This window comes from Corylus avellana, chromosome 5 (genome assembly GCF_965113065.1).
Source record: "Corylus avellana chromosome 5, dhCorAvel1.hap1.2, whole genome shotgun sequence".
Classification (NCBI taxonomy): domain Eukaryota; kingdom Viridiplantae; phylum Streptophyta; class Magnoliopsida; order Fagales; family Betulaceae; genus Corylus; species Corylus avellana.
The window spans coordinates 4,646,255-4,790,433 of record NC_142494.1 but is presented as its reverse complement, the minus strand read 5'-3'; the positions used below and the strand labels follow the sequence as shown (position 1 = coordinate 4,790,433).

Here is a 144,179-nt window from a genome sequence, read left to right as displayed (position 1 = left end):
TTCAATTTTCCTTTTTTTTTTTTTTTATTTATTGGGAATCTTCACGTGTAAGGGTAACATGACATTTGGTTAAAAAACTTAACGAAATCTTGACATAGATACCAAGTGGGTTTATTGGCGTACCATAAATATCATTTATGATATTTTTAAAAATTCAAGTTGTTATTTAATTTTGCTGCAAGCCAGAAGTACTGAAATAGTAGTTAATCTTAAAAAAGAATAGACATATATCCCTTATGATGAGCTAGTGGCAAAATGCCATGGATTTGACAAGACATTTTTTATTGAAAAAAAAAAAAATATATATATATATATATATAAGATATAAAATAAAATAAAAGGAGGTAGGGTGGGGTTGCCGCCCCCATAGCCTTCGGGTGGTCGGCTATCCAATATTATTTATGGCGAATATGGGGTGGCCGACTACACCCGACTCTTGTTTTTTCTTTTTTCTTTCTTTTGTTTCTAGCTTCTTGTTTGAATATTTTTTTATATATTTTTTCGTGGTAAAAAGAGCACATTAGCCGTATCCATCATAATTACAAACGAAAGTTTAATATAGGAAGTTATTTGTCGTCAAGGATTACCTTAGGGAGTTAATATTTGTCAAAGATCAAAAATCACAATGGCTAATTTAGCATTTTTATTTTTTACTTTTTCCTTTTAACTTAATTTGCGTAAGTTCCACAGCAGCCAACAGTTCTCTTTTTCCCTCCCATGAAACAAACTCATAAACCTCAAGAAGGAGAATTCTTCCATCTTTTTTCTGTAATTTGTACTCCCTCTCTCTCTAAGGAGAATTCTTCAATCTTTTTTCTGTAATTTGCACTCTCTCTCTCTTTCAAAGATCATAATACTTCCTACTGCACATTGATGGCTTCTTGTTGTAAACATTGGTGGCATGCATCAGTCTACTCCATCATCTCTCTATTGTTGGCCTTCATAGCAATATCCACAGCATTGCGTTCAAATCACAAGAATGCAATCCCAGCAACCAAACCCGTCGCCCGTGGCCTACAACTCAACGTGTCCAGAGCTCTCAGGCGTGCCGGGTTCCACACCATGGCCACCCTCCTTCAACTCTCCCCTGAACTTTTCCTTTCTTCTCCAAACTCAACCATCTTTGTCATCAACGACTCAGCCATCTCCTATCTCTCTATTCCTCCATTGCTCTTGGAGGATCTCCTCCAATACCACACCACTCCTTCCAAGCTTTCCATGAATGATCTCCTAAAGAAACCTCAAGGAAGTTGCTTCCCAACCCTTCATCGGAAGAAGAAGATTGCAATCACTAAGATTGATGCAAGACAAAGCCAGATTGAGATTAACAATGTCTTGGTCTCACGCCCAGATGTCTTTCTTGAAGGACCAATCGCAGTTCATGGAGTTCTTGGGCCATTTTCTCCCTTGAATTTCATCAAGTCACCAATCTGTGACAACAATTCTACTTTGGTTTCAGATTTTCTTGAACCCAATAACATTGTAGAATGGAGCCGAATCATCCAGTTGCTTAGCTCATACGGGTTTGTTTCTTTCGCAATCAGTTTGCGTTCTGTTCTTGATGGGATTCTTGAAGATCAAGCGAGCTTGAATACAGCCACCATCTTTGCTCCTCCAAATTTGGCTGTCGTAGCTTCTTCTTCAGTATTGCTTGATAAGATTGTTAGATTTCACATACTGCCTCGCAGGCTTACGTACAAGGAACTCACTTCATTGCCTGTTAGAACATTGCTAAGGACACTGGCTCCTGGTCAGGATCTTGAAGTTAATTTTAAGAAAGGATTGATCTTTAATGGAGTGGAGATTGCGGCGCCGGATCTTTTCTCTTCTGAGAAGTTTGTAGTTCATGGGGTTTCTCGAGCGTTTGAGCTGACTGAGTTTTCCTGATACAGCAACGAAGTATACTTTCTGTTTTGTTGGTGCTGGAAAGAATGCTTTGGGAGCATCAGCTACTTGCATTTTGTTCCCCTTGTTATTCTATGATATTAGTAGATGCAGCAGATAACAGTAGCGTTATGTTTTGTGCGTCTCCCTCTCTCAATAGGTTTTTGTCTTTTGGGAGTCTGCTGATTCTGCACTACTGAGTTTGAAAAGGGAAATGCAGCCATGCATCCAGGCACTTTTATACACAAGAAAAGAACCATTTGAGAGTCTGAAATTAATCTGGTTCTCTAGACAATTGAGCTGCTAAACAACTTTTGAAGTCAACAAATTCTAGTTTTTCTTTAGCTAAAATTTGACTAAAAAAATTCACATCTTCCATTTTATATCCAGTACTTTTCAAAAACATCATCCCATCAAATTTTCTAAGAGCTCGTTTGGGATTGAGTTTGAGAAATAAAACTTTTAAATCAAAAAGAACTTTTTGGCAAAGCTCCATTTTTAAGCTTTTTGGACCCTTAAAAGCGTTTATAATTTTTTTACCAAACGAATACTTTTTTCTTTAAACGGACTTTTTTAGTGTTAAAAGCACTTTTAGGCCACCCAAACGCAATCCCAAACAGACCATAAATCTCTCTCTCTACTCTATTTAAATTAATTTTCTTCTTACTTAATTTACTCTTTATTCCAACTCGTAATAGTCATTGTACTTGAATTTTATCTTGTTTTATTTTGTTTTCTCCATTTTGTTTTTGGGACAGTAAAATAAGCTGACAATCAAGGCTTATGCCAACTTGTAATAGTCATCGAGTATAACACTTCTTCAAAAGTTTAAAAACAATAAATCTTCAAAAGCATGTAATCAAAATTTTCAGACTCACAATCAAAGTTCCCCAAGTAGCAATGTCACAACCATACAATTCAATGAGTGAAAGTGGGCTTAAAATTAAAGATAATGTAATTTAATTAATGAATTGAGTTGAGACATGATAAAATTAAACATATTGCAGCTCAAAATACACTATTTACTTCTACTTCGATTTTTCAAGGATTTCCATTTTTCGTTGATCAAAATATTCTTTTTGCATTTCAGACATGCCACTTGTATCTAACATCATAATTCTTTCTTCTTCTCTTGCTTGTTCCAACCGAAGCATTTCTCGCTTAATGCGCACCTCCTCTCGCTTAATATGCACTTTCTCTTGTTTAATGCGCACATCCTCTTGCATAAGACGAAGCATCTCTTTCTCTTGATCACGTGCTTCCTCAAAAAGTTTTGTTTTCTTCTTCTTGTCTTCCGTTATCTCATGTAGGATCACAATAACATCCGAATCTATTATTTCTTTTCTCTTTCGTTTGTCCTTTTTGGTTTTCCGGCCTATTGGTTGCTCCAAGTCTACAAAAGTTTCATGTGAGACCTCTTCTTCCCCTTGATTTATCGGATCCGGATCTGGAGTCCAATTACAAAATTCTTCTTCTCTCGCTTGTTCCAATCGAAGCGTTTCTGGCTTATTGTGCATGTCCTCTTGCGTAAGATGAAGCATCTCTTTTTCTTGATCAGGTGCTTCCACAAAACGTTTTGTTTTCTTTTTCTTGTCTTCGGTTATCTCATTTAGTATTACAGTAACATCCGAATTCGTTCTTTCCTTCTTTTTTTGTTTTTCATTTTCGGCTTTCCAGCCTATTGGTTGCTCCAAGTCTACAAACGTTTCATGCGGGACCTCGTCTTCCCCTTGATTTATCGGATCCGGAGTACAGGGAGAAGAAGTCAAAACTGATCTTTTCCTCAGTTTGGCACTTTGCATATGCGCCATCCATTTTGGATGAAACCTCAACACATTCCAACAATGTTCAAAGTGGAATGTTGTTGATTGGAATTCATGATACATAAGCTTTGCCTTGCAAATCTGAAAAATTAACAAATAGAAAGTAATTAAAATCCTTTGGAATAAATAGCACATAACCCAAACAAAAAAATGAAGTCTCATAATTAGAACATACCTTGTCTTGCTCGGTCACACCACTTGGTTGCTCTGATTCAACTTGGGCTAAATAACCACAAAATTTAATTACCGCAAGTTGAATCGTTGACCATCGATTCATTAATGAGTTCGGAGAACGTTCAGATGTAAAGGTCTTGTGCTCGTGAAAGTATTCCCAAATTCTATTCCAGTATTTCTTGTGTTTTTGCTCATTTCCTTGCACCACATTCAAGGTAATATTAATATTAATCCACGCCGTCACAAGCAAATTGTCTTCGTACACATTGAAGTTGCCACCCCGTTGTGATTTCTTAACAATGGGTTCAACCTCAACTTGGGGTAGAGGCTCTTGTTGACACATTTCATTTGCAGGTTCCATGAAAAGGTCCCTGTCATTTAAAAGAATGGTGAAGTAGGTGGCTTGGTGAGTTCTAGAATCAATTCCTAAAATCAACATTAGCTTACTCACTGAATAAAGATTCTGTTGAAGGAATTTTAATAATATTGATCTTGCATTTAGAGCAGAGACATGAAGCAACATAAAAATCAACACCAACATCACAATGTACTTAAAAGATATAAAGATGGAGCTAAGATGGAATACAAAATACATTTGGGTGTGGCTTAACATAAAGATATAAAGATGGAGCTAAGATGAGATCGGGGATACAATGTTGCAGTGAAGATATGATAATTCCAGAGGAGCTTTAGCAATGCTGAACTTTCAGCACTTTGACAATGCCTTTTAATTGAACAAGTAACTTACAAATGTATTTCTACTTCCACTGTGCTAAGAGTGTGGCTTAACATACAACATAGGAAAGCAGTATCGCTTAGCTTCATTTGGGTTTTCTTATTTTCAGTCGGTTCTCTTTTTCTCCAATGGTTGCAATTGGAGGAAAAACAAACAAACAAACAAAAAAAGTGATTCTAGCACTAACAAGTTATAAACAGAGGTCCAAAATAAGCATAAGCAACGTTCCATAAACCAATACTCAACAGAAAAAAAAAAAAAAAAAAAAAAAAAAAAAAAAAAAGCATACACCTCTCCACGGAGACACAAACACACATACATACCATAGTAGCACTTTAGCATATCGCTATCATTATCATTTATCACTTAGTACTTTCCACATTAGAAAGCGAGCTGTGACACCAATATCCATTCCATACAGAATATCTAATTTGAAACAAAGATTTTGGATATCACACTTCCGCATTAAAATTTGCTTTTCTTGAATCCTAACATCCCAAAACATTGAAATGGCTTGTATAAACATTAACTTTGGAGCATTATGCAGCAAACATCTACCCAAACTAGCAGTATATGGTTTTTCAGTTCATTCCTACCTTTGCCCAATGCTCTTGTATTGCTTGTGCTTGGTGCCTTCCTTCTACATTGTACCCTTTTCTCTGTACAATCCCCTCTGACTTTATTCTAACTTACTGTTTTACACAATATTGGAACAAACTTACTGGTGATTTGTACATCTAGGTAAGCTTTGAAATGCTAGTGTGATCAATCAACACTAACAGAGCATCCCAGAAATTAGTTCCTCCAAAATTGGTAATCATTTCCTATTCCCCAATAATTTAACTAAAATCATTAAGCACCAACAATAATTTTCTGAGAAATCTCTGCACCATTAGAAATCGTTAAGAAATTGTATCATCACCAATAATCTCTACAAGGGCTGAAGTGCCCTTTCTTTTCAGAGTAACAAATACACTGCCTCCTTCAGCAGCCCTAACCAAGGTGCAGAGCTCTGTTCTGGCGAGGTAAAATCCAGGCCATAAAAATGAGATTTTTTTTTTTTTTTTTTTGGTAATTTCATTCACAAAACAAGGTAAACCACAGAAAATTTGCACGATTAAGAAAGGTAAGAGGTTCCCGAAGCCTTGTTCTGGCGATATTTTGGCCTCTGAAGTATTATGGATAGATTGTTGGTGACAAAACAAAACAAACAAACAAAAAAGAAGGCTTACGAGATTTGTGGTGCAGAGCTCTGCCTGGATTCTTCACAGCTCCTTCGTTATCTTGTCTCCTAAAACCTTCACATACAAAAACAACCCAAACATCAATTACACAAAACAGACTTTCAAATTAGTCCAACTACATAAAACACAAAATGGGTAATTCCGAACCTTTTCTATGAAGAAATCAGACGGAGAACCATCGGAATGCAACTTCCTTTCGATCTTTTCCCACACCTGCTCAAAAAGTCCCAAACTTTTTTCTCCTATTTTGCCACATCTTCTTAAAAAGCCCCAATCCCACGAGCCAGAAAATTGCCCTTCTTCTTGCACTCGAGGAGGGCAGAGAAATCTCACCGATTGTGCTTCAACAACGGAGAGAGATTGAGAGGTGGGTCGTTGGTTGAGACGAAGACCCGCAATGGGTAGAAGCAAGTTTTGATATTTCTTGCAGTGAAAGAAGTAGGCGAGAAGGAGAGAGGAGCGACAGAGCGCGCGACGCGAAGGAGATGGTGGGAACATAAAATGGGCGACAAAAGAAGTGGCGTGGCTACAATAACTCGCCAAAGGTAGCGAACAAAGTGCAAAAATCGTGGGGGCATTAATGGTGAGGTTATTTTAAGGGAACTAACTAAAATTTGACTACATATAAATAAAATAAAATAAAAACTAATATTTGACTAAGAAGTAGTTTTAATTACTCATTTTTAGATGCGTAATTTTAGTGAATTAGCTATTCTTTAGCTAAAATTTAACTAATGAATTTTTTATTTTATTTTAATTATACACTTTCTAAAAGCATCATACATCAAATTATATAAATCTTTCTTTATTCCATTTAAATATTTTTCTTTTTTATGAGACACTTATTTAATGGTCATATTCTTTCAATATAAATAAGACTATTTCCTTTCTAATTTTCAATCAACTCGATACAAGTTCGATTTAATCCTTGTTTCTCTCTATGTGACTCGCTTTCTTTTTCACAAAATACTTATTATCGATTATCGAGTCCGACTCTGATAATTATAAAACTTATGGAAGAAGGATTAACATCACATGATCGTTCTAAACAATGACGCACGCATGTTGATTAGGTGTGATCACTTGCAAGGCCAGGAAAGTCTTTTTCACAACTAATTTACTAAACCACCAATCTATCCTTATAATTATTTTCAAATGAGGTTTTGGATGATTCATTCCCTTTTTCTCAGTATTCAATCTACAGTGGAAGCTCACAAACCTTATTTTGTCCAAGGAATAGATGGTTCTAGAATGCTCAGTTTTTCTTCCTTCCAAAATATTACAATTGCACTTAAGATGTTTACGTATGGTGTTACTGCTAATTTTATGGAGGAATACTTGAAGATTTTATGAAGCCAACACAATAAAGAGTCTAAAAGGTGGTATTTGGCAAAGGTGTTGGCCCAGCCTAGACACTGTAGATTCTCAGTATAGGTGCATTTAATAAAATAACCCTCATGAACCTGATGTAAAATTACCCTATTAGCCTTCACTTTCATTCTTTTTGTTTTCCAACGCTCTCAATTAAGCTCCAACTCCCTCACTTTCTTTCCTCCCTGTCTTCTCCTTCACGACTTGAGCAAATTGACTCTTGCGAGTCTTGTGAGCCCGTTTCACCCCCCACCCCCAAAACGATATTGATAAAAACCAGCGAACGGATAAACCTCTGAAACCAAACCCAAAAACTGAAAGTTTTTTTTTTTTATATGTCTTTCAATATTTGGTTGTTGATTGTGAATTCTAAGAACCCATTTCTGATGAGACTAAGTGACGAAACCCACTGCCCAAAATTCCTTCTTTTTTGAGTCTGCCTGAGGGGAAGGAACCCATTTGGTCCTCCTTCAAGCCAGAGTACTTGAAGAAGCAACCATGGCTTGTATGTTCACCAATACCCACTCACCCCCTTTCGGTTTCTTCAAATTTTCGCTTCGCCAAGTTTCTCTATCGGCGTCGCGTTCTCGAGTCTACACTCGCTTCGCTTCTTGCAAAAGGTTTAGTTTTCATCCTCACAGTTCCTGCAGGTGAACCTAAGCCTATATTTGGTTTCTGCTCTCTTTGGTTGCAGAGAAAAATGTGTGTGAAACGAGAAGAAACAGGGGGGAAAAGTTGATGGACATGAAGCTAGCGCAGGGGGGACACCTAGTCTGATAGTAGGGGGGATGCCTAGGCTGATATTTGGGATTTTCTGTGGAAAAAAATTCAATAACTAAAGGGGGACAATATGGTCAAAAGGGTGACAAATTTTGAGATTGAAAAATCTGATGCAGTCAGTCAACGAGTCAATGGTGAACAATGTCTGGGCCATTGCCTTTGCCAAACAGAGCCAAAATGTTTGTTAAAGCAGTAGTTTCAATTTTTTCTGAAGAGTACTTAAGGCCACCCAGCTGGACATTACTAGATTGATAGCGGTTGGCGAAAACTGTAGATTTTCAGGCATGTTGGAGAGCATTAATTGCATGCACTGGAAATGAAAAAATTGCCCAACTTCATGGCAAGGTATGCATTGTGGACCATGGTCATATTCATGAACTAACTTTTATTTTGGAAGCAGTAACTTCTTGTGATATTTGGATATGTTATGCTTTTTTTGGGTTACATGCGTCTCATAATGAAATATACGCGCTCGAAAAGTTTTTTATATTTTCGGACCTCGCTCAAAGGCGTGCTCTTTCTGTCAATTACACAATCAATACCCATAAATATACAATGGGATACTATCTCGATGATGACATATCCACAGTGGGCAACACTTACGAAACGATTTCATATACATAAAGAAATAAGAGAAAACATTTTCCTATAGCACAAGAGTCAGCGAGGACGGATGTTGAACGTGTCTTTTTTTTTTTTTTGAAGGAAAATTATTCTTATCTCATTAATAGAGGAATCAAGAGTATTAAAACTCTTACAATCACAGAATATAACGTTATGAAAGATCATGGCCGAAGCTAAAAGATCAAAGTCGTAACTTAAAGATTACACATCAAAGACGCTAAACATCCGCTAACCTATAACTTATCTTCAGTTGGAATAACAGATCTGCGCTAGGCAGACACAAACTAATGCATAGGTAGCTCTTATTCCTCGACCCTAGGATCAAAAGGACCCTATGCCGATACACATCCTCTTAAACCCGAAAGCCAAGATATCATTCACATCCACAACCCCAGGGGTCTGGACCAAAATAACAAGCGAGGAGATCAAGAAAGAGGACATGGCCTTATTACAAGCAGCAAGAAAAACAAGAAAAATACAGGGAAAATCAAAGCAATACAACTAAAAATTTAAAAATAGGAGCACACTAGGCAGATGACAGTAGCCGGAAGAAAAGCCGATCGCGTGCTTGCCGGAAACCAATGCGTAGATGGCGTTGGAAGCACATCGCGGTGGGGACGCGTGAAAAGACCCAGCAGAAGACAGTAAATGGCAAAGTTGGCACAGAGGAAATCGGCGGCGTACTCAAAGAAATTTGGGGAAGTTTGAGTGAATTTCCCATGAGCGGCACCCACAAAGTGTGCCCAAACAAAAACCTCGCAAGAAAAAATAAACAAGCAAATAAATAACAACAACAGGGAAAAGAAAGCGAAATCCAAAAACAAACACAAAATAAAAATAAATAAATAAAAATTAAAAAAAAAAAAAAACACACAGATCGGGGAAGAGAGGGGGGGAAGGAAAATGGGGAATGGAGGGGGGAACAGATCAAGGAAAGAGAGGGGGAAAGAGAGGAGGGGGGGAGGGGGAGAAACCCCTCCCCTTCAGCTGTGCGGCACTTCCTTAAGGTCTGCTAGGGTTTTGGGATTTTTCTAGAAATATGCAGTTCTATGTTGAACGTGTCTTTGGAGTGCTTTAAGCACGATTTGCAATATTGTATGGACTTGCACAATTTTTGTTGGGAACTAGTAGCTCATATTAGAACGCCAGTAAAAGGCCAAGTAGCCGGAAGCAGAGTGAACGTCCCGCGGTACAATACGGAGTATTTTTGAGATTTTCAAAATAAGTCCGTACAATTAGGGTTTATATATATATTATGATGTAACCGTGAATTATTAATAGAAAAGTACAGCCACACTCTCTGTGGACGTAGGCACATTGCCGAACCACATTAAATCTGTATCTCAACTCTCTCTTAATCTCTCTCTTTTCGATTATATATTGGTCACCATTGTTGTGCACAATAACAACAATTTTTCACCTTGAAACTCTCAAAGACATTATACATAATTCTGCATAGCATAATTGTTCAATTGAACCTCGTCGAGCACTAATGACAACTACATAGCAAGGCATACTTATGATAGGGAAATGCCATGATCATTGTTGTTTATAGAAGGTTTATGCCAACTTGTAACAATCATTGAGCTTTAATTTCATCTTGATTTATTTTGTTTTCTCTTTCTTTTTTTTTTCTTTTTTTTTTGGAACATAAGATAAGCTTGGCTTTAGACATATAATGGAGCACCTAATTGAACGGGGATATTGCAAATGGGGTGTTAATTGGAGTGATAAATAATAATTTACCCTAACAAAAACTGATATCAGATGCCTGCAAAGTTAACAGGCCAGAACTTCAAAATACAAATCCTTGAACGAATTAATTATTAAAGCCATATTATAAAAAGTTCATCATCTTCCCATTCCCATAGCTGTTGCTTTTCCTGTTGTTGTAGCAGCAGTTGATGCTCTACTTTTCCACTGCATCTTCAATCAATTATTTATCTTCCAATAAGTTGCATTATGTCTTGGATATCAACTACCTCGCTGGCCTCTCAGACAAGAAATCACAATGAAAGGCAGAAATAAAGGGACTGCCATTATACTCTGCATCTTCTCCTATTACACGTTAACTCAATGGGCCAATCACCCAGTTATTGGCATAATGGCACCGCCCTTCTTGTGAGAAGCAGGGTGTGTCTATATCTGGGTTCACCTCCAGGGTTGGGAGTATCAAGAACATGACAGCTTGAAATAAAGAGAGAGACATGTTAACATTCATCTAATAATGCTAGCGTGATATTTCCAACCAATCATTAATTTTATTTAAGAAAAACAATCTAAAATCCTGTCCGGAATATAAAAATGTCAACAAGAAAAATGGCTAGTCAACTCTGTTCGCTACCTCTAGCAAGCCTCGGTACTTCCGAGCAAAATTACTGTAGCACAGGCGAGATTGCTGCAGGGGGTATTTTGAGGGAGCTAGGCAAAATTTGGCTCTTATGGGGGATGGTCGGATTACTCCAACCATACCCTTGTGTGGTAGACCACCCTCTTGAGGTTGAAGAGGTATTCCCAACTACTTAAAAGATAGTCCAGCCATCCCATTAACTTTTTTTTCATTATAGTTTTGTTTGATGCGGCTTAATTCCAGCTATTCATTTTAAATGAACAAGTTGGATACCCGAATTGCAGGCATATTAAGGTATTTAATCCCATAGCAAGAGATTCCATATCCTTAGCAATGGAAGAGTCAAAGAGTAGGTTGGAATCAAAATACAACATGATTTGACTTCCATATTGTTTAGGAGATAAATATTTAGAGAGTTTTTTTAATAAAATTATAATATAGTACGTTGAAATATCACCTAATTCAAAAACTTCCATTTTCATTTTGTAATCCATTATATTCTAGTAACCGCTTACACTTTAAAAATTAAAAAGAAAAAAGAAAAAAAAATTCGACTTACACTCATAAGCGTATATCATTCAATAATCTCTCAACAATTATCGCCTCATATATGAGTCATATGTCATGTACGTTCTCTATCCATGTTCCGATTACGAAAAGGACTATCATCAGTTACCATATCGTACATCACTATTAACACTAATACCACTTGTTGAAAGGATAAATGCATGAAGAATTTTTTTTTTTTTTTTTGTGATACTATAATATAATATATAGAGGCATCATTTAACATAAAAGTTTAAGTTATAGATTTGGAATCAATTATATTATATGGATTATCTACACTAATGACATTATTTTTTGACATGTTTGCACAAGGGGAGGGAAAGGGGGAAGGGGTCCCCAACTGATTAAATTACCTTTTTTGAGGACTACACTAATGACATTATTCAATGTTTGACTAAATTTTATTTTATTTTTTTATATTTATGTGCATTTGTTATTAGTTCTGATGCCGAAGTTTAAAATACGAATTAAAACGCTATCTCTTGTTAAAGAGATACTTGATATTTATCAAAGTAATATTTTTTACTAAGCTCTTGTTCATCTGTCATGCAATTGGATGATGTAACAGTAAAATTCAATCATTGAATCAAAATTTATATAAAAATAAAAGACTAATTTTTATTGTCAGGTCATCCAATTGTATGATAGTTTTACATGAATTTATTAAATGGAATTACTCTATCCATTATTATGAGTTGGTTTTGCAAGCAGAGTATGGTAGCCAATCACCATCATCTTTCATAATTAGTTAGCGGTCCCTTTTAATTTCGCACAGCATTGATGTATTGTGCACCAAATTATGGTAGATGTAAATGACATTCTAGTCATGACACTCCACAATTACACCATATAGCCCACTAGAGGGCACGTGAGATGTTCTAGAGCAGGGTAAAATAACACTTAGTTGCAAATTGCAATGTAGGCTTTAGGCTTTTGGGCTTGGTTGGCTGTTGGAGGCTTTAGCAGAAACTTTTTGTGCAATCAAAAATAATTTGGGTTTATTTGGCTCATATAGGTCAAGTACAAAGATTGGGATTCCCTGAAATTTTCTGTCCAAATTTCAAGACATTTGGGCAGGATATAAAAGAACGGATTAGGCTTAAGCGCTGTAAAAAGAAAGGTATATATGTTGTAGATTTTCAACCGTCCAAATTTAAGCCAAATCTTAAAAGATTACCCCAAGCTTGGAGTTACTTGAATAGGTAAGCCTTGAACTCAGGCTGTCCACTTCAAGACCTACATTCTCTTTTCTCATGCCCTACCCAAATGATGCCAACTGGCAACTACAACCCATTTATGGCCTCTAGGCTCCAGTGTCATCTGTTTACCGCACCTAAGCCAGATCCTAAGAAAACGCTTCGAGTTTTGAGATGCTTGGATAGGTAGGCTTGTGACCTACCTCAAAATCTAGGGTCCTATTTCTCATTCCCTACCCAAATGATGCCAACTACAACCATTTATGACATGTAGGCTCTAGGGCCATATGTGGTGCTTGAAGGGCCAAATTGTATTTGTATCTGCAAACAACTCAATAAGGGTTGCTGCTTTTATTTTATGCCAGGAAAATTTATAAACCACAATAATAAATTGTATGTCAATTGCGTAGAAACTAATTTATAAACCACATGTGAGCCGATGGAAGATTTGGGCCTTTTGTTGACTACTGTAACTTTCCAACAGACCAAGTGACAGTCACGTTTAATATAGCAAAATTTAAGGCGTCCCGCGTGGTGGAAAAATGAACTAGTCGACCCTAGTCTTTTAGTTTCTTTCGATGCAAATTAATGAAATTGTTTTTTTTTTTAAAAAAAAATTTAATAATATTCTTTTGAAAATATTCTTTTGATATTTGGGTTGCGATGACGAAAAATAGCTGACAATTTTCAACGACTTTGAACAGTGATTTGATAATTTGAGAAGAAAAAATTTAAACTCGTAAAATAGTTTACAGTTTTAAAAGAGAAAAACTATTTTACGAAAATTAAAAATGATATTCCTGATTGTTGATGCTCAGGTCAACATTGACCTCACATCCACCTACTAGAGAGGAGCCTGCAAAAAAGAAGACAGGAGGTTAGAGACACCGGCCGATCTCGCCAACATATTCATTTGTGACATGGGAGCTCTTCTCACTCTAGGCTGTTAGAGAGGCTGGTATGGCGTGGGATTGCAGTCATATGAGCTGGCATGGGAGAATATGGTCTGCTTGTGAGTCTTTCCCGGGTGAATCCTGTACTCGGGTGGATCATTTACCGAATGTCAGCTTCGTAGCCCATGCTTCAAACTTGCAACCCATTTGGCCCGGCCAGGAGCTCATTAGCACTCCTTTCGAATATGTACTAAAGTATTGATTAAATGATTAAATTTAATTTTTCCTATCAACTAAAACTTGTGAGAAAAGTTATGATTTAACACGATATTAAAGTTAAAAATTTCAAGTTAACCCGCCACTTAAATTAAGTATTCCATGAGTTCCTTTGGGTAATTTCTAGAATTCTAGGCCATCCACATGTCTATTTGGACTTCTTCGTGTTTAAAAAGTGACAAAGAACCGGTGAAATTCTTAAACTTGGGCGGTTGCAACAATTAATGCAGAGGCACCGCCACCTGCCCCTGAGACAGAAAGCTTGCCTGACACTAATTCCGATCTCTTTGGAAAGTATCAGAACAGAACAAAAAGGATAAACTAATAATCTTGCAAAGTATAATCCTTTGAAAGATTTACCAGCAAAAATTTTTTTAAAAAAAATGTTAGCATTGCCTGCACTTGGGCAAACTTTTTCACCTTACTTCAGAGAATTGGCCAGAGAGGAATCTAACACCCTGCAGTATTCACCTCAAAAAGGTGCTGTAAATCAAAGGATATTCCACAATACATAGCTTTTTCTTGCCGCATGAAGACAATAAAGCATTTTCTGCTGCTTACAAACATACTTTTTCTTTGGCAGTTTCTTCTTGGAGTTTACATCAACACGTTATGCGCACACACGCTAAAGAAGCGAGCAAAGAACAAAAACAAAGACAAGTATACTTCCACTCAATCTATATTCACAATATCTTGAAAGAATTACACTAGTTCCGCAAACCATATTATATGTTTGTATCAGAATGAACCAAATCACTCCTTTACTTCTACACTAAAAATTGGGGAGAAATGAATCTTTTTGGTCGAAAATCAAATCACCCCTTGACATCATCCCTTCTTCTTGTAACCCGAATGTAACAAAAAACAGCTGCAAAAACAACAGTGACAAGCCCACCGATGATGACACCCCCACCAGCCACAGACTTGTCAGAGTGATGCTTTCCCAGCCGTCTGATCATAGCCGGAGCTTCAGCCACTTTGGAGTCTCCCTCACCCTCTGATGACGACTCTGCAGCACTAGAAACAGGCTGATCCGCAATTCTAGACACAACCCCAAGACTCCCAACCTTAATCCCAGATGGGTTCTGCTCGGATGCCTCAGATTGTGCAACCATGGCTTGGACGACCAGGATCTCAGCTAGTATAAAGCAAACCAGACCAAGCCTGCCCATGTTGTAAACTGGCTGAGAAACACAAAAATGAAGGGCTGAGACCTCCTAGTTTGGGATGTCAGGTTGGGTTAGGCCAAGTATTTTTTGGCTCACATGTGAAGAAAATATGAAGGAAAGTGTAAGGGACTGGGGCACATATATATAGGCGAATGGATGGCTCGGATTGTTGGGTGTGGACGTGTGGTTTTGATTCTTTTGAAGGTGAGGGGAAGGTGCATCTGGGAACTATTTGGGATTCGAGTCACATGTGAATGAAGGGGGTTTATGAGAAGCAGGTGGAATTCAGTAAACTCTTTTTTTTTTTTTTTTATATATATATAAATTTTCAGAAATTTTACTGTTTGAATAGTTAATAATTTGAGTAATAAATATGAGAAAATTCTTAAATTATTTACCTATTTAAACAAGTTTTGAACAACCCTCCCATCTGTTTAAATTGTTAATAATAATAAATACGAGACAACACTTAATATATTTACCTCTTTAAACAAGTTTCGAAAAAAGGCAAATGAATCTTGTAAGATTTCTCTCTCTCTGTCTATTTTTAAATAATTTCGAAAGAAAATTGGAATCCAACTTTTGTGGGAGTGAGAGGGGTGTGAGAAAGGGAGAAGGGGTGCATCTTTTCTCGTCAATCTGAGCAGGTGAAAGCGTATGTGGGAGACACCTGTGTGATACAAAATGACAGGGAACTACAACTGGATCCTCTCGTCTGCTGTGGGCTTCGAGATCTTTTCCGACTTCTTTATGGAAAATGACAGAGGGGAGGGAAGATGCCGCCCCGCTGCGTCTTCTCGTGCGGCCGCAGTATCTAAGATTTTGGTTTATCATTTTTTATATATATATAAAATAAAAAATTTTTAAAAAAAAAAAGGAAAAAAAAAAAAAGATAAAAAGGTTGCTATAAAAATGAAAAAACATATTACATGTTCAGTCTTGTCATTTTTGTTATTAAAAGTATTTTTTGATTTTGTTAATAAATATTAATAACAGCTGAAAATGTATAAAAACATGTAGTTACCAAATAAATAAATAATTTTTTAATAATAAAATAAAAGCTCTATTTTTACCGAATTACGTTTGAAGTCACTTTTGTGTCCATCTTGTGTCACTCTAAAAATGATATACTTTTTAAAATTATCATTGAATTTGTGATTGATCATTATTGAATTTTAATCAACTTATAATTTTAAAAGTCACATCATTTATGACATTAACATTCTGTTAGGGTTTCTTCTCCTAGCAGAGAGAGCCACCTCTCCCCCCTCCTCCCCTCTTTCTCCCTAGTTTTTCTTCCCCTTCCCTCCACGCCTCTTCCCTCCCCCTCTTTTTCCCCTTTTGCTTGTCTTCGTTTTATGCTTGTTTGTTTGTTTTTGGCACCCATGACTATCTGAAAATTAGTCATGAGTTAACGGATCTTATTTGAGATTGGGATGATTGTATCTTTGACGTCATTTTTTACGTTTGTAATCTCATAGCTTCGGCTATAGTTGCTTCAAAGTTTTTTGCTCTGTATTGTAAGAACTTTATGCTCGTATTATCTTTGAATGAATATGACTAGAATGTTTTCCCCTTCAAATAAAAAAATAAATTAAAAATTAAAAATTAAAAAAAAAAAAGCTACCTCATCTATGGAGTGACTTATAGAATTATTCATTTTTATGCAAAAGCCATGATAGATTCTATAAACTCGGTGGAGAAGGATAGCAGCTGGATGGGGCATATCATTGAGGATATAAAATTGGAACTCCGGGTGTTTAAACGGTGGCAACTTACTTTTACTAGGAAGGAAGGAAATCATGTGGCCCATTTATTAGCTAAATATGCGGTGAAACATGCCCATGAATCTTGTTGGAAAGATATACCCCCTAATTATATTCGTGATGCTGTATTACTAGAGCAAACTTCTCTAGTTTCTTGAATTATAATGAGAAGTCTGTTTTTTATCAAAAAAAAAAAAAAAAAAAAAGAATTACTCATTTTTACGGTAATTTTAAACAAATGAAATGGTATTAAAGATAAACTAAAATTAATTAAAAACATTAAAAAATACATTAAAAATTGAAAATTTTAAATTATTAATTAAAATATATAAATATAACTTGTAATAAATAAACAATTAAAAAATAAAATTATTAATTGCATAATTAACTTTAATAATATTTACGGCTGGAAAGGAACTTTAATAATACTAGCTAGAATGATAGGATGTACGATCGTGTGTTTAAATTGTGTATATATACATTATTGTTGAGGCACAGCTGCAAAATAGAGGAAAAAAGGGCATCTTTTTATTACGAGCCGCGTGAAAAAAAAAACTTATTTGTAGTAGTTTGAATTAAATACATAAATAGTAAAAAGAGTGATTATTGTTTATTGGGGCAGGCTTTTAAAAAGCTCCGTTATTTCGTCGTTTACTCGCTTTTACTTTCTCTATCTCTCTCCTTTCAAACTTGACGGCGACACAGCGAGCCTATGACTTCTTTCTTTTTTGGGAGGGGGCCCGCCCTATGATGTGCTATTGCTGGAATCTTCTACAACCTATTGATAATTGGTTCGTTTAAAACTTTTTATAAGTTGCTTCTTTTTTTTTTTTTTGTTAGTGTGACATAAACGTAAAAATAATTTTAAATATTTTTGGATTTTCTTTTATTTTGAATTGTTTGTTAACTTTTTCTTTTTATGTTAAAAAGTAAAAAATTGTCTAATAAAATGTGAGAGGAAAAAAAAAAGAAAAAAAAAAGCATAAAATGAGAGAGAAAGAGAAGATGTGTGCATTGCATTGTCCAAAATTCTCTAAATCATATATATATATATATATATATATATATATATATATATATATAAGCCGAATCACTCTCAGAAGTGCCTTAATATTGCGACATGTAGCGTTAACTCTTTTTTTTTAAAAAAAGGATAAACTAGTTTTTTAAGATTGAACCGGTTTTTCAATAGTGAACCGGTCATTAAATTAGCTTAATTAAAGGCATTTAATTATATTTTAATAATTTTCTTTATATGTGATTTCATTAAATTCAAACATTTAATGCACAATATTAAGTATTATTAATATCCAAATCAAATAAGGAAATAAATAATACAAATCAAATTAGGGTTAAATACTTCAAACCCCCTTAGGGTTTTTTAACTTTATTTTTTCTCTCCTGAGGTTTTATTTTTATCACAGAAGGTTCCTGTGATTTTGATAAGTGACCAAATTAGTCCATCCGTTAGTTGACCGTTAGGACTGACACGTGACCCAATCAGACGTCGACACGTGGCACATATATTAATTTTTTAAAAAAACATTAAAAAAAATGTGTATTTTTTTTAAATTAAAAAAAAATGTATTAAAAAAAAAAAAAAAACTAAAAACTAAAAACATTCGGCCACCCCCTTGGCCATTTGGGGGTGGCTCAACCACCCCCTTTGGCCATGGGGGTGGCTTGGGCACCCCCATCTGGCCGGATGGGGGTGGCCGAACCACCCCCAACCACCGTTGGGGGTTTCGGCCACCCCCTTGGGCCCCAACGTTGGTTGGGGGTGGTTTCGGCCACCCCCTAGGGCTCCATGGGGGTGGCCGAGCCACCCCCAAATGTCTAAGGGGGTGGCTCGGCCACCCCCAATGTTTTCTGTTTTTTTTTTTTTTTTAATTGAAAAAAAAAATATACATTTTTTTTATTTTTTTTTTAAAAAAATTAATATGTGCCACGTGTCAACGTCTGATTGGTCCACGTGTCAGTCCTAACGGTCAACTAACGGATGAACTAATTTGGTCACTTATCAAAACCACAAGGACCTCCTGTGATAAAAATGAAACCACAAGGGAAAAAAAATAAAGTTGAAAAACCCTAGGGGGGTTTGGAGTATTTAACCCATCAAATTATTTATTAATACTTTTACTCACTTTAATATTTTTAATTCAAATTTAGAAAATGTTAGACAAGATGATTTTTTTTTTTCTACATATACTTTATGCATGTAATAACAAATAATTTATAAAATAAGAATTGTTTTTTTTTTCTAAATAATAAGCCATTGAAAAATAATTTGATTAATAATAGATTATCTACAAAATAATAAAGCCTACAAAATAAAGATCTTCAAATTATTTTGGATTTTTTTTCTCACCGATTTAATTTTCTTTTTTCTTTCTCTCTTCCCACGTCTCTCTCTCAACTCTTCAAATATAACAACCTAAAAAATAACCTGAAGTAATTCTTCTTCTTAATTTTCCATGTGTATGTTTTTTATTTGACAAAAACTACAACTTTAAGAATTAAATTTGTTTTTTTTTTCCTCTCCACTCTTCATCAATAATAATAACCTAAAAATTCAATCCTGAAGTAATTCTTATTTTTAACCTTTCAAAAATGCAATTTTAAAAAAAAAATCAATTTTCAAAATCGTACTTATTAAAACTGCAATCTTAAACGAACCCTTAAGAATAACACAACCCTCTCTAAATAATTATAATTGAGTATCAATTGTATTTGTAGGTTGTTTATTTTATTTTATTTTTTTTCAGTTTGTTTTTTGATGAAAACTGCAACTTCTAAATTAAGATAATAAATTGTTTGGGTTTTTAGTGGGCTAATGGAAGATTATAGTGTGTTTATTTGATTTTTGTGCAAAAAAAAAAAAAGAAAAAGAAAAAGAAAAAAAAAAAGAATAGAAACTCTTTCAAAACACTAAAGAGATAATTAAACATTGAACCTTAGAAGATTAATTATCTAATCGTGTTAGATGTTGAGTGCAATATTTTGTTTTATTAGGTACTTATAAAATAAAAATATTTTGTTTACTTTTGCACTTTATTTGATTCCGTCTAGGATTTCTATTTAATTGAAAATTTTGCTGCTTGGATTTATCTTCGTGTATCTATGTATAAATTTTTCATGACAGTAAATTGATTATTTTTATGTTTGTTTCTCTAGAAAGTTTTTTTGTATTGAAATATAATAGGTATCACACCAATAAGATTTTATGTTGTAATTCATTTGAATATTTTATTGGATTTTTTTTTTCGTCTTTGTGATTTACTCGATTTTCTAGCATTTTTTTGAAAGTGTTGAAGAGATTTATTTGATTACATTAAATATTGAGTAAAATATGTGTTTTATTTTTTTGGTGAAATATGTGTTTTATTCTGTATTGAATAAAAGAGACAATTCCCTATCTGCTAGGGTTTCATCTCTAGCAACCATTGGAGGGGGAGAACAAAGGTTCTCCCCCTCTCCCTCTTTTGCCTCCCCCCTCCCCTCCCATCACCATCTTTCGCTTAGCAAGCTAGCCTATTAACCTGATGCCACTAGCTCTTTTGGGCCTTTTTTTTTTTCTTTTCCCTTCCTTTCCCTTCTCCCTCCTCCTTTAGTCCATAGTTCTTTTTGTTTCTTTCTGTATTTGCTTTTGTTGTTTTTTCTGCTTGTTTAAGTACACTTTGTGGGTGATGCTCTTGAGATTTCACTCAAACTTCCCCATCCATTTGAGTGTGCCGCCGATCTCCTCCATGTGCTCTGCCGCCCGCCGTCCTCTATTGGGCCTTTTCTCGCGCCCCCACCACAATGAGTTTCCAATGCCCCTTCCGTTTTCGGTTTCCGGCAAGCGTGCGATCAGCTCTTCTTTCCGGCTACTGTCATCCTCTTTGTGTGCTTTTTATGTTGTTTATTTCCCTCTAATTTTGTTTGGTTTTCCTTTTTTTGTTCTTTCTATCTTGTTTTGTTTCCTTGTAATCGTTTTTGTTTTTGCTTGTAATAATGCTCGGTCCTCTCTCTCGATCTGCCCACCTGATGCCCTTCGAGTTTGTTGCTTTGGTCCAGACCTTTGGGCTGTAAATGTGACCATCATCCTGGCTTTTGGGTTGTGGAGGATGAGCTTTGGCCTGGGGTTCTTTGCCATCAGTGTTGAGGAATAAGAGCTACCTATGCATTGGTTTGAGTCTGTTTGGCGCAAATCTGCTGTTTAATTTGAAAATTAGTCATAGGTTAGCAGATTTTGTTTAAGTCTGGAATGTAATGCATCATCTCTAATGCTTATAACCTCGTAGCTTCGTCTATGGTTGCTTCAGAGCTTTTGCTCAATGTTATTTGAGCTTTATGCTTGTTTATCAATGAATGAGACCGAACTGATTCCTTTCAAAAAAAAAAAAAAAAAAATAGAAGAGAGAATATTTTGTTTATTGAGTGAAGATTTTATTTTGATTCAGAGTCTTATTAAGTACATGTTTGGTACACTTCAAAATAGAAAAAGTACATGTTTAGTAATAACTGGTGTATAACATTTAGTATGCATTTTCATTAAAAGAGGCGTAATAGATTTTTGCACACGCCTATTTTAACTTATAATGAAAAGTAAGATGGGATGCATTTAGGATCAACAAAGTTCTCTCTCTCTCTAGCCCCCTCCCCTCTCTGCTAGGGTTTCATCTCTAGCAGCTGTCGGAGGGGGCTCCCCCTTCGGCCTTCTTCCCCTCTCCCTCTTCTGCCTCCCCCCTCCTCTCCCATCGCCCTTTTTGCTTAGCGAGCTAGCCTATTTATTTGATGCCCCTAGTTCTTTGGACGATTTTTTTCCTTTCCCTTCCTCTCCGCCTCTTCCCCCTCCTTTGGTCCCTAGTTGTTTTTGTTTCTTTCTGTATTTGCTTTTATTGTTTTTTTGCTTGTTTAGGTACACTTTGTGAGTGATGCTCTTGGGGTTTCACTCAAACTTCCCCCTCCATTTGAGTGCGCTGCCAATCTCCTCTGCGTGCTCTGCCACCCACGTCCTCTATTGGGCCTTTTCTCGTGCCCCCACCGCGATGAGCTTCCAACGCCCCTTCCATTTTCGGTTTTCAGCAAGCGCGCAATTGGCTTTTCTTTCCAGCTACAGTTATCCTCTTTGTGCGCTTTTTATGTTGTTTATTTTCCTGTAATTTTGTCTGCCTTTTCTTTTTTTGTTCTTTCTGTCTTGTTTTGTTTCCCTGTAATCGTTTTTGTTTTTGCTTGTAATAATGCTCGGTCCTCTCTCTCGATCTGTCCGCATGATGCCCTTCGGGTTTGTTGCTTTGGTCCAGACCTTTGGGTTGTGGATGTAAACGTTATCTTGACTTTCAGGTTGAGGAGGATGAGCTTTGGCTTGGGGTTATCTGCTCTCAATGCAGAGAAATAAGAGTTACCTATGCACTGGTTTGAGTCTATTTGGCACAGATCTGCTGTTTAATTTGAAAATTAGTCATAGGTTAGCGGATTTTGTTTGAGTCTGGAATGTAATACATCATCTTTAACGCTTGTAATCTCGTAGCTTCAGTTATGGTTAGTTCAAAGCTTTTGCTCTGTGTTATTTGCGTTCTATGCTCGTTTATCAATAAATGAGATTGAACTGATTCCTTTCCAAAAAAAAAAATGGAATGCATTTAAGTTTTTGAAATTAAATTATAATAAAAAATCCCGTGCATAGTGTGTGTTATGTGCTAGTTTTATTTAAAATAACTAACAAAATTTTTTCCTTTTATTTTAGTTTAAAAACTTTTTAAAAATAGTTTTCATTGGATTATCTATTTTTTTCTACGTATCATTTAAGCTTTTTCACATTTGAAAAATTACTTAACTCAAATACGTTTTTTTTTTTTTTTTAGGCTTTTGATTAGCTATTGTACATACAATTATAAAATACATATATCACTATAAATACTCTTAAAACGGAGTATTAAAAGGGGATCAACGACGGACCAAACTACGTTAAAGAGATAATAAAAAAAAAAACATCTTGGAGGCTCGGGAGAAGCCAATTTTTTTTTTTTTTTTTGTCCCCTCTCGGCCTCTCTGCTTAAAATATATGATGATGACGATGATCCAAATCCGCTGCCGTAAAATCTGGTTTATCCATTGTAATCATATTTGCTTTCTGGTGGGTCTAATTATTATGCTCTCAAAGTTTTTATTGCTATTTTGTTGCTGCTCTATTGTTTGGAGATTAAATCAAACCATAAATAATGAAAGTGAGTAGATTGGTGACGAGTGCATTGTTGGCCGCGTGGGTCCGGCCAGCATCACCCTCTTTGCCTTAATTGCCTTTGCTTCATTGGCAATGTAGAAAGTCTAGGCCAGTTATCATAAAATGCCCCTTCTGCCTTGAAAATCAAAGCACACAGTTGGCATTACAGCTAGAGCTTAATAAGTACAGAATTGACTATTCATTCCCTTTAACCTCTTGAATTCAATATTTCAATTGACTGGGGGTCAACTATATAAAATTTATATATAAACTAACTAGGTTCAAATTAGGAGTACCAATGCGTGTTCATGTGTCGAGTTCAGGTTGTGTCATAGCATTAATATAAGGCTATATAGTTGAACTTTAATCCGACCCATTTAATTAAGGGGGTTAGACCTTTCAATCCTAATCCTCTAATTTTGTGTTAGGTTCGTGTCAAATTTGCGAATTGTGTCAAAAATTGTCAGTTCAAAATGTCACGTCTCGGGTTTTAGTCATTCGAAGTATAGGAATAAGACTGTATATGTCAATTCCAACCTGATACCCAAAATTTAAAAGTTCCTCTTAAATTTAGGCTTTTTTTTTTTTTATGTACTACCGCCTCCAAAATTCACTTTTTACCCCCCGTCCCCCAAAAGTCTCTTTTTCTTTTTTTGCCCCGTACTTAAACGTCTAGTTCTATTCCTCCAAGTATGAGCATAAAATGATTGAGTCTCATATTAGAGTCCCATATTAGAAATATGTTACAAGTGTAAGAACGGTTAATATAGCATAGTTAAACCAAAATATTAAGGTCTAAACTTTTAAAAATTGAGTAGTGTCATAATATACTATATTGGGTCGCACTAAGAAACTCTTTGAAAGTGTCAATTTTTCAAACAATACAAAGAGACTAAAAGATCAAATGATATTTTATTCAAATCGTAAGTGGCAATTTCATAAATAATCATTAGAATAATGTTACTCTTTACACATATTTATCATACTTATAATCGATTGATGTTTTGTATTTTAAGTAATTTATAATGTCAATTATTTTTTAAAAAAAATTGAATTCATTTAAAAACAAATATAATATGAATGTGAGAAATAAATAAGTTTGAAATATAACTTATTGTATAAATTCAACCAAACAAGGCACTTCACTAATAGTAGATCGGTTTGTAGGTGAGAAAATCCAAGTTTTTTTTATTGCAAAATATTTTGACCTTTTCTTTTCAACGGTCGGTGGTAGATACTAGATGCTAACTAATTAAAGTACCCAACCGTCCACCAAACTGACCCAAGTCAAAAGAATTATGGGGCCAAAGCGACCTTTCTCTTTCTCTCTCTCTCCTCCATAACACAAAATAAATGGTAATTTCTTTTCTTTATTTTTATTTGGGCATAAAATCAAATTTATTCTTTTTTTTTTTTTTTGATAAGTAAAATCAAATTTATTCTTATATGCTATTTTAGATAATAATCAAATCCCTCTAAGTTTACCATACTATTTGAATAAAGACCTAATATGCAAATGTATATTTATAATTTTTTATCACCTCCTTTCTTTTCTTTTCTACTTTCTACCAAATTTCGTGGAAAACAAAAAAGAAAATATTTCAAAATCTTTTTTTCTCAAAATTTTCATTTTAGACATTAATTTTTAATTTAGTTCATGTAATACTTGAGTTCATAAAGATTTTAAATCTAAGACCACTAGTCATTTTTCTTTTAAAAAAACAAAATAACATGAAAAGACTGTTATACCATTTTCATTACAAATATTAAAAATCCAAAGAGAAAGGAACAGAAAAGGCCTAGGTAGCCACAAGTAGTAGCCAATGGATTGTGATTCACTGCAATTAGTTATCCAAATTGTTATAGCATATATGGTCATATGGGATAACTTGTCCGCCTAGGTAGTCGGATAGCTCATAATTTATTTGGACAAGTGAAGCGTATATATATATATGTTCTCACATTAACAATTTAGACAGTTAATTGTTGTGGATTCAATCCATAGCCACCTCCTCCGACACGAGGTTTAAGGAAATTTGAAAAAGGACAGACAATTTTGGAATATTTTTTCCAAAAAAGAAAAAACTTATTTGATAAAATCCTGTATGTGTGGTCTTTGTTTTTCAGTTGAACGAGAGTTATCAGGGTCTACAAAATGGATCCCATGTTGCCTGGCATCTTGGACAAGGATGAAGTCGGCAATTGCCATTTTCGACCATAATTCAAGATGTCAACAAATCACTGTTTAAACATGTTTCGTTGATTATAACTCACTAATTAATTACACTTTTCATATCTTAAAGACAGACTCACATTGAAACAACAAAACCAAGAAAGCTGCATATATTATATTAAACCTATGATTATATATATATGAACAACTAAGTGCCCTTTAATTTTTTTTCTTAAAAAAAATCTTCAATAACTATCTAAGATGCTTGTCTTTAGTTTACTTGTTGATTTTATTAGTGAATCTAATGAGCTTGTTTATAGTAAAGAATGTGCATTGCACTTTCCAAAGCTCAGCAGATCCTACTCTTTTGTGAACACAGGGAAGGGGATAGCTTCATGACAAATCTGTGATCAAGTTGTTACATGTTTCAATGGTCGACCTATTAGTTTTGATTATCGTCGGAGTTTGTTTAGAATTGTGTTTGACAAATAAAATTTTTGTTTATAGAAAAAAAAAATTTTGAAAAAAGATTTATTTTCAAGTTGTTTTAAGTTTTTTTAAGGAAAAAAAAAAAGAAGTTTTTAATCGACAATTAACCAACTTAACCGGTTTTTTAAGTGAATTTTGAATTTTATCTTGTAACTTTTTTTTATTGTGTTTGTCCAACTGATTTGTGGTTATCATTTTGATCCATGTTCCATGAATTTATTTTTTTTCTTTTCAGTTATAAAACATATTATTTACTAATTATGTAGTTACAAGAAAAAGAAAATGTTTTTTTTTTTTTTTTTTTGAGTTTTTTTACCAAACATATCAATTTTTATTTAACACAACTTTTTAAATTCTTTAGTGCAATATTACAAAGCAGGCTTTGAGTTGTGCATCATGAACTAAATTTTTTTATCAGGTGGCTAAAGTATAAATAAGGGATAAGTCTAATTTTTAAGCTTAAAATTATATATTTAACTTAATAAAAAAAATTAAGAAAAAAAAAATCAAAACTAGAGGGTGCCATGACTCCCTTAGCCTTGAACTTTTTGGTATTCTACTATTAATTGAGTTACCAGCTTCTTCATTTCATGAACAACCAATTTGTAGGTGAGAAAATGGAAGTTTCAATGCAAAACAAATGTTGACTTCGATCCCTTTTCCGCGGTCGGTGGTAGATTCTAACTGACCAGCCGTCTTGTTAGTTTATTATGGTATGATTGAAGTATCCAACTATTATCCACCAAACTGAACCAAGTCAAAAGAGCTATACATGGGGCCAAAGATATCTCACAGAATCATCTACTTTTTTTTTTACAAAGACCAAATTGACTCTTTCTTTTCTTTTCTTTTTTCTCTCTCCCCCCAATAAATGATTATTTGTTTTCTTTAAATTCTAGAAATTAGATCATCTCGAGTTTAAACGAATTGAAGAGAAATTGGTTCATTAAAAATATGGAGCAAAATTATCCAAAAAAATATACAATGATAATTTTGCCCTTTTTTTTAAGGAATCAACTTCTCTTTAATTCAGTTAAACCGGAGAAGATCTAGTTCCATTTTTTTCTTGACATAAAATCAGATTCATTCTCATATCCTGTTTTAGATAATAATGCAGTACTAAACTCATAATTAAACACCCCACACACACACACACACACACATATATATATATATATATATATATATATAGAGAGAGAGAGAGAGAGAAATGATAGAATAATTAGTATTAACTTTTACAGAATCATCCACTTTTTGAAATCCGAAGACTAAATTGACTTTCTTTCTTTTTTTCTCTCTCCCCCAATAAATGGTTATTTATTTTCTTTAATTCTCGAAATTGGATCATCTCGAGTTTAAATGAATTCAAGAGGAACGGGTTCATAAAAATGAGGAGCAAAGTTATCCAAAAAAGTATAATTATAATTTTACCTTTTTTTTAAGGAACTGGCTCCTCTTTAGTTTATTTGAACAGGAGAAGATCTGATTCCATTTTTTTCTTGACATAAAATCAAATTCGTTCGCATATCATATTTTAGATAATAATACAGTACTAAATTCATATATAAATTTAGATAAATGATAGAATAATCAGTACCCTATAAGTGGGTTCAACCTAAGATTTTACCCATCAAAAATATTATAAGATTACAAGATCATTAATGTTAGTGGAGTTTGAATTTTCCCATCATAATTTTTTTTTTGTATGGCTCAAATATTACTAGCTCACAAGAAACTTTTGGGAAAATGGTGAGAAAGCCTATATAAGACTTACCTATTCAAATAAGTTTTGAGTTTTCTAACAATTTATTTAGATAAGTAAGTCCCATATGGACTCTATATATCATAATTGGTGGAGATTTCAATCACAATCCATCCGCCCATTTTTATTTGAATAAAGACCTAATAGTATATATCTTTTTCTCTTTTTTTGTATCATTTGTATCTTTTTGTTTTTCTTCTTCCCTCTACTCTTTTACTTTTAATACTTCCAGATTTAATGGATAGAAAAAAAGAGAAAATATTTCAAAATCTTCATGTGCTTTTTTGAATTTTACGTTTTAAACCTTAATTTTTAATTTAATTATTGGGGTAACTTTACTGAAGACCCTTGAACTTTCACCCGATTTGACAAACTTTTCCCAAATTTCAAAATCTCTCAATTTAGTCCCCCGAACTTTCAATTGCAATCAATTTGGACCCCTCTATTAGATTTAAACGTTAAATGACGTTTATGCCCCTGAATTTTTTATAAAATTTCAACTTTACCCTTAATTCCAAAACATTTTTTTCTTTAAAAAAAAAAAAAAAACCGAAAATTAGGGATATTTTGGTCTTTTTTAGTATTTCTAACTGTTAAATTTGACCGAGGGTTCAAATTGAGAGCAATTGAAATTTTAAGGGATTAAATTGAGAGATTTTGAAGTATGATGGGGTTTGTCAAATCGAGTAGAAGTTCAGGGGTCTTCAATGAAGTTATCCCTTAATTATTTTAATGCTTGAAATTTTTAAATAAATTTTAAATCTAACACCTCTAGCGTTTTTCTCTCAAATAAATAACAAAAATGGAATAAAAATACTATAATATAACATTCTCGTCAAAAAAAAATTAAAAACCAGAAAGTTAATTATTAGATAAGATCATGTACGTGTGGTCTTTGTTTTTCAGTTGAGCTAGGGTTATCATTGTCTACTAAAAATGGATCCCATGTTGTCATGATGTTCCCCGGCATCTTGGAACAAGGATGGTGTCGGCAATTGCCATATTCAACCATAACCAAAGATGTCAACAAAAAAAATATATTGTTTAAATATTTTTCGTTGATTAATTAATTAATTAGAGTTTTCATATCTTAACAATACAGAAAAGACATTAGACTCGCACATAGAAACGCCAAAAACAAGAAAGCTGTATATATTGCATTACACCTAGGAACAACTAAGTGTTCTTTAATTAAACCAAAAAAAAAACTACTCATAATTGTCTCTAACTTGATGACTTTATTATAGAATAAGAATGTGCATTGCACTTTCCAAAGCTCAGAAGAATAAGATCCTGCTGTTTTGTGAACACAGGGAAGGAGATAGCTTCATGACAAATCTGCATGGGCTTTGAGATCCCGTGAACAAGTTGTTACATGTTTCGGTGGTCAATGATGATTGCTACGCGTCTTGTTGGCTCTGATTTCTGAGCTGTGCATCACTGAGAGAATGAATACGCAAAACTTAGGTGCTAATTTGTGGTCGCGTGTTGGATTTAGTTCAGTCAAGTTATAAATATTTAGTTAATTAAACATGTTATACCCTTCAACCATAATTTGCTAATTTTGTGTTAAGTTTGTATTAGATTCATGGGTAATGCCAAAAATTGACATATTTAAATGCCGAGTTTGGGTTGTATTGAAGCACGTGTACAAGATTATAAATGTCAGGTTTTGGTCAAGTTAAAAACTCCCAGCCCTGATGCAACTAACTAGCTAGCTAGTGTGGTATTGCAACTTTTACAACAAGTTTATTACAAGTTAACGTATATAGCAATTCAAGTGTTACTAAAATATAGACCTCACATAGTAGTCCACTTAATACTTACCACGTTTACATGGCACTATCACGCCAACCATTAAAATGTAGACTGCCATTTTAAACTGTTAATTAGCATGGTGCTCCACATGTTTATGGTTGGTACTCCAACTGAAGACATATCTCTGGGTCATGCTTTAATAACCTGATGAAGAGTACTCATGCTTTCTGCTAATTAGATGAGAGATGGCTATCAGAAACTGGCCCCCTTGGCCTTGGCTGATTGCATGTGGCTACTGCAACAGGATGATGGCTATCAGAAACTGGGTCCCTTGGGGGCTTGAGTGATTGTGGGTATTGGTGGCTCCTGCAACAGGATGATTCTGGGGCATGAAATCTTACCTTTTCCAAACAAGTTGTGGGTGCATGGTGGTTGTAGTGTCTTACAACATTGATATGTCTTTGATATGTTGCTTCTCTTGTATAGGGATCATATGAAGACAAGATTCATGGTATGAAATTACTAGAATTGATTGTCAAAATGTCATGTTATATGAACTTGTGTCTTGATGTGATTTCTCATGCAGTTTTAGTACCTCTATGTGCATGACATTGTCCCCTGAATTTGAACTTCAGCACTATCCATCATACTTTTGGATGCTGTTTTCTATGGCCATTATCTTTCCCGTTTGCTAGGACCCTTTGAATTCTAGAAAATAAGACCATATATTAATGGTCTACAGTTTCAGGATCTTTGTTTGCAGAGGGTAAAACCTCTAAATAATTTGTTTAGGTTAAATTATAGGATCATTTGCAAGGTGCCCAACCACTTTTAAACCTGAACAATCAAACCCCAAAAGTGTGCAATAGTTTTGTTCTCTTTACCACTAAAATTTCTCTAATTTTGTTCATTTTTAGCCCCGTTTGTTTCGACGTAAAATATTTTCTGTTGAAAAATGTGTTTAGTTGAAAAGATTTTTCAGAAATAGTGGATATTTTTTGCCGTTTGTTTGCAACCCTAAAAATTGTTCAAACAACATTTCCAGCGTTTGGCTCAAATGAAAATCTCTAAATATTTCTTATATTTTTATATAATCTGAGAAGTGGCGAAAAAGAGAAAGAGACGACGACGGAGAGGAGTTGCACCGGAAGAAAATATGTGAAAATATGAAGAACTTTGAGGATGGAATTAGGACTGTCCATATTGTTTGCAATTTGAGCAGACAATTGTGAGAGAGCTCTTGTGAGGCCCACCTATCATGACAGATATTCAGACAGCCCGAAATATGCTCGAATATACAGCCCCATAAGGGGCCTTTTTACAATTACCAACCTGTGGGAGAGTGGCGAACAAATGGTTTACACAAATGAAAAGAATAAATATTTTACGCCTTGTGATTGTGAATGTTATTTTCCGTAGTCAATTAAAAACATTTTTCAACTTTACTTTGCACAAAACATTTAAAAATATAAAAATAAATTTTTTTTTTAAATATTTTACGTCAAAACAAATCAACCTTCAACTCATGCTTACTGAATGATCATATGATAGCGTGATAGCGTGTGAAGTTCAAAATTAAGTATAAGAGAACTTAGAGAAACTTCAACTATAGGAGAATACAATTATCTCATAGCTTAGGATATTAATTACTCAAACTTAGATATTAAAACAATTGCAACTGATATTGTAGTTTAAGGTGAGAAAATACAATCTCCAAGCACTTACTTTTGTGCTCCAAAAAGATCAAAACTATGTTTCATTAAAAATTTGAAATTTGCCTTGAAATCTTTTCTATATGAGTAATGAGTGTTGTGTTTTAAGTCACGTCTCTCTCTTATTTCTTCCAAGTGTCTATAACATGTAAAGCCACATCAGATATCATAAATTGGTGTAAACATCTTAGAAACAGGAAACAAGTAAAGAAGAATTCGTTTCTTTCCCTCCCAGAGGAAATAAACTTTTCATGTGAAAGTTTGGACGGCACTGCAAATTCCGCAAGGCTGGTTCTGACATCCTGAAAAATTCTAACCAACAATTCAGCTCTTAAAAGATCATCGCCACTTCAATAAACCTGCAATCTTCAGGCCAAATAGAAAAAGAAAAGGAACAGAAGAGGAAAATGAAAAAGAATAGCCTCTAAATGGCATGTGGAAACTAATAAAAGGAATCAAATTATATGTTTGGTGGAAAAATGCTTTTTTTATAATTCTTAATTGAAACTAGAAATCAAGACCTCGTGAATTTGGCTTGAAATCCTGTGTTTGTATTCGCATTACTCCATCAAGAAACGCAAGCTCATTTGATATGAAAAATCAAAGTTGCACCTAATCAAACGGAACAAAAGTAAAGTTACTGAAAGCATCAGTGTACCCAATTTCCGGCCACCACAAAAGTACCAAGTATCAAAACCCACCCTTACCCACCCAAGTACATATGTCAAATTTCTGCCATCATCCAAGCAAAAATATGAATAATATACATCATAGACCTCCGGATGGCGACGAATTGATTCTTGATTCACCTACCCCATCATCATCCTCTTCATTGTGAGGAACAGGATTCAGATCAATGCCACCCTTGGTTGCATAAACCTCAGAGTCGAATGATGTTGTGGACTCAGACCCAGCTGGAGTTGCCATTGAAGAAGAACCTGATGGCGTTGCAACTAAAGAAGAATCCTTAGAAGGTTCCTTTGAGAAACAGGGGACCTTAACGTTGGGAAAATTGAGGCGGGCACAGGAACCATACAAGGCTCTAGCAGCATCATCATAAGCAAGTGCAGCGCCAATAGCAGTCGGAAAAGTACCAAGCCAAAGCCTGCTCCCCCTGTTTGGCTCCCGAATTTCTGCAACCCACTTCCCCCATGTCCTCTGCCGAACACCACGGTAGTTGCATCGTGAGTTCTCCGGCCCTCCCTTACCTTTCATACATCCCTTCTTCGAACCCTTGGCAGGGACTTTACGGATTGGTTTACCCTCATCATTGCAGGAATCAAGTTGTTCATTATATTCTTGCCACCTTGCAAGAATCGTGGCCAGGGATCTAGATCCATCCCCCCTAGAATGAGTTTTATCCAACTTGCGCATGCAAATCGAAATTAGGAATGAACAGAAAAACCAAGTAAACTATGTGAATTACCTGCCAATGTAAAAAAGATGGCTTCGATTTTAGAACAGGAAACCCTCATTACAAAAACTAGTTATCTACAGGACAAAACTACTTATTAATTTAAGAAAATAAACCCGACAAAACCCCAAGACCGTGAACTTTGCACCAAACTTGCACAATATGCATGACAACCTGCAAATGTAAATTAACAGGCTACCATATTTCCCTCAATCATTAACTCCCACTTTAAACACCAAAAAAAAAAACATTACCATGAAAAAATAGCAAAGAATAGCACAATAGTCTAATAACAAATAGATCAGCCTAATTTGGAAGTTAACTGAAACGAAACTGTGTAATTCCAGCTATTTCGCTTTTTCCTAAAGAAGTGCTTCCTTATACATCCAAGACATCTGCAAAGAAGTTAATATTTTCACAGAAAAAGCTCAATTGCTTCCATTTTAGTCCAAGATAAGTACATTAGAATAAATTTTGTAGTGAGATCAAAACATCATAATCAAATCAGGCAGATATGACAGATAACTTGCACAAATCTAGTTTAAGACAGATAAACAAATGCAAACATAGGCCATCAAATTCAGGCAAAACTATAATTTTTCATATCCAGCCATGCCAGCCAAAAGTCCTTATTTCTAGTTCACTTCCATTTTTCTAAGATGAGTAATAATTGACGATCCTTTTTAACATAATCCATCAAAAGTGAGCACCAGTACTAATGCTATCAATAATTTTGCATTCTAGCAAAACCACCATGTTATTTCTCAGTTGCTAATAGATTAGAGAAATGTGTTTTGTTCATAGTAAGTGTCAGGCGGTATACAATATAAGAGACAAAATATATATTAAAAAATTAAAAAAAAAAAAAAAAATAGTAATTTCAAATAACATTTTAAAGAAAGGGTAAATATATGTACAAAACAAATGTTGCCAATTTCCAATTATTAAAAGGATGAGTTTACGCTTAGAACAGAAAATTACCTTCATTTCAATATGAAACTGGGATTGAACGTAAAACCCAAAAGTTATGTAAATTGAAATTCAAACTGAACATAAAAGGCATGCCTAAACTGCCAATCTCAGAAACATTTGAAGAATGTTAATCATCCTTATGCCAAAAAAAAATACCAGTGCTTTACAGTACTTTTCAACGGACCAGGATCACTTATTTATGGCCATGTCCAGAAGAATAAAAAAAAAGGAGAGAGAGAGAGGAAGAAAGACTTCTCCACACCACAAATGCACAACCGGCGAGAGAGAAAGACTTCTCCACACCACAAATGCACAGCCGGTGACATCAGAATGTACAGTAACAGGAAACCGAAATTCAAAAGTTCCCCCCATGTAAGCACAAAACAAAAGCTCCCAATGACCAAAAGCAGTAAAGAATGAAGAAAAGAATACAACTACATGGATCGCTAGCACATATTTGCCAAAGCAACACTAATAAACCAATTAAGTCTAACGTAAAAGTAAATTTAAAACCAAAATTGCAAACCTCCAACTGCCTCTACTTCCATTTGGTTTAAATATCAACCCAAGACCATAATATACCAAAATTCAGGTACAAACAATAAAATCAACGCAAGACAAAGAGATACATAACTTTTTGACAGGTTAACCTTGACAACCGCAAAATCCCATTTTCAAATTCAAACCCCAATTCTGGGTCAGACCCATTTCAATACGCAATTCTCTCAACCAAGAGCGTAAAACCCCACAATAATCCACAAGAAAAACTACTGCAAAATTTACCCTTCATCTCGTTTCCTAACATAAAGAAACTAATTATTGCGTATTTTTTTCTCTAATGAGTACAAAGAAAAACTATTTCAAATTTACCATTTACCAGTGGCAAGCAATAAATCACAGACTAAAAATACTCTTAAAAGATAATTAAAAATAGAACACGAGACAAAAAGAATTACATGAGAATCGAACGGTTCTGAGACCATATATAGGAGATCTGAACCTAACGAGATATAAAATAAAAAGAGACAGAAGAAGAAAGGTTTACCTTCGTGCCACTGGACGTCCAGGGGCTGAACCTAGATTTAGCTACACGAAATATTTCGAAGAAAAACACGATTATAGGGTTAGGATTTTGATATTCAATTCAGAGAGGAAGAGACGGAGGAAGAGGGACTAAACGCTGCGCTTTACCTCGTGGCTCGGACTGAGAGCATCGAAGAAGGTTATGGCAGTTTCGGATCTGGGAAATGCGTCGACGAAAACGAAGCGGAGAATTTTGAAATTGAAAAATTAAAGAACCCTAATTGCCGACTTTGACAAATTTATAAGCGCACCGCCTAATCAATAAAATAATTTTTAAAAGAAAAAGAATATTAGGGTATATACGCCGCCTATGGGAGTTACCAGCCCAGTCCATGGAATTGGGCTTTATTTGGGCCTAATAAGGAACTAAGCTCTGTGCCTTGATGAGATTGTCTGAAAGGATCCGTTGAAAAGATTTGTTTACTCATAAATGTGAGGATTAAAGATCTGTTAAATGTGACGATTAGGATTCCCTAGATTTTTTTAAGGGTTTTTATAAAAGAGAAAACTTGAATCCCGAGCCACTTTTTTCAGCCTTTAAGGTGATAAAATTCCTAAAGGGTTCACTTTCTACCTAAATTTTAGTTTTGAATCCAAAAACGAGTTTTGAGTCATTAGAATTAAGTTTTGAAGCTGGTCATGACTGTTTCAGGCGGTTTTTAGGCTGTTCACGGCAAGACCCACGTCCTAGGTCTGGAGGCAAGATTTTTTGCTCTTTTTCTCACTTTAGTTTTTTACAATTTTCTTGATATGATGATGTGTCAAAAGGGGATTAGAGGCTGCCAAATGCCCCCTTTGCAGATGGTCTGGACCTAAGGGGCTCTCATTATAAAATTGTTTTAAATTAAATGGTTTCAATTTTATGATTTCGAAATTTATTATTAAGTGGAATACTATGAATTAAAGGAAAATTAAGTTCTTGTAAGAATGATAAATACAGACAAATTTATCTTCCAATTCATTTTATTAAATTGATTTTAATCTTTAGAACACGTAATTCTCACATACAATTTTAATAAGGTCGGCAAAATAAGGATAGATATTACATGCATTTTTTAAAATGGTCGTTAGAAGTCCATGCGCAATTTAATTAATTAGGTTAAAAGAATTTCCTTGATTCCAATTCGAGTTACTTAAATTTAAATTTATTATTTAGGGTTTTCTCTCTCACCTCACCCACTCTCTACTTAACCATTTGCTCCATCAAGAGAATCCTTGATGGCTGTGGAAATGGCTTGCTTTGAATTGTTGTTAAGGATACAATTCTCTTTTTATTGGTATTTTTTTTCTTGTTTCCTGTAATTTTTCTTGTTCTTATTGGTCTAAGCTTGTTTCATCTCATCAATAAAAATAATTAAAGCAAATATGGCTGGACTCGTGTATTTGAGTTTTTCTTTTTCTTTTAAGAATTTGTATTATTGACTTCCTTTTCCCCGCCCCCCTGTGCAGTTTTCCCTGTTTCGTTTATCCTAGAGTTTTTTTTCTCTTGGTGCCCCGTAGCACAACGGCGGTCGTGACTTCGCATTGGCATCTCCATCATATTGCCGATCTCCACCACATCACTCCATCGCCCTTTTTTTGCACTTGCTGGTAGCCTCCTCTACTCCTTGCTCCGATGTTTGCTACTGTATTGTGGTTTTTTTTGTTGTTTTATTTTTTTTCCTGTATTTTCTTGCTTGTTTTGTTGTCTTGGCCTTTGGGCTTAGAATGTGAATAATTTTTTGGTCTTTCGGGTCGAGAATGACTAGTTTCGGCGTAGTATTTTTGCTCATGCCTGGAAAATGGCTATCTATATCCCGGATTAAGTTTGCACCGGGCAGATCTATTCTATAAGTTAAAGATTAGTCATAAGTTAACGGATGTAGACGGCATATGATTTCAATGTGAGATTTGTATGTTTTTTACCTCTATGTAATCCTTTAGCTTCGGCCATAAATTTCAGAGCTTTATGCTCTGTAATTATAAGAGCTTTTTATGCTCTTGATTATTCATGAATAAAATTGGAAAGAATTTCTCTAAATGAAAAGAAAAAAAAAAAAAAAAAAAAAAAAAAACATTGCATCAAACTATCAAGGTATGGAACTTTGGGTCTTGACTTTTCTATCTGCGTCTGGATATGTTGATGGGCTTTTATGTGCCTTTTAACAATGTTGGAAATTATTATTATTATTATTATTATTTAAGTGTTTGATTTGTTATAGAAGTAAAATTGTAAAGCACAACAATTTCAAAAAAACAAATAATCAAAGTCTCTTGAGTCTTGAATCAATATTACGAAGGAAAAAAAAAATAAACTTTCAAATATATTATAAATCAAATGTTGTTGATGTTAAATCACAAATTATTTTAAAACTTTAAGCTAACAAAAAATAATAAATTTAATATAATTGATACTTCAATTGCTATCAATATCATTAAGGTTCAGTATAAGGAATGAGAGCAAATAATTTTGTATTATATTACTTAAAACCTAGTGGACCTCTATTAAGGGAAAAAAAAAAAATGTTGTTATTTTTAAACCCCAATCCTCAAAAATTCAATACAAAGTTGCTTCCGGGAGATCATATTTGGGGACAAGTGAATTGGCTTAACGGTTTCAAAATGTACAATTTGACAAAAAAAAAAAAATTAATAATTTCAAAATGCACTTAATAAAATCACATTGAAGAGTTTGTAAAATTAAGATTCAGTCTTTAAATTCGTGCATTTTTTTAAAACACACCCCTTGTCTAGTGTGCAAAAATATAATTTTTTCTTTTTTTTTCAAACACTCCCAAACATAATATTTTATGCAATTTTGTTTTGCAATGCCCATTTAACCTACAAAATTGCAAAGTCAAACGCACTCTTAGTAACTATAACTATGCTGATGTAAAGTTATGGTTGAATAATACTTATTGTCTCATAATGAATGAAAGTTTATAAAATGGAATATATTTCAAATAAATGAATAATATTTCTAAACTTTCCTCTGATGGACTAAGAAGGGAAATGCTTAATGTTGTTCTAGTGTTTTCCTAGTGTTCTTTCAACTGTGATGTAACTTTTAAAATCACCAATAAATTAAAAATTAATAATGATTCAACGATAATTTTAAAATTCACATCACAGTTTGGAGAACACTAGGAGAACACTAGAAGAAAACCTAATATTTTCCGACTCGGAATATATTTCCAAATTAAAAAAATAAATAAAATATGTGAGTTCAAATATGAAAAAATTGGATAAATTAAATGAGTAAATACTTTTACTTCTTGAAACTTTTATATATAGGGAAGACCCTTAAAAGCCAAAAGGGTACTTTGTAGCCTACCTTATTTATTACAGGTAACTTTCTATGCTGTCCACTTTAATAATCAAAAATGGTGTATGACACTATTTTTTTTCTTTTTTTTTTTTTTGGATGACTTTTTTTAGATGATTGAACTATTAGCTGTCCCCCACCTTCATCTGCCCCAATATAATAAATCCTCTGAGGCATACAAAACATTCACATTTCATATCATAATTGATTATATTTTGGGTAAGTAAACAGTAGGAATATCGTTTATCTTATTTGGATGTTGATGCGTCACTTGTTTTTGGACATATTCTACCCTCATTGGTGCTTCAGTGACGAAAAGAAATTGGTGCATGCTTCTTACTCTGTCTTGATGTGTTTAATTGTCTTTTCTCTGTCTTCTAATATATATCTACTTTCAAGTTGAAGTGATGTCTCCCTCTCCCTAAGCAATGCCTCCACAGTTTTACATTGCTTGGTGTGAATTAGTAATGCCTTTTATATGGAAGAGGACCCTCTTCTCATTCATTTGCTGCTCAAAAGATGACTCCTATCAACTTTTTTGCCATCCATCATTTTCCATGTCCCATATCCATCCCCTAGAGTAGATAACCATCACCTCTTTTCAAACCTCCTCATGTCCTCTCTCTCTCTCTCTCTCTCTCTCTCTCTCTATGTGCTTTAAATTGGTGTCACCAAAAAGCAATGGCAACATCAAGTTAAGGGTGTAGATTCATGTTCATATATTAAATTTGGGTGATATTGAGGTAGAAGTATAAGACTATATATAGATCAATTAATCCATAACTCGTCAATTTTCTATTTAGTTTGTATCAGAATTGTGGGTCACGTATCAGAATTGTCAAAGCAAGAGTGACGTATAAGACTATATAGATAAACTATAACTTAACTTATTTATTTAAACGGGTTAAAATCTTTTAATTCTGACCTACTAATTTTGAGTTAAGCTCGCAAGACGTGTCAAAAAATTGTCGGCACTTAATTGAAGGAAAACTCAACTCAAAGGAAGTGTCTTTAATAGGGAGCTATATCAGATAATGTGTTAATTAACTCAACCTCGCTGGCCAATAATGCCAAGGAAGTGTTGCACAAGTTCCACATGTTTGTTGACAACCATAGCAATGTCTGCAATTATTGAGAAGAAATCAATGTAGCAGACTGGCAATGAAGTTTCCCCCACTAGGGGCCACTTCTCTGCTTTCTGGGAAATCGACGAGGAATAAGACATGGGTATTTGAAATATATGAATGAGAACTTAGGAAAATATACCAAAATCCAAGATAGAAAACTTGCAAGTTTGCAACCTGTTCCTGTATTTCTCAACTTTTGTATCAGCTCCTTATAATACATGGCTTGTGAAGCTTGTGATTGAAAGCTTTGCTTTTGGAATTTAGGCACGGGGAAAACTACCTTTAAATATGATTTTTATTATGATTGATGGGAAGTCCTCCACTGAAAATGTTGACTCATTGTTTGTTAAACAATAAAGCTTTTTTTACGGTACTGTTGATATTAAAATAATAACAATGATTGGTATAGGGAAATAAAAAATTTTATTTTGTAGTGATTTTTTTTATTTAAATAATAGTAAAAAGTAAATAATGTGATATAAAAAAGTAAATGATGTGATATAAAAAGTAAAAATATTTTGATGTTGATTTTTTTTAAAAAAATGAGATGAATAGTATGGTGGTATTTGATGTTGTTTAACAGACACTACCTTAGACTTAAACTAAGACCATAATCGTCCCAAGGGGTAGCTCAATCGGTTGTGGACTACGCTTAATGAAGCGGAGGTTACTAGTTCAAATCCTCCCCTTATGTGGACATGTCAAAAAAAAAAAAAAAAAAAAAACCATAATCATAGGAGTTTGAACTTGTGCACTTGGGATACACTATAGGGAAAATATCCAACCGTATATGATGTCTCTAAAGAACAGTTCAATTGGTTGAAGATCATGCTCTATGAAGCGTAGATCAATAATTCAAATCTCTTTTTATTATTTTCCTCTCATTGTGTGGACACGTCAAAGACATAAAAAAAAAAAAAAAAAAAAGGTGTTGCTTATGATCGAACCAGGGGCGGAATTACATGAAGCCCCAAGGGACCATGTTTTTCCCTAAAATTTTAAAAAATGCCTTTAAAATTTTTAAAAATTGAAATTTTACCTGTCAAGTTTTTTAATTTTGCCTCCCCCCCCCCCCAAAACTCTAATGCTAATTCTGCCCTAGATCGAATCAAGAAATTCAGCTAATAATGAAAAGCTGTTTATATACTCGCTTTTTCGGATCGAATCAAGATCTTCTACCATTCAAATACCCAATTAAAAATAAGGGTAATGATGCCCTCTCTCATGCTCAGTCAAGCAAGCTACAATTGGTTGACAATAGGTAATATTCACTTTCTACTTTTAGCACTAGAATCCTAATTTCATAGGTAATACTAGCTACCTGTGATTGGGATCCCTTGCATTTAACCTGTTAAACTGTGCTCAAAACACATTCATTTGTCTTTTATTTTATTTTCTTTCAACCCATTTATTTGTCTTGGAATTAGTCTCAACAGTCTGATTAATTATTTCTCTTTGACTAACCTCTTGGTCTGTTGACACTAGCCATTGGGACACCAAAAGTCTTATAACCTTTTTCAAACTAGCATTTTACACTCACATGTTATAGCAGTTGGTGGCTGGACTCTTTGGTGACTGTTTGGATATTGGCTTATTTTATAAAACTATCAGCATTTCTATAGCATTGTTAAATATTTTCATATTATACCTTTAATCTCCTATATTTATCTTATTATCAATAAATTTTTTTGCATTATTAAAATAATTTTCCAATTAATCCACTCAAATTTCAGTAAAATTCGAATAATCCAAGATATAAAAGATTGCAGGGTCTACCCGCCCCAAACAGGTAAATCGTGGACCCTCAGCTACCCGGAGCAAGGAAGCTTGCATAGCTTTCTCTCTGGAATTCTTATCCGTATTGCTTCTTATTACCGTAGAGGATAGCAAATTCAGGTCCCATGTCTAATCCATGGTGGTGTATCATTACAAACCTTTGAGACCATTTCGTTGGATTTACCTACTCAAAGACGACAAGGCTCTACCGTACAGGGCACTGGGTCCTACCTTTTGGCTCTTTCTTTAAATCCATTGTAGGAAATGAGTGCCCTTGAGAAATTGCCCCCATGCCTATCTCCTCCTATGTTCTTTGTTGCAGACAACTTCATTTAGCCATTCTCAGCCTTCAATCACCAATGATTCTCCTCCTCAGATAAAAGATAACGATTTTCGGCAAATGTTTATTTACGTACTCTATTTTTAGTAATTCAAACAAGTAAATTGTGGGCATCCTATTGGGGGACCTATGAGTTAATTATTAGGGTTAATTTTATTTTAAATTATTGCATTATTATTATATTTGAAAAAAATTTCAAACTTTAAAATCTCTTAATTTAAATGAAAAACTTTTACTTGTAATTAATTTAAACCATTCCAGTTCTCAATAAGTAACTCGATCGGTTGAGATCACGCATAAAAAAAATATATCACTAATTCGAATCTCTTTTCCCTATTTTGTGCGGATATGTCAAAAAAAAAAAAAAAACCAATAGCATTTATATCTTAATTTTTTATAAAATTTCAAATTTATCTTTAATTTTAAATTAAAAATAAATAAAATATTAAAAAAAATCAAATATATTTTAGTGTTTCTAAGAATAAATCAAAAAAATTAACAATTAATATGACTGAAGAATTGAAATTAACTACAATTAAATATTCAAGGTCCAAATTGAATGAAAAATTTTAAAGTTTTAAAACCTCTCAAATCGCATGATAATTCGGCCACCCAGATTATTACGTTTGGTTAGTGGGGCAACAGGAATTTCAAAATCATAAAACAAGGCTAAAAAAATATCAACATCATATCAAAGAAACTGAAAAACTTGAATAACCCAACAAAATATTGAACAACATGGAGCACATGTTTTTATGACTTCGATTTCATCACCCCCCCCATCATTTTTACAAAGATCCCACACAAACAACGTACGATCATTTTTACAATGTTCCCATGTCCTTCGATTGCCGCCCACTAGTGGCGGTGGTGCACGCATTCTACGGGCGCGACCGGAAACCTAGCCGTGTCGGTGCAATAGTCGTAGACCATGTGATGTGCCTTAACCCACACGAGCTGGTGGCTTTGGTGGACGCTGAGCTCTGACAATGTCGGCTCGTCCCACCAATACCTCTTGTCCACGCTGCTGCTACACTTCTTGGCATTATCGGCTCCGGCGACCGACACCGGGCACTCGCAAGCGTCAATTTCAAAACCCTTGTAGGTGGCGACAAATGGTGCGTGGGTCCAGTCCGTCTTCACTCTCCCGCCCTGCGTGGCCCAGTCGTCGGCATTCCAAATCGAGCTGTACACGCCCATGGCCTGGTCCTTGGGAAATGGGACCCCCTTGTTTTCCAAGTTGGTGTGCACTCTTATTGGGGTCTCATCCACCATAAACCTGTAAAAACGAAACCAACACATTGAAGAAGAAGATGATGAGCCATGGGAGAAGAAGAATGATTGAGCTTCATCACACACACACAAAAACATTTTGTGTACGTCATTGGCTACACGCCAAGGCCAAGGCCAACGCCAAAAGTAGAGAATAGGCATCTATCCGTATCTCTAGAGAATTCTTGTTATGTGGCCCTAGGGGGGGGGGACACATCCTGCAAGATTCCACCCCTTTCTCTGAGGGTAGTAGGTATGCTTTTATGTGCAGCTTGCTGCTCTTGCTTGCAAGCCACCCAAATTAGAGCTCTGATTAACACAAAGCATCCTTCACCTTGTGCAGAGCTTTTCAGACCCATTTGAAATCACAACACCAGCATGTTCCACACCAATAATACTATACGTACACCTTTTCTTGATAAGATTTCAACACACGTGTATATAATAATAAATCTCTTACAACTATTTATTTCACGTCGATTAACTTAAAAAAACATTACAAAATCAAATTCAATACAACTTATTGTCATACATATCAGAGGAGAGGAAAAGGGTGCTTACACAACTTGGCGCTGGTTCCAGAAAAGGGAGTAGGAGTGGAAATCTGTGGTAGGGTCGAACCAGAGATTAAGCCTTTGCTCACGGTTACCTACACCATTAACATACACATTGGTCTGGACTGTATAAGGTTCCCCGGTGGTGTTGCCTAGGAACTCAAAATCAAACTCATTGTGATTTGGACCGTCCGATGACATCTGTATCAAAAGAGGAAAAAAGATTAAAAAGTTAGATGGACCCCTCAAAATATCATTATCACCATACACTAAAGAGTAAAGAGGCTTGATTATCAATGTCAGAGTCACAGCGAGAGTAGTACAATTATTGTGACAGATAAAGTCAATTAAACAGTAAAACGTTCGATGATTCTCAAAGGATGTTGAAGGATGTTAACACACACTAAAGGCTAAAGCCAATAGGAAAATGAAGGTTTGTGTTCTAAAGCAAAACAAGCATTGGCTTTTGACGGAGACAAAAAACAATAAATGCAGATTTAATGGGATTTGCAGAAATTCACGAGGGTTTAAGGAGGAGTAGGTAAAAGCTACTAGCCTATTGATGGGGTCCAAATAAAGGCAAGTTTAAATTGTCTGCATTTGAGAAAATGTTCAATGCATTGAATCAATTTTAATTTGTATATCCACTTGCTGGATGGAGACATAGATCATGGAATACAACAAATTTTTACACATGATTAAGCTACAGAAGCAAAACAGCAAAAAGTAACAGAAATAGTAAAGAAACTATAAATCTGCTTACATAGAAAGCAGTAACAGTTCCAGCAGAGTCACCCTCCACAAGCTTAATCTGAATGGTCACTTTCCCAAACATATATTTGCTCTTTGATGAAAATCCAGCGCCTGAAAATTGCGTGCCCACCCACAATTTCATTAGTCTTTCTTAGGATAATCACCTCATCAGGAAGAAAACAAGCTTAACATGTGATAATAATAGTAAACTCATAATGATAACAGAATGCAGAAAAAGAGAGATCCTAGAAAACACAACACAAACCCATTGGGGAAAAAATGAAAAAAGATTGAATCTTTGATCAGGAAAACGGATATGTACCGGAATAATTGTCAAGTTTGAGCTTAAGAAGCTCTCCTTCATAGAGAAAATGGTCCATGGCCCAGCTTGGCTGAAAGAGCTCATCAAACTTTTTTGAGCTAGCCAAACCCACCACTACAAGACCCACAAAGAAACCCAAGAAGACAGATACTGAAACAGCCATGGCAGAGTTTTGAGGGAGAGAGAAGAGAATACAGTGAAGCTTCCACTCTGAAATGCTCTGTGAGTGATAATACAAAGAACACTGGCCTTTTATAGCCAATTCTATTGGCTTCTCTCACAACTCACAAGCACCCTCTTGCACTATCCCACTCCCCACGTCACCGATTGTGATGCCACGTGGGATTCAAATTCCAATAATTTGACAAAAAAACCAAACACGAAAATGAAACCAAGCACGAAAATGAAACAAAAATTAAACAAATGTAGCCGTTAGGTTACAATGCCCAATGAGCTGGCCAAAGCTGGGTACTGTATGAGTGGCACTCAGTACGACATGTCGATGCCGTCCGCTCCAAAAGGACGACCACAGATCTCAGCTAATTAAAAATAGCCACGTGGCTAAAGACAGCTGGTTCACTCAGTCGTCCAGTTGTCACTGGCAGCATTGGTTAAAAAGGGCTTTGAGAAATCTCCAATTCATCTTCTCGCGCGTGCAAGCAAACACCTCCTATTTTTTTTTTTTTTTTTTTCTTGATAAAATTTTCATGCAAATTTTTTCATAGATTTTCCTTCAACTTTGTTAATACTACTGAAAAATATATACTTTTCATACACTAAAAAAAAAATAGGAAAATGTTAGGTATTTTTTTAGTGTTCTCTTAGTGTCTTTCTAATTGTGATGTAACTTTTAAAATTATCATTAAATTTGAGATTATTATTATTAACTTTTAATCTATTGGTAATTTTAAAAGTCATATTACAGCTAAGAGGACATAAAAAGAATACTAGAAGAACACCTAACATTTCTTAAAAAAACACATAAAAGGACATGAAAAAGAAATCTAACGATACTCTTAGAAAAAAATACATTCACTCCCGGTTCAAAGAAAAACCATAAGCCTTTTCGGTTACTTTTTCTTCTTATTTTTCTGGAAATATATATATATATATTTGAGATTGATCACTATTAAATTTTAATCTAATTATAATTTTAAAAATTACATTATTAAATATAAAAATGAGTCTCCAAGAGGTAGTTCAATTGGCTGGGACCACGCTTTATGAAGCGGAAGTTACTAGTTCGAATCTCTCTCCCCCTCTTGTGCGGACATGTCAAAAATAAATAAATATAAAAATGAGAATACGTATGTCGTATGTATATCATTTCTCAAAATTTTTGTTTACTTATTAAAACAAAAAATTTAGAGTAATACTATTATTTACGCTTATTTAATACTAATTAACATTACGCGTTTTAAATAGTTTCTCGTATCAACTATTTAAAAAAAAAAAAAAATCACTTAAAATACATTATATCTATTATTTTAAAATAATTGTAAAAAATAGCATTATTCAATATATTATTAAATCAATTAAGTACAAAACAGTAATAAAAACACAAAAATAATCTTTATTTTTATGTCATGTCAAGACATTATTATTTCAAACAAGAAAACGAGGGCCACTCAAAAAAACTCATTAATAAATTAGCCTTTTGGCGAGTAGTGGTGATTGGTGTGGGATCACCTTTATCTTCTTTGCCATTTGTTTTACTTTGGTGACCGCAGTGCCAGCTGGACTGTACCAGCCCACTATTCACTGCCGCTTAAAAGCAGGAAAAATATAATTGGAATAAAAACCCTTCGAATCATAAAGAAGAATTGCCATTTCTTTATTGATTGATTTTTGAATAGTGGGAAATGAGTGTTGTATATATATATATATATATATATATATATATATGGAATTGAGTGGAAAGGGCTACTCATCATGTAGTTGATGGAGATGGTGAGAGAATAGGCAAATGGGGGGTCCAATATTTACTAGTGATAGATTTTGGAACCACTAAAGTTTTGCATGATTAATTTGCAAACATTATGTGAGATTGTCTTTATTAATTTATTTCTACTTGCCTCAACACTTGTCTTTATTCTTTTATTATATGTCACATGTCCAATATTTATTACTTTTTTAATTCAAATCATGGCCTTTTGGTTATTGGTTCATGCTTTAAGCATATGCTTTTTAAAAGGTTTATATTAATTATATTTAGCTAATATGAGTTATTTCGGCTTTTCACTGGATGCTTCTAATTAGCACATTGAACGAATTATAATATTGAAGGTAATTATTAGCTACAATAAGAAATGTGTGTTTTAGATAGCTAATAACATATACAAGAAAATGTTAGGTGTTCTCCTGGTATTCTCTCAACTGTGATGTGACTTTTAAAATTACCGTTCAATTTGAGATTATCATTATTGAATTTTAATCAATTGGTAATTTTAAAAGCCACATCATAATTGAGAGAATACCAGGAGAACACCTAGCATTTTCCAAATATACATTATTGTTGAAGATGCTCTAAGAAGTGAAAAATATTAGGGTGATTGTTAGTGTTAATGGTTTTTATGGGTTTTTTTTATTTTTTTATTTTTTTGAAAAAAAAAAATTGATGTAACATAAAATTAAAAAAAATAATTGGAGTATTTTGACTTCTGGGTTGTTTGATATATATATATATTGAAAAGAGAAGATATTTTTGAGTTAATAATAAGATTCTAGAAACTTATACGTATCAAAACTATTTAAAATTACTGATATTTTTACTCACTTGAGGGGTACAAATCTAAAACAGTGCATGCTTGTTTCTTTTTTGTTTTGGGGTGAAGGATGGGATGCTTTGAAGTTCTCTAAACTTGGGTTGGTATAATTGAAACAGGTTAGGTTCAATCAAATCTTTTACTGTTTAGGGTAAAATAAAGTTCTTGGTAAAAATAAATTTACCTCATGATATAAGATATTTATGATTACATACTCTTTTACTAAGGGGAAAAAAACAAGTAATGGGACCACGTTTGGGGGTCCCTACCCTACTCCCGTTATTCGATTTCAGAATTTTGCAACCTTAATGTGAGTTTTTTCTTTTAAAAAAAAAAAAAAAATTGTAGAAAATACCATTCTTGGAGAGTGAGGTTGAAATTTTTTTTTTTGGAAACTCTAGATATATTCGAAGAGCAACCCTAGCCCCCTTTCAGTGCGATTCAAAAGGGATGTCCTTCCTCCCTATTTTTCTATGTTTTTGTTTACACTCCAGCCGTAGCGCCCAACCTCCTCCTCCACCTCGTCGTTTATTTTTCTCCCGATTTTTTGGCTTTGTCGCTTTCTGCAAAGATTCTTAGATCGGTTTTTTTCGAAGTAGATCTACATTTTCGTCGCTGGTCCAAGTCCTATACATGTCATTACACATTCTTTTTCGGTGCCAACGAGTCTTGTAGACAACAGATGTTTTAAATTCTTATTAGATTAAAATGAATTGATTGTTTCCTTAAAAAAAAAAAAAAAAAAAAAAAAGAAGTTATTGGCTGTAAAGTTGAAAGGATGTTTCAGAGCTCCAGACTGTAAATTACACAATTCATCAGCTTGCCACCACTTTTTAATGAAGTGTTTGAGGTTTTTTTTTTTTTTTTCATTACACAATTGTAAATTTTATACATTAATGGTGAATATATACATTTTTTATACAGTGTCACTTGCATCAACAATTGTTTTTTTTTTTATATATATATATATATATATATATTTTAAATTTTGGTTTAAAAAATTGTAATGTGAAAATTAGGTTTGCACTTTTAAGAGTGTTTTGTATTTAAATTATTTACTAATAATTCTTAAAAAATAAACATAAATAAGAGTTTTAACAACAAAGATAACATAAGTTTCTTTCAAATTAAATTAGAGAAATTTATTCCAATTCGCTATGTTTTTTTAACATAATAGTAGTATATAAATTTTGAATAAAGTCCACTTAACTCTCTCAAATTATCACTCCAATGACAATTTATTCCCTAAACTATCAATTGCGATAATTTACTCCCCAAAATACCAAAATAATGACAATGTACCTCAAATTTTAACAAAATTATGAAATTACCCTTACTAAAATAAAAACAAAAATACTAAAAATTAATTTTTTTTTAAAAAAATTAAAAGGTATTTTGTCTTATTGAAAATTTTATAAGAATAATTTCATTATTTTGCTAGCATTAGGAGGTACATTATTATTATTTTGGTAATTTATGAGATAAATTGTTATAATTGATAATTTGAGGATAAATTATTATTGAATGGCTATTTGAGGGATTAAAGAGATTTTATACTTAAATTTCTAGTGAAATTATATATTTTGCTGAAAAGACTGTAAAAAGCTGCAATTACCGTAAGAAAAAAAAAGAAAAGCTGCAATTACCGTAAAAAGTCACGTACATCTGGGAAATCATCTGGGTCATTGTACTATGTTACAAAAGTTTATGACGGACGAATGAAATAGGGCCACGTGGAGGAAGATATTTTTTTGTATCAGTCTAGTACAGTGGACCGTTGAGATATGTATAAATTTATTATGTATTAAGCAGAGGCACAGGTGGAATAGTAGAAAGATTTTTTAGCGCATTGAAGGAAGACATTATTATTGCACAAACTGGCGAAATGTGGTTGCGATTGAGATGGGGTCAATAATGTAATTGCATTGATGATTTCTTGCGGAGAAGGGTTTGGGTGCGTGTGATTCGAGGTGAAATCATTACGGTGATGCATCACACACCATCCACATTTTAGGACTACCTACTGCGCCAGGTGATCCTATTCCCTATATAGCCTCTATGGCTCTACACTTTAAATGGCTATAGGGATAATTTGGGTAACATGTACAAATTGGCAACTCCTGCATAACCACTTTTTCAAAGTAATTATATTTTGTAATATATATTTTCAAAAGAAGATAAGAGAAGGATATTCGATCAAAAGATTTATATTTAATTAATATTTTTAGAAAAATATTAGGTATTTTTTTAGTATTTTCTTGACATTATCTCAACTGTAATGTAACTTTTAAAATTATCATTAAATTTGAGAATATCATTATTGACTTTTAATTTATTGATAATTTTAAAAGTTACATCATAGTTGGGAGGACACTAGGAGAATACTAAAACAACGCCTAGCATTTCTCATACTTTTAACACTTTCCCTTTACATGTAGGCTTAAACTTGTTTTTAATAGGTGAGGTTCAATACGTAAAATATTAAAATGACAAAATTTCCTTCAACATACTCAAATAAGTGACAAGTGTCATATTTCACATGTTTTCTTTAATATTTTAACCGTCATTTATTGTCATTCCACTAACCTAGGAACCCACACATTAATTTTTTAGAAATAAAAAAAATGTTAAATAACACTGTTATAGTAGGTTGAAAGAAATTTCTTCCAAACCAATTTGAAAGAAATTTCTTCCAAACCATTTGAAAGAAATTTGTGTCCATATAAATGATAGGGATCCAGATCCCCTGATCCCCTGGAATTCCTTGAGGAATTATAGTTTCTGAAATTTCAGATCTAGGCCATCCATTTTCATCAAAGAGTCATTATCTTGCCACATGTCCCACTACTAATAAAATAATAATAAATTTTTAATGATATTAATAATCATCATTATTTTATAAGTAGTGGGACACGTGGCAAAATAATGGATCTTAGATAAAAATGGATGGCTTGGATCTGAAATTTCAGAAACTAGAATTCCCTTAAAAATTTTTGGGGATCCAAATCCAAATGACAGAGTCAAAATTCGAAATTATAACTTTTAGTTTTGATACCAAAGAAGAGAAAAATTTAATCAATACTTTAATTATTTCCTTCCAAATTTATATTGAATTAGTCAAAATAACATTTAGCTAGCCGAGCGACGGCGTGTTGGCGTGAATATTCTAAACCTAAACCAAATAGTCTCACTCTTGTCTCTGATGTGGGGGGCATTTCCAACTCCTCATTTCCTTCCAAATTTGTCAAAATAATCATTAGGGTGTGAATACTGTAAACCAAATAGATAATCTCTTGTCTCTAGTGAGATGCTTGATGATGGTGAAAGAGATCTGCCTTCTGTAATTTTTGTTGCCGTCTGTCAAGTTGGCAAGTTGAGCTTGGGGAAGCTTCTTCTTTCCAGCAGTCACGCAATTTCAATTCTTCGACAAAAACTTTCTTTAGTTACTAAATTAGCTAAGAGTGTGATAGGACGATGGATCTGCATTAGTAATTTAATTTATATACTGATAAAAAAAATGTTAATTATATAAATTATCTAATGAGCAAATTACAAATTCTACACACGCTGCTACACTCCTTCTACACATGCTCCTTCAGTCGTTCATGTGATAATGAAAATCATTATTAGATTTTAGATAAATTATAATTAAATTTTAGATTCAATAATAATTTTCATAATGATACGTTGTGGGTGCGCTACATGAGAGTTTTGTACTATTTTTCTTTGATTAAATTGTTGGGAAAAGCAATCATTATACCTCACCTACTTTGGAGATATTTTCAAAAAGAGTTACCTAAATAAGATTATGAAATGTTCATTCTCCTATTTGGGCATATTAGAATTTATACAGAAATTTACTTAAAATATAAAATGGTCCTATTGAGCAAAGAGATAGCATGAGTGCAATTATATGGCATCACTAATGAACCACAATATACACAGTATCTTTGAGAAAAATGTATGGCATTGAATGTTGTAGAAAGTGATGCTGAAGGAACCAGCCTAATTGAGCTATCAGCCTATCTACCCCCATATGTAGTGCCAACTGGCAGGGATCCACCCACCTCTCTAGCTCCTCCCTTTGATGGGCAGTGTGTTGTATTTCTTTTTGGTTCATAAAGTAGAAGGAATTTATCCAAAAAAAAAAAAAAAAAAAAAACATGAGTCATGGGTTGTTTTTCTAAATTATAGTTGTCCTTTTGACAACATCTACCTTGGATTGAATTACATTTAAGTTAGAGATACTTTACTTCAATATTAAAATCATCATTTATTTTAAAAAGTTTAAGTCTTTCATAATAAATGAGATCAAACAAGATTTGGGCAGGTTTATGATTGGGTTAGAGAGCTTAAAATGTTCTTTTACTGCCTAAAATGTTGTGCTAAACAAAAGCTGACATGTTTTGTAAAAAATTTTAAAAGTTTTTTTTTTTTGACTTTTTTACTCTAATAACCCAAACGTATTTTTGACAAAAATTTAAAAATGAAGTTTTTGCAAAAAAATATTTTTTGACTTAAAAACTCTATTTTTTAAACACAATCTCAAACATGATTGAAGAAGAGTTGATATTGATCAGGGGGGGCCCTTCTCCGATTTATTTATTATAGTATGTAAATAACTAAATTCATATATTAGAGCCAAAAGAATTAAAATGGACATTTACCTAGAAAAAAGACTAAGCCGCTCAACCTATTATAACAAAAATTAATTTATATCCAAACCTTAAACAACCAAAATCGATTATGAGCAACAATCTAAATATACCATTAAAAAAATTAGGCATAGACAGTAGTCTTCGTAAGTAACGTAAAAGAGTTTTTAACGTAGCAATGACAAAGTTAAAAACGAGAAACATATTGATTATTTAATGTTATACATGGAAATAGAAATTTCTATAAAATTTAGTACAAATTTAATCCTAGATGATTTTCAAAATTTAAAAAATCATTGAGTTTCATTTTGATAGCTTGGCCTTTGAGTTTAAAAATTAAAATACACTATTTTGTTTCTTTGCCATTGTTTTTTTTTTTTTTTTTTTTCACTTAAATATATATTAATTTTATTTTTTATATATAAATTTAAAATTTTAATATTTTTCTCATTTGGTCTTGGTCCCTATCTCAATAGTAGCGTACGATTTAGGGACTCAGAAGAATTGCAGAGGCCAATAGGCATAGGGCAGGTAGACTGTAGAGTGCACGCATGTTGACGCCAACATGTCTTCTCGATCTTCACGCCTTTACTTCTTTCTCTCTCTCACTCTCAAAGTCTGTGACCTTTTCGGGATTGCCGATCTAAAAGATTAACCTATTCACCGAGTTGACTCAGCAATTATTTCTACTAATTTCATTTGAGATCCGGAGGTTGAGTGTGAGTGTGATTCTATTTATATAATTTTATATTAATGTTTCGATATATTTGACCCCGGCTTGCATTATTTAGAGTTTATAACTTTAAATTCATTCACAAACTCAACACTCACTAAATATAAAATTAGAAAATTAGAGTCGATATGTTTGACTCATTTAATTAAAAAAATATTATATTTAGGCTTCGTTTGGGAAAAGCTTTTGGGGTTTTAGTGATATAAAATTGTAGCAAAAATTGATTGATGTAAAAAAAAGTGAGAATGTTTTGTATGAAAAAATAAAAAATTTTGTTTTATATTGATTTTATTTATTTATTTATTTGAATATAATAATAAAAAGTAAAAACGTTGAGAAAATGAAAAAAATGAGAAATAGTATCATGCCTTTGTGGCCTTTGCCAAACAAAGCCTTAGTATATTTTTTTTCATTCATCTCATATTTTTCTTCACATATGAAGATTTTATATCTTACAAATTCAATGATAAATTTTCAAAAGATAAGATAAGAGAAGGATGAGAAAATAGTGAACTTGAACTCGATAAGCGAACACAAATTAATCACTTAACCATACTATCTTCTAATCAGGTACATCCACTTTACTACTAATGTTCAAGGGTAGTGATTTTCGGACAACACAATCGTATGGCGGGACAACGGGTTCATAAACCCTAGGAGAGTCCGAACGGGGCAAATAGACTATCCATACACAGCACCGCCTTAAAACTTACGATAAAGTCTCTGTCCGAGACTTTAGAATTATGTTTTTTTTTTTTAGAGCCAAATACTAGATAAAACATAAAGAGAATAATAAGGTTTTCTATAGAAGTTTTAGAAGTTTAACAGTTTAATCAGCGCTCTTGCTTTGTAATCTTCCTACGAAGTTCTCCAAATAGTTTAATCTGTTTCAAATGCATGCGGCGGTGCGAAAATTGGCAGACTAACTAAAGCACGTGAAATGTGTTTGAAACAATGGGGGCAAATGGATCGAGGTGACGGCTACTTTGAGGAAAAACTAAAAGAGTAAAAAAAAATAAAAATAAAAAGGCAAAAAAAAAGAAGAGCCACTCTGTCTCTGTGAGTTTCCCACACGTGATTCTTGTATTTTGGTAGAAGTTTGATGCCAAAATCTGCAATCACGAGGTCACCTTCGCCTTCATGCAGACAAAACTGTCTATCTTCCTATCTTTCTTGTGTATGCAAATGGCAACAAAGCCCTGAGAAGCAATTAAGGAGGCTTTGGAACTAGTCCTCGCCATTTTCTGTGGCTTAGAATTCCCAGTTTGGCTGCTTCTGTGTTGTGTCAACTGTCATCTATGGTGATTTTTTTCTTCATAATAATTGGACGGTGCCTACCAATCTGGCATGCTACTGCTAAAGTCATCACTCATGACTCATCAGCTCCTATATTTTGTTTGGTCGGCTCTCTATGCTCTGATAAAAAAAAAATTATATGATTTCTAGCTCCACATGTTACAGATATTGAGGGGGAATGTCCCTGCTAGCTTCTAATTTTTAGTTTGCTTAATTAACTATTTCATGCTTCCTTCCCACCAAAATAAGTTTATTTTTCCCCAAATGGTGATAGTAATTAAGCAAATGATGGGGGCTATTGCAATTAACTCTCAAGCTATTACTCAATTTGTAATAGTCTCGCAAACTTTAAGACGTTGCAATGTCCCTTACCAATCTATCAAGCCTTTCTTTTACTCACCTCGTTAGGATTTTTTGGGCCTAACAACTTGAACACCCAGTCCACTCAGAATTGGCCTAAACATTGAAGCTTCACTATAAAATTGACTCTCTCTCCCTCTCATAGTACCATTTCTTTGGTTTCGCTCTTAAACTAAAGACAGACTTAGGTATTTGAGTGTCTACTAAACCTTTTGAGGGACGGATGAGCTTTGGTGACCCTTTCTTTGTTTAAAAGGAGGAGGCCGATCGCTGGTGGGATCGTCCGGTAAGTGTATCAATATGATTTAATAGTAAATCCTAACGAAGGAAGTGTGAAAATACAACTATGCCCTTAGATTAAAAGAATTAAAAAACAATAATTTACAAAACTTTAGTGGCAATGAATTGCTAGTTGTAGGTCTCTTTTTCTTTTCTTTTTTTTTAATAAAAGGGGTATTTTTGTCATTTTGTGTCAGCCTGTATTTTTCATCAAATTTAACAAAAAAAAACCCTAGATAACGGGTTTACGTGAAAAAGATTGATAAATTGGTAAGAAATATTGTGACCTTTTGAAATTTGGAAAAATATTATAAATTGCGTGGTAATTTATTACAGTAAATAGAGTTTTCCTCAAATGAATGAACTAATTTTATTTTTCTTTGTTAAAATCCTTCTTGTTGGTTTGGTACCATGAACGGTAAGGGATAAGCTCGGACTATAAACCTTGATGATGGATATTGTACTACAGATAAAAATAATCTCGCCATTTATTTTTTTCTCTAAATTTGTTAAAGCTTTTACCTGATCTATAAACAAGAATTGATCATCAGTGTTTAACAGAAACACTTTAGTAGACAAAGAAGCACGTGCCAAATTCTGAAATGACTCCAAGCCAACATATATAAAATTGCAGAGTAAATACCAAAAATCATCATCATCATTTTCTTACACATGACAGCCACTTCCAAAAAAATACAATCACTTGAACCACATGGGGATCTCTACCAGATTTAGTAGAGTTGTAGTCCATCCAGTAGAGACAAGGAGGAAAAATAACAAAATGCATAGCAGGAGATGACTAAAAGTGAGATATAATGAACTAATAAATAAAAACTAAAAATATTTTAAGTATAATATAAATGTTGAAATGAACAATTCAATTTAACATATATAAATTGATAGGATTTTAAGAATATTATTGTAAAATTATCCCAAAAAAATTCAAAGCTTTCTAATTCTTCTACATCAATCTAGCCAATAAAGAATTTGTTTTCAGCATTATTTACCAACCTATTAGAATGTTTCACCCAATTGCATTTCCTCTTTGAAGGACATGAACTAGTGCCTACCCATTTCCTTGCAGCAGTTACATAAACACGTACAAAAGACACTCAATACAAAAGGAGCACCCAAATCCTCATAAAAGAGATGGATATGGGCTAGAGTTCTTCTTACTTTGCTCATATGGTTTAGGGTTTAGGACTATTGAAGATTCCTATTGTTCCAAGACTAGACTAGGAACAAGCATAGCGACTTAGAGGTTCAAGGAGGCTTAGGATAAGCACAAACTAAGGCTAGCACACTGCCAAAGACACTCTCTTACCAATTTTTTATTGGACAGAGTTTTTTTCCAAACTGGGTTGAAGGAATCAGTTTATAAAAATGATATGTGTCACTTTGTTAATATCATGTGAGATGCACATGAGTTTTTAAAATTATTTATTATAACTTTGTTCTTACTATTAAAAAAACATGTGCATCTCATATGTTCAAATAACATATGTCATTTTTTTAAACTGAGTTGGAGGAAGAGGAAAACTCTGTCATTTTTTATTTAGCTTTTCTCTTTTTGAGTGAGGGTTTTATTAATTTGGGGGTCGGAGTGCCTCCAATCTCTGGACTAACGGCCTTTTGACGATCCCCTCCTCTCTTAAAAAAAGGCAAAAGTACACCGTTAGTTTTTGATATCAACAGCAATGTACAATACCACTAATGACATTGCCTATAGGGTCCTCAAATTCAGAAGGATGGAGCATTCTTACATTCAAGAGAATGATAAGACGAAAATCCATCATTGAGTTATAAAGCATTGTTCAAATTATTTCAGGCATCGCAGCTCTAGATGAAGCCAAATGGTTTTTAATAGGGGATTTGTAAGTTGATTGATTGTTTGACACTTTGAAAGCATAAAAATTTTGAGCTTCTAATGTCATTTGTTTACTTCTTTCCTCTCTCATTGAACATAATTTGGCCCCTTTCTTGAAAAAAATAAAAAAAGCCTTGACGCTGCTTGTTATTTTGTACCCTTGTTTTAAGAGAGAAGCCGAAAAAATGTTGGTTCATACATCCCGACCCACGAGGCAATCTGGGGTAGGCAGTGCACCGGCCCGTTATCCTTCCACTGCTGTGAGCGGAAGGTATTCGTTGCTCTGTGAAGCCAGCCTTACGCGGTGCCCTTCACTCTAAGAGTTGCTGGATCCAGGCCTTGGCCCAAACCCGCAGGCCCAACTCACTACTTGGAACGGGCGGGCCAGTAGGCTTGCACCAGCAAACCCTGCCTGAGGGAGCCGAACTTGCTGTTCCAACAAATCAAGGCCCTCACTCGAGTCATAAGCTAGCGTTACCTAGCTCGGCGAACAGTGGTGTTGTTAGAGTGTATTATAAAGTGATGTGGAAGTGTTATTTTAAGCAATGTGGGACAAAGACAAAGGAACGGAAGGTAAAGTCATCACCCATGAGCTCCTATATTTTGTTTGGTCGGCTCTATGCTCTGATAAAAAAAAAATTGTATGATTTCTAGCTCCACATTTTACAGATATTGAGGGGTTAGTTTTCTTAATTAACTATTTCATGCTTCCTTCCCACCAAAATAAGTTTATTTTTCCCCAAATGGTGATGGTAATTAAGCAAATGAAGGGGGACTATTGCAATTAACTCTCAAATTACTACTCAATTTGTAATATTCTTGCAAACTTTAAAACGTTGCAATTTCCCTTACCAATCTATCAAGCCCTTTCTTTTACTCACATCATTAGGATTTTTGGGCCTAACAACTTGAATATGCGGCCCACTCCGCATTAGCCCAAACATCTAAGCATCACTATAAGAGGTACTCTCTTTCTCACCTCTCATACTCTTTCTTTGGTTTCGCTCTCAAACTAAAATAGAATTGGGCATTGGAGTGGCCACCAGTGGGCTTTGGTGACCCTTTGAGGAGGTCTTGCTGATGCGATCGTCCAATAATTGTATCAATAGGGTTTAATAGTAAATCCTAACAAAGGAAGGGTTAATATACAACTACCCCTTTAGATTAAAAGAATTTTTTTTTTTTTTTTTTTTTAAAATGATAATTTAAAAAACTTCAATGAAGGTGACCCATGGCTAGTTGTGGGCCTCTTTTTTTAATATATATATTCAGCAAATTGAGTCACATGCATTTTTCATCATATTTAACAAAAAAAAAAAAAAAAAAAACTAATAAAGGGTTTATGTGAAAAAGCTTGATAAATTGGTAAGAAATATTGTCACTTTTTTAAGTTTGGAAAAATATTATAAATTGCATGGTAATTTATTACAGTAAATAGAGTTTTACTAATTTTATTTTTCTTTGTTAAAATCCTTCTTGTTGGTTTGGTACCATGAACGTTAAGGGATAAGCTCAGACTATAAATCTTGATGATGGATATTGTACAGATAAAAATAATCTCACCATTTTTTTTTTCTCTAAATTTGTTAAAGCTTTTGCCTGATCTATAAACAAAAATTGATTATCAGTGTTGAACAGAAAGACTTTAGTAGACAAAGAAGCATGTGCCAAATTCTGAAAAGACTCCAAGCCAACATATATAACATTGCAGAGTAAATACCAAAAAATCATCATCATTTTCTTACACATGACAGCCACTTCCAAAAAAAAAAGAAGCTACAATCAATTGAATCACATGGGGATCTCTTACAAGATTTAGTGGAGTTGTAGTCCATCACGTAGAGACAAGGAAGAAAGATAACAAAATGCAGAACAATTAGCAAATACTTTTTTCTTTGGTGAAGAGAAAAGAAAAAAGAAAGGGTTAATTTATTAGGATTAAATCCAGTAGCAAAAATTTGTTGGTTCAAGTGAAGCCGACCCACTAGGCAATCTGAGTAGGCAGTGCACCGACCCGTTATCCTTCCACTGCCATGAGCCGGAGGTCTTCGTTGCTCTGTGAAGCCAACGCAGTGCCATACTCTCTAGGAGCCATCTGGTCTAGACCAGATGACTCATCTCACAACTTGGAACGGGCGGGCCAGTAACTTGCACACGCAAACCCTGCCAAGGGAGCCGAACCACTGTTCCGTTCCAACAAATCAAGGCCTTCGCTCGAGTCATAAGCTAGCGCTACCTAGCTCGGCAATTAGCATCGTTGTTAGCATGTATTATAAAGTGATGTGGAAATTTCGTTTTAAGCAGTGTGGGACAAATACAAAGGAACGGGAGCTAAATGTATCCGTCAATTAGTTTCTTTGTTTACTTCTATGAATTTGCTGTCTCATTTGGGCCAGAATATCTGGTGTTTTTAGGCTTAGTTTAGTGGGATCTGAATAATGGGGATTTCGCAGATTGGCAATCAGACAGAGCAATTGGGTTTTCATTCCTGGAATTTGGGCAGCTATGTCTCAAATCCTTGTGTGGTTTCAAGGAAAAATGGAAAAAAGAAAAGGCAGGTTTTTGGGATAGGGGTTAGTCTATTCTCCTACAGCTCTAAGAATCGAAACTAAATTGAAAGAGTAATGTTATATAATATGTTTTTATCTCATAATATTGAAGTGTCGGTCTCAATTAAATTTTGATTTTTTTTAAAAAAATTTTATACAAAAAATAATCTAATGGTTAGTTGGTACGGTTATATTAGTGTTGGAATCTCACATTATGTATCCAAAAAGTAGAATTCTTTGCTTTAGTTACTCTACTCATTTGTCAATATACACTCAAAAATATTTTATATTCTCTTTTTTCCTATCTTTAAATACTATTTCTAATTCTTTTTTATTATATTTTTGCCAACGCTCATATTTTCAAACATATATATTTTTCAACCGTTATATTTTCCTAAAGTTTATTTTTTTAATGATCATATTTTTTCAAAGGTTAAATATATATATAATGGTTATATTTTTTTAACAGTCATCTCATATTTTCCTAATGGTTATATTTCTCCAACGGTGCATGATTTTGTTTATTAGGTGGCAATGCATGGGAAAGACCATACTAAAATCAAGAAATAACAAACTGAGATTTTGAGATTAGATTATCCCATGCAACCTCTGACTTGATTACAAAACTTTGATTCTTCACTAACGACAGGTTGACGTGTTGTATTAGGAGATCCAATATTCTCTCTCAATCCTACCGTTTGTGAACATACCTTAATATTGGTTTGAAGATAAGCAGCAAACCTGGTTGTAACGAGGGGTTTGGTAAGCATGTCAACTAACTAGCTGATCTTGGCCGGACAGAAATTTGACAATTAGCGATTTCAGGCCACTAGATCTCATACAAAATAATAGTCAGTGGCGATGTATTTTGTATGAGCATGAAACATTAGATTGAATGTTAGATAGGTTGCACCAATGCTATCACAATATAAAATTGGTGCAGTTGAAAGAAAAACTACAAGTTTCTTGAGCAAGGATTGAATCCAAAGTAATTGTTAAAGTAATGATTAAGTGATTAAATTTATCTCTTATTACTAGCTTAAGCTTTTGGGATGAATAGTAATTTAACATGGTATCAGAGCCAAAAGTCCTGGAATCGAACATTAATTCCGTCAATTTAGCTCCAATTTAATTAAATATTTCACGTGTTGGGCCTCATCTATTAAAAGAGAGTTTGAGCCCACACATGAGGCTTCCTACCAGCTTAAGCTTTTGGGATGAATGGTAGTTTAACAATAGCTGCTTCTTAGACTTCCAAGAGATGAGATTGGGGCCTAGAAACGTGTAGTAGCCTAATGTGTAGCGCCCCAGAATTTTCAAAGTTATTTAAATATATTATTTTGATGATGATGTTATTTTAATATCAATTTTAGCCAATGATTTTTGGGAAATTTATGGTGTTACAGATAGTGATAATTAGAGAATAGTAATTGGTGAAATAATAGGAAAGTAAATTGTAAGAAGAATTGTATTGGTAGGTAAAATAGTAAGGGAATGTAGAATAATCAATGGTAGGTATAATAGTATTGGTAGAAGGAGGGTAGAATTGTAGATATATAAAGGTAGGTATAATAGTGTTAGTAGATGAAATAGTAAAATGAGAGTAGAATTGTAGATGGATAAATGTAGGTATAATAGTGTTGATAGATAGAATAGTAAAATGAGAGTAGAATTGTAGATGGATAAATGCAGGTATAATAGTGTTGGTAGATGGAATAGTAAAATGATGGTAAAATTGTAAATAGAAGGTAGAATAGTATTTGGTTTTTTTTCCTATAAATAGAGCTTTTCCCCTTCACAAATTTCACCACTCCTCTCCCTTCTCTTCCACATATTCTTCCTTCTTCCGTTTTCTATTCGGTCTTTCTTCTTTCTGAAAGTGTTTACACAAAAGAGAGAGAGAAAGGGCGAGACAAAGCGTTGCAAGAAAGAAAAAATACGAGAGAGAACGGACTTGAGAAATTAGTTTCAAAAAATATACTAGTGGTGTTAGTCAGATTAGAGCAACTAGATCCTTCAGACCACTTTTTAGCTTCAGTCTAGAAGTAAGTAAATTCACTATCCATTCTAAAATTTCTTCATGTCATGCTATTTATACATTCTTGTATCAAACTGTAAATATCAAAATATCTTATAGATTTTAGGGCATACCTCATTTCATTTGTCCCTGCAATACTTAGGCATTCACTTAATGTCACTATGTAATCCTTATTCATCAATCCATATATTACAACATTAATCATAGTGTCATTATTGTCATCAACTAAACCTTAGCCATTACCAAAAACTCATATAAACTCTTATATCATTAATTCAGTTCAAGAATCATTTCACAACTGACATCTATAAGACCATTCGTTACCAAGTCACTTACACAATTTATCTCACAACCTAAATCTATAAAACCATTTTGTCACCAAGTTAATTACACAAATCATCTCGCAACCTAAATCTATAAAATCATCATACAATTTTTAAATCATGATCAATAATATTTTCTAAATCCTCGAGACACCTTATTATATACTCTTATCAATCAATACTCAAGAAAATTGCGTCAAATCCAAATGGGTAGATACTATAGATCACAACCTATCTATAAAAAAAAAAAATAATAATAATAATAATAATAATAATAAAAAATCCATCTTCGTCATTAACTTGATCACAATAATAAAATCCTCCAAATTAATCACACTAAGATGATTTTTTTTTTTTTTTTTTAACTAAAATTAACCATTAGAAAAATGCCCATGCATCATTTATTAGAGACCACACAAAAATACATACTCTACTTGGCCGCAATGTGGCTTCCCATTAACCCCCCCCCCCCCTCTTTTTTTTTTTTTTTTTTGAAAAGTCTGCAGAACCTTATAACCTTTGCTCTGATACCAAAATTGTAACATCTTCAGCCTGTTAAGGCTGAGTTTGCCACTTTTCTTCTTTTACAACAAAAGTTTTTTTTTGCAAAAATCTATAAGGTCTATCAGAGTACTTGATTTTAAAAGATACGATCAATGTATAAAACATTCTTCAAGAGATTTTATTACAAGCGGAATTAGGAAACATTAAACTTTAGTTGCGGAATATCATATTATTACAATAACTGATATAAGAAGACTTTGAAAGTTAATAATTATTTCCGCCCCCATTTCGGCCTCCTATTCCAGCGTTATTTGTACCTGAAAACAAGAAATAAAATTGAATGAGCCCAAAGGAGCCCAACAAGTAAAATCAACAACCATAAATAATTTTACTTCTTGTTCTCAGTTTTAAAAAAATCGTTTTCACAAATAAATATATATCCAGCCATAATAATACGTGTATGTACGGTTGCATCTCCCGTAGCATATACATACTATTACATCTAGTAATAGATTATCGTCATAAATCATCTTTATAAATCATCATCATAATGCATCATTGTAAATCATCATAGTATATCATCGTTTAAATTATATTATCATTTTCACATATTAGGGCTCATGTACACTATTACCCATGTGTACGAGGGTTGCGGGTCCTTGTGACCATGGTACTGAACTGTGGCATCAGTCATGCCCGACCGTTAATTAACTCTTTCTTGGTGCACTCAACAGTCATGTTAATGGAATACCACATTCTTGCATAGCCTCCTTAAGTGGTTTCACCTCCATTTGAGTATCGGTACCGAACTCCTCTCATCCTTATTTATCTTGGGGCCAAAAATACTCTCCTCCATACATGTGCCCTCATTTCATAAACATTTAACTCATTTCTTGTACTTCTCTTTGTACTTCTTTTGATGCATTTTAGGGTAACATGTAGGAGGGTTTATCATCATTTTTCTTTCTTATAATCATCATCATTTCTCAACTTTCTTTTCTAAAAAATGGAAACTTTTCCAAATATAAACTTGTTGTACTTAGAAAGCGTTTAAAGAAATAGAAGCTTTCTAAATAATTCTTTTAGAAATCTTTCATGCATGCAACATATCCCCATGACAGGTAAATAGAATAATTATTTATAGTTTGATACAAGAATGTATAAATAACATGACATGAAGAAATTTTAGAAGGGATAGTGAATTTACTTACTTCTAGACTGAAGCTAAAAAGTGGTCTGAACGATCTAGCTACTCCAATCTGACTAACACCACTAGTATATCTTTTGAAACTAATTTCTCAAGTCCATTATCTCTCGTGTTCTTTCTTTCTTGCAACGCTTTGTCTCGCCCTTTCTCTCTCTGTTTTGTGTAAACACTTTCAGAAAGAAGAAAGACCAAGTAGAAAACAGAAGAAGGAAGAATATGTGGAAGAGAAGGGAGAGGAGTGGTGAAATTTGTGAATGGGAAGAGCTCTATTTATAGGAAAAAAAAACCAAATACTATTCTACCTTCCATTTACAATTCTACCCTCATTTTACTATTCCATCTACCAATATTATTATACCTACATTTATTCATCTACAATTCTACCCTCATTTTACTATTTCATCTACCAACACTATTATACCTACATTTATCCATCTACAATTCTACCCTCATTTTACTATTTCATCTATCAATACTATTATACCTACCTTTATCCATATACAATTCTACCCTCCTTCTACCAATACTATTATACCTACCATTGACTATTCTACCTTCCCTTACTATTCTACCTACCAATACAATTCTTCTTACCATTTACTATCCTATTATTTCACCAATTACCATTATCTAATTATCACTCTCTGTAACACCATAAATTTCCCAAAAATCATTGGCTAAAATTGATATTAAAATAACATCATCATCAAAATAATCTATTTAAATAACTTTGAAAATTCTGGGGCGCTACAATCACTCAATAGAGGAAGCTTTATGGGAACTGGAAGAAAGCATGCATAACAAATACCCCCATTTGTTTGAGTAAGTTCCTTGTAAAAGTCTTATTTTATGGTTGAAGTACGTAGAATAACATAATTACGAAAAGTTATAAATAATTGATTGATGAATATGATAGAATCTAAATTCATGGATAAAGTGATAATTAAAGTTTTAATTTCGAGGACGAAATTTCAATAAGAAGGGAAGATTGTAGCGCCCTAGAATTTTCAAAGTTATTTAAATAGATTATTTTGATGGTAACGTTATTTTAATATCAATTTTAGCTAATGATTTTTGGGAAATTTATGGTGTTACAGATAGTGGTAATTAGAGAATGGTAGTTGATGAAATAATAGGATAGTAAATGGTAAGAAGAATTGTATTGGTAGGTAGAATAGTAAGGGAATGTAGAATAGTCAATGGTAGGTATAATAGTATTGGTAGGAGGATGATAGAATTGTAGATGAATAAATGTAGGTATAATAGTGTTGGTAGATGAAATAGTAAAATGAGGGTAAAATTGTAGATGGATAAATGTAGGTATAATAGTGTCGGTAGATGGAATAGTAAAATGAGGGTAGAATTGTAGATGGATAAATGTAGGTATAATAGTGTTAGTAGATGTAATAGTAAAATGAGGGTAGAATTGTAAATGGAAGGTAGAATAATATTTGGTTTTTTTTTTTTTTTTTTTTTTTTTTTTATAAATAGAGCTCTTCCTGTTCACAAATTTCACCACTCCTCTCCATTCTCTTCCACATATTCTTTCTTCTTCCGTTTTCTACTTGGTATTTCTTCTTTCTGAAAGTGTTTACACAAAACAAAGAGAGAAAGGGCGAGACAAAGCGTTGCAAGAAAGAAAGAACACGAGAGAGAACGGACTTGAGAAATTAGTTTCAACAGATATACTAGTGGTGTTAGTTAAATTGGAGCAACTAGATCATTCAGACCACTTTTTAGCTTTAGTCTAGAAGTAAGTAAATTCACTATCCCTTATAAAATTTCTTCATGTCATGCTATTTATACATTCTTGTATCAAACTGTAAATAATTATTTTATTTACCTGTCATGGGAATATGTTGCATTCACGAAAGATTTCTAAAAAAATTATTTAGAAAGCTTTTATTTCTTTAAACGCTTTCTAAGTACAACAAGTTTATATTTGGAAAAGTTTCCCTAAATATAAGAAAGTTGAGAAATGATGATGATTATAAGAAAAAAAAAATGATGATAAACTCTTCTACATGTTGCCCTAAGATGCATCAAAAGAAGTACAAGAAATGAGTTAAATGTTTATGAAATGAGGTCACATATATGGAGGAGAGTATTTTTGGCCCCAAGATAAGTAAAGATGAGAGAAGTTCGGTACCGATATTCGGATGGAGGCGAAACCACTGAAGGAGGCTATGCAAGAAGGTGGTATTCCATCAACATGATCGTTGAGTGCACCAAGAAAGAGTTAATTGATGGTCGGGCATGGCTGAGGCCACAGTTCAGTGCCATGGTCACAAGGACCCGCAACCCTCGTACACAGGGGTAATAGTGCACATGGGTCATAATATGAGAAAATGATAATATAATTTCAACGATGATATACTATGATGATTAAAATGATGATTTATAATGATGCACTATGATGATGATTTATAAAGATGATTTATGACGATGATCTATTACTAGATGTAATAGTATGTATATGCTACGGGAGATGCAACCGTACATACATGTATTATTATGGCTGGATATATATTTATTTGTGAAAATGATTTTTTTTTTAAAATTGAGAACAATGAGTAAAACTATTTATGGTTGTAGATTTTACTTGCTGGGCCTCTTTGGACTCATTTAGTTTTATTTCTTGTTTTCAGGTACAAAGGACGCTGGAATAGGAAGCCGGAATGGGGGCAAGAATAATTATTAACTTTCGAAGTCTTCTTATATCAGTTATTGTAATAATATGATATTCCGTAACTAAAGTTTAATGTTTCCTAATTTCGCTTGTAATAAAATCTCTTGAAGAATGTTTTATACATTGATCGTATCTTTTAAAATCAAGTACTCTGATAGACCTTATAGATCTTTGCAAAAAAAAAAAACTTTTGTTGTAAAAGAATAAAAGTGGCAAACTCAGCCTTAATAGGCTGGGGATGTTACAAACTGTTTGGCGGACGAGGGTCGGATGAGAAGACCATATGAGATAGTGCGCTTCAAATAACAAAGAATCCGCTTGATGGTTGTCCAGTGAACGTTTCTAGGCGCATGAGAAAATTGAGATACCTTATTTACAGCAAAAGCTATGTCTGGTCGTGTGATGAATAAGTATTCCATCATTGGGGGTGAAATGGGCTTCGAAAATTGCATATTAGTTCATTGGAGAATGTCGGCTATATGCCTTTTTGTTGGGACAAATGTATTCCGGCTGTTGTATGATGCACTTGCACACTCAAAAATAAAGTTTTGAAGCCAAGATCTTTGATAGGAAATTCAAGCTTGAGAGACTGAATGAGATTATACACAACAGATACATAAGAAGCTATTAAAATAATATCATCCACCTATACTAAAGCAAACATACGAATTCTGTCAAAATTAAAAATAACTAAAGAAGTGTTTGCTTTAAAAGCCATAAATCTCAACTCAAGTAGGCGATTACTTAGTCGAGAGAACCAAGCAAGCACGAGGTGCTTATTTGAGACCATACAATGCTTTCTTTAGAAGACTCTGCATTTGGTTATTGAGGATGAGCAAAATCAACTAGTTGAGACATATAATCTGTCTCATTGAGAAACCCATGAAGAAATGCGTTATTAACATCTACCTGTTATTTTGAGACCATACAATGCTTTCTTTAGAAGACACTGCATTTGGTTGTTGAGGATGAGCAAAATCAACTAGTTGAGACATATAATCTGTCTCATTGAGAAACCCATGAAGAAATGCGTTATTAACATCTACTTGTTTAATATACCATCCAAATGAGACTGCAATAGATAAAACAATACGAATTGTTATTGGTTTCTCTAAAATCAATCTCAACTTGCTGATGAAATTCCTTTGCAATTAGTCTTGTCTTGTACCGATCAATAATACCATATGCTTTTCGCTTGATACAAAAAATCTTATAGTCAAATTCCGTCAACTAATTTAACAAATTTCGTTAGTGTGACATTGATTTAAATAAGACAAATATCACAATTTTATTCGTACTAACGTTTTGCACTATCAGAATTTGTTAAGTCAATGTAGGGACTAGATTATTTTTTTGGCATACCTAGGGACCTTTGAGTTCATTTTGATACCATTAATTGCAAATCAGGTAAACAATACCGGGATTGATTTTGAATTTTTTCCTAGTTTAAATTGAAATTATGTTATCCGGTAACCAAAATTGGGATATCTTATTCTCGGAATAAGACACACCAACACTTACAGCCAAACAACGAGCTTTCTTAAACCAGAAGAATAAGAGAAGAAAGTCACCTCCTCGCACGGCCACCACCGCACGGCGTTACACTCGTTCAGACCGCCCACGTTCGAGCCTCCGCCAGCAACCCACTACTTCGCACCGCTACCACCGCTCGGTTCCGCGAACACGTCAACGGTACGCGCACAACTATAGACTCAACCCACACTATACCACTTCGACGCTCGGTACTGGATCCCTCTTACTTCCAACACACCAATCACACCACACCCACAGCACCGCCATGCACGATTCTAACTGGGTTTAGAGAAAATCAGTGGGAGGGATATCTAATTCCGATTAAAGAACCCTTAATTGAGAGAAAATGGCATGTAGAATATTGTATGTCATCAATGATATGTGAGAGGAAATGGGACATTGAATAAAGAATTTGATTGACTGATTTTGTATGAGATCAGAACAGATAAAGAACCCTTTACTTTATATAATTTAAAAGATGTTGAATTTCTATTTGCTTCTACATTCTTAGTAAAGGTTAATGTGCTTGATAATTGGCAGATGGGGGAGCTTGCAGCTGAGAAACATGTTCAATACATTTTATCAGTAGAAAAGGTTTGCTTCATATATATACTAATTTTTTGGTTATTTAAGTACATCTTGAATTGCTCACATGACTCTGTTATCATTTATACCTAAAATTCTGATTTTTTTTTTTTGGTACTCAGAGAAAGGATGATTTAATGTCTGTTGTGATGGAACATTTGAGAATGAATGGGGCATACTGGGGTTTGACCACTCTGGATCTTCTAGGAAAGCTTGACACCGTAGATGTTGATGAGGTTGTTTCATGGGTCATGGAGTGCCAGCACGAGTCAGGTTTTATATGGGTGCTTTGTTTTCTTACTTCAATAAAATACATTGTCAAGTTGTGTTCTGTTGCATTTCATGAGTGAGAATTTGTTTCATATCGCTATAACCATTCAATAAGTCCCAACTAATTAATGGTTAGCATTACAAGCTTTCAAAAGTCTAAAAAGAAGAAAACTGAAAAATGCAGATAATTATAGTAAGATGATGATACATACACTTAGCTTTGCAGGTGGGTTTGGTGGTAACATTGGACATGACCCTCACGTACTGTATACCCTAAGCGCTGTACAGATTTTGGCCCTTTTTGACAAGCTAAATGTTCTTGATGTTGATAAGGTGACCAATTGTATCCTTTGGCATACTGATTGGTGGACTTCAAAATTGTTCAAACTTGATGAGATATCTTCTATAAAATATCATATTAAATAGTGCTTTGTTTTTGATTTTTTGAAAGTTTGTAGTAGCTGCAGTTTTTATAACTGTTGCTTCTACATCCAGATATCCATGCTAGTTAACTGATAGTTTCAACTTTTGTATCTTGTTGATATTTAATGTTGGGTGTAATTTCCACTTTTACTGCTCAGGTAGGTAACAGAGACATAGATAGGCTCTGTATAAGAGATTTTAAACATCAACGAAACTTGGTATTTAAACCAACAATATAAAGCAGTGTAAACCTGCTGTTTCTTGTGTTTCTTAATATTTAAGTCAGATGTTGCTGGGCTGCAAAATGAGGATGGATCTTTTTCAGGGGACATGTGGGGTGAAGTTGATACACGGTATTCTGTCCCCTTCTACTTTGTTATTTGGCATGTCATTGTTTTGGAAGTTAGCATCTTTGCAATTATATTTTACCAAACCAATTCTTTTTCCTACAGGTTCTCTTATATTTCTCTTTGTTGTCTCTCAATATTGCGTTGTTTGAATAAAATTAATGTGGAGAAGGCTGTGAGCTACATCGTAAGCTGCAAAAATTTGGATGGTGGATTTGGAAGCACACCTGGTGGCGAGTCCCATGCAGGGCAAAGTATGTTAAACATTTAATGCGTAATCTTGGTGTGAAGTTTAATTTTCTGACTAGTACTTGTTAAATCAAGTATGCGTTTTACTCCCATCTCTGTCTTTATTTCTTTGTCAGTCGTATCAGGGTGGAACAACTGTCCAGATTTTGCATCTGTTATAAAAAGCTTGTTTAGCTTTTGCTCAAAAGATTCTTACTCGTTTCTTAGATTCAATCATTGACAATCAATTTTAAATTTTGCATCTTTTCTCTTTTCTGTTTTTTTTTTTTCTCTTGGTCCAACACTAATCTACAATAGCTCATGCTTTTGTCCGAATACATTTGCCTATAGATTACAAGTATTGCAGAAAGGTCTGTGAAGTGGTGGTTGCTGTGAAACAATTTGTTATTGTGTAGGGCTGTACTTCAGCTGTCTGCTCAAGTCACTTGTTTATCTCACGAGCAATGTTGAGTTAGCTGCTTCTTGAGCTGGTTATGGTAGAGTTGACTACCTTATCTTTTTAAGATTTAAAATTAAGTTCAGTTCTTTAGGTCGGAGGTCAATATGTAAGTTATTTGAGTGCTCCATACCAAACTGAGATTGTGTGAAGTTTGAGTAGCTTGGTTTGTTTTATAACCCTGTCCCAAGGAAATCATATGATAATTCAGTAGTTGGTGCTGTAATCAAAAGAAAAGTATAACTAATGAAATAGAAGAGACGCTAGAAAATATGTAATTTCTATTTGTGTGACACCATTCATGGACAAATCTCAACTGAGCTTCCACTATTGCTTTAAGCTGCAAAAGGAGTTTTTCTCCCCCCTTTTCCTTTACAAAGTGCCTCACTTTTCATTAGAGTTGGATATTTGAGAGTCACTCAAAATGCATGAAACTCTTCATGTCATTTTGGCCTGTGTTCTTTAAACTTTTTGTACTTAATAAGCAGACTTAACAGTGTAGAACATCAGTCTGTTCAAGCTGAAGCTGATACATACGTGGTAGATATTAGTGTTCTCCTGCATAATCTGTGTAAATGTAAAAATTGAACAGTTATGTTTTTGACTTTTCTGGATGTCAAATTTAGACTTGAAATTATGCCAAATATTGTCTGCATGTCAAACCTAAGAGATAATTTACCATATCTATAGTGTTAGGTTCTTAGTATCCTGTGCTCAATTATGCTTTTTATTTGTCTGGATGTCAATTCTAGTACTTGGACTCTAATGAAATTCTTCTGTCCACTGTGACTGCAGTTTTCTGTTGTGTGGGTGCACTTGCATTAACGGGATCGTTGCATCATATTGACAAGGACCTTCTTGGGTGGTGGTTATGTGAGCGGCAAGTTAAATCTGGAGGTCTTAATGGCCGTCCTGAGAAACTTCCTGATGTGGGTGTATATTTTATTTATTTACTATTTATAATAAGTATTCTTTTGATTGAGAATTAGTTTTCCAAACATGGGACATTTAGTAGTTTTCCTCACTGATCCTGTTGCATCAATTCAGGTCTGCTACTCGTGGTGGGTTCTTTCTAGCTTGATCATGATAGACAGGGTTCATTGGATCAATAAGGAAAAGCTTGTCAAGTTCATCTTAGACTGCCAGGTCTGAATGGGCTACTCTGCAGATTCAGATTATACCTGTTGGGAATTCTGGGCTGTTAGTCCTGTGTTTTATTTCTGCATGTTTGTTTGAATGCTTTTAAGTTTCTCTGAGATGTACTTTGTCGAAAATCTCAGGATATGGAAAATGGGGGTATATCCGATAGACCGGATGATGCTGTGGATGTCTACCATACGTACTTTGGGGTGGCTGGTAACTCATTGCTGCCTTACTGCATTTTGGGCTATGCATATGGCATGTGTTAAATCTTTGGAATTGTTTCTGATTCTCATGTTGAACTTTGAGTTGAATTTCCATTTCATCTCCCGCTCATTCATTCATTAAGGACTAATAGAACCTGCTTAAAAAAGGGAGATCTTTACGGCTGGAAACTGATACAGCATATGATTTTATAATATCTATTATTTTCTTATTGTTTAATCTATAGGGTGGATTGGGGTAGGAGTGTGTGGCAAAGAGACTTCATAGGTGTTTCCAAATCCAGCATAGATTCATTGTGTGGAACTGTTCTGTATCCACTTTTCCTTTCACATGATGTTTGGCTTTTTTTGTCGATTCAAGATGTCTATTTGGAAGATGGTGCCTTCTTGCGTTTTGTGATGTCTTTGAAATGGAAAAAATGATAAAAATTTTGAGAATTGCGAGAGGACGTTTGGTGGAACATAAGTTCTTTTTATGTAATACTCTTTTTATTTAGGCAGCTGCGTTTGTAGCTCATTTAGTGCTTAGTTTACATTTTTTTCTTTCTTTTTTGTTATGTGTTTATTTTGTATACTTCTTGTGTACTTAGGTTGCGCTTTTCGCTTTTAATGACATTTCGATTAGTTATTAAAAAAAAAGGATGTCTGTTTATCAAATCTAAAGTCATTCATCTTTGTTGTTGCAGGACTTTCACTTCTTGAATATCCAGGATTGAAAGCCATAGATCCAGCTTATGCTTTGCCTGTTGATGTTGTAAACAGAATTTTCTTTGGCAAATAATTCTTTTAGTCATCCTTTTTGTTTCTCTGATAACATAAAGAACATTAAGGTTGTATTGTTACATATATAAAGCTTCTCCAGTGCTGTTTTCAGTATATTCACATGTAGATGGGCCTGCAACTATGTTTTCGCTGGTTCTTTCTAGCGCTTGTCTATTTGAAACTGAACTGGTTCATGTTCATGTTTGTGTTACGTCTATGATTTTCGAACCAATGTAACATTTATCACCTTTATATCAAATTAAAACATTTTTTTTCAAACTAAAATCGAACAATACTTCTTTTAAAACAATTATCAAACTAGTTTTAAAGCCCGATTAAGATTGCGTTAAAAAACTTAAAAAATACTTTTAGTATATAAAAAGCTATGTCAAAGTAAATGATGACAATTATGGAAATAGACATTTGGTGTATAATTTTAATTAGGGATATTATAATTTTTATTACAAGTGTATTGCAAGCTGATGTGGCAATCCATGTGGCATTGCCATGTCAACCACGATCAAATTGATACAATAGATATTAAAGTAACAATTTTAAACTGAAAACTAACTTGAAATAATTGATCTTTATTGGTTGAGAATACAGTTCAAGCTCATTATACAATACTTGAAAGTTGAAAGATTACAATCGAAAGAAAAAATTTTGGAAATACTACAAAAGGGTCCGTTTGGCAAACCCTTTTTTGCCTTGGATATTGAACCTGACATAATAACGTGGTATAAAATTTTGAATTTTTTGTATTGAAAATTGAAAAAGTTTTGTTTTGTAGTATTTTTTTATTTGAATAGTAATAAAAAGTGCATGATGTAATATAAAAAAAAAATAAAAAATAATTGAGAATATTTGGATGTTAATTTTTTTACCAAAAAAGTGACGTGAACAATAAAAATAAAATAAAAGGGTTTGCTAAACGGACCCTTTCAAAGTCCTCCACCAAAGTAATTGCTGGAGGACCGAAAGTAAAATCATTGTTGAAAATTGAAAATTCTTTATTTTCATTATTGTCGGCGGAGGCTTTTATCCCATAAATTCAAATGATGATAATTTTCTAAGGAGAATCATAACTTTAAGCCATAATCCCCATAATTGCAGATTTGGAGAAGCTGTTGAAGCCATGGTGGTATCTTCATCTCTTGGGTCTTGACAATTGTGACACATCCTCGAGTAATTTGTCTTTTTATTCTTTTAGAACATTTTAGAGGCTAGCTGAGCTTGAATGTGGATCTTTTGAAGCAGCAATTCACATTGATTTTATGGAATACATTTTAATTAAACTCTTTTTTTGTTTTTTTTTTTAATAATGTCATAAATTTGATTACGAGTAATGTGGTAATGTCACATGGTCGTAATAAAAGTGGTAGTATTCAAAACATCTTTTATATAAATTTATCTTGAAAAATTGCTTAAACAAATGATTAAAAGAAAAACTTATGACCTTTTGAAGTTTTAATTAATTCAATTTCAATTTTTTTACTCTAATTTCTCGTAGGCAATGAAGTCATAAAATAATTTTGCCTCAAACACACAATTGAACATAAAGTTATGGTCTTGAAAATTGTTTTACTATTTATTTATTATTATTATTTTTTTCTCTCAAAAAAAAAAAAAAAACAAAATCATTTTGTAGTATTAAGCCTTTGGATCGCTACAGTGGAACCCAAAACATTGGATTGGGTTCCACTGTAGCGATCATGATGTTTAAGGCTCATTTAGGAAGTCTGTTTGTGGGTGACTTTTTGCGATTTTTTTGACATTTTTTCTAAACTTAGAGAATAGAACCTCTAAGAGCATTATCTGCATACTCCCTATAGCCCATTCCCTTTTCAATGTTTAGGAAAAATCTAAAAAAAACACCCACATCAAAAGCTTTTAGAGCATTCCCAGTAGCTATCCGATCATTTTCCCTAAGTTTAAGAATCCAAACTATTTTTTGCTTCCTTATTCAAATATATTCCACAATAACTTCCCTTTATAGTTTCCTATAACATTAAAATATTATTTGTTGTACTTTTGTTCTGTTTTTATATTATTTTATTTTGGATAGGAAAGTGTGAGAGTAGAGAGAATGTCATTTTATGATAAGGGAAATGCTAGAATGCAATCAATTCCCCACAATTTTTCCATAAATTCTGAGGTGGCAAGTCCATGTGGATTGCTACAATTGAACCATTAGGTTTAACTGTAGCAATCCTAATGTCTAGAGAAGATATAGGGAAGTTGGTGTAGGTGAGTTTTTTGTGATTTTTTTGAATTTTCCTATGTGTAGGGGAGGGAAGCAGCTTTAGGGTAGCTGCTGAGAATGCTCTAAATACTGTAGATGTGACATGTAAATTATAAAAATGATGCCTAATGCATTATTAAATTATAAAAAATTGATTCTTTCTCCTCTCTCTTTCACATATCTCAACAATTCTCTCTCCTCTCTCATTGGTTGTAATGATAAAAAGAAATAGTATTTAATTCATATAGGAAAAAAAAAAAAAAAGAATCTATTGTGAAGTATTTTTTTATAGGGAATCAAAAAGTAATTTTATTTCCTAAATTGAGAGAAAATGGTTGGGAGGGAGAGAGAATTATTTCCCAATGCATTAGGAAACACTACTGTAGATAGAATTGAGATTTCCGGCTGCCATAATGCAGCCAAGCGTCAAACATCTGACCTTTTTTTTTTTTTAATTTGATTTTTAAATTGAAAAAAAAAGATATTAAAGAAAAATTTAAATTTGAGGTATTAGCACTAAATTTAGGATGATAAAATTTATTTTAAGTGATACCATTTCTAAAGGGTTAACCTTCCACCCCTAGGTTTTAATTTTAAATCCAAAAATAAATTTTGAGGCATTAGAAACTAAATATTAACTCATAAAAATTTAACCCAAAAAAAAAAAAAAAAATCTAGTAGGACTAGGAAGAGAGAGATTTTTCTACAATTTTTTTTTTTAATAAAGCTACGTCAGACTTTGGTAGACACTTGTTTGACTCTTGGCAGCCTGATAGCAGGACTCCTGTAGATATCCAATGCTTTATTAAATTATAAACAAATCATTCTCTCATCTCTCATTCACATGTCCTAACAATTCTCTCTCCTCCCTCGGTAGTTGCAATAATAAAAATAAATAGTATTTAATTCATATAGAGAAAAATAAGATAATCTATTATGAAATGTTTTTTTTAGAGGAAATTTAAAAGTAATTTTATTCCCTAAATTGAAGAAAAATAATTGAAAAACTGCTGCTAGTGCTTTATAGGGAATCTGCTGGAATACTCTAACCCACTAGCCCAAAACCCTAATAATGTTATGGTATAAAACCCCCACACACTCATATCTCCCAACTCTCTCTCATTTGATACCCACATCAGAAGCCCTTAGAGCATTCCCAATAGCTACCTGATCATTTTTTCTAAGTTTAAGGACTATTTTTTGCTTTCTTATTCAAATAAACTCCACAATAGCTTCCCTTTATAGTTTCTTATAACATTAAAATATTATTTGTTGTACTTTTGTTTTGTTTTTATATTCTTTTATTTTGCATAGGAAAGTGTAAGAGGAGAGAGAATGTCATTTTATGATTATAATAGGGGAAATGCTAGAATGCAATCAATTCCCCACAATTTTCCCATAAATGCTGAGGTGGCAAGTCCATGTGGATTGGTACAATTGAACCATTGGGTTCAACTGTAGCAATCCTAATGTATAGAGAGGATATAGGGAAGTTGGTGTAGGTAAGTTTTTTGTGATTTTTTTGAGTTTCCCTATGTGTAGGGGAGGGAAGCAGCTTTAGGGTAGCTGCTGAGAATGCTCTAAATACTGTAAATGTGACATGTAAATTATAAAAATGATGCCCAATGCATTATTAAATTATACAAAATTGATTTTTTCTCCTTTCTCTTTCACATATCTCAACAATTTTCTCTCATCTCTCATTGGTTGTAATGATAAAAAGAAATAATATTTAATTCATATAGGAAAAAAATAAGAGAATTTATTGTGAATTATTTTTTTATAGGGAATCAAAAAGTAATTTTATTCCCTAAATTGAGAGAAAATGGTTGGGAGGGAGAGAGAATTGTTTCCCAATGCCCTATCTACAGTGTTTCCTAATGCATTGGGAAACATCAATGCCCTATCTACAGTGTTTCCCAATGCATTGGGAAACGCTGTAGATAGAATTGAGATTTTCAGCTGCCATGACCCAGCCAAGCGTTAGACATCTGACCATTTTTTTTTTTTAATTTGTTTTTTAAATTGAAAAAAAAGATATTAAAGAAAAGTTTAAATTTGAGGTATTAACACTAAATTTGAAGTATTAGCACTAAATTTAGGATGATAAAATTCATTTTAAGTGATACCATCTCTAAAAGGTTAATCTCCCACCCCAAAGTTTTAATTTTAAATCCAAAAATAAATTTTGAGGCATTAACCCACTAGCCCAAAAACCCTAATAATGTTATGGTATAAAACCCCCACACACTCATATCTCCCACCTCTCTCTCATTTGCCCTACTACGACCGCGCCTCACCCACACAAACCCTAAGAAACCCAAAATGGGTCGCGTAATCCGAGCACAGCGTAAGGGTGCCGGGTCCGTCTTCCGGTCCCACACCCACCACCGCAAGGGTCCGGCCCAGTTCCGATCCCTCGACTACGGCGAGCGCAATGGCTACCTCCGCGGCGTGGTCACCGAGATCATCCACGATCCGGGTCGGGGCGCCCCGCTGGCCCGGGTCCAGTTCCGCCATCCCTTCCGGTACAAGCTCCAGAAGGAGCTCTTCGTGGCCGCCGAGGGCATGTACACCGGCCAGTTCGTGTACTGCGGAAAGAAGGCCAACCTCATGGTCGGCAACGTGCTGCCCCTCGGGGCCATCCCAGAAGGTGCGGTGGTGTGCAACGTCGAGCACCATGTGGGCGACCGTGGGGTCTTGGCTAGGGCCTCTGGGGACTATGCCATTGTGATTAGTCACAATCCTGATAATGGAACTTCCAGGTATATGCGATTTTCTTTCTCTTTTTGAATGTGATTTTGGGTTTTTGTTGTTTTGGTTTGATTGATTGGTTCGAATCTGGTGATTTGCTGTGGGGAATGTTGACTCTCAATGTTATTTGGATTTGTGATTGTTTCTTGTTAGTGGGTTGATGGTTGGGAGTAATCATAATTGAAGAACTGAGAATGTCACTTTTAAATTAGAGTCGAAGATTGTGAATTTTAATGACTCAGATTCCAAGGTGAATCAAAAGTTGAAAAATCATGCAAGTGTTGGGAAATTATTTGGATGGTGCAAACATTCTTGTTGAAACAAAATAATAGGGAAAACTTCACAAATGACCCTTGACTACCACACTATCTGAAAAGACTCCCAAATTTCAAAACGTTTCAATTTCACCTCATGAACTTTTAATTTTATGCAATCTATCCCGTCACTTTATGGACTTTAAAAGTGATGAAATGACCTTTATACCCCTAAATTTAATTAAATTCCAATTGAAAAAAGAAAAGAAAATTGAAGCGTAATTTGGTCTTTTTAATAGTTTATGTTAGGGTTTAACTTCAATTTTTAACGAAGGGGTCAATATCATCAAATTGAAAGTTAAGTGGTAAAATTGAGAGTTTTTGAAATTTAGGGGTCTTCTCAAAACGTGGGTAATTCACTTTTCCGAAGTAAAGTTCAATTTTTGATGAAGGGGTCAATTGCAACAAATTGAAAGTTAAGTGGTGAAATTGAGAGTTTTTGAAATTTGGGGGTCTTCTCAAAATGTGGGTAATTCACGGGTCTTAAGTAAAGTTATCCCTAATATTTATCTGAAAATTAACAATAACATAAGTAAAATACAAGAGATAAAATTAGAATATGGAAATGTTTCACAATGTTATAGAATCATGTAAGAATGTTGTTCGTAAGGGTTGATTCATGCTTTCCGAGTATTTAACTCGGTGCGATCGGATCTCTTGATGCGTAATCTCCAATGATTAGATTGTGGTATCTACCTTCGTTATCGACTTACTTCCAAGAAAGAAGGCTAATAAAACAATTCCTTTTCTTGTGAGATAATTTCAGAATTTCTTTGAGCAATAGAAGGAAGAAGAAGAGTGTAGAAAGATATATATTCTCTAGTGCTCTTTTGTGGAATTTATAGAAGAGAAAGTTAGCTTACAAAATAAACTAACAACCAACGGTTGCAAAAAGGTCCAACCATCAATGGCTATAACATTTGGGAGTGTAAAAAGCTAGTTTTGAAATGGTCCAAAACTTTTAGTGTCCAATGGCTAGTGCCAACTAATCAAGGTTATTTATTTCCTATAGAAATAGTTATTCAGAATCTTGGAACTAGATCCTAGACAAATAAATAGGTTGCATAAAATAAAGGACAAATAAGAGTGTTTGGAACACACTCCAACGGTAAGTGGAAGTTGGTGGGTCCAAAGTTTGATAAGGCAATACTTGAATTTTTGTTTGTAAGTTAGCTATGTAGCTGGTAAGCTTTCATATGAACTTGTGAATGATTTGCCGTTCTAAGGGCAGATTTTGCTGTATTTAGGTATGGAACTAGGAATTCTTATTAATGGAGGCCAAAGCATGAATGAAAAATATATTAAGATAGGGGGCCAAAGCATGGATGAAAAATATATTAAGATTGAAGATTAAACTAATATAAAAAAAAAAGACAAAATAATTGTTATTTTTAATATATTTCATTTTTTTTTTTAATTCAATTACCTATTAAAATGGAATTTGATGTTCTTTTAGATCCCAAAAATCATTTATGATTGAATATGTACTAAATTTTCTAACAATTTTTCTTGCGATGTACAATCTCAAAGAATCAATCAAAAACTTATCTTTACCTTTGTTGCAAAGCCTAGTTTTGACAATATTTGTGGTTGAAAATGCTTGGTCTATAGTTGTGATAGAGACAGAAATAGCAAGTACAAGTACAACAAGTCAATAAATAAGTTGGTAGGCAGTTGCTCTTCTGGTGTTTACTAACTATTGGCACAATTCAGAAATATTTGACAATTCTTAGAATTGAGCTACATTATGCTTATAATGCTGATGTTTTATTTTCAATTGTTCTTTTTCATGATTGGTAAAGTCTTAGAAATAGAACTGTTTACCAACTGACAGATATTATCAATTCTGGTGTAAATTTAGACCAAATTCATATGGAACCATTCTTTTCTAGGCCATATACCACGTTTGTTTGTGTACTTAATATTTTAGACCCCTTTTTAAGGGGCCTGGGGCCAAACTAAAATTTTTTGGCCCAAAGATGTATACTGAAACATATTTATATAAAACCATACAAAACCCGGGGGCAGGCCATGGCCCATGACAGTCCCTCCTAAGTCCATCTCTGGCTGTATTCCATTCATCCTATAGTTGATGCTGGAGAAAAAAGTTGACATTCTTTATTTGGAGTTGGCTAGCTAGGATTGTATTTGAGAATGCATCAGGAACTCCAGTTAGAGTTGGGAACATGTATACTCTGTTCTTATAAGCAATTAGTTGTTATTGACATTCAATGCGTTTGGTTTGCATCACAGATATCTCACAATCTGTTTTAAGCCTTATTACTCTATTGTTGGATAATTTGGCATGCCAACTAAGATGGGGATTTGTTGGTGTTGATTATTGAGACACCTTGCTACTATTTCTTTTTGATGGTCATTAATCTTTTGTTTTTTTTTTTTGGGATATTTCTCTAGAATCAAGCTTCCTTCTGGTGCCAAAAAGATTGTTCCAAGTAATTGCCGAGCTATGGTTGGTCAGGTTGCTGGTGGAGGAAGGACCGAGAAGCCCATGTTGAAGGCAGGAAATGCCTATCACAAATTCAGGGTGAAGAGGAACTGCTGGCCCAAGGTTCGTGGTGTTGCCATGAATCCTGTGGAGCATCCTCATGGTGGTGGTAACCATCAACATATTGGGCATGCAAGTACCGTTCGCCGAGATGCTCCTCCTGGACAGAAGGTTGGTCTTATTGCAGCAAGAAGGACTGGTCGGCTCCGTGGACAAGCTGCTGCCACAGCTTCCAAAGCTGACAAGAGTGCTTAGAGTGTCACTTTTCAAAACATTTAGAACATCTTATGTTAGAGATGGTTACTTTGAAGTTTATGTTTCCCGCTTTGAGAGTTACATTTTATGTTGTTGGAATATTAGGTCCATCATTTTTGATGAAGGGTTTATTTCAAATTGATTGCTTTTGTTAGTTTGTGAAGTTTGATGGGTGTTTTTATGGAGAAGATCACACTACATGTCTGTAAGTTTGGTTGTGTGGTTCACATTCTAGTGGGCTTGTCAATGCGTATGTCGATATCCGGGATAATACAGGTTGAGTGATTCAGATTCTTATGGGTTTTGGTCCATAATTTTGACAATGGGATGATTTCTGTATGGGTGTAGCCAAAACTAGTGCCATTGGTTGGGATTTGGATCCTCTGCAGTTCACGGCTAAAATTAAATTAAGAGCATGTAAGGTGGAAAAAAGGGTCATGTTGTTAACGGCATCTCAAAGGAAATAAACGTTAAACGTCAAAAGGTAGCGTCTCTCATCCAAACCCAAACTGTTCCGTTGCCACGCCTGTAAGACCTCCTCAGCTTTCTCGCCGCCACAGGATGTCACTAATCCCAAACTGTTCTATCGCCACGCCTGCAAGACCTCCTCAGCTTTCTCGCCGCCGCAAGATGTTACTAATCCTGCTTGTACCACCAAAAGGGGAATCAACCCTCAAATTTTGTCTAAACTAGTAAATTTCTTTAAATTGTTTGATCTTGATTTCTATTGTAAAAACGGGGTGGTTGATGTTGGGAAAGAAACACATGGTGCAATTTTGATATTTTTCCTTCAAAATATTGGCAAGAATCTATTTTATGATTAAAACTTTGTTTTGTTGTATTTGACGGTATGTTATTTAAAATTTTTAAATAAGGTGCTAACATATTGACTATGTGATTACATATACACTATTAAACCTCTAAAATTTTATCTTATTTATGACGTGGTTCGTCTTGATCCTATCCTGGACTTAAATGAACTAACACATAATTGCTTTATGAAGGAGTTTAAAGTAAAGACTAAAGAGAGAAGTGTATGTACATAAAAATTCAATAAAGCCATTCAAATTTAGGATTAAATACCTTTTTGTTTAGAGAAGTGCTAGACTGCTAAAGAGTAGGAGCCAGAATTATTTTCAAACTGACAATTTTAAATACCCCAAACCGGCTGTTTATAATTTTTTTTTTTTTTTTTAATTTTAAAATTCTTGTCATATTATTTTGAAAAGAATTCTGGCTTCTATTCTTTAGCTCTCCAGCACTTCTCTTTTGTTTAATGTGGTTCAATAACAATACCTCATTCTAATTTTGTTCCATAAATTGATGAAAATTCACATTAATACTTTTCAAAAACAGACATATGTCTCTATTCCTCATTAAAAATTAAAACCATAGTTAGAAAACTCGAGAAAATTGAAGAAGGACCACAGCATTTTGTTTACTTCATATAGCTTACCTACAAAATTAAATAGAAAAGCATGGCATAAAACTATAAAAGGTTGTTGGGTGGGGCCCGTGGGGCCATGAGGTTGTTGGGTGGGGCCAAATCATGGAAAGCAGACACAACCTACCTTCCCACACACTGTACGAGAATGGGTTAGCTCCAAAACCCTGACCTCACCAACCCCAGAGTCCAAAGCAGCCAAAAAAGGCCCAGACTTTCTGTTCATTTTCTTTGCTTTTTATATTGGGTTTCGACGCTTTTTTTTCTCTTATAGTTGTTCCTTGCTCTCTAAGCTCTCTCCGTCGTGTCAATGGAGGCGAAGCTGTTAGGAACTGCCGCACCTGCCCTTACAGTTCATTAAATTGGTTTGGAAGAAATTTTTTTTAACATATTCTAATAAGTGACAACAAAATTCTGATCCAAACCAGTATGAAGGAAATATCTTCTAACCTATTTAAAATAGTGTTTATAAACATTTAAAAGACACATTAAATTTAGTCTATGTTAGTAAACTGCTATTAATGATGTTAATAATTTAATATGCATTTTAAATGTTTATAGATACTATTTTAAATGAGTTTGAGGATATTTTTTTTAGACGGGTTTGGAGGAGATTTTTGTCCTGTCACTTATTAGAATATGTTAAAAGAAATTTCTTCCAAATCAATTTGAAGAAAATTTGTGTCCTTTTTATAGTAAGATTACAACGGCTTACATAGGACTTGACAAATTTGTTGTTATTTAATGAATTGTGCGCGTAAATGGTCCCAATTAAGACTTAGAGAGATTGTGAATTACCATGTGATTATTTTTACAGTAGGATTATCTATAAACATTTAAAAGACACATTAAATTTAGTCTAAATTAGTAAATTGCTATTAATGACGTTAATAATTTAATATGCATTTTAAATGTTTATAAACACTTAATACTATTTTAAATGGTTTGGATAATATTTCTTTCAGATTGGTTTGGAAGAAATTTATATCCTAAGAATATTAGAGAAAACATGTGAGAGATGACACTTGACATTTATTAAAATAGGTTGAAGGAGATTTCTTTCAAACAATTATGGAGAAAATTTCTGTCCCTGCAAAAATATATTATATAAAATATTAAATATATTAAGAAAAAGAGATTGAGAAGCATTATAACTATTTTGTGACTATACTGAAATCTATATGTATAATACGAAATCCTATAATAGGACAGACCTTGTATGCATTCTCATGTACAAGCCATGCGCCGGGCGGGACTCCTAGCAAAGCAAATTTATTTTGATTTAATAGCATTTTCTAAGACCAAGATTGGGGGATTAGTTTTGGTAACTAAGCTGTAAACCTAAATTTACAAGGCATTATAAGAGTATATTTGACATTGCGATTTTAAAAGTTAAACCGTAATTTTGTTAAACGCTTAACTGCATTTTTAAAATCGCAAACTCAAACAAATCCTATAATTAGTTCATCATGACATGTAATCAAATTGTGTGCAGAGAAGGAGAGATGGAGGACATTATATTATCCTTGTATTATTTTTTCCGGACCGAGCATATCAACATTATGGAACGTTTTCCATATGCTACGGATGGGCAAAAGAGAGACATCATTACACAATATCTTCGGCTGCTATATAATAGCCTCGCAACACTAGACAACATTAATTATTTCTATAGTACGTGCCCCATCAGACTTGAAAAATAATACATGTGCTGGCAATAATGTAAGACCAATAAAATGCGGTTGTGATTTTGTCACATCAGTATATTACTTAAAAGATTAAGATTACAAAGAATAATTTTTTAAAAGAAGGGAAAACTTTACTTACTCATTATGAACTTATGCGCATTTTACAAACACTATCCAATCTTCAAAATCTCTCACTTTAGTGTATCGAACTTTTATTTCATTTCAAATACCCCTTACCATTAGATATTTGAGTCTATATAAAGCTTCTAGCTTACACAAGAATACTCATCCGGTCATCCCATGTGCTGCGATCGATGAATGCCGACAAATAGGTGAACTGTCAACCTACGCCTCCTCCTCCATTGCTTATGATGATCATTGACAAATTGCATGTCAAGTCTACAATATATGTTCAACCAGGAGATGAATCGGACATGAGAATCTTTAAGAGTACCTCCGCCAGGGATTGGGACACGAACTTCTCTTGAGTACATGTCAATAAAATATCTTTGATATCATTGACACGCCTCATGAAGTGAAAATTATTAGACCCAATCTTCACTCTCTTTTCTTTTCCTTATATGCACGTGTTAAAAAAAAAAAAAAAAAAAAACAGGTGTTCTTCCATAAAAGTTAAAGATGAATTGGAGGTTTTCATGGGTATATTCCTGATCGGATGTCCCTAGACACATTGGGACAATTCACATGCTAATTCAACGTCTCTCTAAGCTTGGGACCCATTCACATCCGGAGTGATGCCACATTTTCTTCGTCATCTATATCTTCCTCTACGATTTAAATGACATTAATTTTGTCTACTCCGGACTTAGCTTGTGGCCTTGATCAACTCTGCTTTCAAATCCTTGGCTTTGTGCCGGCCTAGATTGGTTTTGTGCCGGCCTAGATTCAAATCAACTCTGCTTTCAAATCATTGGTTTTATTTTTAGATTGAAAAAGAATTATATATATATATATATATATATATATATATATATATATATATATATATATATCTGTGTGAGAGAGAGAGAGAGAAAATTATTTTGTATTTGATTTGTTTATAAATATTTTTTTTGAACAAAAAAAAAGTCTGTACGTTATCTATATGCATGCGTTTCACGTTTTGATGCAGACGTTACGAACTATATATGTTATCAATAGACCTACATGGCTACGTCTCCTCCTCGACAGCTTGGCTGACAAATTAGAATCTTTGATTTTGTGAACCATAAACCCCACGTGATCCTCGATTGCCAGTGTCCAACAAGTTATTGAACAAGTCCTATATATATATAGAGCTTCAAAGCCTTAATTCCTTCGGAAATCACAATTAAGCAAATTATACCATAAGCGCAATGCCACTAATCCACCTATTCCCCTTATCCCACAATTTCTCCCTGCCTCATAACTTACCTAAATATCCCATGACAACTAGACCTCTTCTTCTCGACCACAAATATGGGCACTACTCGCGATGTTTTGCGAGTATACCAACTTCCCATTTACAAGTTGAACGACAACCCGCCAATTATCAGCCAAGCTTCTGGAGTTACGATTTTGTGCAGGCCTTAAACAACCATTATGCGGTAACCATGCACCATTTCTTTATATATATATATATATATATACACACCAAAGTACTTAATTTATATATTTTCCCTCACTTGATTTCAATTTTTATTAATGTCCAAAAACGTTTGTGTAACTCCTACATAACTCGTGACAAGACAGAAACCATGCACGTTTGACCAATAAGATGAAAAAGAATGATTATTACTAACGTAGGCTCAAATTGTTATCATGCAGGATCAACAGTACAAAGATAGGGCAAAGAAGTTGGAGGAGGATGTGAGGAGTATGATTAATAATGAAAATGCCGACTTGTTGGAAACTCTTGAACTGATTGATGATGTTAAACGATTAGGTTTGGGATACCGATTTGAGAGGGAAATAACAAGAGCCCTTGACAACTATGCATCTTCGAAAGGCTGTAATGATGAAAGAATTGAGAAGAGTCTCCATGCTACTGCTCTAAGCTTTAGGCTCCTCAGACAACAAGGCTATCAGGTCTCTCAAGGTAAAAAAGATTAAGACATCATGATAATTTGCTAAGACTTCTTGATTTCATTTTCCATTTTGATCTCATGATCTTCGATCTTATATCATTTTTGTTTGAAACACAGATGTATTTATCAGTTTCAAGGACGATAGTGGGAATTTCAAGGAATGTCTTACAAAGGATGTCAAAGGAATGTTGAGTCTATATGAAGCCTCTTATCTTGCTTTTGAAGGAGAAAACCTCTTGGACGAAGCCATGGCATTCACAAGAATGCATCTCAAGGAACTCGTAGGAGATGTGAGCAAAAGCATGGCAGAACAAGTTAGTCATGCATTGGAGGTTCCATTGCACCATAGAATGCTAAGGCTAGAAGCACGGTGGTATATTGAGGCATACAATAAGAGGGAAGATGCAAATTCTCTTCTACTTGAACTTGCAAAGTTGGATTTTAACATAGTGCAGTCTGTGTTTCAAGGAGAACTTCAAGATGTGTCAAGGTAAAAAATGTTCAAACTATTTATTCAAATCACTATAAGGTAGGCGTTTGTTAAAAGATGAAAATTGACTTTGCCATGGCTTGAATGCTAAGTGGAAACGTATTTGGTTTCACTTTATGACTTTTAGGTGGTGGAAAGAAATGGGCCTGGCAAACAACCTGAGTTTCACCAGAGATAGACTGATGGAATGCTTCGTTTGGGCTGTTGGAATAGCCTTCGAACCCCAATTAAGTAATCTTCGTAAAGGGTTAACGAAAGTGGCTGCTCTTGTAACCACCATTGATGATGTCTATGATGTTTATGGCACTTTGGATGAACTAGAGCTGTTTACAGATGCTGTAGAAAGGTTAATACCTGATAACGTTTCTCTTCTCATCCTCTTCCCTCCGCCTCCGCCTCCAAACCACCCCCCCCCCTCCCCAAAATAAAGAAGAACAATTTGTAATATCATGGAATTCCCTACTTGCAACTTTTATGTTATGCAACTAATAAGCAAATCATAATTTTAATTTCTTGATTGTGTTTTAAGATGGGATATCAATGCCGTGAAATATCTTCCCCACTATATGAAGTTATGCTTCTTAGCTCTCTACAACACTGTCAATGAGATAGTATATGAAACTCTTAAGGAGAAAGGAGAAAACATCCTTCCATACCTAACAAAAGCGGTATGTGCAACCACTTCTATTGTTTTAAAAGCTTAATTGCATTTTGTTTGAAATTTTAAATCTAATAATCTTCTTCTTTTATTTTAGTGGGCTGATCTGTGCAAAGCATTCCTACAAGAAGCAAAATGGTGTTACAACAAAGATATGCCAACTTTTAAGGACTATCTTGACAATGCTTGGCTATCCGTTTCTGGGGCAGTGTTCCTTGTTCATGCCTATTTTTTTTTGAATCAAAAGTTCACAAAGCAGGCACTTGAGGGCTTAGAAAAATATTTTAACCTTTTGCGTTGGCCATCAATTATTTTTCGACTCTGCAATGATTTGAGTACTTCGGCGGTATTCTTTTTATAGCATCCATTTTGTGGTAAATGATTTTTAAGGTTTAATTCATCATTGGAATCACTACTTCACTCTAACATATTTAGTTGTTTATTTGAAATGCAGGGAGAGTTAGAGAGAGGTGAAATTGCAAATTCAATCAATTGCTACATGTGTGAAACCGGTGTTTATGAGGAAGTTGCTAGCAAACAAATGAGTAACATGATTGAGAGGACTTGGAAAAAGATGAATGAAGAGCGACTAGTTGATTCTCCATTTGGAGAACGTTTAGTGGTAACAGCAATCAACCTTGCTCGGATTGCCCAATGCACATACCAATATGGAGATGGGCACGGAGCACCAGACATTAGAGCAAAAAATCGAGTCATGTCATTGATAATAGAGCCTATTGCACTAGTTGAGTGATAGACTCTTGTTTATCTATTTAGAACATGTATGTGTGGCAAAGATGTGTGCTAAGAATGAAATATTTGGTTCCAAATAAAGTAGAGGTCTTCTAGCTACAAATGTTACACTTTAATGATTGGTGGAGCTTTTGGGCCTCTTTTTTTGCCGTTTTGTTGGAATAATAATAATAATAATAATAATAATAAAAATACAAAAGTGTGGGGTTTACAGTCGGTTTAATTATTAGTTAGTACTAACCATTTTTGAAAATTACCTATAGTACATTTAGAAATATAGATTCAAAGTGTTGTTAGCGGTGCTATAATTTTATTATAATTTTTCTAAATTGATGTAATAGTCACGTAATACTTATTGTGTTGGTCATTAATTATTAATGTGACAGTGACCATATTATTCACCACTACAATAAAGATGTAGTTTGCAGCGTTTCAAAAACACCATGAATTTGGGAAAAAAAAACGCCATTAATTTTTTTTTTTTTTTGGCGTTTCTTTTTCTCGACGTCATTTTTTTGGGACCCTTAAGTTTTTTTTTTTTTGTCGAGAATAAAAAATTCATAATGTAAAAAAGATTGTCAGGAAATTCTATAAATTTCTCGTCGTTTAGGGTTTATTTAATTTCCTAAACCAGAGTGTGCTATATGAAACATTACAACAAAGAAAAAAAAATCAAAACACAATCTTTAAAAAAATAATAATAATACACAAGCATATATGATTATTCCGTATTAACTATATATATATATATATAACAAACAATGTTGCATGTGAAGCACTGATATATTAGTACGATTTATATATACTCTATAAACTAAAGGATTTGACATGGTTAGGTACTAATAAGGCCTTTAAAAGGATTAAAGATAAAGTATGGAACTATTTGCACAACTAGAAGGTCAGGTTCCTCTCGGAAGCAGGGATATAAGTTTTACTGAAAGCCGTATGTGGTTCAAGCAATCCCCACCTATAGTATAAGTGTCTTTCAACTTTAATCCACTCCATGTAAGTAAATTAATGGGATGATGCAGAAGTTTTAGTGAAAGCATAAAGAGAACAATTCTAAGATTCATTGGATGAGCGGAAAACGAATGGGTTTTTCTAAAGCTCAAGGTGAAATGAGATTCAGAGATTCGGCGATTTTCAATAAAGCTCTATTGGCCAATGTTGGCGGCTTTTGCAGAATCGATCCCAACTCCTTCGCAGCAAGTAATCATCAAGTCAAAATGTTATATATCCGCATAGCACTATTTTACAAGCTAATTTGAGGAGAAGACTATCATTTGCATGACAGTTTATTGCAGGCTTGGGCTTGTATGGCGGGTGACTGATGGAAGAGATAAACGGGAATGGGGTGATATATAGAAGGTTTCCAACCCCACTATCTATTCATGTCCAATCCCCAAGGCGAGCAGAGGACGCAAGGGTGTCGAAACTCATTAACCAAGACACAAAATGGTGGAACTCAAATTTTTTGGGTCGACGCTAACTTTTTTGGAGCTCATTCACCAAGACTTTTGGGTCGGCGCTAATTTCCAATCATTAGTGGTGACATATGCTTTTGGATCTAAACCCTTGTAGTGTTGACCAAAAAAAAAAACTATCAGCGGCTAATTATAACCTAATTTTTTGTAGTGAAGTCATATATATAGCTTAATTAAGCAAATGTTTGCTTCAAGATTTAAATGAGAAAAAATCGTAGTTTTTTGGTTAAATCTGAACCAGTAGTTGTTTTTTCATGGAGATGGGCTAATATATATATATATATATATATATATATAATATATATTTTTTTTTTTCATTTTTTGTCCATTTCTGTACAAGATATGGGTTAATCCACCAATAACTCCGTGGGTTTCACATATTCAATGGTAAATTTAAAACACGTTCCAACTTTTTTTATTTTTTTTCTTAAAGGATAATATATGTTAGTCAATGTTAATAAAGGCTTGGTTTTAAAACTGCTGTTAGATGGTTGATCTGTAACATGTCGCCCATCCCAGATATTTTCCTCTTCCAGTAATTAATAAGAACAATGCTGAAAATTTTAAACGTACAGTAGTAGGCCCTATTGTACGTCCGTGGGCGATGGCTATATGGTAGTCATGGTTTAGGAAGGGGTCTAAACTGAAATGAATTAGTGGCTGTTATAAGGCTAAGATCTTGGGAGTCACATTCCTATAAGCAAACACACACATCAAAGTCCATTCGATCTGTTCATGATAAACAACAAATCACTAACTTTCACGAGTATTGTTATGGTAAAAATCTTGGATTTTTATCACTGTCATGTCAAGAGAGAGACCTAATTAGGAAAACAAATTTGTGAGAAAGCTGTCAATGAACTGGTAATAGTAATCTAGTTGTGAGTATGAAAGTCCATATTCGATCTTATCAAAGGTGCTAAGAAAATCAACTATATTAAAAATAATAGAGGCAATTCTCCTATTTATAATGAGACGGGGTTTTTGAAGAATAAAAATAACACAAAAAGTAGAGTAATGATATACACTACACCCGGCGTAAGTGAACAATACTTATTCTGGATCATAAACAGTATGTACGGATTTAAAAATTAAAAAAATAAAATAAAAGCAGTAAATCTGTTGTACTGTTCACTCGGTTGTATTGTTCACTCGGTGTAAGTACTGTAACACTACTCCAAAACTTGTCTCCTCAAGGAAAATATGCTGGCTTGGATATCTAAACGTACAGTAGTAGTGTTGTTGATATGAAATAAGGAGCGGGAAATAGTGCATGGTTATTGCTAGGCTGCTAGTGAAGAAATTCATAAAATTATATATGAATATCAAATGTGGAATAGGAAAATAAAATAAATAAACACAAAAGATTTTACATGATTCGGCTATGACCTACGTTCACAAATAAAGCTCAAAGGATTACATTAAGTTCTTATTCAATGAATTATTTACAATACAGAATGCTCTATTTATAGAGCTTATACATAAATGTAATTTTAATCAAATCCCTTAGTTTAGGGTGATTAAATCATAATACTAATTTAATCTTCATCAAATTTTTAACTTTAAGATCATTCAAATATACTCTAACAGCTAGCTTGACATTTTTGTGAACTTTAATGCTCCATGAAAGGCCAACTTCTTACTTAGATTACTCTCGCAAATTTGGTTGCTTGTTAATTTGGCTGTTTCCTTTTGTTAGAGTGGTTGTATGAAGCGGTATTATATATTGTATTTCAACAATCCCTTCTTTGCCATAACGTTCATTAATAAATCATAATTTTAAATTTTAATTTTTGGGTTATGATACACGGAACGCTGGCGTGCGTGGCAAGCCAACCAATTTTTTTTTTTTTTAATATTTGTTAAATATATTGGATAATATATTAGAAGCGGAAGAAAGAGAGAGAGAGCGGAAGCATATAATAGACTACATTGTATTGAGTCTTATAATAATAATGAATACAGATGCCTCTATTTATAGAGGGGCAAGTAACCTAATAGATTAAGGAAAAGGTAAACCTACTAGAATAAGGAAAGGTAAACCTAGTAGAATAAGGAAAAGTAAACCTAGTAGACTAATAATACCTAAAGAAGTAAATAACAAGTAATATTCTTAACATCCCCCATCAAACTCAATGTGTAAACTTGAGTTTGGATAAACGAAAAGGGAAAGAAAAAGGAATTCGCCGAAAAAGCTGCTTATGCCGAAACAATTGCCGAAGTAACACCATAAAAGTTGTTAAAGACAGGTGGATTCTGCCTGAATTTGAGCAATGCATTTAAGCAGGAGCTTGGTTCACTTGGTAGTAATTTGACTTGAAAACCATATACTAGTAATGAAAAAGCTTGCCTAGTCGGCTGAGAAAAGCAAGGCCGGTTAAAAGGGGCTTGTTTGGCCCGTAACCCTTGGATCGTCTCGCCTTGTCGGCTGAACGAAAGTTTGCCCCATCTAACTAGTAGATCGTCTCGCCTGGTCGGCTGAGATAAGCAGGGCCGGTTGAAGAGGCTAATTATGTCTGAAACCCTTGGACCATCTCGCCTTGTCGGCTGAACTAAAGTCCGACCCATCTAACTAGTAGACCGTCTCGCTTGGTCGGCTGAGCTAAGTAAGGAGAAAAATGGCCGGTTAAAGAGGCTAATCATGCCTGAAACCCTTGGACCATTAAAAGGTCTGACAAAAAAAAAAAATTCTCACTAGTAATGGATCAATGGCCTAGGAGAGGCTGAAGTGACCGGTGATGGCGGCATTTGACAAGGCATAAGTGGGCCGGTTGAAAGGGGCTTCTTTGGCCCGAAAACCCATGGACCTGAGGAAAGATTGGTCTGATCTGAGAGTGCCTTCCGCAAGAAGAATGAACCGGATTGAACTGCGCCAAAGAACAGGCTATAGAACCGAATTGAACAAGCATGAACCAACTTGAACCTCATAAAACAAACGCCTAAATTTGAAGAAGAATCTTGTTTTCTGCCATATAGAGATGCCAAAAGCAAAAATAGACCACAAATTTGAAATCAGGACGAAAAAATGAGTAGGAAACACCTGGTCAACTTTTTCAGTGGTCAAAGTCAAAGTCAACGATAAAAAAGTCAACCCTATCATGGTGCTGACGTGGCAAGTAAGCTGATATGGCACTCATGGTTGACGTGGAACTGATGACGTGGCACTCAAGGCTGGCGTGTCTCTGCTGATGTTGCACTTAGGGTTGATGTGGCAGTGCTAATGTGGCACGCAGGGCTGACGTGTCATCGTTGACGTGGCAGTTGGATCTTCTGGAGCATGTGGGCACGCGTGAGATTGGAGGTGGCGCGTGGATCTCACGTGCAGAACTATGGGTGGCATGTGAGAGCACGTGGAACGTTGGATCGGGATTCTAGTTGCAGTTCTTGAGTCCTGGGGAGCAGATCTATCAATCGGTGGCCTGAGAGAAGCAATCGGACCACCGTGGCGGCCGGTGGCTGGACGGCAGTGGTGAAATTACCGAACCTTTGGGCGGCGCGTGAGGGCGCGTGAGGGCTCCGATGGGACTGAGTGAGGCGGCTCTGTGATGGTTGGCTTTCGGGTTTTCAAGCGGTATAGTGATCTGCTGAAAACTTCGAGGAGAAGATAGAGAACCGTGAGGGACAGAGGGATGGATGCGCCAGATAACACTGGCGGTGCCGGAAAACGTCAAAGACGTTTATTAGAGACCACAAAGGTGGCTCTGATACCATGTTAAATATATTGGATAATATATTAGAAGCGGAAGAAAGAGAGAAAGAAGAGAGAGAGAGAGCGGAAGCATATAATAGACTACATTGTATTGAGTCTTATAATAATAATGAATACAGAGGTCTCTATTTATAGAGAGGCAAGTAACCTAATAGATTAAGGAAAGGTAAACCTACTAGAATAAGGAAAGGTAAACCTAGTAGAATAAGGAAAAGTAAACCTAGTAGACTAATAATACCTAAAGAAGTAAATAACAAGTAATATTCTTAACAATATTTTTAATTATATATAAAAAAAAGTCAGCGTTCTGTTTAGCATCACTCTTAATTTTCAGGTAGAGAAGCTTTTGGGTATGTTTCGAATATCTGAAAGTTCATCGTTCATTTATTTACTTATTTTATATATACGTACACCTCTACTCATAAAACAACAACAAAACTACACATCAGATAGAGAAACCATTCCACATCATCCACTGAAATCAAATGGTAGACGTTTGTTTTTAGATGGAGAAAGGTCAAAGGTGGTGGTCCTTAAATTTGAAGCTACTGTTGACAATCGATCAAAGACTTGTCATCCGTTTACAGATACAAGGGAGCGTCGGTATAAAAAAAAAAAAGGGAGCGTCGGTATAGGCCAAGTCATAGCTTAATTTCATCTGACTATTTTATGATTTTCATGTGGATGGACTATTTTCCCTTACAGTCAATTGCTTTTGTTTTTTTTTTTTTTTTTGGAACTTTTATTACTTTACGAACATGTTAATTAAGAAATATAAATATTGACTTATTTATACGATAAAATTTTTTTAAGATGAGTTTTTGAGTAATTATTTGACGTTGTATATTCAAAAGGAAATTATTACAAAATTTGGTATAAATGACGTACCTGCGACACCTTTGAATTCCACTCACACAACGCTCATGATTCAAAGTCTCTATTTGGAGTGTTGCAACATTTTATTCGTCAACGAAAATATCTTCCTCTACGAGTGGCTTACAAAAAGTCATCATCTCTTCCCACATTTGGATGATACAAGACAAAACAGTACTAATCGATCCTAGGTTGGCAGTAAACCCACGTCTCCTCATGAGTCAAGTCTTTATTACATAAGCCATTGTGATTGTGTAACTTTGGAGTAATTCTAGAAGATTTATTTATGTTTTATTTGTGTTTTAGTAAGAATGATGTGGCTATTAAAATTACTATTGAACTTGTGATTGATCATTATTAAATTTTGATCAAAAGGTAATTTTAATAGCCACATCATTCTAATAGGACACAAATAAGATACAAGTATGCATTTTATAATTACTCGCAACTTTGTTTTGCCAATGCATTTTAACTAACCAAATTGCATTATATGTTATTTTACCTACTATATATTTAATATAAATTTCAATAAACTTTTTTATTCAATTCTCTATTTATTTATTGATTTTATTGGTTTCTTACCATGCAACAAGAAAGAGCAAAGAGAAATGATTCTAGCGAAAAAAGAGAGGAAACAGAAATGATTAAAAAAATAAATAAATAAGTTCAAGTGTTTACCTCAAAGTTTGATGTATGGTGGAATTCGCACTTGATGAATTTTATTAAAAATATTATATCTCGAGTTTTGGATATCAGATTTGAGCAAGTTTGGTGGCATTGAAAAGCTAATTCAAAGATCTACAAAGTTACATTTCTTGAGGTTTGGCTAATTCCGATGTTTCCTAGGTAAAAAGGGCTATAAAGGAGAGATTGGAAAGCTGGACGGAAATAGAGGCAAGAATCCCAGAAGGAAAGACTTGATTGTTCTATTGGGGACTTTAATAAAGATTTTATCCCATCAAATCAAATAATCCAGCAAACAAATATATTTTATTTTATTTACGTTATTTAAATTAGGATTTTATTTAATTATAATTTTTCCTTTATTATTTTAGAAATTTTCATAATAGGCTTAGGTTTACTTTTGGTCCAAGTTTGCTTACTGTTATAAATACAACATACCTAATATGTAAGAGGCAGAGTTGATTTTTATTATGAAGGGTTTATCAATGAGAAATACTCAAGAGGATGAGTTTTCTTTTATGTTTTCCTTGAATTCTTGATAGACTCAAGGTTTTTAAGAAGAATTGTTGCTTCGTTGTTGTTTGTCTTTGCAACCCACGACGTCACGCTACATCAAAGTTGCTAATAAAAAAAAACAAATTATGTATTTTAGATAAAGAGAAAACAAGGTATTAACGCGATTTTTGTCTCATATTAGCTAAAACACAATATCAGAATTTTAGAGCTTGGATTTGGTAGTAATAATCGGAGGAAAATAACTTTTATAAAGTCTTGATACAAATCAAGACCTTTGTGCCCTCCAATAACAGCCTGACAAATCAATTATATTCATATTACTCTTATGGGTTAAAAGTAAAAAATCTAAAAAACTTATTTCCCACTTTTCCTATTCATCTACCCAAACTTGCTGCCACCACCTCCCCCGGCCACGACGTTGCCCACAGCGCTCCTCCACGCTGATAATCTCTCTCTCTCTCTCTCTCTCTCTCTCACACTGAGAGTAGAGCATATTGCAAAAAAAAAAAAAAAAACCTCTGAATACGAGTGGAGTCTGGGCTTGTCGATGTGGTCTGGTCTGGCTGGCGATGAGATTTGGTGGCTGGTGGTGGGTATAGGTAAGATGAATAGGAAAAATTTATTCTCAAGATCTTTTATTTTAACGCGTATGAGGTCTTAATGAATAAAATTCATGTGTTTTTGTTCATTTTTGTTAAGGTGTTTCACGTTAATTTTGCATGCCTTCATTGAAGGGCACAAAGATCTTAATTTATGCCAAGACCTTATAAAAGTTATTCTCTAATGTGAGATATACATTATTTGGGATTGGGACACGAACTTCTCTTGAGTACATGTCAATAAAATATCTTTGATACCACTGACACGCCTCATGAACTGGAAATTATTAGATCGAATCTTCGTTCTCTTTTCTTTTCCTTATATGCATGGACGTGTGAAAAAAAAAAAAATTGTTCTTTCCATAAAAGTTAAAGAGGAAATTGGCCATGTTACCAATTTAGTGACGAGTGTATTTTCCAAAGAGGGATGATAAGCACCCAACTCTTTTGTCCAACTTAAGTCCAACTTTAGCCTTATTTTTTTATTAAAAAAAAAAAACTAAATAGCAAATGAAAAAAATGTGTGAATGAATAATATCTATTTTTAGTCATTCTTTTATTTGGTATATATATATATATATATATATATATATATATCAATTTAGTAGCGTATCAATTTAGTAGCGTGTGTTTTTTCAAACCTCACTAAACTTCCATTAGTGAGACATTGATTTCTGAGCTGCCACACCCATCACTAATAACACGTCAACTTTATTGATTTTTTATTTTTATTTTTATTTTTTTATTTTTTTATTTTTAATTTTTTAGGGGGAGACCTACTAAAGTTTAGCCACTAAAATAGAAGATTTTTTTTGTAGTGCGGAGGCTTTGATCATGGGTATATTCCTGATCAGATGTGATGTGGGTAGACACATTGGGACCATTCAGATGCTAATTCAACGTCTCTCTAAATATTGGGACCCCATTGACGTTATGATAAAACATCTCATTTCCGGAGTGATGCAACATTTTCTTCGTCATCTCAGATATCTTCCTCTACGTACGATTTAAATGACATTAATTTTGTGTGACATATATTCTGCTTTCAAATTATTGGTTTTCTTAATATGTTTTGTGCGATATTTTTTATTTTTAGATTGGAAAAGTATTTTCTATATGTGTGTGTGAGACTGTGTGAGAGATAAAATTGTTTTGTATTTGATTTGTTTATAAATATTTTTTTTGGACAAAAAAAAAAAAAAAAAAATCTGTACGTACCCATCTATATGTGTCACATTTTGATGCAGACGTTACGGACTATATATGTTACCAATAAACGTACGTCTCCTCCTCGACGGCTTGACTGACAAATTAGTCCACAAATATATATATATATATATATATATATGAGCACACTCAATTCTTTTTTATTTTTATTTTATTATATATATATATATATATATATATATATATTTGTGGACTAATTTGTCAGTCAAGCCGTCGAGGAGGAGACGTACGTTTATTGGTAACATATATAGTCCATAACGTCTGCATCAAAATGTGAAACACATATAGATGGGTACGTACAGATTTTTTTTTTTTTTTTTTGTCCAAAAAAAATATTTATAAACAAATTAAATACAAAACAATTTTATCTCTCTCACAGTCTCACACACACATATATAAAATACTTTTCCAATCTAAAAATAAAAAATATCGCACAAAACATATTAAGAAAACCAATAATTTGAAAGCAGAATATATGTCACACAAAATTAATGACATATATATATATATATATATATATATATATGAGCACACTCAATTCTTTTATTTTATTTTTTTAATTTTTTATATTCATAGGTGATTTTTAAAATTATCATAAAATTAAAATTTAATAAAAATTTATCTTATATTCAATTATTATTTTAATATAAATATGAAAAATAGATGTGAAAAAGTCCGAGTAAATATAGCATTACTCTATATCCCTTGGAATCATAGCTAGGTGGGACTCTGGTGGTCAAGATGGATGTTACTTCTGCTGATATGTAAATAAAACATATCTCTGGGACCATGCACTTGGAACATTCCATGCATCCGGCTAAATGATATTTTGGCCAACGTTGTTAAAAGTATGTTTTTGGTAATCTGTAATTGTTTTGCAGTAGTGCTTCTTGCAACAAAGTGTCGTAGGCCTTGATCTATATATATATCTATATATAGCTAAACCGCCTGAACGAGGAGAAAAGAAATGAGAATTAATAAAACTTTAGACAAATATACTCCAGCTTAATAAAAGAATCCGTTAGTTTCTTTAAAGGATTTTAAAATTTCTACCATTCAATCTACACCATTCGTTAACCAATAAAGGGCCACAAAAATGGTACCATGAGAATCTCTATCTCTATTTCCACCGTATGTATTTTAAATAAAGAGAAAACAAGGTATTAACGAGACTTTAGTCTCATATTAGCTAAAATACGTACAATGTCAAAGTTTTAGAGCAACAACTGGTAGTCATGCTCTGAGGTGTACATTATTTGGGACACGAACTTCTCTTAATAATTAGCACATGTCAATAAAACATCTTTGATACCACTAACACGTCTCATGAAACGAAAGTTATTAAATCGAATATTTTTTCTCTTTTTTTCTCTCCTTGTGTAGGCATGAAGGATTTTTTTTTTTTTTTTTTTTTTTTTTTTTTTTTTTTAAAAAGGTTCTTTCCATAAAGTTAAAAAGGAATTAAATTGGAGATTTTCCTAATCGGATGTGCCTAGACGCATTGGGGCCATTCACATGCTAATTGAACATCTCTCTAAATATTGGGACCCCATTCGAGATATGCTTTTCTTCATTCTACCCACCATCTCCCCACCATCTCTTCTCTCTCTTTTTTATTTTATTTTTTTTTGTTTTTTTTTTTTGAAAAAATCAAGATGACAAGGTGAAGAGATGGTTGGGAGATGGTGGGTAGAATGCATTGTAGCATTACTCGGCCACAAAACCGCAATGATATGAAAGCAGAGCTGATCAAGGCCACAAGTTTGGAGTAGACAAAATTAATGTCATGTAAATCGTAGAGGAAGACATCTGAGATAACGAAGAACATGTTGCATCACTAGGGAGATGTTTAATCGTGTACGTATGTGAATGGGGTCGAGGAATGCTACAATGCATTCTACCCACCATCTCCCAACCATCTCTTCACCTTGTCATCTTGATTTTTTCAAAAAAAAAAATAAAAAATAAAATAAAATAAAAAAAGCAGAGAGAGAAGAGATGATGGGGAGATGGTGGGTAGAATGAAGAAAAGCATATCTCTTATACCTACGTCTCCTCCTCGACAGCTTGACAGACAAATTAGTCAAGTCATATATATGAGAACTCGTAATGCTACACTTAATTCTATCCCTTAGTTCAATTGGCTGAAATCATGCTGAATAAAGCGAAAATTATTAGTTTAAATTTCTTTTTCCTCTCTTGTATGGACATGTCAAAAAATAAAAAATAAAAATGCTACACTTAGTCCTACTTTTTTATACTTATTTTTCAATATTCATGAGTGACTTTTAAAACCACCATAGAATTAAAATTCAATAAAAATTCATCTTATAATTATATCTAATTGTTGTTTTCAAAATCGCCTATAAATCTAATAAACATGGGTGAAGAAGTGAGAATAAGTGTAGTAATATTACTTTATATACACACATCATAACCCCTGTAATCGTGAACGGGACTTTTTGGTGGTTAATTAAGATGTTACTTCTGTTGATATGTCAATAAAATATCCTTAATTGGGACCAGTTAGAAACATTGCATCTAGCTAAAAATGTTATTTTGGCTGCCCAGTTTGGGAACCATAAACCCTACGTAAACTCGCCATCATATCGCAGCCCATGCGTTTCACGTACGCTATGTTAATTAATTAATCAACCAAACATTTGTCGGGGCCAGTGTCCCACAAGTACTTAATGAAAGAAATTCTATATATAGCGGTTCACGACTACTATATGTGGAATGTCACCAATCTGCGTATTCCCCTTACCCCACAGCTTCTCTTTGCCTTGTGGCTTTCCAAAATAACACAATGATAAAGACACCTCTTCTTCTCGACCAAAAATGTGGGCAGTCCCGATACTCTGCAAAAACACAAACTTCCACTTTACAAGTTGAAAGACAGTCCGCCAATTACAAGCCAAGCTTCTGGAGTTACGATTTTGTGCAGTCCTTAAACAATCATTATGCGGTAACCATGAACCATTTCTTTATATGTATAACACCAACGTGTGCTTTATTTATTTCCCCCACCTTGATTTCAATTTTAAGATTAAAAATTATTATCATTAACATACGGTATACATATTTAGATATCTCAAATTGTGATCATGCATGCAGGATGAAAAGTACAAAGATAGGGCAAAGAAGCTGGAGGAGGATGTGAGGAGTATGATTCATAATGAAAGTGCCGACTTATTGGCAACTCTTGAACTGATTGATGATGTTCAAAGATTAGGTTTGGGATACCGATTTGAGAGGGAAATAAAAAGAGCCCTTGACAACTTTGCATCTTCAAAAGGCTGTAGTGATGAAAGAATTGAGAAGAGTCTCCATGCTACTGCTCTAAGCTTTAGGCTCCTCAGACGACAAGGCTATCAGGTCTCTCAAGGTACGTATATGATACAGAAATTAAAGCTTCTTGATTGCATTTTCCATGTTCATCTCACCATCTTCTTATATCATATTTGTATGAAACGCAGATGCATTTAACAGTTTCAAGGAGGATAGTGGGAATTTCAAGGAAAGCCTTACAAATGATGTCAAAGGAATGTTGAGTCTATATGAAGCTTCTTATCTTGCTTTTGAAGGAGAAAGCCTCTTGGACGAGGCCATGGCGTTCACAAGAATTCATCTCAAGGACCTCAAAGGAGATGTGAGCAAAAGCATGGCAGAACAAGTTAGTCATGCATTGGAGGTTCCATTACACCATAGAATGCTAAGGCTAGAAGCTCGGTGGTATATTGAGGTATACAATAAGAGGGAAGATGCAAATTCTCTTCTACTTGAACTTGCAAAGTTGGATTTTAACATAGTGCAGTCTGTGTATCAAAGAGAACTTCAAGATATGTCAAGGTAAAAAATGTTTGAAGTATTTGTTCACATCACTAATTAAGGTAGACTTTTGTTAAAAGTTGAAAATTGAGTTTGCCGTCACTTGAATGTTAAATGGAAACTTATTTGGTTTCACTTTATGACTTTTAGGTGGTGGAAAGATATGGGTCTGGCAAACAAGTTGAGCTTCACCAGAGATAGATTGATGGAATGCTATTTTTGGACAATAGGAATGGCCTTTGAACCTCAATTAAGTAATTTTCGTAAAGGGTTAACGAAAGTGGCTTCTCTTGTTACCACCATTGATGATGTCTATGATGTTTATGGTACCTTGGATGAATTAGAGCTATTTACTGATGCGGTTGAAAGGTTAATTCTTGATAACTCTTCCCTTAATTTCCCCTTCCCCAACCCCACCCCACCCCCACCCCCACCCAAAAAAATAAAATAAAAATAAAAATATGATACAAAAAGATAGAAAAACTTGGAATGTAATGGAATCCCTTACTTATAACTTTTATATTATACGACTATTAAAATCATACTCTTAATTTCTCGATGCATGGTGTTTTCAGATGGGATATCAATGCCGTGAAAAATCTTCCCCACTATATGAAGTTATGCTTCTTGGCTCTCTACAACACTGTTAATGAGATGGTATATGAAACACTTAAGGAGAAAGGAGATAACACCCTTCCATACCTAACAAAAGCAGTATGTGCAACCATTCTATTGTTTTTTTTTAGATGAATAGAATTTCCTTTGAAATATTAAACCTAATAGTCATGGGGTTTCTTCTTTTATTTTAGTGGGCTGACCTGTGCAAAACATTCCTACAAGAAGCAAAGTGGAGTTACAACAAAGATATGCCAACCTTCAAGGACTATCTTGATAATGCTTGGTTATCGGTTTCGGGGGCGATTGCCCTTGTTCATTCTTATTTTTTCTTGAATCAAGAGTTCACAAAGCAGGGACTTGATGGCTTAGAAAAATACCACGACCTTTTGCGTTGGCCTTCAATTATTTTTCGACTTTGCAATGATCTTAGTACTTCAGCGGTATTCATTTTACAGCATTCCATAGTGTCTTTTGTGTTGAATGAATTTTAGGGTCAATATGATCATCTTTGGAAGCACTACTTCAGACTAACATATTTAGCTGCTTATTTGAAATACAGGGAGAATTAAAGAGAGGCGAAACTGCAAATTCAATTCATTGCTACATGCGTGACACTGGTGTTTCCGAGGAAATTGCTAGCAAACACATGAGAAACATGATTGATAGGACTTGGAAAAAGATGAATGAAGAGCGAGTAGTTGATTCTCCATTTGGGGAAGATTTAGTGGTAACAGCAATCAACCTTGCTCGGATTGCTCAATGCACATACCAATATGGAGATGGGCATGGAGCACCAGACAAAAAAGCAAAAAATCGAGTCCTGTCATTAATAATAGAGCCTGTTTGACTCATTGAGAGATATACCTTTCTATATCAATTTCAAACATGTACGTGTGGCAAAGATGTGTGCCAAAAATGAAAAACTAGTCGCAAATAAAGTAGCTTCTGGCTACGTTTGATTACATTTTTGTTTTCAATATATCTCTAATATATATATATTTTTTTACAATAAATATATTTATAAATAACTCAAAACTCATAAGCTTAATTTTTGGGTTGGGTCGTGTCTTAGCATGCTATATTATAAACTCACTAAAAGACTTTCCAAAATATCATTTTTATTTTTATTTTTTTATGAATTCCAGTTATCAATCTCCCCAACAACATAAAATACTTATGGCTTCACTCAAACACTATAGATCAGAATATAAAATAAAAATAAAAATAGGAAAATTGGTAAGCGCTAGCAGCTGTAGTTGACACAGGTACATCGACGTCAGGACGAACGTACATGAACACGTCAACCTGCCTCATTTGTAAAAGTGGTATATGAATATACTTTACACTTTTTTAGTTCGACCCTTGCCAGTTGCCTTTTAAAAAAGGGGTCTAAAAAATTAAGTCCACAAATAATCGTGGTTTGATATGATATGGCCCTAAAAAAAGGTGTTCTAAAACGAATTTGATCTAAATTTACATCAAAATTGATGATATTTGTTATTTAATAAACAAGTTTTATCTCCAAAACTTTATCGAACATAAGAAAAAAAATTTAAAATATAACTTCAATGTTAGGAGCATAATGTAGTTCATTGTCAAACTTTCGAGGAATATCATTTCTTTTGAAATTGTGTCAAATATTTTGGTAAGCACCAAAATATCGAGAAGTTGTATGATGCGAACCAATTAGTAATAGAACATAGCAAATGATAAATCAAATATTTCAAGAGAAAAGTTCTCCAATGGCTACTTCGAGAGGGACAACTTGTGTTTTTGAGAGGCGATAGTTATCGGCTTTCAATTTGTTTTGAAAAAAGTTTTGCAAGCTATGGAGGGCAGGGGAGGGGTCTATTGAAGAAAAAGTCATGCATGTGAGAGACGTGAGTCACAATTGGCTTTGATACCATGTTAAATCATCACTTGTCTAAAAAACTTAATCTTATAGGAAAAGGTAAATTTAATCACTTAATCATTACTTTACAAATTGCAAATTAGTATTCCTGTGACAGAAAAGACAAACAAATGAACCCAGAAAAATTTTCAAACTGACGTGGTAGACTGTGAGTGGCAGGCAAGAGAGAGAGAATTGCATTTTTCTTTTTTTAATTTAATAACCTTTATCACGCCAGTTTGTAAATTTTTCTGCGTTCATTTGTTTGCCTCCCTAGTATATTGATGCAGCGTGACTTAGTAGGTTGCAGTGAAAAACAACAATAAAGCAGCGGATAACTAATTCTAGATCTTGAGTCTATCAATAATCCAAGAATTCTTCTAAAAACAATAGATACTCTCTAAAGTTTAAAGGAAAAGAGGAATAAACTTAACTTTGAGTATTCTCATTAATCAAAATCAATAATAATCAACAACTGATTTGCTAAAGGTTATATAAGCATATATTTATAGCCCAAGACTTCTAATTCTAAAATAACAATGAAATAAAGTTGGTTTAAAGTCTATGAAAGAAGACTAAACCAAATAGAAGACTAATAAAGAACGTAATCTGATCTGAACAACTGAAAGATAAGATAAAATAACAACTAACAAAGAAACCTAGTTTAAAACAAAAGATTAAAACTAAGATAAGTGTCTCTGATGTCCATTTGTGGAACAGATATGCCCGAGTGTGTTCGATCGCAACTACAGGTGCGATCGATCACACAACCAGGGGCCTGGTGTGCAAGTGTCTAGAAGTGCACTCGATCGCAGGTACACGTGCGTTCGATCGCACTTCCAAGGGACCTGCGATCTGCATCATTCTCCCATTGTTGGAGAAAATTCGCCCTCGAATTCGACCGATTCTTTCCACGGTCCTTCAGATATCCAATCAAATCATTCCACTCGCCCTTCCTCAAGATCAAAACAAGGCAACACCCCACAATAAGCGTTACGCTTCTCATCATCGAAACACTTTGATGGTTGTCATGAAAGCCCCACACACCACTTGGCAATACTTCAGATTTGCCGTTCTTTTCTCATTTTTTCTCCCTTTCATGTGCCATAAAGATACTCAAGGACGGGTCAACCGTTGTTTCCCTTGTGAATATATAATTTTCCTCATCCGCATAAAACTCACCATAATCTTCGTTAGGAGAAATTAAAATATCTTCAACACCAAGAAAATCAACATAATCAACCTCTTCATCATTAAAATTAGACACTTCACCTGAAAGGTCTTCATCAACCTCGATCTTCATAATTGTCGATGACACCCGTGGGCTCTTCCTCTTCCAATTGATCATCTTTGGGGTAGAGGCCGCCAAACATGGGAGAAAAACCATCTTCTTCGTACTCGTCCTCTAGGTCGGATGTCAAAAGTCCTTCACTCGGTTCTTCCTCATGGACATCGTCATCATAAGTTGGTGGGAAATCCCAATCCACAAATCCTTGCGAAGGATCTTCAATATCTTCATGTCTGAACTCTTCATCAATGAATTCGGATTCCTGAAACTCTTCATCCACAGATTCTTTTTCCTCCTCCATAGAATATGGATTCGGTTTATGGATTTGTGGTTGGCAAGTAAGGGCCCAATTAGCTTGTCGTGGACTCTTCGCCTCACTCCATGTTTCCCTAAACACATTTTTTTTGTAGGAATTTTCTATTTTCTTTGTCATAGCCATAGACCATTGTCTCCAATTTTGTGACTTCTGGCCCATGGTATAACTATGGGGCAAGAAAGCGACCTGCATATATTTCAATAGTTTTTCCCAACTATTGATCTTCAATTTGCCTTCCCACTTCCTAGTTTTCTTTAGTTGTTGCCACCACGCACCAACTTTTCCTTGGAATGTATGTACCACCAAAGAGACTTCTTTATCGGGCACCCTGTTGAATTCAAAAACCTCTTTAATAGCCAACACCCAATCCAGAAATTCGTCTGGTTCTAGATCCCAGTTGAATTTCAGAATTTTGAGTTCGAATCTACTTACTTGCCGATTGGCATGAGCTTGCGCAAGGTGCTGACGTCTGTGCGTTCGACGCTCTGCAAACGGGTTTCTAGATCCGTTCCCATGTGGACCACACAAGTTGGATAATTGGGTAGTGAGGTCTTCAATTTGATCCCTCATAGCCCTGAATCGATCCTTCGTGTGTTGTCAAGGTTCAGCGATAGATTTGCCTTCCGCCCCCGCGAATCGCGGTCTTGGTTGGCGACGACAATTGTTTGGTCCACCACTCATGTGCCTCAAACGAATCGCTGGTTGCTCCTTACGTGCTGTCTCCGTGCGCACGTACACCTCGTTCATGTCTGCAAAGCGGTTGCTTCTCCCCATTCATGGAAAGTGACCAAGCTCTAATATCAACTGATGCAGCATGACTTAAGTAGGCTGCAGCGAAAAACAACAATAAAGCAGTGGATAACTAATTCTAGATCTTGAGTCTATCAATAATCTAAGAATTCTTTTAAAAACAATAGATATTCTCTAAAATTTAAAGGAAAAGAGGAATAAACTCAACTCTGAGTATTCTCATTAATCAAAATCAATAATAATCAATAATTGATTTGCTAAAGGCTATAAACATATATTTATAGCCCAAGACTTCTAATTCTAAAATAACAATAAAATAAAGTTGGTTTAAAAGTCTATGAAAGAAGACTAAACCAAATAGAAGACTAATAAAGAACCACATCTGATCTGAACAACTGAAAGATAAGATAAAATAACAACTAACAAAGAAACCTAGTTTAAAACAAAAGAATAAAACTAAGATAAGTGTCTCTGATGTCCATTTACGGAACAAATATGCTCGAGTGTGCTCGATTGCAACTACATGTGTGATCAATCGCACAACCAGGAGCCTGGTGTGCAAGTGTCTGGAAGTGCGCTTGATCGCAGGTACACGTGTGTTCGATCACACTTCCAGGGGACCTGCGATCTGCATCACACACACACACACATAGATATATATAAAGAAGAAAAGAAGCTCGTATAGTAAAGCCATCACAATCACATGTCTCTGCTACCATTTATTGAATTCATTGTTCACATTTTAACGGTCTTAAAATTAAAGGATCTAATCAACTAATTCCAACTTCGAAAACTTCACTTACACTCCTAGAAAAATAAGTAGTTTTGTAATCATAATATCATAATTTAAAAATTTGTAATGTCAATATCTCATGTTGCAGCTCATTTTAATTCTACCCATTTTATTTTTATTAAAATGCCCCATTTAAAAGAAAATAAAGTGAAAATTGAAAAATACCTTGGACTCACCCACAACATGACCATGGTTCAGTCTACGGGGGAGGGCATTGTAATAATTAAAAAAATTTTGAAGAAATTAAAAAAGGCTAAAACATAGGATATCAACATTGCAAATTTTTAAATTTCTAACTTATAATTCACTACAAAAAAATATGGGTTTAGTGACGTGGCAACTGTTCATTAGTTGTTGCCATGTCACCATTTGGTAACGTGTTAAAAGACAACACGTTACCATAATTATTTTTAACGTGGCATTTTTCACATGTCACCATATGGTGATGTGGTAAAAATGCCATGTTACCATAAGATGATGTGCTAAATAGATACGTCATCTTATTGACACGTCACCATATGGTAACGTGTTATATTGACACATCACCATATGGTAACGTGTTAATATGACACGTTACCATATGGTAACGTGTCAAAACACCACGTTACCATATGGTAATGTGTTAAATTGACACGTTACCAAATGGTAACGTGTCAATATGACACGTTACCATATGGTGACGTGTCAATATGACACGTTACCATATGGTGACGTGGCATTTTGACACGTTGCCATTTGGCAATGTGTGTTACAAATTGGTTAAAAATTTAAAAAAATTAAAAAATAAAATTTTTCAGAAATTTGATGATAAAAAAATTGTTTCAAGGACTCCTTGCATTATTTGCTAGATGAGAAGTTTTTTTTTTTATACAAGTGTAATCTTGTAAACAATCATACAATTCTGTTGACATTCATTCTATTATTATTATATTATAAAATTTAGTATGTGTGTTAATAATTCAAACTATAATAAGTTGTAAAAACTTAAGCTATATATATTATAAGTTTAGTGAGAGTGATGAGTTGTTAAACATACATAGAAAAAGGAAATGGGGGCTTAGGACTTTGTGGCAGGCAGATTATGATCTAGATTGCATGCAATGCTATAGTTAATTAAATTTAGTGACTCCTTAGCAATATGATAGAGTACTAATTATGAAAAGAGTTAGATTCTTAATAACCTTATCAATTAATTAACCAAAGGGAACTTGATGCAAGCCCTGAACATGCATGGTGGAAATATGCATGCCATATTTTAAGTAAACATGCATGAAATAAATTTGAGCAATGAAATAAATAAACAAATGAACAAAGTAATTAAGTTTATAATAAAATAAATAAACAAATCAATAGTATCACACTTTATAAAGTATATATGATAGGTTTGTTTCCTACTATATTGTCATATATATAGTAATTAACTTCTTTATATTATGGTTTATGTTTTGCTTTATATATAATTATAAATTAATTTATAATTTAAATATGCGTAATATTATGCATATTTAAATTGATTTATATATATATATATATATATCAACTTAATTATCAATTACTAAGCTTAATATAAAGCTTAATAATTGCAAGTATTAAGCTTAATAATTTGCAAGTATATATATATATATATATATATATATATATATATATGGCACGTTACAAAAAGAGTAATGTGCCTATGTGGCACGTTACTATTGGCCTCTAGACCATGCGCATCTGGCCATGTGCTAGCTTCTTCTTCTTCCTCTCTTTTTCTCTTTTTTTCCCCCTCTTTTCTTCTCCCCTGCACGCAGTGCTTCCTCCCCTTTGGATTCCAAAATTTTTCTCTCCTTCTCACAGAGCCACCTTCTCTTCTCTCACCTGCATGCGAACTCAGCTTCTTCTTCGGATTTTGTAGCAGGCCCAGCTCATCAGCTCTTCCTCCTCGCGCGATCAGCCACCACCGTCTTCTCTCTCCGCCGGCGAACTCATCTCCGGCTGGCAACTCACCTCTCACACATTTTCCGGCCATCTCCTGCCGCCTCATCATCGATCAGGTATATATATATATATATATATATATATATATATATATATATATATATATATATATATATATATAATTTATTTATTTATTTTTTTTTATTTTTTATAGTATATATTGATAGTTTTTTTCTTTGCATTGTATATGTTCAAATTTTATTGTTAGCTAATTAACTTATTAATTTGGTTGAACTATATATTATTTTTTGGATCCTATGTTTGTATGATGGGTACGTACGTAGGAATGTAGGATTGTTCAATATGAGGATGCATGCAAAATATTTATATCTACATTTTTAGGTAAGTAGTTTGAAATTAGCTATTTTTTTTTTTTATTTTTTTTTTTATTTTTATGTATGTTTTACAAACCTATTATATATATGATTACAAAAATAATAATAAAAAATATAGATTGGTAAAAAAAAAAAAAAAAAAACCTACCTATGTAGTTAGATGAATTTTATTTAGGGTCCCCATATGAAGTTCAAATTATGTAACTTTATTTTTTTAAAAAAATTGCGACAAAAACATAACTTGAATTTATTTTATTTAGGGCTCTTGTAACTAATTATGCTTTTCAATTTGTTTAATATAATTTGGTTTAGGTTTTGCAAATTTAGATTAGAGTAAATATTATTAAATAAACAACGAACATAGATTTTTTTGATGTACGGTACCCATGACAAAATGGTTTTAATTTTGTATTATAATGTGGTTTAAGGTTTGGAAATTTAATTTTCGTAAATTACATAAAATAGATAAAGATAATAAAAAAATGTCTTGAAAACAAAATAAAACAATTAACCTAACAATATTTTATTTAGGATCCCCGTAACAAAGGCGATATAAAATAGGAAAATATAAAATGTAAATTATGTTTAGGGTTATAAAAAACCTATAGGACACAAACTGAAAACAAATAACAAACCTATATTTATTTTATTTCGGGTCCAAATATATACATAACAAATGCATTTACAACAACTGGCCACAACATACATAGGTTTAACTTATTTAGGGTCTCGGCCCATACCAAATGCATTTAAGTTTTGGGCTTCAATTTTCTGTTTGGGTTACTTGCCAATTTAATTCATATAAATTTTAAGTAGAAAAAAAAATAAAAAGGAAAGAAAAGAATTGATTTTTTTTTTTTTTTTCTAATTAAAAAGGTGGGAAGGGGCGACCAGTGTAGTTTCCTCCCTTGGGCGTTACCATTGGGGTTCCCACCCGCTGTGGAATGTCCGGTTTGAGCCATAGCTACTGCCTGGGAAGGCGAGCCCGTCACCACAACCCCACAAAAGTGTGAGCCAGTAGAGCCCCTTCAAAGTAGCATCTGGTTCACGCATCTACTACCACAAGCGGATTCGAACACGCGACCACTAGGATGAAAGGAATTCTTCTACCAACTCAACTACCACCCTTGTGGTGAATTGATTCTTATTTAAATGTGAAGATAAGAGCAAATGTGAATATATATATAATTTCCTATACTTTTGTGTATATAAACATCCGATCGATCCTATTGAATTAGTTTGATTGATCATTATTTTATTTAATTATTGGTGAATTTCTTTTATATTAAATATTGGTGAATTTTTTATTTTTATTTTAAAAATTTAAGCTATTAATAAATTATAAAAAAATATCTTGTGAATTATATTTTTCCTTGAAAATGACTTTTATACCCTTATAATTGTTATAGAATTTCGAATTTACCCTACATTTTAAATTCAAATTATTTTTTAAAAATTAAAGCTATTTGGTCCCGTGGGAGTGTGAAAAATAAAGCGCCAACTAGTGGCGCCGTTTTTGAAATTTTCGGACAAAAATTCCATTTATCTTTCTTTGGATTACACTCTGTTCCTTCGCGTTCTCTCTTGTGAAGGTTAATGGGGAAAAGCTCCGGCAAGAACAATACTGCCAACAGTAATATCAACACGGGCAACACTCCGGCAACCAAGCCCAAGCTCACGCGCAAAAGCTTCCTCCGTGATTCTCCTCTGCGGCGCAGTTCGATCTACTGCGGCGTCACGAGGTTGGATGCACAATCGACTGCGTAATGAAATTTTTATTTGTTTTTCTCTTTTCTTTTTTAATCGATGTCGTGGGATTGGATTGATAAAGGCGTCGGGGGACGGGCCACTATGAAGCTCACTTATGGGATAGGAATTGCTGGAATGCGTCTCAGAACAAGAAAGAAAGACAAGGTTCTTCTTCGTCTTCTCCTTTTTCCTTTTTTTTTTTTTTTTTTTTTTAATCTCTAGTATTATTTATTTTTTCTTCTGATAATTAACAATTTATTTTTCTTTATAATTCTCTATCCATGGGTCCGCTGGTGCCGGTCGTGGTTTCCAACTTAAATGAAGTATATCTAGGTGAGTTTGGTAATTTTCTTTTTTTTTTGGTAAGTTTGTCTGGCATCTTTAAAGCATTTTTTTTTTTTTTTTCAAGAAAATGAAAAGATATTTCTTTGTTTATTTATTTTATATGTTTTGAAATAAGTTGAGTTATGGGAATTTGCAGGGGCGTATGATGACGAAGAAGCCGCAGCACATGCATATGACTTGGCAGCATTGAAGTACTGGGGACATGAAACCATTCTCAATTTCCAGGTACATTTTTCTCAATTTCTCATACCATTTTTAATTCTATTTCATTTTCTTGGAGTACTGCGCCGCTATTCATCTTTTTGGTTGGTTATTTAGATTGTTTTTGCATTTTTTTTTTAATTATATCTGATTTATTTTGGCTCGAAGTAGAGAATATTCTTGTGTGTTGGTCTTATTTTTGGTTTTTTCCTCTTCATTTGTTGCTTTACATTTTTTTCCCCATGTTATACGTCCTTTTCCATAACTGATGGTGATAGATAGCTTTGTATACATGTAGTGATCTTTATTGGGTATTTTGTGGGAGATGTTTATTTTGGTCTTTTCTCTATTCTTTCTCATTTGTAGAGGGTTTTGGTTATTTAGTTGATTATATTAGAAGAAGAGTTAGTATGAAAATTACTTATTTCTAGCTTTTGTTTCATTTTACATTTTGGTTTATAATGAGTGGTATATCTGGTTCTGATGTTGCTCCTGATATCTAAATGGCTTTCGACTCATGTTATCTTGACTTGTTTGTAGTTAGTGCCCAGTCAGGTTTAAGTATTAATATTTTGGCTCATTTTATCCGTGGGATACGTGTTTGTAGTTCATTCCATAATATACTTTGAGGCATCATAAACTAGGTTTATTAAGAGTATGATTTGAGGTATCATAAACTAGGTTTATTTTGTGAAATAATATGCTTGGAGAAATTTTTAGTTTGGGTTGTGTATCTGCTATGGTTATCTTGCATTTGCTGAATTCTATGGAAAGTTAATTGTGAGGATGATGAATCTACTCATGGATGTTGTAATATTTGTTACAAACATTCATTTTTAAGTCATTTGGAAATGTTTTATCATTTGATAATATCTTTTAAAAGTTTTTATGATAAATAAAAATCATCTTTAACCATTTTGATTTATAACCGTTTGTATTTATAATTTGGTTATAAGATATAACTTTTATGACCGTTAGTATTTATTACTTGGTTATAAGATATAACTTTTATGACCGTTAGTGTTTATTACTTGGTTATGAGATATAACTTTTATGACCGTTTGTATTTATTACTTGGTTATGAGTTATTAAATAAAAATTAGTTTTAATTGATTTTTACCGTTTTGACCGTTAGTCTTTAACAAGTTTTATTGTAGTTTGACCATTTTGTTATTAACAAATGTTTTACCGTTTTTGGTGTTATGACCATTTGGACATTATAAAAAGAAAAGAAAACATCCACAATCCAATGGTAGAGTGAGCTTGCAACAAGAAAGAAAGAAAGGCAAACTCATTTTCTTTATAAAAGAGTTTTGTCCTATTTTAGAAGATCAATTGCGTAGAATTTTATTCTATTCAATTTCTATTTTCTCTTTGCGGTTTTTTTTTTTTTTTTTTTTTTTTTTAAAGAAGATCAAAGGGTTGTTCTACTAGTCTTCGTTATTGGAAATGCGTCCTTAACGAAGGTAAATGCTATAGTCTAATCCTGGGAGGTTGCGTGTCAAAGGATCCGATCGCACCAAGTTATACACTCCGGGAGGCACGAATCAACCTTTAAGGACAACGCTCTTGCGTGATTCTATAGCATTGTGAGATCTTTCCATACTCTATTTTCATCTCTTGTATTTTATTTATTTTATTGTTAATATTCATATTGTAATTATTTTATATCAATGAGAATTTGTGCACCATCCAAAATTATTTCCAACAATGGATATGTGGGAGGTCGTGTGTGTGTTAATTTAAAGTGCTGCGTTTTGTTTGACATATGGTTTGAGTTGTCCCTTTCAGTTTTCCTTGAGCAGATGCCTTCTTTGTTAGTGGTGAGCTTCTTAGTTCATGGTATTGGCTCTATTTAAATTTTCTCAAGAATATTTGTAATGTGATGATAATACTCTTGTTTCAATAAAATTGTTTGAGAAAAGACTAATGGGAAAACGAATAGAAGAGAAAGTATATCAATGGGTAATTAATTTTTGCTTCTTTGACTTGTTAATACAGTTTTCCTATTGCAAGAAGTGTCTTATGCTAGGCATAAAGGCAATTTGTTGTGCATAGTTTTATTGTTATGACTTTCTACAGGTTGGATGTAGGAGAAGGCAAATACCTCGATCTCCAACACTGCCCAAGACCAAAGCTGCGACAACAAAGCATCAAGTATTTTGATATTATTATTGAATTTAGAGTAATAGAGTATAGTGTTCACCTTTATATATGGGATGCCAATATGTATATATTTGTATATTTGTAAGAGTAATTGAGTATAGTATTCACTTTTTATTAGGATCATTTATATATCTTTTGAATATGGAATCACATTTTAAAATTACTATTTTTTTTTTTTAAAAAAAAAATAATAAAACATTGCTAGGGTCGAATTGACTCTAATAATGTTTTATTTTTTTTAGAATGTCAGACTTTTAGCGTCCACTTTTGTTTGGACACTAATGGCTATTTTATTTTTTTATGTTTTTGGAACCAATAAGTGGACGCTAATGGTGCAACCGAACATCTGATAAGATCAATTCCGATCGATACTAGTACATTAGTCCGATCGATCGTAATGCGATCAAATGATCTATTAAACTCTTTGGATTTTGTATTATCTTTATATCACTACAAAAAACACATTTTTTGCTGACCCATGATTACTGACGTGTCAGGTCGTCTGACACGTCAGTAAATCTTGCTGACGGGGCTTTCCTGACGTGTTTCGGTCGTGAAGAATATGGGTGTCAGGAAATGGGAATTCCTGACGTGTCGAAATTGACACGTCAGGAATTACTGACGTGCTGAATTTTCACACGTGAGTAAATATTCTGACGTGTGAAAATTGACACGTCAGGAAATTCCTCACGTGTCAATTTTTGACACGTCAAGAATTTCCTGACGTGTCAATTTTTGACACGTTAAGAATTTCCTGACGTGTGAAAATTGACACGTCAGGAAATTACTGACGTGTCAGTTTTTGACACGTCACCAAATTGCTGACGTGTGAAAATTGACACGTCAGGAAATTACTGACGTGTCAATTTTTGACACGTCAGGAAATTCTTGACGTGTCAAAAATTGACACGTCAGTAATTTCCTGACGTGTCAATTTTCACACGTCAGCAATTTGGTTCAAAACGAACCAAATTTGCCGACGTGTCAAAATTGACACGTCAGTAATTACTGACGTGTCAATTTTTGACACGTCGGCAAATTTGGTTCGTTTTGCACCAAATTTTTTCCCTCCCCCCTATATTTTTTGTGATTTATTTCAGGACTATACCCGAATTTTGTGTTACGGTTCACCTGATATTCAATCTATCCATCAAATCCATGCAAATAATATACAATTTTTCCATTAAATAACATACATCATATCCATTAACATCAATCACAAACTATCCATCAAAACTAACTTCAACACACCATAATAACACAAATAACATAATATATATACACCAATCACAAATATATATATAAACTAACTTCAACACACCAAAATGACGGAAATAACATAATATACACCAATCACAAACTATCCACCAAAACTAACTTCAACACACCAAAAATGTCACATACTAACATAATATACACAAATACAATTACATCAAATTATACACAACTGTGAATAGCCTCAAATTCTCGACCAGACTAGCGATCATTGACATCCATAGCATCCTCTCGACGATGTCCATTACCTGCAAATGATAAAACAAACAATATTCACCAATAAAACAACCACTAAACAAATAAAATCCACTAACGGTAGATGATAATACAAACAATCATTGAGCCCGAATACAAACAATCACGTCGGTAAAGTGAAAGAAAAATGCTCGAATATTCACCTAACTCAGTTGTTAATTATTCCACAGTAAATGATATAACTAAAATAGGTAAAACGTTGAAGTTAGCAGAACTTTGATATAAAAAAAAAATTAGAAAAAAATTAAGTCAATATATATATGCATGGTCACAGAGCAATCAATAATATATAGACATGAGACAATGAACTTCGTTTTTCCCATGGCAATTATGTGAGACATATGATCTTCATCTTTTTTCCATTGCAATTATAGAACTTCCATATAGGTTATTAATGTTGGGGGTTCAATGGAAGAGATGATAAACACAAAGGGAAAGCGCCCTCCCTAGCATTGAGTGCATTTATATCTATTTATATTTAAAGTTACAAAATTAAGTTTATGAATAACTGGTTTTGATGATATTGATATGCATGTATTGCTTCGTGCCATGCAGTTATATCCATGTATACGTGCATGAATAACTCTAAATAATTATCTCAACCAGCAAAACTCTAACCCACATCCATCACCAAACCAACCATGATATATAAACCAAATTTAAGCAAGATTTACAACATCATTAATTATTTAGAATGACTACAACATATCCAAATTCTAAATATATATATAGGGACAGTTATAAAACTAAATTGACTATTTAAAAAAGTCAGTACCTGATCCACTGTCGACCGACAATCGCACCATCGCAAAGGGTGGGGAAGCATTGTCTGGTGGGGTGTGAAACCGGATCATTTCCTCAAGTTGGCGAAAACGGGCGTCAAACCTTGCCTGACGTTCAGCCTCCTGTTCAGCTGCCTGTCGTGCTACCCGGGCATTGTTCTCAGCCATCTGCTCCGCCACTTGCTGGGCTACCCGCGCATTGTTCTCGGCCAACAACGCATCCATCTCTTCCTTGTGCTTCACCCTCTCCGCGTCAAGCGCTCTATCAAGTGTGTCTTGTGATATCGTGGAGTACCTGACGTTTCCTGACCGTGCCTGTGACGGTGTATAGTATGAGTGTATGGTCCCCCGCACAGGCAGAATATTTGGTCCGGCCATCCGAACCCGACCGGCATACTCAGGCTTATTTCCCATTGCCTGGGCGAATGCGTCGTTTGGCGCCCACCTGACCGTTCCCTCTGTGATGCTAGACGATGCTGCAGGGTCGGTGGGTATAAGCTCATTCATCTTTTCCTGAATGTCACATTAATTATTGAGTCAGTGGGTCGCACAACTGTTAATCGCAAATAATTTATCAAATATACAAGCAAAACAACATATGAAAAGTGAATATCATACACATCTCTCCTTCACAATATCATTCGGATATCCACCGCCCTTCTTCGTGTGTGACTTGACATAATTGTGTGCACGAGTAGGTTGATGGCCCAAACGTTCGGCCTGCATTTAAAATAGGTAATTCATTTATTTTTAAATATATCAAATGATATAATGTTAGATATATATAGGATAAATTACACACGTACCTCCTCATGTGTCAACCTGGCATAGCTCATTGATCCGGTGCAATGTGGTGAATCATTTAATGCTCGCAAGCTCTTCATTTTCGCCGCATACTCCTACACAGTTAACACTTTTAATATGTTAATACCAATACAATTACAATAAATGACAGTACACAACACTAAGAATTTAACTCATGACCTACCCTATTCTCCTGGGTACACCATCTCTCCAATAAGATATCCAGATCGACGGCATTGTACTCGCCTAGCGTCTGTCCCCCCAGTCTTGCCCGTATAGTGTCCGGCGTATCTTCCTCCGTAATGGCACATATTTTTTTGAGATCGTGCCTCCAAGTCCGCAGCTTGGAGCCCATATCCTTAAATGCTTCATTTTTTACTGCTTCCAAGTTGTACTCGGGTGGAACGAAAAAGTATGCCTGCACAAGTTCAACATTGATAAATTAAAAAATAAAATAAAATATGTGTATATGCATTTACTTACTAAACACACATATATATTTGCAACTCAGAGCGTATATATACATATATACATTACTAGTGTTTAACTTATTATTAAAAAACATACCATCAAGGCGTCCCAAATATCCTCCTTGGTACGGTCCGGTACCTTCGACCAATCGTCCGGTATTCGGACGAAATTTTCGCTCCTAACTATGTCTCCGGTCATCCGTCTGAACCGCACGGCACTAAATCCAACGGGCTGGCATGATGCATTGTACTCCAAAATGATCCGTTTGCCGGGGGGGACTCCCGGCCGCCTGTGCGAATCAAGAATGGTAAACACCTCAATAACGGTGTTTCCTTCAGAATCAGTACCTAACAAATTAAAAATTAGTTAGGTAAGTTATTTCGAATTCAATACTAGGTAACAAGTAAATTAAAACCAAATCAACAACGACATTAAAGTATATACACTTACTTATGATCCGGACCTGCCGAGGGCCTAACCGAGCGTCGGGAGCAGGGTTGGTGGGCTGCGGGTCATCTGTGGCCTGTGCCCCACCAGCCATGTGTTCCTGGGCCTCTGTCTCAGTGTCCTCCAGACCTGCTTTGTAGTTTTTAATAATGTTTAGAATTCTATCAAATTGTAGTTGTAGTTAAATATAATTGATATTGCACCAATATAGTTAGAAACTTTCAATTTTTTGTATCTTTTAAAAAACAGTCGGGCGTACCTGCGCTATGCTGGGTGTAAAGCCGCTCGACATCGCCCTCAGAACTCTGTCGTAACCCGCTGTACGGGTGCGAATCAACCCGATACCCCATGTGGGCCATGCCTGTCCGAGTGTATGGAGCTATGACAGGGGTCTCCCCTTCCATCGTGCCTGGAAGAAGTGGTCGATATCCTTCCTGCATCCCAAGAAGCTGAGCAACGTCTTGTTGCTCGCTGTCATCAAGTTGGCCTGCCTGCGGGTCAGGCGACGTAGACTGCCGCACTGCGGACGAGCCCCTACGTGCTTTCCTCTTCCCCCTTGTACTCATGGTACCCTGTAAAAAACACCACCAACCCAATTAATTTCGTATACAATGTATGAAATATTTACTACATTAAGTATGCATGAATAATAGTGCTACATGAGATATATATCAGATTTTAGCAAATGCACAGCTTAATTAAGTGTGTTGATGTAATGTGCATGTAGTGAACAACTACCAATCAAAACATAAATATAAAATTAATTATACTAATATACATACGCTTCGGTTGGATCTAAGTCGTGTCTGACGTATTCGATATGATCTTGTAGATCGTGATCAACATTTCTGGGCAAAATAAGAGGCTCACACTCGTGGTAATTGGCACATGAATCTTGATGTCCTTCAACCTGACCAACGTCGTATATGTTTCTAGGCTTAGTCCTTACTGCGCAAGCCCAATCTGGGCACCTATCATCTTGTACGTAAAATACCTGGTCAACTTGTGAAGTTAGCACATACGGCTCATCAGAAACCAGTTCTCCCGTGTGGACAAGGTTTTTGAAGTTGACAAGTACTATACCATACTCATCCACCTTGTACCCCTTGTCCCTCGTGTTGTCTGCCCAATCACACCTAAACATAACGTACTTAGTCCTGTCGTAATACTCAACCTCAACTATTTCCGTTAACTTCCCGTAGTACGTGTCGCCATCAAGAGTCGGCACACACACCCCGCTGTTCTGAGTCCTCTTTCCGGCATCAGATGCAATAGTGCGAAACAGCTTGCCGTTAACCACATATCTATTGTATCTGACTGCCGCCTCCTTCGGCCCTCTACAATGCATTACCAATTTGTCACCAAGTTCATTCCTGGATCGCTCGTCCAATCGATCGACCTGTGAATATATTACGTACAATGGAAACGCACGGTTACTAGCTTTAGTTGATTTTAAAAATAGCACGCAAATAACTCCGACAATTGTGATAAGGTAAACATCACATCATTCTTACGTAGTCACGGTACCACTCGCAGAACAAGTCATAATGTTGGGTTTCCAACTGAGCCTCTGTTGTTCGTCCCCTATTGCATGATCGCCTAAGCGTATCTATGTGCATCCTACAATTCGAAATTATGTTAATTATAATTCAATACGAGCAATATTGTCACAAGTTCATTGAGCATGCAATGTGCCAACAAAAGATCTCTACTTACATCCGCAATTGATGAAACTCGTCCAAGTTGAACATAATATACCGGTGTATCTGTGTCATTGTGATTCGGTCGAGTCGGACTCGTGTTCCATTTCCCTTTGAACCATCCAGATTTCTTTGTATCCTATTGTGAAAGGTTGGTGTATTCTCTAAATATCTCGAACAAAACGTCACCAACTCAGTTGCTATGTAGCCCTCCGCAATGCAGCCCTCAGGAGCCGCTTTGTTGCGCACATTAGATTTGAATACTCCAAGGCTCCTAAATATGAACAAATACATATTTTCAGTTTAGTTAGTACTTGTCATGTATTGGCACCTGAAACCAAAAAATAGAAGAATATCCGTAAACAAATTTTACCTCTCTGCCGGATACATCCATCTATACTGTACAGGTCCACCGAGTCGGCATTCACGGATAAGATGCACGACCACATGAACCGTGCTCGTAAAGAAGCTGGGGGGGAAAACTTGTTCCATCTTGCACAACGTGATACAGATGTCACACTGTAGTCGGTCAATATCCTGTTCGGTCAATGTTGTTGAACATAGGCACCTGAAGAATGTGGACATCTCAACAAGAGGTCTAACCACATTGCTTGGAAGTGAACCACGCAATGCAATAGGTAGAAGCTGCTGCATCAGTACATGACTGTCATGACTCTTTAACCCCGATATCGTACGGTCCTTAAGTCGTATACAACGAGAAATGTTCGAGGCATATCCGTCGGGCACCCTTACATTTCGTAGCACTTTCAAAAAATGTGTTTTATCATCCTTGGACATCGTGTGGGTAGCTTGTTGATAATAGGTCTTACCATCCTGCGGGTCCACAAATGTATGAAGTGTACGTCTCAAGCCCATTTCTTGCAAATCTAAGCGGGCAGCGTGGTTGTCCTTCGTTTTCCCTGGAATGTCCAGTATTGTACCAAGTATGTTGTCCATGACGTTTTTCTCTATGTGCATAACATCAAGATTATGCCGCAATAAATTATCTTTCCAATACGGCAACCTAAAGAAAATACTTTTCTTCTTCCACACTACATGGCCATTATTCGTCTTCTTCTTTTTTCTTTCTTTTTTCTCAGCCTCCCTTGCCTGACCGGCGTTCTCATCCCCAAACACCATCCCTTCTAATTGGCTTATGACTTCATCTCCACTTGGCACATCAGGGGCACATTCTAGTTCTACGTTGCCGTCAAATGTGCTTTTGTTTCGTCTCCATGGATGATCCATGGGCAAGTATCGCCTGTGCCCCATATAACACCATTTATGGCCATGTTTTAACCATTTTGACCATGTCGAGTTCATACAACACGGACATGCCTTCTCACCCTTGGTAGACCATCCAGACAAATCTGCATATGCTGGGAAGTCATTAATTGTCCACATCAACTGCGCTCGCATAACAAAATTATTTTTCTTTGAGACGTCATATGTGCGAACCCCTACATTCCATAGTTCTTGTAACTCTTCAATTAAGGGTTGAAGGTAGACATCTATATCCATTCCAGGTGAACTTGGGCCCGGGATAATCAATGATAGTATAAAAGATGTGTGTTTCATGCACATCCAAGGAGGCAAGTTGTAGGGTACAACCATTACAGGCCAAGTGCTGTGCGATGTAGTCATATTCCCAAATGGATTAAATCCATCAGAGGTTAGTCCGAGCCTTACATTCCTGCTGTCCGCTGAAAACTCCTGATGTAAATTGTCAAATGACTTCCATGCTAAGCCGTCGGCTGGATGCCTCAATACGCCATCCTTAGTGCGGCCTTCTGCATGCCACCTCATAAAGCGTGCTGTATGTTCTGACATAAACAACCTCTGTAGTCGTGGTATGAGTGGAAACCACCGCAACACCTTCACCGGACGTTTCTTGCCCGATGATATGGGTTGACCGTCCTCATCTAAATTGATTGCTTCCGTCCATTTAGATTCTCCACATACGGTACATGAATCCAACTCTTTATTGCCCTTCCAGAATAGCATACAGTCATTACGGCACGCTGGAATCTTCTCATAGCCTAGTCCCATGTCTCGCAAAAACTTTTTCGCCTCATATGTATTAACTGGCAGAGTTTCACTAGTCTCGGGTAGCAACTGATTGATGAACTCTAGGAAAGCCGAGAAAATCGAGTTACTAACTCCACCAACACACTTCAAGTTGTACAGGTGAACAGTGGCACTTAATTTGCTATGTTTTGTCCCAGTATGAAGTGGCTTCTCCGCCTTTTTTAGAAGGGCATAGTACTTTAGTGCATCGCCTTCAGCGGCTTCTTCGGTCACAATTTCCTCACCCCCTTGCACTACGGCCTGAGGCTCACAATTGTCTTCCCTAACTACTTCGTGCATGCCGAATAAATCACGCAACATTCCGTGCATGTCTCCACCCTGATTTGCGGATGCACCCGCATCTGAGGCCGGGCGATTGGAATTAGACCCGGTATCAGGACCCTGTACATGCTTCTCACCGTGATAGAACCAAAGTGTGTATTCCGGCATCATTCCTTTTCCCCCTGTCAAGTGGTCGAATACGAAACCCGGCGGGTGGCGCCGGTTATTTCGACAAACCTTACAAGGGCAATAGATGAATCCATCAAGGGTTCTACAGTTACTAACTGCAAACTCCACAAACATTCTACACCCGTCTCTGTATTCCCTCGTACCCCTAGACTTTGTCATCCAACTCTTGTCCATTTTTATCTACGTACATGAGTTAGGAATAAATACATAAGACTTACAAATTGTATACATACTTTCAAGCACATGCATGTATATAAACATAAACCGATACCTAAATATTTGAACCACATTAGAAATATAAACCTATACATTCTCGTATAGGGTTAAATTGTTTATGTCCAAAAATATATACATATTCATGCGTATCTACATTCAACCGTACTGAAGGGTGTATTTATAACCCTTATCTATTATAATTAATCTACAAAAACCAAATAAAAAAAAAATACTTGATCCAAAATTTAAGCATTTTCTTTGGTGGGGACCCTAAACAAATTAATTATAGCTAGCTTATAACTTATAAGGTTGTTCTAGTACATCTACCGAGCTAGGTTCGTTACGAGGACCCTAAATACAATAAATATAGCTTAAATGTCGTTAGCCTTTGGCATGAATTAGTAGGTGATGACATGCATGGGTCATACAACTCTTTTGTTTGGTGTATTTATTTATTTTGTATATGATATATATAAAGGTTAAAGGAATTTTGAGTGTATTGCAAATATGGCAAATGTTTTGGTAATATATATTTTTGGTTCGGACGTTTCTTGGGTTATTGACACATTAGATTAATTTCTTTCATATTAATCACAATTTTAACAAAATTCCAACTAGTTTTTAGGTAATATAAATTTTAATGCGTTATATTTCAACAAGAACAAGCTATATAAGTTCCTCAAATTAACCAAAATTTTATCCGTTTTGTATGGTTTTTTTTTTTTGTTTGAAAAAATAATATATGTGGGATAGAATAAAGTAAGAATCAAATTGAATATATTTTGCAAGTGTTTTAGGTTATGTGTTTAATTATGATTAGATTTGTTAAAAAAACTCAAAACAAAAGTGCGAAAAAATAGTCTAAAAAACAAAGTCATGACTTTTTACTTATTCAATATAGCACGTCTATTTAAGTTTGACAAGGTTTGCACTTTTGCCAACTCTTTTTCCCGTTAAATCCATGTAATTCGGATTGAATCCTCGCGTTGTGTGACTTTATAACTTACAAATTAATCCATAACGTTTATGGTTAAAAGAATATTAAAAAACTCATTAACGTTGAATATTAATTAAACAAAGTCTTAAACTAAATCTCTATAAATATTATATATCACCACGCACTACACGTACTAATTAATTAGAAGGTCAAACGATATTGAAATGAATGATAGATTAAAATTCATATAATGTTTTATAAATTCTTTACTAATAAGCCAACCTTTAGCAATTATATTTTCAAACAAAAACCTAGCTAGCATGAGAAACATCATTTTGCATGCATGTGCATATCCAACGTACAATAAGTAATTAATTATTAGATATTCCTAAAAAGAAAAAAAATTTCAGCTCAATTAGATGCTCACAAATACTCAATCCAGTGCATTATTGAAATATATGACAGAATAAAACATCAAATTTATAAAACAACACAATATTATGCAATAAAACAATATTCTGCAATATTAAAACAATATTATATATAAAATAAATCAATATTTATAGTTATAAAATAAAACAATATATATATATACATATATATATATATATATATATATATATATATATATATATATACCTGCAGGAGAGATGGTGGAGATTGGCGGAGCAGATTGGCCGGAGAATCGCCGGAGACGGCAACGGCGAAGTGGACGTGGCCGCCGGAGAGAGCTAGCTAGGAGAGAGAGTGCTACGTTGCTGCTGCAGAGAGATAAATTAAGCTTATCACAGAGAAAATGAAGGAGGAGCTAGAAGAAAATGAGGAAGAGTGAGGGAGGAGATAGAAGAAAATGAAGAAGAACCATACCTGCAGGGATGGCGCGCGGGAGAAGAGAAGTGTGCTGCGTGCGTGCGATAATGGAATAGCAGGGGAAAGAGAGAAAATATCAGGGAAAATCAAAAAAACAAAAGAAAAAAAAATGATGATTAAAACAACTGTGTATGCGTGCGATGGGACGGCCAGCAGGCGCTGGCCTTCCCAACGCACGTTCCTGACGTGCCACATAGGCACGTCAGGAATTACTGACGCGCCACATGTGGCACGTCAGTAATTCCTGACGTGCCTAAGTGGCCCGTCAGGAATTATTTAATATATGTATATATATAAATATGTTTATATATATGTTATAGTATTAATTATATATATTAATACTAATATAACTAATATTTGTCTGTTTTGTATGTATATATATACATGTACGTTTATATGTTTATAATTAATATAGCATTAATTATATTAATACTAATATAATTTATGTTTTCCTCTTTTGTATTTCATTTGAGTTCTCATGTATTTGGTTTTATTTTATGTACGTGAATAGTGCAGTTACTCTTACAAACAACAATTTCATTTTAACGTGCATGGCTCAAACCTAAATAATATATAGCGTGCATGATTTATATATATATATATATATATATATATATATATATGTGTGTGTGTGTGTGTGTGTGTGTGTGTGTTTGTCAAAACTTTAATATCATCTATCACCAATATTGTTACTTTAATTATTTTAATTAATGAAATACCAAATTTGGTATCTCATAATTAAATGAATGAGATCGAGAAAAATGCATGTTATATATATATATCCTTTAGTCTAATTTGAACCATGCATGCACGTTAAATAGCCATGTTATATATATATCCTTTTGCATGGTTTTGCTATATATATATATACGGTATCTCGAGTAAAACATGGCTAACAGTTGGGAATTTTCTTATTTTTTTTTTTAATTTTGAATGTTCAAATGGCATGGGTTACGGTACGTGTTATAAAAGAGAAGTATATATATATATTAAAGTACTGGCCGGTGTTTCTTTTCTAAAAATTAATTTTATTGAATGTTAATTGGAATTCAATCATATTGTACAATATTAAATTAATCTGATAATGTTGGGATCAATCCTATATATATATATATATATATATATATATATATATATATATAATATATATATATATTATATTTACTGACGTGTCTCTTTGACACGTCAGCAATTGTTGACGTGTCAAATTGACACGTCAATAAATTTATTGATGTGTCAATTTAACACGTCATTAAATCTTGACGTGTCAATTTGACACGTCAATAAATCTTGACGTGTCAATTTGACACGTCAATAAATCTTGACGTGTCAATTTGACACGTCATTAAATCTTGACGTGTCAATTTGACACGTCAACAATTGCTGACGTGTCAATTTGACACGTCAAGATTTATTGACGTGTCAGTATTTGACACGTCAGTAAATAATCAGCCAATTATTTATGAATTTTAAAATGATGTCACAATTAAATTTGGTTCAAATTTACTGACGTGCCAAAGTAACACGTCAGTAAATACTGACGTGTTGTTTTCAACACGTCAGTAAATATTGACGTGTACCTTTTAACACGTCAGTAAATAATTTGCTGACGTGCTACTTTTAACACGTCAGCATTTACTGACGTGCCAAAAAAATGTTACTGTTTGACACGTGAAGAAACGACCTTTTTTTTGTAGTGTATATTAGTTAGATCAATAGTGACAAGTTCAAGAAAATTTCACCCAACGAACATCGAATTTGATGCAATATCCCCCTCCGTTCGGGTTTGGCGTTAAAATGTTAAATTACTACATATCTTAAAAATTTAAGCTAATAATTAATTATAAGATAAATATCACATTAATGATCTTTTATACTAAAAATTTATTAACTTTAAATTTGTAGTTAATATTTTAATAGTAAAAACATATTTAATATTTCCTTCATCTAACATATAATTTGATGCAATATCTCCTTCCATTAGGATTTTGCGTTAAAATGTTATTTCCCAAAAATTTACCTCCGATAATATGTCATTATTTATTTTATATAAATTATTGGATATTCAATCGATCGTGATATGATCAAATGATCGATCAAACTTTAAACAAATTAAAGGTTCGATCGAACATCCGATCGATCCTAGTGAATTAGTTTGATTGATCGTGATAGGATCAATTATCGATCAAACTGGATACAATTGAAATTGAAGGTTCGATCGAATATCCAATCGATCCTAGTGAATTAGTTTGATTGATCGAAGTTGATTAGTTTAATCGATAGTGATACAATCAAATGATCAAGCGAACTTTATATGATTGTAGGTTAGACCAATCGTCTGATCGATCATAATGCATTAGTCTGATATATCGTGATAGGATCAAATAATCAATCGAGCTTGACACATTGAAAGTTCGATCAAATGTGTGATCAATCGCAATGCATTAGTCTAATCAATTGTGATAAAATCGAAGTATCGATCTAGTCTAATCAATCCTAGTGAATTGGTTCGATTGATTGGGATATGATCAAATGATCAATCAAACTTGAAAAATTGATGGTTCAATCGAACATCTGATCGATCCTAGTGAATTAGTTTAATTGATCGTGATAGGATCAAATGATCGATCAAACTTGATACAATTGAAATTGAAGGTTCGATTGAATATCCGATCGATCATAGTGAATTAGTTCGCTGGATCGTGCTATGATAAGACGATTAAAACAATTGAAATTGAATATTCGATCAAACACCCGATTGATCCTAATGCATTCGTTCGATCGATTGTAATAGGACCATAGGATCGATTAAACTTCAAACAAATTAAAGGTTTGATTGAACATCTGATCGATCCTAGTGAATTAGTTTGATTGATCGTGATAAGATCAATTGATCGATCCAACTGGATACAATTGAAGGTTCAATCGAACATGTGCATCTCACATGGTCAATAAATACATGTAACTTTTATATACTAAGTTAAAAGAAATTCTTCCAACCCAGTTTGTAGAAAAACTTTGTCCATATATATATATGTGTGTGTGTGTGTGTGTGTGTGTGTGTGTGAGAGAGAGAGAGAGAGAGAGAAAACTACAAAATGATGTATATATATTAACAAATAAAAAATAGAAAAATAGAAAAATTTACTAATTATGACCCAAAAAATTATTATTATTTTTTTTCAATAAATTTTGACTTTTAAAAAAATTAATAAGCTAATATAATTGTCTTAATAAGTTCAAATAAAAAAAATTAAAAAGTGGACAATCAGCGTCAACATTATAGGTCGACGCTGATAGTATGGTTATCAGCGTCGGCTCATATGGGTCGACGCTGATAGATTTATACTAGCGTTGACTGATATAAAACTATGTCATTTTGGTACAAATTAAAAGGCGGGATCCATTGGCGCGGTGGGTGAAATTATCAAAAAAAAATTTTGTATCTCCCCCGGCCCTTTTTTCTTCTTTGCCTCTATAACCCATTCTTCTCATCTTATACCCCTTCTGCAGTTTTGCACAATACTAGGAGAGAGACCTAGAGCGAGAGAGAGAGAGAGACATACACACACACGAGAGGGAGAGAGAGTGACGGACAAACAGAGAGAAACAGATGAAACCGAGAGAGAGATGCGACTCAAAGTTGCAGACGCACAACTATGCATTTTCTCCCTCTAGTTGCAGAAGCACAGCCATGTTCTCTCTCATTCGGCCCTCTTTCTCCCTCCTCTCTCTCTCTCTCTCTATTTTGTTCTCTCACAAACCCTAGAGGACTTTAATTCTTTTGTTTTTGTTTTAATTTCTTGATTCAATTTCTCGCGAGTGTTTAATTACTCTTATCAAGACTGATATGAATTTCTTTGCTCATTGATCGACGAAACTTCTTTCTTTTTCAACTTTAATTGGTTATTTTTGGTTAGACGGTCTGTTTGGTTGCCGAGAAAACGTAGGGAAAAATCGAACAGAAATCAAGAATTTTCAATTTCTAAACTCTTGGATTAGTAAGGTAGTGATTGGCTATGGTACGTGTGTGCTTATATATATTTTTATTTATTTATACGTGTATAATGCGATTGTGTTGTTGGTGATTCTTATCGTTGATGGTACTCGTATGCTTGCGCTTAGAAATAGGAATAAATCTCAGCTATGTTGTGCAATAGCTTCTGTGATTGATAGTATTCCAAATAGAAATGGGAATGTATCTCAGTGCCCCCAAAAATGAAAAAGCATCACAAGACGGGGAGAATGACAGACTTAGATATGGGTTGTCATCAATGCAAGGGTGGCGTGCAACCATGGAAGATGCTGTGAGTAGTTTGTGTATTGTTGTTGTTTCAACTTGTTTTGGTTTTCACACGTTTGCATTTTTTGTATCCCGTAAAAAATTTCTGTCAATATGTAATCATTATTATGCCCACTGCTTCTTTATATTGCATTCGCATTTTCTGTTCTTGGGTATACTTTAAACTTCAAACTAGACACCCCCAACCCTTATCACTCGAGGGAAATTGGTTTTAGATTCTTAATTTACTATCTAGCATTTAATATCTTCTTGGTATGACTTTTCATTCACTTGGATTGAGAAATGTTATAAAATAACTATTTGTGGCATATACCTAATTGGATTTGATGACATGCTTTTAGTCATAATTGGATTTGGCCAATTATGACTAAAAGCATGTCTAAATGACTCGACAAAGTAATAATGCTCTTAACACAATAGAATTATTTTAATATATTGTCATTATATTTATGTTGAGAAGCCTACCTTATCTATAAAGAGTGAAACTGCTATAAAAACTATGACTTTATACAATAAGCGGTGTTATCCATTGAGAACTTGCCAATAAGATAGTCATTGAGGTATTCTATTTGGAGTCACATACATAAATTTGCTCTTGTAGATCAATGTTGTTGTACCTAATTTTATCATTTTGAGTGTATGCATCTCTTAAAAAAAGGAGAAATAATGATGGAAGAAATACTTCAAAGAAAAGAAATAATTATCGAAGAAATGAGTATAAAGAATAGGGATTAGAGCCCCTACATTTTCCTCTAATTCTTTACTACAAAAATAGTAAAGTTGTACCTATAGTTATAAAATCACATTTGAATGTCCAATATATTCTAAACCATTGTCAGATTCATTTGCCTAATGCCCTAAGCTCAAGTTTTCTATGATCTTTGTCATCTTTTTTCTTTTTCTTTTGTTGGTCAAGACATAAGCTCATGGCATACTTTTCTTTTCTTTCTTGTGTAGGTCTAGGCCATCACATGCAACTAGTAGCATCTAGGGAAGTTTGCTGTTACAAACTTCTAAAACATGATTACTAATCTTTAGTAGAGAGAAGGATCTTATGAGTACTTAGGGTTCACAACAAAATAGAGTTTGGAAGTAAAATTAGGGACCTATGGGGCTGTTTACATGGTTATTAGAATTGTTGTTTAGAGAGCAAAACAGTTAGCAATAACAGAGAAAATAAAGTAGAGTGCATCAGAAGAGAAATAAGAAGAGAGAGGAAGAAGTTTGCAATCTGACTCATTAAACTACTTTTGGATGATGGTATTGTATACAACATATGAGTTTTTATATCTGTAAGTAAATGACTGTTAATAAGCTTGTTGAATCCACTCTAAAGAGAGGTCTGTAATTCAAATGTAACCTCTACAAGATGTTTTGATTTGAATGGGTCTAGTTTATGATTTTCCTTGAGATTTCCTTGTCTATTGCATTTAATTTGGTATGGCTCGATCACCTACGATCATGTGTCCTTTAGTATGTTAAACAACTTGCCATTTTGCTTAAAGGTTTAGAGATTATTCTAACAATGGTGCTATTAGTACAAAAATGTATATGATGAATTTAATATTGATCGCTAGTGCACAGTGTACACCAAGTGTATTTAAAAACAATTTGTTGTATGCCACATTTACACTTTCTTCTTGTCTTGCAGATCATCTTTTCCTTATTTGAATTGAACCAACAAAGCATTGAATCAAGTACTACTACTCATCATCATAGTAAGATATGTGTCTTAGTTGTTCTTTTCCTTTTGTGTGTGTATGTGCTTTAATGCCAATCTGTAGTGGGACAACTGTAATCGGATGGTTAGCGCTGGTCAATTAAATTCATTGTCATGTTTGTATTATAGGTAGCTTTGACTCATGGACCAGAAAATGTCAAACCTCAAGTGAAACTGACTGATGGAAGCGGAAAGATATGTTAGCCTGAATCTAAATGAGGTATTGCTCTCTAATTGCTTAGTACTCTGTAAAGTTCTTCTGATATCTCCATAACTAAAGCTAAAAGAGACATTGATAGAGTTGTAATTCGGATTACTAAGTTTTACTATTAAGTTTTACTAAGCTTCTCATTCCTTTTACCTTTTCGTTTTCTTTCTCTTGATAAAAGTTTTGAGATTCAGCTTATACAAGATGCCATAAAGTCTTTTCGCCCATAGAGTTGACATGTTATTGATTTAGAATTTGATTTTCTGATCCTTGGTTGAAGCATGACTGCATGAGGCTATAAGCAACTAGAACTGGGGAGTTAGTAGTTATTCCTATACCTCATCTCATTTGATTTCTTGATTGTGGGTTTGAAGTAATTTAGTTTTTGTTTCACATGGGCATAGCTTGCATGCATACTACGAAGAGTGGTGCAAAGCGGATGCTGGTCAGCCGTTTTTCTACTGGTAAGCAAAGATTTAACTCCAAAAAAAATGGTATCCTCCAGAAAAAAAAAGTTATTGTTCTTAGTTCATGGTATTGGTTCTATTTAAATTTTCTCAAGAATATTTGTAATGTGATGATAATACTCTTGTTTCAATAAAATTGTTTGAGAAAAGAATGATGGGGAAAACGAATAGAAGAGAAAGTATATCAATGGGTAATTAATTTTTGCTTATTTTTGCTTCTTTGACTTGTTAATACAGTTTCCCTATTGCAAGAAGTGTCTTATGCTAGGCATAAAGGCAATTTGTTGTGCAGAGTTTTATTGTTATGACTTTCTGCAGGTTGGATGTAGGAGAAGGCAAATACCTCGATCTCCAACACTGCCCAAGACCAAAACTGCGACAACAAAGCATCAAGTATTTTGATATTATTATTGAATTTAGAGTAATAGAGTATAGTGTTCACCTTTATATATGGGATGCCAATATGTATATATTTGTATATTTGTAAGAGTAATTGAGTATAGTGTTCACTTTTTATTAGGATCATTTATATGTCTTTTGAATATGGAATCATATTTTAAAATTGCTATTTTTTTTAAAATAATAATAATAATAATAATAAAAAATTATTAGGGTCGAATTGATTCTAATAATGTTTTATTTTTTTTTAGAATGTAAGACTTTTAGCGTCCACTGAAGTGGACGTTAATGGTGCAACCATCAGCGTCCACTTTTGTTTGGACGCTGATGGTTGTTTTATTTTTTTATTTTTTTGGGACCAATAGAGTGGACGCTAATTGTACAACCATCGGCGTCCACTTTTGTTTGGACGCGGATGGTTGTTTTATTTTTTATTTTTTGAGACCATCAGTGTCCACTTTAGTGGACGCTAATAGTGTAACCATCAGCGTCCACTTTGAGTGGACACTAATGGTGCACTATTAGCGTCCACTCAAAGTGGACGTTGATAGTGAAGCGCTAGCGTCGACTTTTGTGGACGCTAATAGTTCACCATTAGCGTCTACTTTGAGTGGACGCTGATAGTGGAGTACTACCGTTGACTCTGCCTTTAGTTGACTCTAACTTCAGCGACAAAAATACATGACTCTTAGCGTCGACAAAGTAGACGCTAAAAGTGATCATTAGCGTCCACTTATAAGTTGACGCTAATGATCACACAGTTGATCATTAGGGTCAGACGATTAGCGTCCAAAAGTGGACGCTGTTGTCAACAGCGTCCACTTTAGGACTTTTAGCATCCAAATAATGTCGCCCCTAAAGACTTAAATTCTTCTAGTGTATCAAACCGATTTTATAAGATGAGTTAGATCCATGAATTTCTTCACTAACTTCCTCATGTGTCCGTAGGCACCATACACGTTGGGTGGGAATAACTGTAGGCGGGAGACTTCCATTTTTGTAATTTTGGAAATTTACTTGCATCGTTAGAACCCTCAGGCTCACCTTAAATGGGCCTGTCTTTGCTCCACTCATCCTGCCTTGGGTGATTCAGGGTGGACCGTCCAAATATCCCATGGTACACAGCCCATGGATCTCCTTTACTAGCTTTGTAGCCCAATGGTGTATAAGGGCAACGTACTACAAAAAACAAAAAACAGGAATTCACTTACATCGCTTGAAGTATATATATATAGTTTAAAAATATTGGTTCCCATATTTTAATCCTTTTAATTAACATTTTTTTATTTATTAAAAAGCCCAAAATGGGCCCCCTTTTTTTAAAAAGAAAGGGAAAAATAGAGTAGTTCAAACTATTGACTTCCACTTTATGAAGTGTGGTCTCTAACGGATTGAACTACTATATTCTAAACAAATGCTAATACTTTAGCAACACTATCATGGTCAAATGTGTTACTTGCTCGGAAAACTATAGTATGGAAGTGCCCTCAATATCCTCGGTGACAATACAAGTAGCAACTCAAAAACACATTAATCAACTTAAAAAAAAAAAAAAAAACACATTAATGATAGGATATCTTATGGGTCATTCGTTTTTTTCTTGTAATAAAAGGATTATCTTCAAAATGATTACGTTGAGACATTTGGGAATTGGGTTGGTAGAAGAGTGACGTTTAAGAAAATGAAAATAAGATCTTCTCTAGTTCATTTTAGACTGAAAAATATCCAGTTAATAGTTATGATATTTCTAGAGAGATCTTGAGGTCATAAATGGGACATTTGTCTCATTAATAATAATAATAACAAAATTATATATATATTTTAAAAATAATTAAAAAAAATTAAGGGGTGGCTTGGCCCTTGGGGGTGGATTGGCCACCCCCTAGTGCCAAATCAGTTTTTATTATTTTATTTTATTTTATATTTTATATTTTTTTATTTGGCCCGGGCCACCCGAGACCGGCGGTCTGGGGTGGATTGAAATCTCTTACTAGCTTTAAAATCTCTATAATCGCAAATAAGATCTAAGATAGAATTTTCTTCTACACTGGGTTAGAAAAATTTCCTCCCATCTAATACATAATAATAACATGTATCATTTGAGCATGTAAAAGTCACATGTTTAAATCATACAAACCCAGTCTATAAATTAGGTTAGAGAAAATTCCTTAAACTCAATTTAAAAAAAAAAACTATGTCCTAAGATGAGTGACTGAGGGGTCGACATCCATCCTCCTCACCTTATTACGTCACCACAAAAAAAACAAGGTTTAGTGACATGGTTATTTGTGGCATTTTTGGCTAAAAAAACGTCCCTATTGATTTCGCAACGCTTGATTAGGGGCACTTGGGACATGTCGGTTTTTATGGCGACTAGAATTTAAGATTGAGACGTTTTTTTACGAAAAAATGCCTCGAAAATGGAACGTTTGAAACAAAGCGCCCCCTTTTTAAAAGGGGGCGCGTAGTTGTGAAAAACACCCCCTTTTTAAAATGGGGATGCTTCCTAGGCAAGCGCCCCCTTTTTTAAATGGAGCCACTTCCTAGGCAAGCGCCTCCATTTAAAAAAGGGGGCGCTTCCTAATCAAGCGCCCCCTTTTTAGAATGAGGGCGCTTCCTAGACAAGGGCCTCCTTTTTAAAATAAGGGCGCTTCCTAGGCAAGCACCCCTTTTTTTAAAAGGGGTTGCTTGCCTAAGAAGCAACCTCTTTTTAAATGGGGGCTCTTGCCTAAAAAATGGGGCGCTTACCTAGGAAGCGCCCTCATTCTAAAAAGGGGGCACTTAGGTGGGCAAGCGCCCCCTTTCATAAATGGGGGCGCTTGCCTAAAAAATGGGGCGCTTACCTAAGAAGCGCCCTCATTCTAAAAAGGGGGCGCTCAGGTGGGCAAGCGCCCCCTTTCATAAATGGGGGTGCTTGCGTGTAAATGACCCCTAATTCTATATGGAAGCACTTCCACGCTGCGAAGCGCCTCCAATAATTAATATTTAGAGAAAATATTTTTCCCATGCAATCCATATATATTTTTTATTTTCTTCTGATATACAATACGCAATACAATATTGTATTGCGTATTTTCTCCATAAATATTGGATTAATCCATAAATATTTTCTCCATTCATCAATCTCATACAATCTTATACATATATATCTCACAATACATATCTAATCCATATATACAATCTCATATCTCATAAGACATTTAAATTCAAAATGATGATATCATAAACACAAAGTGTACGTACCACATCTTAAGGAGTTAACAAAAATTGTACCATACATATGAAATAAAATATCCAAAAACGATATCATAAACACAAAGTGTACCACCTCTTAAAAGAGTTCACAAAAATTGTATATTACATATGAAATAAAATATATCAACGAGTTCGCTTAGCATTTGGCGTCAAATACATACTCAACCTAACAGGTCAAGTATACGTACGTCACTTAACGATTACCTGCAAATGATAAAACCAAAAAAAAATAAATAAATAAATAAATTTCAAACCTATATCTAACTATTTTGAAAGTTCAAACCTATATATAATTAGATTATATTACAATTGACTAAGATATGAAGATCTCCACATACTTTGTGATGATCCACAATGGTCGCCTTCTCCATCAGCTGCATGCTCATCTTCATTTGTTAATTCATTCTCACCTATATATAAATAGATGCAAATGCATATTATGCAATCATATATATGTTCTTAAGTCAATAGTAATGAATTGTGTTTGAGCAGCTAGTTCCCCTATAAAAGGATAAAAGATAAAAGAAGAACAGCATAAAATAATTTTTATTGTGTTTAAGTTATATAAGCCAACATTAAAGGATAAAAGATAAAAGGATGAAAGATAAGCCAACATTAGAATTTCAAATTTTATGTTGTTCTTCCTTTATCTTTTATCATTTAAACAGCATAAAATAATTTTTATTATGTTTAAGTTATATAAGCCAACATTAAAGGATAAAAGATAAGCCAACATTAGAATTTCAAATTTTATGTTGTTCTTCCTTTATCTTTTATCATTTATTGTGTTTAAGTTATTTTTATATAACTTAATGTTTGAGCAGCTAATTCTCCTATATAACTAAAAATAATTTCGATGCGTCTGCTATCCAGGTGCCTTTAATTAAGTGCACCTAGATAGCAAGCGCCATTAATTAGGGGCGCCTACCAGCTAGGCACCCTTAATTAACGATGCCTGGCTGGCAAGCGCGCCCCTAATTAAGGTATATTCCGGACTCCAGAAGATCATCATGTTTCTTCCACAATGGTATATATACAACTTTTTCAAAGAATTTACATAAGGCAATTAAAATTAAAAAAATGGCACCAATCTCGACGAGTAATTTTGGATAGTAAAGTAGACTATTCTGGCACTACCAATAAAGAGGAAAAACAAAGGAACATGATAATAAAGGATAAGGAAAAACAATAAATTTTTTTAAAAAAAGAAAAAAGAAAAAAAAAGAAAAAAAAAGAAAAAAAAGAGGTATTCCGATCCACTTAATTCTGCAATATGGCCAAACGTGTGGGTCACTGGGCACCGAAGAGAGAGATAGGAAAATCAAGATTGAGAGAGGGGCGACTAGCGCCGTAGAGAGAGATATGGATCGATATATATTGAGGGAGAGGGGAGAGGCTAGGGATCTAATATATATATATATATATATCCTGATGCAGAGAGGGGGGACAGGCGGGCCGCGCGGGGAAAGGTTAAGGAAAATATATATTGAGGGAGAAATTAAGTCTTAGAGCGGGAGCTGAGGAATCAAAAGGAAAATTAAGTTCCTGCTCGCAAAAACAAAAAATATAAATATATTAAAATTAAAAAACACTTATAAATTTATTTATAAAAATAAAAAGTAAATACTAAAAATTAAAAAACACTTATAAATTTATTTATAAAAATAAAAAGTAAATACTAAAAATTAAAAAACATTTAAAAGAGACTTAAACTAAAAAATATATAAATGCAAAATCAGTTAATGTGGTTGTCTAGATTAAAAATTAATCTATATGATATAAAAACAAAAATAATACTAATTCAGAAATTATCGGGATAGGCCACAATAATAATTTAATTCTTGTAGGCACCCTTAATTAAGGGCGCCTAGCTGGCAGGCGTCCTTAATTAAGGGAGCCTAGATGGCAAGCGTCCTTAATTAGGGGCGCCTGCCAGCCATGTGCACTTAATTAAGGGTGCCTAGCTGGTAGGCGTCCCTAATTAAGGGTGCTTGGATAGCAGGCGTCTCGAACTAAGAGCGCTTGCACGCCAGGTGCCCTTAATTAGGGGCGTTTGCCAGCCAAACTCACTTAATTAAGGGCACTTGCCAGCCAAGCGCACTTAATTAAGGGCGCTTGCAAGCCAGGCGCCCTAAATTAAGGGCACTTGCCAGCCAAACACATTTAATTAAGGGCGCTTGCCAGCCAGACGCCCTTAATTAGGGGCGCTTGTCAGCCAAACGCACTTAATTAAGTGCGCCTAACTGGCAGGCGCCCCTAATTAAGGATGCTTGGATAGTAGGTGTCCCGAATTAAGGGCACTTGCCAGCCAAGCGCCCTTAATTAGGAGCGCTTACCATCCAGGCGCACTTAATTAGGGGCGCCTAGCTGGCAGGTGCCCCTAATTAAGGGCGCTTGGATAGCAGGCGTCCCGAATTAAGGGCGCTTCCCAGCCAAGTGCCCTTAATTAGGGGCGCTTGCCAGCCAGGCGCACTTAATTAAGGGCACCTAGCTAGCAGTCTCCCCTAATTAAGGGCACCTGGATAGTAGGCGTCCCGAATTAAGGGCGCTTGCTAGCCATGTGCCCTTAATTATGAGCGCTTGCCAGCCAGGTGCACTTAATTAGGGGCGCCTAGCTGGCAGGCGTTCCTAACTAAGGGCGCCTAGATAGCGGGCGTCTTGAATTAAGGACACTTGCCAGCTAAGCGCACTTAATTAACTAAATTGGGGTATGTCCTATTGGAATGTCCCGAATTAAGGGGACGTTTTTTTGCGCAGGCATTGCTAATTTTATTTTGTGTCGTTTACACAATAAAACGTCCCTATAAGGGGATGTTTTATTAAAGCGCCTCTATTCTAAGCGTTACTAAACCTTGTTTTTTTTGTAGTGCGTGTATGTGTGTGGTGGACAGGTGAGGCTGGTGAGCTGAAAATGAAAAACTGGTTGCAAATAAAGTTGCATTTTGTCCCTCTCCCTCTCTCATGTATTATGAAAAAACTAAAAAATAAAAAGCTTTTGACTACGTTTGATTACATTTTGTTTTCTATCTCTACTTTTGTGTTTTTAACGTAAATATTTTATAAATTATAATTCAAAAGATAAAATATTTCCCAAAATTACATTTTCACAAAGACACTTCCGAACACAAAAGTAAAAACTAAAAAAACAGTCCCAAAACACTTGATAACATGGTTGTAAATTAACCGGCGCAAGGTACTATAAAAGACTTTGTAAACTAACCGGGGCAAGGTACCATAAAAGACTTTTCAATGATTGGTGGGTAGCTGTAGGGGCATTGGGCCTTTTTTTGTCGCTTTGTTGAAAGAAAAGAACAAGGCTCCGTTTTGGAAAAGGCCGTTACTATTGTTAAAAAAAAAACATTCAATTTTGAACATATTTACTTTTTATATTACATAAATAATTTTTTATTATTATTTAAATAAAAAAATTTATGAAACATTCTACTTTCTTTCAAATCAATCAATTTTGCTACAGTTTCATGCCCACTAAACTGCAACTCCAATGCCAACAGCTCCAAATAATACAAAAGTGTGGGTTCACAATCGGCACAATTATTGCAAGGTGCTAACGGTAGTCTACTCACTGTTAAGGCCCATCTCCAATCATTCCCTTCGACTACTTCTAATTACTGTCATCAGCCACCAACTCCAGCAAGTTTTTGATGTTGTCGCCGTCTGTCATCTATATATATATATATATATATATATATATAACTCAAACTTTTAAATTTGATGAAGATTTGATTAAGTCATACCATCCTAAATAAAGAAATTTGATTAAATTTGAATAAATTCAAATCATCTATAAGTTCTATAAATAGAGCATTTTGTACAAAATCATATAATCAAGTGAATATGAGCAAAATATAGCCCTTAATGCTTTAATTTATATATGTAGGTTATATACCGAACTACATAAAATTGTCTCTATTTTCTTTTAAATTCCATAGTCTAATAATTTTTTCACAAACTTATAGTACATTGAAGTTAGAGGTGGACGTAGAGACATGGCCACACCGGTTTTTGAATACAAAAAAAGGTTTTTCAAAATATCATTAAAGAGTTTATGTAAGAATTCCTTAGATTCCTTTGACTCTCAAGTGATTTATTCTTTTCAACAAGCATAGTATTTTCAGATTTCAATGAGTCAATTTTTTTTTTTTTTTTTTTTTTTTTTTTTTTTTTTGAGTTCAATGAGTCAATTAAGGCATGTGATTCAAAAAATTTAATAATTAAAGACTAATTTTTATGCTTAACATTAAGCTTTTTAAGGAAAATTTTATGATAATTAGTAAATTTAACAATTTCCTTAAAGAGCTTGTTATAGGCCATCTAAAAGTCAGCCTCATCATCAGAATCTATGATAAGGGACTAGAGGTATTCATAACAAAAAGAGTCTAGGATCTCATTCAAAAAGTTAATCCAAACAGAATGAACCAGTTCGGATACCAATTGAAAATATAAAATAGCCCCAATAACAAAGATATGACAACCATGCCAACCTTTGAGGACCATATTGACAATGATTGGGTATCCGCTTCGGGGCGATCACCCTTATTCATTCTTATTCTTTCTCGAATAAAAAGTTCTCAAAGCAGGCACTTGAGGGCTTACAAAAATACCACGACCTTTTGCATTGCCCTTCAATTATTTTTCGACTTTGCAATGATTTGAGTACTTGCGGTATTCCTTTTTACAAATTTCATAGTGTCTTTTGTGTTAAATGAATTTCAAGGTCATATCATCATTGGAACCATTACTTCACACTTATCTATTTAGTTGTTTACTTGATATACAAGGAGAGTTCAAGAGAGGTGAAACTACAAATTTAATTAATTGCTACATGCGTGAAACTGTTGTTTCTCATGATGTTGCTGCCAAACACATGAATAACATGATTGATAGAACTTGGAAAAAGATGAATGAAGAGCGAGTAGTTGATTCTCTATTTGGAGAAGGTTTAGTGTTAACAACAATCAACCTTGCTCACATGGCTACCAATATGGAGATAGGATTGGAACCCCAGGCATTAGAGCAAAAAATCAAGTCCCGTCATTGATAATAGAGCTGTTTCACAATAGACTGATGCGAGGTTAGAAAACAAATAATTGTCTCTTAGTTTTTAGTTTTTTTTTTTTTAAAAAAAAATGTTATCAATTGATAACATTATTAGTATTTAATTTTTAAGAGTTTGTTATTTTGTAATTCAATAATTGGCTTAGTACAAAGTCAGTTAAATTAGAATTAGGGTTATTTTCAATTCAACCATTTGCACAATTCAAAAATATTTGAGAGACAATGGAACTATGAATGTTGAACTACATTACGCTAATAATGCTGAAGTTTAATTTTAAATTTTTATTTTTCATGATCAGTAAAGTCTTGAAAATAAAACTTGTTTACCAACCGATAGATATTATCAACTCTGTTGTAAATTTAGACCAAATTCATATGGGACCATTTTTTCGCAGGCCATATGGGACCACATTTGTGTACTTAATATTTTAGACCCCTTTTTAAGGGTCCAACGGCCAAACTAAAATATTTTGGCCCAAAGATGTGAAACATATTTAGATAGAGCCATTCAAAACCTGGGGGAGGCCATGGCCCCTCACTACAAGAAATTTGGTCATTAGCAACCAAATTTGGTCATTTCATGAGGTTGATTTAATAATTTAATTAGTATTGTAATACTTTTTTTCTTCTTCAATATTTTGGTTTTTCATATATTGTAAGAACTACGTCACATTTGTTCAAGTTGTCTATGCATGGACAATTAAAAGAAATTGATTGTAAACCACATTACTTGCCATTGTAGTAGAAGCTAGTAATTGCCTTAAAACTTTGCTATTTTTCTTACAAGCAAAATTTGGTGAATAGTTCTCTCAACAGTTGACTCTTTATTTAATCTGTAGCAGTGCTTTGTGTATATGTGCTTTAACTTTGCTATTTCCCTAACATCAAGATATTAATTTGCTTCTTTACCAGAGTGCAATTTGCATACTGTTTTTTTGTTTCTTTTGTTGAACGTCACTGACCTCCCAAACTTATAGCTCACATTATCATGTCATCATACCTACAGGGGGAGCAACTCATGTGGATATAACTTGTGACCCAGAGTTAGTGAAGCTTGCCATCAGTTTAACTTCTCTCCCGGTAAATTCATATTCTCCAAACGGCATTTTTGATCATTTGCTTTCATATTGTACATTCGAGGAAGAGATTCTAATTATTTTCGGCAATCTCATATTTGCTTGTACTTTGTTGCACAGAAATGTATCTTGATAAACCACAATTTTAGATCAATAAAAGGAGAGAGGTGAGGGAAAAAAAGAAAAAGCAGAACCAAATTAGTGAAGAAGACCGGAACTCCATATGATGTGTTTAAGCTTCAAAATTTGAGTGTTCTATTATTTATGATGAATCAATATATCATCAGCAACTCCATTAAACCAAGCATCATTACTTTTGTTGAGAAGATGCTAATGGACTTATAAATATGTTGAAAATTTTATAGCGGTTTTATTTTTGTGAACTGAATACGCATTCCCTTTGCAGGTATGTGTTTCTTCCGTGGATCCAGAAGCATTTCCAGCTGCTGTTGAAGCAGGAGCACTAATGGTTTGACCACAAACTTGTTACTTAAATTTTGTATTTGAGCCCATAAGTTTGAATTCTTGAGTCAGTGCCTCTTCACTGGAGTGCTACAAGAATTGAGAAGAATATTACAAACCACATCGTTAAATTGCATTAGTAAAGCTGATGGTACATGCAGGTTGAGATTGGAAACTATGATTCGTTCTATCCTATGGGAGTGGTTTTCACTCCAGAGCAGGTATAAAATTGAATAATTTCCCACAAATAAATTTAACAAGAAACACCCTGAAATTAGAGTACATTCTGCAGTGTGTCTGTCGATTTGCTAATGTGAATAGATGTTAGAGATTGAGAAACCTTAAACTAGAAACTAAGTAGACATAGATTTCTATCTTAAAATGAAAAATGAATAAAAATTGACTTATCGTCCCAATAAAACTAATTATTTGGGAGTGGACCATTCATTCTGATTTGGAGGGCATGTTTAATTATGCATGCTAATGGTTAGCGTCTTATATGGATGTCTCTCAAGTCTCATGCCTCACACTCCCATGCATTTTTTTAGATAGGTCCTTGCATTTAGAAATTGAATAGATATTTTTATTGCTTAACATATATTGGACCACTCGGATTTGTCCAATTTGCTTGCTTTGTAGGTCATCACAGCATACAGTGCTTGTCTCCTTTCCTTCTATTATCCATATTGCAGCCAAGTGTAATTAACAATAAGGGTGAAAATAATTCCTAATCATTTAATCATGAAACATGTTTTTCATTGGTACCAGTTGTTGAGTGCGCAATTATAAAATGAATCTTTTTTACCGCAAGAAAATTTCTCAATGGTTAATATTTTGTTGTTGGATATGTGGGTGGAAGTTGCACTCTTCTACTCCATGAGGAGGTATATAGCTGTTTGAATAGGACCCTTTTTAAGTAATGTATTTTTCTTGTATTTTTGCTTTTAAATAATGTTATTCTGGAGTTTTTTCTTTCCTAGGTCAAGCGTGTAGTGTTTGCATATGAGTTCTCTTTCTCTCTCTCTCTCTCTTCCAGGCATCACGGAAGCATTACTGCACTTACAAGCACATACGCGGGAAAGAGAATATTGATGAAGAATGGTGCACTTCTGACCCATATGGCTTTTTTGTTATTTTGTTTTTATAAATAAGATTCCTTTCATTTTTCATAACTGAAAATGGTTTTGGAAATTTCCAGCAAGTTGCTTTTGAGTAATCGAGAAATAGGATGCCTAGAATTTAAGTGAGTTATATCTATTGTCCTATATGCTCTGTTAATCTTGGTTATCTTTGTTTACACTATGATGTATGGCACGTGCCATCCCAATATATATATATATATATATATATATATATATAATGAATTAAAAAATAGAAACTCAATAGCGGCGACCCTATTTTAAAATATATATATATATATATTTTAAAATAGGGTCGCCGCTATTGAGTTTCTATTTTTTAATTCATTAGTAGCAACCTCTAAGTTGCCGTTAATGAGATAAATAGCGGCGACTCTATGTTGCCGCTAATGACAGACGAATAGCGGCAACTATGGGTCGTCGGAAATGCTGAAAAAATAGCGGCAACTATAGGTTGCCGCTAATGATAGAGGAATAGCGGCAACTCCATGTCGCCGCTATTGACTTTTTTTTTTATTTTTTATTTTTAAATTTTCTTATATAATTAGCGGCGACATAGAGTTGCCGCTAATGACATACAATTAGCAGCAACTTGGTGGTCACCGCTAATGATATACCAATAGCGGCAACCGTGGAACTATTTCGAACCCTTTTTTCCGGCAAAAAAAAAAATTTATTAGCGGCGACTTAAAGTGGCCGCTAATGAGTTGTCATTAGCAGCAACTTTGAAAGTCGCCGGTATTTAGCTTTACCGTCGGCTTACTACCAACCACCAAATAGTGGCTGCGTGTTGCCGGTATTTGTAAATAGCGGCAACTTTTTGCTCATTAGCGGCGACTTTGACCATAATTTTTGTAGTGCCTGACAGTCCTCCTAAGTCCATCTTTGGCTCTATTCCATTCATCCTATATTGAGTAGTTGAAGCTGGAGGAAAAAATTGACGACATTCTTTATTTGGAGTTGGCTAGCTAGGATTGTACTTGAGAATGCATCAGGAACTCCAGTTAGAGTTGGGAACATATATACTCTGTTCTCATAAGCAATTAGTTGTTATTGACATTCAATACGTTTGGTTTGCATCACAGATATCTTACAATCTGTTTTAAGCCTTTTTACTCTATTGTTGGATAATTTGGCATACCAACTAAGATGGGGATTTGTTTGTGTTGATAATTGAGACACCTTGCTACTATTTCTCTTTGATGGTCATTAATCTTTTGTTTTTTTTTTGGGATATTCTTCTAGAATCAAGCTTCCTTCTGGCGCCAAAAAGATTGTTCCAAGTAATTGCCGAGCTATGGTTGGTCAGGTTGCTGGTGGAGGAAGGACCGAGAAGCCCATGTTGAAGGCAGGAAATGCCTATCACAAATTCAGGGTGAAGAGGAACTGCTGGCCCAAGGTTCGTGGTGTTGCCATGAATCCTGTGGAGCATCCTTATGGTGGTGGTAACCATCAGCATATTGGGCATGCAAGTACTGTTCGCCGAGATGCTCCTCCCGGGCAGAAGGTTGGTCTTATTGCAGCGAGAAGGACTGGTCGGCTCGGTGGACAAGCTGCTGCCACAGCTTCCAAAGCTGACAAGAGTGATTAGAGTGTCACTTTTCGAAACATTTAGAACATCTTATGTTAGAGATGGTTACTTTGAAGTTTATGTTTCCGGCTTTGAGAGTTACATTTTATGTTGTTGGAATATTAGGTCCATCATTTTTTATTAAGGGTTTATTTCAAATTGATTGCTTTTGTTAGTTTGTGAAGTTTGATGGGTGTTTTTATGGAGAAGATCACACTACATGTCTGTAATTAAGTTTGGTTGTGTGGTTCACATTCTAGTGGACTTGTCAATGCGTATGTCGATATCCGGGATAATACAGGTTGAGTGATTCAGATTCTTATGGGTTTTGGTCCATAATTTTGACAATGGGATGATTTCTGTATGGGTGTAGCCAAAACTAGTGGCATTGGTTGGGATTTGGATCCTCTCCGGTTCACGGCTAAGATTAAATTAAGAGCATCTAAGGTGAAAAAAAGGCCACGTAGTTAAAGGCATCTCAAAGGAAATAAACGTTAAACGTCAAAGGGTAACGTCTCTTATCCATACCCAAACTCTTCCGTCGCCACGCCTGCAAGACCTCCTCACCTTTCTTGCCGCCACAGGATCTCACTAATCCTGCTTGCACCACCAAAGGGGGAATCAACCCTCAAATTTTGTCTAAACTAGTAAATTTCTTAAATTGTTTGATCTTGATTTCTATTGTAAAAATGGGGTGGTTGATGTTGGGAAAGAAACACATGGTGCAATTTTGATATTTTTCCTTCAAAATATTGGCAAGAATCTATTTTATGATTAAAACTTTGTTTTGTTGTATTTGACGGTATGTTATTTAAAATTTTTAAATAAGGTGCTAACATATTGACTATGTGATTACATATACACTATTAAACCTCTAAAATTTTATCTTATTTATGACGTGGTTCGTCTTGATCCTATCCTGGACTTAAATGAACTAACACATAATTGCTTTATGAAGGAGTTTAAAGTAAAGACTAAAGAGAGAAGTGTATGTGCATAAAAATTCAATAAAGCCATTCAAATTTAGGATTAAATACCTTTTTGTTTAGAGAAGTGCTAGATTGCCAAAGAGTAGGAGCCATAATTATTTTCAAACTGACAATTTTAAATACCCCAAACCGGCTGTTTATAATTTTTTTTTTTTTTTTTTTTTTTTTTTTTTTAAATTCTTGTCATATCATTTTGGAAAGAATTATGGCTTCTATTCGTTAGCTCTCCAGCACTTCTCTTTTATTTAATGTGGTTCAATAACAATACCTCATTCTAATTTTGTTCCATAAATTGATGAAAATTCACATTAATACTTTTCAAAAACAGACATATGTCTCTATTCCTCATTAAAAATTAAAACAATAGTTAGAAAACTCGAGAAAATTGAAGAAGGACCACAGCATTTTGTTTACTTCATATAGCTTACCTAAAAAATTAAATAGAAAAGCATGGCATAAAACTATAAAAGGTTGTTGGGTGGGGCCCGTGGGGCCATGAGGTTGTTGGGTGGGGCCAAATCACGGAAAGCAGACACAACCTACCTTCCCACACACTCTACGAGAATGGGTTAGCTCCAAAACCCTGACCTCACCAACCCCAGAGTCCAAAGCAGCCAAAAAAGGCCCAGACTTTCAGTTCATTTTCTTTGCTTTTTATATTGGGTTTCGACGCTTTTTTTTCTCTTATAGTTGGTCCTTGCTCTCTAAGCTCTCTCCGTCGTGTCAATGGAGGCGAAGCTGTTAGGAGCTGCCACACCTGCCCTTACAGTTCATTAAATTGGCTTGGAAGAAATTTTTTTAACATATTCTAATAAGTGACAACAAAATTTTCATCTAAAGCAGTATGAAGGAAATATTCTCTAACCCATTTAAAATAGTATTTATAAACATTTAAAAGACACATTAAATTTAGTCTAAGTCAGTAAACTGTTATTAATGATGTTAATAATTTAATATGCATTTTAAATGTTTATAGACACTATTTTAAATGAGTTTGATGATATTTTTTTTAGACGGGTTTGGAGGAGATTTTTGTCCTGTCACTTATTAGAATATCTTAAAAGAAATTTCTTCCAAATCAATTTGAATAAAATTTGTGTCCTTTTTATAGTAAGATTACAACGGCTTACATAGGACTTGACAAATTTGTTGTCATTTAATGAATTGTGCACGTAAATGGTCCCAATTAAGACTTAGAGAGATTGTGAATTACCATGTGATTATTTTTACAGTAGGATTATCTATAAACATATATTTAATAGCATTTTCTAAGACCAAGATTGGGGGATTAGTTCTGGTAATTAAGCTGTAAATCTAAATTTACAAGGCATTATAAGAGTGTGTTTGGCATTGCGATTTTAAAAGTTAAACCGTAATTTTATTAAACGCTTAACTACATTTTAAAAATCGTAAATTCAAACAAATCCTATAACTAGTTCATCGTGACGTGTAGTCAAATTGTGTATAGAGAAGAAGAGATGGAAGACATTATATTATCCTTAGTATTATTTTTTCAGGAGCGAGCATATCAACATAATGGACGTTTTCCACATGCTACGGATGGGCAAAAGAGAGACATCATTACACAATATCTT

General features: G+C 34.3%; 8 protein-coding genes, 1 long non-coding RNA gene and 2 other non-coding genes across 15 annotated transcripts; 6 read left to right on the top strand and 5 right to left on the bottom strand.

Annotated features, from left to right (window-relative positions):
* The first annotated feature begins 873 nt into the window (after nt 1-873).
* Nucleotides 874-1,887, top strand: FLA21 (FASCICLIN-like arabinogalactan protein 21 precursor). The gene has a single exon (XM_059594905.2). The coding sequence runs from the start codon at nt 874-876 to the stop codon at nt 1,885-1,887; it is 1,014 nt and encodes a 337-aa protein (XP_059450888.2).
* Nucleotides 1,888-2,816: 929 nt separating this feature from the next.
* On the bottom strand, nt 2,817-6,342 carry LOC132181331 (uncharacterized). Of its 3 annotated transcripts, XM_088516592.1 has the most exons (5): nt 6,009-6,342; nt 5,850-5,915; nt 5,214-5,441; nt 3,883-4,252; nt 2,817-3,788 (listed from the first exon to the last, which is right to left on the bottom strand). In XM_088516592.1, the coding sequence occupies exons 4-5, from the start codon at nt 4,240-4,242 to the stop codon at nt 2,913-2,915; spliced, it is 1,236 nt and encodes a 411-aa protein (XP_088372718.1). In that variant the 5' UTR covers nt 4,243-4,252; nt 5,214-5,441; nt 5,850-5,915; nt 6,009-6,342; the 3' UTR covers nt 2,817-2,912. The 3 variants fall into 3 exon arrangements, with proteins under 3 accessions (XP_088372718.1, XP_059450490.1, XP_059450491.1); XM_059594507.2 differs by lacking the exon at nt 5,214-5,441; XM_059594508.2 differs by lacking the exon at nt 5,214-5,441 and having other exon boundaries at nt 5,850-5,908.
* A 25,178-nt stretch (nt 6,343-31,520) lies between these two features.
* On the bottom strand, nt 31,521-34,658 carry LOC132182690 (putative dehydration-responsive element-binding protein 2H). The gene is made up of 3 exons (XM_059596006.2): nt 34,530-34,658; nt 34,384-34,424; nt 31,521-32,378 (listed from the first exon to the last, which is right to left on the bottom strand). Exon 3 carries the CDS (start codon nt 32,324-32,326, stop codon nt 31,721-31,723), a length of 606 nt encoding a protein of 201 aa, XP_059451989.1. The 5' UTR covers nt 32,327-32,378; nt 34,384-34,424; nt 34,530-34,658; the 3' UTR covers nt 31,521-31,720.
* A 7,001-nt stretch (nt 34,659-41,659) lies between these two features.
* Nucleotides 41,660-44,075, bottom strand: XTH9 (xyloglucan endotransglucosylase/hydrolase 9). The gene is made up of 4 exons (XM_059595133.2): nt 43,870-44,075; nt 43,558-43,658; nt 42,802-42,995; nt 41,660-42,247 (listed from the first exon to the last, which is right to left on the bottom strand). Exons 1-4 carry the CDS (start codon nt 44,030-44,032, stop codon nt 41,827-41,829), a joined length of 879 nt encoding a protein of 292 aa, XP_059451116.1. The 5' UTR covers nt 44,033-44,075; the 3' UTR covers nt 41,660-41,826.
* Nucleotides 44,076-56,005: 11,930 nt separating this feature from the next.
* On the bottom strand, nt 56,006-56,312 carry LOC148585254 (signal recognition particle RNA). Its single transcript, XR_015912284.1, has one exon.
* A 1,466-nt stretch (nt 56,313-57,778) lies between these two features.
* On the bottom strand, nt 57,779-58,070 carry LOC148585253 (signal recognition particle RNA). Its single transcript, XR_015912295.1, has one exon.
* An 8,603-nt stretch (nt 58,071-66,673) lies between these two features.
* Nucleotides 66,674-71,303, top strand: LOC132180963 (geranylgeranyl transferase type-2 subunit beta 1). Of its 2 annotated transcripts, none has more exons than XM_088516431.1 (10): nt 66,674-66,876; nt 67,208-67,261; nt 67,375-67,525; nt 67,749-67,865; nt 68,232-68,298; nt 68,398-68,546; nt 69,773-69,906; nt 70,025-70,123; nt 70,258-70,333; nt 71,028-71,303. In XM_088516431.1, the coding sequence occupies exons 2-10, from the start codon at nt 67,208-67,210 to the stop codon at nt 71,120-71,122; spliced, it is 942 nt and encodes a 313-aa protein (XP_088372557.1). In that variant the 5' UTR covers nt 66,674-66,876; the 3' UTR covers nt 71,123-71,303. The 2 variants fall into 2 exon arrangements, with proteins under 2 accessions (XP_088372557.1, XP_059449963.2); XM_059593980.2 differs by having other exon boundaries at nt 66,675-66,826.
* Nucleotides 71,304-75,583: 4,280 nt separating this feature from the next.
* LOC132182289 (large ribosomal subunit protein uL2x) lies at nt 75,584-141,631 on the top strand. Of its 2 annotated transcripts, none has more exons than XM_088516647.1 (2): nt 75,584-76,110; nt 141,271-141,631. In XM_088516647.1, the coding sequence occupies exons 1-2, from the start codon at nt 75,671-75,673 to the stop codon at nt 141,614-141,616; spliced, it is 786 nt and encodes a 261-aa protein (XP_088372773.1). In that variant the 5' UTR covers nt 75,584-75,670; the 3' UTR covers nt 141,617-141,631. The 2 variants fall into 2 exon arrangements, with proteins under 2 accessions (XP_088372773.1, XP_059451471.1); XM_059595488.2 differs by lacking the exon at nt 141,271-141,631 and adding an exon at nt 78,829-79,337 and having other exon boundaries at nt 75,595-76,110.
* Nucleotides 83,662-86,274, top strand: LOC132181663 (tricyclene synthase TPS4, chloroplastic-like). The gene is made up of 7 exons (XM_059594903.2): nt 83,662-83,892; nt 84,113-84,383; nt 84,490-84,862; nt 84,990-85,208; nt 85,392-85,530; nt 85,618-85,866; nt 85,975-86,274. The coding sequence occupies exons 1-7, from the start codon at nt 83,662-83,664 to the stop codon at nt 86,272-86,274; spliced, it is 1,782 nt and encodes a 593-aa protein (XP_059450886.2).
* Nucleotides 98,254-100,669, top strand: LOC148585252 (putative terpene synthase 12). The gene is made up of 7 exons (XM_088516968.1): nt 98,254-98,333; nt 98,483-98,753; nt 98,845-99,217; nt 99,347-99,565; nt 99,772-99,910; nt 100,006-100,254; nt 100,374-100,669. The coding sequence occupies exons 2-7, from the start codon at nt 98,534-98,536 to the stop codon at nt 100,659-100,661; spliced, it is 1,488 nt and encodes a 495-aa protein (XP_088373094.1). The 5' UTR covers nt 98,254-98,333; nt 98,483-98,533; the 3' UTR covers nt 100,662-100,669.
* Nucleotides 138,354-140,099, top strand: LOC148585251 (uncharacterized). The gene is made up of 4 exons (XR_015912055.1): nt 138,354-138,428; nt 138,831-138,893; nt 139,048-139,107; nt 139,923-140,099. It is a non-coding gene; the product is annotated as an uncharacterized LOC148585251 (long non-coding RNA).
* Nucleotides 141,632-144,179: the final 2,548 nt, after the last annotated feature.

Excerpts from the sequence above, each read along its gene's own strand:
- LOC132180963 (XM_088516431.1), top strand. The coding sequence starts at position 67,208 with ATGGGGGAGCTTGCAGCTGAGAAACATGTTCAATACATTTTATCAGTA. Across the intron at positions 67,262-67,374 it reads ACATTTTATCAGTAGAAAAG|AGAAAGGATGATTTAATGTC; the intron begins GTTTGCTTCATA and ends TTTGGTACTCAG. Across the intron at positions 68,547-69,772 it reads CGAGTCCCATGCAGGGCAAA|TTTTCTGTTGTGTGGGTGCA; the intron begins GTATGTTAAACA and ends CTGTGACTGCAG.
- LOC132182690 (XM_059596006.2), bottom strand. The coding sequence starts at position 32,326 with ATGCGCAAGTTGGATAAAACTCATTCTAGGGGGGATGGATCTAGATCC.
- LOC132181331 (XM_088516592.1), bottom strand. The coding sequence starts at position 4,242 with ATGGAACCTGCAAATGAAATGTGTCAACAAGAGCCTCTACCCCAAGTT. Across the intron at positions 3,789-3,882 it reads GTGTGACCGAGCAAGACAAG|ATTTGCAAGGCAAAGCTTAT; the intron begins GTATGTTCTAAT and ends TTAATTTTTCAG.
- LOC132182289 (XM_088516647.1), top strand. The coding sequence starts at position 75,671 with ATGGGTCGCGTAATCCGAGCACAGCGTAAGGGTGCCGGGTCCGTCTTC. Across the intron at positions 76,111-141,270 it reads CCTGATAATGGAACTTCCAG|AATCAAGCTTCCTTCTGGCG; the intron begins GTATATGCGATT and ends ATATTCTTCTAG.
- XTH9 (XM_059595133.2), bottom strand. The coding sequence starts at position 44,032 with ATGGCTGTTTCAGTATCTGTCTTCTTGGGTTTCTTTGTGGGTCTTGTA. Across the intron at positions 42,996-43,557 it reads GAACTGTTACTGCTTTCTAT|ATGTCATCGGACGGTCCAAA; the intron begins GTAAGCAGATTT and ends CTTTTGATACAG. Across the intron at positions 42,248-42,801 it reads TGGAACCAGCGCCAAGTTGT|GTTTATGGTGGATGAGACCC; the intron begins GTAAGCACCCTT and ends TCGTTTTTACAG.
- LOC132181663 (XM_059594903.2), top strand. The coding sequence starts at position 83,662 with ATGCCACTAATCCACCTATTCCCCTTATCCCACAATTTCTCCCTGCCT. Across the intron at positions 85,531-85,617 it reads TTCCATACCTAACAAAAGCG|TGGGCTGATCTGTGCAAAGC; the intron begins GTATGTGCAACC and ends CTTTTATTTTAG. Across the intron at positions 85,867-85,974 it reads ATGATTTGAGTACTTCGGCG|GGAGAGTTAGAGAGAGGTGA; the intron begins GTATTCTTTTTA and ends TTTGAAATGCAG.
- LOC148585252 (XM_088516968.1), top strand. The coding sequence starts at position 98,534 with ATGATTCATAATGAAAGTGCCGACTTATTGGCAACTCTTGAACTGATT. Across the intron at positions 98,754-98,844 it reads AGGCTATCAGGTCTCTCAAG|ATGCATTTAACAGTTTCAAG; the intron begins GTACGTATATGA and ends TATGAAACGCAG. Across the intron at positions 100,255-100,373 it reads ATGATCTTAGTACTTCAGCG|GGAGAATTAAAGAGAGGCGA; the intron begins GTATTCATTTTA and ends TTTGAAATACAG.
- FLA21 (XM_059594905.2), top strand. The coding sequence starts at position 874 with ATGGCTTCTTGTTGTAAACATTGGTGGCATGCATCAGTCTACTCCATC.